Here is a 139,720-nt window from a genome sequence, read left to right as displayed (position 1 = left end):
GTTTGCTAACTATTATGTACATGTAATGCATTACGCCAATTCTGCATGGAATCAATGCCAGAGATAGATTATTTATTACCCATGCATGACAATCAGATATGGCAAGATATCTCATTGTGTTGCATACACTGGGCTATATGGAGTCTCCCTAGATATATTGTGTGTATCGTCTCAAGTTGAGAGTAACGCCATGTTAGATTTCACAGCACTTTGAATTTGTGAGTTTACAAGGTTGCATCGCCAGCGTACAGGAAAATCGCCCTTCTACGCATATGTATACGCCCCACTTGATTAGGTTAGCACACTTGATTCAAATCTGCCACTATGGAATCCAACGGCGGTTACTCTTAACTTGAGACGAGATGACTGAAGTTGAACTGTTTCAGATTTTTAGGGTTGTAATTTAGTTGCAGATGCAGTTGGGGATTCTTTTTCTAAAATAAAAGTAAAAAGTGGAATCTCTTTTACCAAATTCACATACATGTACTATTATTCATCGAGCATTTATTATTTTTAATAAGGTCGGATGGTTTACGTTTGACCTCGGCCGCCCACTATGTGAAGAGTAGGCTAAAAGGAATTAAGCATTTTAGTATTATACAGGGCAATGTAGTTGGGCATTCTTGGTGCTTAAACATGGAAGATACATCTTGTAATACCAGGGTCACATTGAGTGCTTCAGAATATGAAAATATGTTATTTGTGTTTTTCTTTGTTTTTATTATTGTTCTTTACTGTATATCCATTTTGTTTGTGAATAGTAAGGTTAAATCTGTACCAACCATGCAATGGGTTTTGTGCATTTTGCATTACAAAACTTTGCTGAAATTCTGCAATAGGGAAAAGTCCAGATTCGGCTGTCTTTTTACAAGTACAACTTTTTATTTTATGTAGATACAATTCAGACATGCATATAGTGCATATTTATTTTCTTTAGATACATGTATGTATAGTTTTTTTAGTTTTTCTTTCAGTAGTGTATGGACATACTTCTCACAGGTGCTAAAGTGTGGCTTTCAAGGTGACCCTGAAGAACTGTACTGTTGAAAACTTGCATTTTTGAGTATTTTAATGCCTGAATCAAACATGACCTGATACTTGATCAATTATAGCATAGCGAGCATATGTTTTCAAAGGTCAGGGAACAGGTCTTGATTCCCCTGATTGTTCTCAAATTTCCGGCTCACTTCTATTGCCGCAATAGCTTATTCACCAATTTTTCCACTGGTTGGGTGCATTTACTCCCTACTTTTTGACCAAAGTAGGGGGCATGTCCCCCCCCCCCCCCCCCTTTGTGCATGCCATTGTACTTGATGCCTTGCACAGTAAAACAGCTTCATATAATTGTTTAATTTTGACAATTTACTGTTTTTGAAATTTAACAATAAAAAAATACCTCCATACATGTATTATGTCAGTTCCATGAATTCAAATAACCGAAGTGATCAAAACAACATCAAAGATACAGGTGATCTGTATCTGGTACCTAGTACTGAGCAGGGGGCATCTATTGACATGATTGTTCATATTATAGTTTATGTTAGACTCTGTGGAATAGATTACACATTTTCAAATTGTTATTATTCAAGAACTGAGCGGTAAATTGTCAAAAGTATGTGATAGCTGTTTTATTTAGTTCTGTATGGATCAGTCATTAAAATACCATATTTTACCGTTCTTTTAGGGATACCTTGTATATGGACATACTTTTTGCAGGGTGCTAAAGTCAAGAGGTGGTGGGGAACTTAATCTTGCTCATTTCTATCATCCAAAGAGTCAATTAGTAACTAGTATAGCAAGCAATAATTTAATTATGACAAGGTAGTTACTAGTTACTTGTTTTAATGACTGGGCAGCAGAAAGAGGTTCTGATGCTGAAGCAGTGGCGGATCCAGGCAGGAACATACCCAGCCCTAACACCCCTTTTTTGGCTTAAAACAAAAAGTATTTATAAAATATCTGTGCCAGGCACTGAACTGTTTTACATCGCAAAAGTAAATTGAATTAAACAAGTTAATCATCATACCCAGTGCCGTCTTATACTGTTATCTATAGGCTCTAGGCTCTGCATCACCTTCAGACACCCTTCCCCTATGTACTATGGGTAAAAAAACAACAATTTGGCCTTTATTTTGAATCTTTTTTCTCCAAATTATGAGGGATGCCTAACCCCCTCTGACACCTCCTGCTTCATACAAAAGGGGGCAGCAAAAACTAAGATTGTACCCCCTCCCACCCTCCCAAATTCCTGGATCTGCCACTGTGTTGATTCACAAGACTATTGTTATTGCAACTACGACATTGCATTGTGTAGTATATCTCAAACCTAACTGCCTGAAAAGGAGGGAAAGAATCGATATCAAAAGAGTGAACATGAGCCAATCAATATACCTGAACAATTACAAGTGAGAAACAAATTCTGTTGTTGCTCTCATTGAAGTCAAAATTATAGGAATATTGGATGGAAGTAGACCCGTTGCATTCTCAATGTGTAAGAGTTTTAGACTCTTCTACTCCACTTTCTCCCCCCCTCCGTGTCACACAAGTGCAATTAGCTCCATCGATAAAAGATAAATTTGAACCCCTTACTGGAAAGCCTTGTTACTGGCTTGCTCAGTGTGATTGAATAACAGGGTTTCTTATATGATAATTCATTCAACTTGGCAGGATCATCAGAAAAAATGTCACGACTAAAACCAGTTTGTTATGGAGACAGAAAATGTTAATAAGTATACACATACCCAAGTGTGCCCAGTGGGAGGACACTTCAGGGACACCAAAATTGTGTAAATTCAGTCGTCAGCTACTCAGGCCCCAGGGTTTAATGATTCTGTGCACACCATGCAATAAAATGCATGCAATATACAGAGGGTTGACATGCTGGCTTTAGTAGTTTTATTGTGTCACTGAAGCTCCGTAACAACCGATTGAAATAGTATAATAGGGTTTTTGTATTACACCTTGTGCATAGATGTAAATGTCATGTGTTGTAGGAAAGTCTGACTTCAACTTATATTTTCTGTTCAGACATTTTTGGTGTATTTTATTTCTGTCACAGACATGTATATTTTTTATGTAAAATTTATATATTTCAAACTAGATATAATGAAACTTTAATGCACTTCCGATTCCAGAAAATACAACACAATTTTTCCAAAATTTTAAAAATATTACATGATAACTTTTGATATAAAATTGGATAGTTTGAACCCAATACACAAATTTATTGGTCGAGCTATAAGTTTTAAAATATTGGACGAGACGAAGTCGAGTCCAATATTTTTAAACTCATAGCGAGACCAATAAATTTTGTATTGGGTGAAAAAACCATCAAATTTTATCATTATTATGTTTTCAGAATCTTTTCTTGGTCAAAAACATGACTTTTGGTAAAAATGTGATTTTTGTTCAAAAATGTGATTTTTGGTCAAAAATGTGATTTTTGGTTAAAAATGTGATTTTGGTCAAAAATGAGCAAGTCAAAAATGAGTTTTGGTCAAACAATTGTAGAAAACAAAATTTTTTTGGGAAAAGTGAGCCTATCTAACACAGTCCAAGTTTTGAGTCCAAGTGTTGATTATATTGGACTCTTCAACTCCGTACAAAGTATAGGAAGGAAGATTCTGAGAACATAATAATGTTTCAAGTTGTCTGCAAATTCATGAAAATGTGTACTTCATTGGCATATTTTGTAACAGATGTTTTTGAGCCGTATTTATGCACTAAAAGTCTTGTCTAATATAATTATTTTGTCGAACAATATTGTCTTTATTGGAAAAAATTATGGCCTTTTCTTGGAATCAGGAGTAGATTTGAATGTAGTTGTATGATAGTAAAACTGATTGAAAATCACTACGGTATAACCAAGATATGTTACAATGTTCATGGCCTTATATTACGCAGACACTGGTATAAGTCGTTTGGCAGTATATTTCTCAAGCTTAATCCTATGGGCACTAGTGGCCACATTATTGGCCTCAGAACTATTTTGAAATATTTGACGAAATGTAAACCTGTAAAAAGGTATGGGTAGCCTTATTCCTTTTACACATATGGACCAACTTATAGCGTCATACGTCATTGCGTTCAATCACAAAGGTTCATTATGTAAAAAAAGAGACTGTTTTAAACCGTGTTAAAAGTTGCATCCGAGTCCATAGGAGTCAGCTCTCAAACAATAGTAAACCAGGTCTTTGTGTGTTTGTTACAGAAAACCTGACTGCTATGAACTCAGCTGCAAGTTTTAAAACGGCCTCTTTTCTTACGAACGCAATGATGTGCGACGCTACAAATTGATCCACATGTGTAAAACAAATAGGGCTATACAGATACCTTTTACATTTTGTAAAAAAATTTTCAACTTATTTAAAAAAGTATGAAGGGTAACTTATAAGTTGCGGACCCTATAGTTAGGACTGAAGGTTGTTATAAGATCTAAATTTTGAATGGTTCAGATGATTTTATCATGTAATTATTCAATCCGCTGGGCACTAAAAAAATTGGTAGCGCCCATAGGATTAAATGCTGGCATACAAACCCAGAGTGGTCACTCATGGGCAACAAGAACATCTCAGGTTTACATAACATCCTAAACTGATATCATACACATTTTGGTGGAAATATGCAAATATTTGACCAAGCTATTATGTTTTTAAAGCGATGTTGCACTTCCAGGCATGTATACTACTTGCTGTTCAGTGCCCCATTCGCTCGGGTATGTATGCTAAGCATTGTTTCTGTATTTGGCTACCTGGCATGAAGTTATTTGTCCCGGATTGGGAACAAGAAATGCAGCTGATTCTAAGATCTGTTCGTTCAACACAATATACTGTCAAATGTCATACTGTAAAAGTAGAAATTTTCGCGAGGTTTTTATTTTCGCGAATTTCATGAGTGGACATAAAATCGCGAAAATAACCTTTTGCATTAGGTTTCTATTGTATCAATATCAAAACTGCGAAATTTAATTCTCGTGCAATTGACAAAATCTTCAAAATCGCGAAAATATCTTCTCGCGAAAATATTGACTTTTACAGTATACCTTAAGATTTATACATTTAAAAGATGTTTCTGTAAAAAGAAATGGTATGAATTGTCAAAAATAAAAACCATTACAAAAATATTTCTAGAAATATTGTATCTTTTGCCTTGTTTAACTTTAGGTGGCATGTTTTGTTGATCAAATCATCTGGGTATGGGTGTATGTAAGGGGTATAGTTGCATCTGCATTCAAACATTGGAGGTGTGCATATTATATGCATACCAACTGTAAAGCCATATCGCAACTGTGGAACTCCACGGTTGGAGATAACATAAAAATATGTGTCTTTGAGCGACCCATCAAGGGGGTATAACACCCCAGTTTGTGATACGAACACCCAGGCCCGTAGCCAGGATTTTTTGTCGGGGTGCTGATTTTGAAAAGGTGGACTTTTTTTTCCAAGGGGGGGGGCAATTCTGTGAAAAGTGGACTTTTTCCCCCAAATTTAGACGTTTTTTGACCAAAATAGCTTAAAAAATCAAATTTTGTGTAAAACGGTCAACGTCCCTGGTTAGGCACAGAAAATCAGAAAAAAATACAACCCTGTTTACAGATCCAGTATATGGTCCCATTTGTAGGTGTGTGGGGTGGGTGTTTGTAGTGAAATTGAATGTGTGAGATATCATGCTGAACACAAGACTGCCTCCATGTATATTCGGATTAGGTTTTGAAGTTTTACACACCTAATAACAATGCTTCCAGTTTGTTTTTGTATCCCTATTTGTGAAGGCACAGATTTTATTAACAGGTCCTTTTGATGAGCCGGAAGTATGACCAAAGCATCTGTGTGTAGGGACGTGCGCATGCCGGGCATATTAGTTTCGGGGACTCCAAATGAGCAATACAACAAGGACACCAAGCATGACGTGGCCCTAGACATGTCCTGGAAACGTAAGTCCTCAGAAAATGTGACTTCCACACCAGGTGTCAAGCTGAGCATAATACTCCTCCGGGTATATTTGGAACAGGTTTAGCAAAAAAATGGGTCTTTTGGATCAAGGGTCTTTCTTGGCTTTCTGGTTGAAAATTCCCTGAAAAACATACAGATGTGTGGAATGAGCAATTTAGGGGTCTTATGGAGTTGAAATGATCAAGGGTATTTCGGAGCTCTACTTTGGTTAAATTTAGGGGGTCTTTCGGAGCTGTGAAATCCAAAAAGGGGGTCTTTCCGTGGAGCATACCCGTATGTGTTAAATGACCCCCCCCCCCCATTTTAAACATTTTGTATAAAAACACACTACAACAACGTTCTTAAAATATTATCATATTTTTGAATGTTGGTTACCCTTTATACTCTTTATATAACCCAACATTTAAACCATTTGAACCTAGCAATCTTTTCTAACCTTTTGCGAAAAATGTCGGAAATGATGCTGTTAGTGTTACTCATTTGATGATCAATAATCTCAAAGTATACCAACTATTTGTTTCCCTTAATTTTATGTCAATAGGATAATTTAGACCCAATGTAAAATACAATCTTGATTTTGTTTGTGCATGAATTGTGTATATGCCATTTCTTTACAGACATTTGCTATAAAGTGGCACCCTCAATGTGCATGATGTAGGAAGTTGGTGGCTTGCCATACCTGGTGCTGGCTTATTCATGAAAAAATCTTGTCAAAGGTAAGAATTACGAAATATTGACATTGGCCGTTGTTCAATTACTGTGATGCCCTCCATCAAAAAGTCTGTGGAGGAAGTGGACTGATCCAAATATCTATAAAACACTAACATATTCCAAAATTAAAATAAAATACAAGAGACATGCACATTTATACTACCGTATACAAATGGTTAGACATGATTTTGACATGAATTCTACCAAAAATGATGCCTCTATTGCAAATCTTGGAAAATTGTCACAAATTTTTGTCACAAGCTTCCCTTAAAAATACATATCATTTTTTAAGGATCTGATAAAGACCCCTTTGAGAATATCATGTAAGGGTGGTAAGAGCATGGATACCAACAGACCCCCTCCCCATGTAACTGTCAACCAAATATGGACCAAAATGACATGTGGTGGAATGGGCTATTCCATTTAAAATTCACACTACCCCTGTGGAAGATTTAGCTCAAGTCTTCCACAGAAGAAGTATGAATTTCAAATAGATTTGACAGTTGGGTAACTTCCATTTGCAATACTCACTCCAGGTGTGGAAGATGTGGGTAAAGCTATGATACAGGGGGAGTATGGGTTTCAGAATGATTAATCCTGACCAATTACATCCGAAAAACATACTCCCTGTGGAACATATTTCCAAAAAAGGGGGCATTTACTCAAGTTTTTGTTGCCTCCCGGCCCAGTTTTCCCCCCCCCCCCCCACACACACACACATCTGCATCCAAAATCACAGAAAATCCACTATTTTGAGCTAAAATTGCCCAATTTTAGGATACTTTTCAATGTTTTCCCCTAAATTTCCCCCCATTGCCCCCCCACATGCCCCCTAAGAAAATTACTGTGTTACAACTGATCACATGTATAAATGAATCCCAATTGTGACATCTGGGAAGTTCTTTATTATCCAACCCTCTCAAAATGAGTGCTGTACATGTACATGAATTTTTATGTGGACCTCTTACCTTCAGAAAATGTGCAAAACTGTTTCCTTAGAGTGTTTTCAAGTCAGTGTAAAAAAACTTGAAAATGATGATGCACTTTTATAATAGTTGCAATCCTATAGCAATTTACAATTCTGAAAGTCGACACCTATCTGCAGTCGACACCTACGTGGAGAGAGTTAAGGTATTCTATGACATTTCACTTCAAATATCTCGTAACTGGGTGAACAGTTAAATTTGTTTGCTAATCAGTTATTTTGAATTTTCAGGTTGTACATGTACAATATATGATTTTAATACACACCTATGACGTCGCGCTATTGTTTTACCGCTCCATTATTTTCCACGAATGGAGCGATGATTACAATAACACGCCATTCGTAAATGCCTTTCTCTTTTTCTGAAAAGCAAATACTTTTCAGGAAAAAGTACTGGCATTTACGAATGTAGTGTTAATAACAATTGCACTTTCGAAAAGCATGTATTTGCGTAAAGTGCAGTATTGTTATCATCACTTCATTCATGCAAAACAATGATACGAAAAACAACAAAACTATGATTTTCATTAATACAATAAATTAAGGAAGCGGATAGCAACATTTGCACATTATTGTTATGGGACATGAGAGCACATCAGACATATCGAATTACATGCTGAATACGAGGATTGTCCTTCTGATATAAAAAAAAATAATAATTTTGATTTTGTGAAATTCGTGATATAATACAAATTTTATGGCAAATTATTAAAATGTCATATTTTTTAATTTAACAGTCCTCGAAGTAAACTTTATAAATCTAATAAATGATATGTAATGAAACTGTAGGCCTATGTAGCTGGGATGAAAAGCCGAATTGAAAATTTTGACCTTTCATATTGAACATAAACATTTTTTCCAAAAAGACCTACATTTTTTAGTGTTTTGAGGAAAAAATCTATACCTTTAATAATGAAGGTCAACATTTTCATATGATGGACAGCTGTTCATCCCAACTTCATAATCTTTAGGCGCATATCGTTAGATTTATACAATTTACTTTTTTTTTTTTTATTTTTTAATAATTTGCCATAAAATGTGTAATGTATATATCGCGAATTTAATAAAAATCAGAATTATTTGATATCAGAAGGACATTCCTCGTGTTCAAAATCCAATTCGATGTGTCTGATTTGCTCTCAGGTCCCACAAAAATATATATATATGCCTACACGTGAAAACGTCGCTATCCGAGCCCTTAAACATAAATTTACAATGCAATCTGTGAAAAGTAAGGCAAGATCAAAGCGGGCAGGTTAAAAGTTGTATATACTTATTATGCAAGATGTGTTTTTACCCTCACTTTGGAAAATGCTTATTTAGGCTTCACTTAGTAAGCCCGTAACTTTAAATTATTTGGACCTTTCTTTCTACGCTTACTGTTCTTTATATTATTTTTTTGTTCTTTATATTTTTATACGTTTTCAGTGGCTTGGGACCAACGTTTAATTTGTTACATTTTGGGCAACATTGCTACATAATACACATTATGTATCATGTATTTAGGCCTATATATCTGTTTATTTGTAGGTCTATTTTCGGTACAATTTTTATTTCACTTTAGTACATCTGATGTTTCATAGTATTTTGGCATGTTTGAATATTTACTTACATCGATCAGTAGGCCTATCCGCTAATTAAATATTATAATGTTAGGGACGCTCCAGTTGATTTCGGGAGCGGGACTGGAAGTTGAGCTTTTATTTCAAGCGTAGAGAAGCGGCGAAGTTTGTTTGTTGTTTTTTTTGCCGCCGAAGTTCAGGGACATAATAGGCCTAGGTAATATGGGTTGTAATAAGGCCAACCAAATAAAACAAAGTTTACACATTTAAAATTTTCGTACCTTACTTCGGCTTAAAGTAGAATCATACCTGATTTAGGTCCTTGCTGCGAATCAACGATATATATCCTCGGAATGATTCCATCACAAAATTATAATTACTAGTATCCAAGATAAATAAATAGTGTCCATAATTGCAAGGTTGTCCAAAATCGAACACTCGATTCATAGAGAAGAGTATCATTGCTCAGGTATAGCGGCAGGTCTAGTTTTCTTGAGGTACAAAACTGCAATGATCTGCATTTAACTATTTCATATTAACCTATGACCATTTTGCCAATTTTCTTTATTATGCAAAATAGAGACCTAAACATAACTACTTCAATCATGTCAATAGTTAACACATTAGAAGTGGGCATAAAGAACTATTGATTGTACTTCTAATCACTTTAATGATTTTACGAATCTACGTTTATTCAATTTGGGTAACAAACATTTTAGATCTTTATAATTTAAGAACGTGGTTGATTTAAACTAAACACCTGGATCGTGATATGATGGGTAATTCTATAGAAATTTTACATAAAGCTGAGTCTGTGTATTTTTCACCCGCACCTAGTACGATCATTCTAGTATTAGTGTATTTGATAGTGTATTCAGTGTGAGCAATTGATCAATTTGTAAAGAGCACCAAATTTCAATAACACTCCATTCGTGGAAAATAATGGAGCGGTAAAACAATAGCGCGACGTCATAAGTGTGTATTAAGTCGGTTTCGGCCCACGGCCATTCTTAGCCACTCACGTTCTAATCCTTGGCCATTATCCTATACATATTATATGTGTGCAACACATATAAATGATAATTAGAATCTCATTATAGAGACATGTGATAAGTTTTTGCCATCTGGCAACCAATAATGTTTTATGTTTAGTGCATTACCTTGTTTTTGTGCAAACAAAGTCATATCAGGCATCAATATCAAAGTTCAATTATGCAAATTATGTTGTATATTTTTATGACAATTAATTAGTAGACTAGATTAGAAGGTTACACGTAGGCAGGCAGGCGTACACCAATAACATAAAAATTGGTGGTTTTCAAATTACACACAGGCAGGCAGGGCAGGCAGGGAGTATACATGTTGGTTTCAAGTCTGGATTCTCATGCCCCAGGTTTAAAGCAACTTCATGTCAGGTAAGCAAAGCTTTTATTTTGTCAGGATTTGTTGCTTTTATTTGTTGCTTCAAGGTGTGTTGGGGCAGATTTATCAAAATGGTTACTACCTTACGTGGAGGTCCATCAGCCAAACATTTGAATTCTAAGTTTTGATTGGATTACCTCAGCGCCTGTGTGCATGTCACCTATTGAGCAATTTGATTGGGACGCATGTATGGTGTGATACGTGGAAGTTATGGAGTTTAAAGCAGTTTTAAAAATTTAAAAATTGCTGGATACTTGGATATTAGAAGCAAATATGCACATCACAGTGGCTTGAACAGTACATGTTCTTGTGAGGCTCTCCCTACTAAATAAGTAGGATGTAAATTGTTACACTGCATTTATATTTACTGTACAGTAGAAATGACCTGATGATGGTGACGGGTTTAAAAATGCGGGTGAAGGTGAAAGGGCGGTAATGCTCAGTGCTCAGTATTAACACGCTGCTAGTTAGTAGTTTTCGGTCTTTTCCAACAGTACTTGTGGAATCCGGAAAAGGAGGAGATCCTTATTATTTTATTTTAAGTGTGAGACCCAGAGTAGACCTACCACAAAAAGATTTTTGAAGTGATCCTTGTTCTTTAATAAACTTGTTTTATCTGTATAAAGTTTTCTAAAACATTCTGAAGTTTAAAATTTCTTTAAAAATCTATACTTTTATAATCTGTTAAATCCCAAAAAGGTTTGCCCCCTCGTCCTGCCAAAAAAAAACCCATAATTATTGCCCACTCCTATAAGAATAGGTCGATTCAGATTATGCTTTTCACAATTGATTCCGAGTTTACTGTTCATGATTTTAAACATAGGACGAGGTGACTTTTAATTATTAATTATTAATTATCTATTATTTTCTTTATTTAGTATTAGTTATCACAACCAATTATCAACCTGTTTTGACAGGAGTCGGCATTTAATTATCTTATTAATATGCTTACTTTTACACATGGTATAAGGTGCAGTTATGCTGTTTGTTTATTAATCATTATTGTTGATATGATTCATGTTAGAAAGTAGCAAGTAAAAGTCATTAAAAGTTATTTTAAAGGAGAAAATCCAAAATAAAAATAAAATAATTAAATATTTTGCAATTTTCAATTTTGGACGCGGGTTAACAGTAAACTAAGAATTTAGTATGAAGGGCCTAAAGTGGATGACAATTTCGGAAATATGAAACTCACGTTTTTTAATATAGAAGAAGATGGAACTATGCTACATCTACATAATTATGTAGATCTTATCATTTCAAACACATTAAATTTAAACATACTTAAGAACAAAATATGCATGCAATTATTTGGACAAAATCTTTTCAAACTATTATTTTGATAACATCTTTCAAATAACTGTTACTGCAGCTCTTTGCAAAGTATAAACAAAATTTCACAAATGAAAAAAGATAGCTAATGAACTATATAACCAATCACTTGTATTACCAAATTAAAATATTCCTTGTGTAATATTTTTAATGCATTTTACACAGTTGAACATATTATTGCATTCTTGTACAAGCAAAAAGGTTCGTACCATCCCCCTAAGGGGCTGTGCAATAATTATGTGTACCCCAGGGTGGTGAATTCTCAAAATGGTCTGCCAAAAATGGCTTGCCCCCCCCCCCCTCCCTTTTGGCTGTACCTAGTAAAAATCTTTTCCCCTTTCAGCGCACTAAAACCTCCCTTCCCTTTTGATGTGGCAAAAAATCTCCCCCTTAGCAAACAGGAAATTTTACATATTTGAAAGTTTTCTACATCTTTTAGGGCATAATATAGAAACGGTGCCAAACATTTGTGCCAAAATTTTTATGCCCCCTTTCGACCTGCAAAAATTGCTTGTCCATTGCCCCTTTTGACCTGCCAAAAAATGCTTGCCCCCCCCCTTTTTGTCTTGCCAAAAAAAATCTTTTTCCCCCCTATAATTCACCACCAGGGTTATACATAATTATTTCACCATCCCTTAGGGGCTGTGCAATAATTATGAGCCCTGGGGAGGGTAAAATTGGGGGGGCAAGAAATTTTTAATGAGCAGGGGGATACAGCCAGCCGAGAAGGAGCAAGCAGTTTTGGCACACATTCATGGGGCGCCTTTTAAATAAAACGCTCTAAAAAGGCTTAGGAAAACAGTACGGAAACACTTTAATATGCAAAGTTTCATCAAAATTCAGATTTTGGTACCATTGTCGTAGATGTGCTAACATAGCCTGCTAGAGGTTCAGCCGAAAGCCATGTATTTAAGACAAAATAAGGTATTTTACATGAATCTGTAATCTATATACTGACAGTATATAAATTAGCTACATGCATTTGAATGGGGCTTCAACTTCGTAAATACTGCTGTTTTCTTTGTTTTTTGCCAAATTTTGCATTTCAAAAATACCAAATGACAATTTAAATGACTTACCCTTCACTTTTAAGCAATGTATAAAATCATTTTTTTACACTTTCACTGGGATCCCAAAAATTTGGCATGTGCAAGGGAGGGGCAAAGATTTTTTGGCAAGCTGAGAGGGGGTGCAAGCGATTTTTGGCAGGCCGAGAGGGGGGAAAGCAATTTTTGGCAGGCCGTTCGGAAATTTTACCCCCGGGGGCAGGGCTCATAATTATTGTACAGCCCCTTATGGGCAAATGCATGGATTTCACATGTATTGTACATAAAGGGCAAGGTGCTAGAATTTACTGCCATCAATCTTGGTATTAATTGTATTTAACTTGACATTTGATGGGTATGTGAGGCCCTGTTAGCTCCTGTAACCTTGACAACCAGTCATCAATCAACATTTGCCATTTCTATCCTGGTAAATTGAGAAAGTTTAATAAAGGCCTACATATAGTTTAATGTCAAATCATGTGATCTGGGTATTCTATGAATGTTGTTGAAACCTTGTCAGCAGTGGAAAAACATTCCAGTAAACAGTTGCATTTATTTTAGGAACTCTATCCATATCTATAGCTGTATCCGCATCATGTCATATTGCTACCAAATTTACTTATTCTGATAGCAAAAAGGAAAGGTTTCAGGAGATCTCCCATAGGTCTTTGGAAGTCCTGATAAAACCTTTTCAGCCTATCTTGTAAAATATCCAAAAGTCTCCTGTAAGCAGTCCTGTATTCACTATTTATAAATAGCAATATATAAATTCTTGATAGAGAGAAATGGAGGTTGCCATTATGGCTGGGTGCCAGTATGTCTGGAGAGTTGACCTCTAATACAGTGGGTTGTCTTCCTGTACTTTCAGTTGTAAGGCAGTTGACTTCAGCAACTAGTCGCTCAAAATTTGGTGTGTTTTACCAAATAAAAACCATTATAAAATGAATGGCGCTCGGTAAATTTTAAAACGCTTTCGGTAACTTTTTTCTAAAATCAGTTTCTCATAACATATAAGTTACAGGATCCCCAAATCTTCAGATTTTTAAGGCATATCATTTTTGTGAAAATTCATGAATACCGACATTTCCTATTCATTTGTATGGAGTGAATGCTTATCTAGATACTCTTTGGTGATACGATGTTGTGTAATATGGCTGCGCCCATGTACCCCATGGTGATATATAAATAGCTATTTATAAATAGTGAATACAGGACTGGTAAGCTACAGAAAACCATGTCCCAGAAGTCTCCAACGATAAAACATGTTTGGGGAGACAGAAGTCCCGGGACAGAAGTATCCTGGGCAAAAGTCTCCAGAGGGACTGTTTGCAACTAATTGGTGTCTGGCAGAGAGACATAATTTATATCCCAGAAAAAAGAATCCTGCAGCTGGGAGGACTCAAGGAAGCACATATTGTGATAGACAAGCGGCGAATGATTTCACATGACAAAAATTCCACAGAATTGAAAGTGACAGTTATCATATAAATAACACTAGTAGCAGTAGCTAGCATTACATTATACATGTACCATGCATATGTGAAGAAGAATATTGTATTTTGAACCTTCTGAACCTTGCTAATGATTTATAGTCATCAGGGCAGTACACCCAACTTTGTGTGGGTTGTGGGCTTACAGTGTAAGGGATGTTGTGTTTCATGAGCAAGTTACAGTGTTTTCTTCCATGGAATATTCCAGTTTTTTTTGTTCTTCTTGGGGAAAAATGAGTATTTGTCTTTTCTTGCGAACGGATCTTGTGTGAAAATTGTTCAGGGGAAATGTGCCATTTAATACACCTTTATGTTTAAGCAAACTTGCTTGCAGACTTGTTTAAGGTATGTTTCAGATCTGTATGCTTTAATATAATGGCATTGATATAATTTAATGTGTAATTTGCAGGTTTATTTAGGAAGCTTTTAAGGCTATATAGTCGAGTCATCAATGTATACATTGTATAGGCATACATGTTGTGGTTTATACATATTCTGTCATTTTTAGGCTTATAAAGACGAAGCCCAGCGGTTTCAGACAATGAAAGCAATAGAAACAAATTAGTTTGATCTTTCGATCGATGCTTGGTCGATCCTTATTATTTATAAAATCAATTTAATACTAGTAGTAATTTGTGCCTGTAGTGATATTGTCCAATATAAATTTAGTGTTAATTCTGATTAATTTGTTGATAGTTCATTAATAACAAGCATCGAAGCAGTATCGAAGGTTGATCTAAAGATCGAACAAATTTGTTTCTGGTGCCTATAAGGCTGCAATCACATAGAAGTATACGGTATTATGTATTCGCTATACGAAATACGCTCATTCGATCAGGCTGAGTTCACATAGGAGTATACTATGTGAACTCAGCCTGATCGAATGAGCGTATTTTGTATAGCTTAATACCATATACCGTAATACTTCTATGTGATCACAGCCTAAGGGGCATGAGTGTACCATCGTTGTTGATCCATCCAAACTGTATAGAGTCAAGCTGACTGATGTAAAAAAAGAAGCCAACAAGCAAAAACTGAAAACTTGCAAAATTAATAACAGGGAAAATGTGACACGTACAACATCTGTTGATGTTCAGTGTGATTTTCAGTGTCGTAGTCGGTTTCATAGTGATCTGGTATTACAGATTTTTTATTGGCTGGGAATATGTATTGGTTCAGATATTGCTATATGGCCTGCCTATAATACTATGTACATGAAGCCATCGAAAGTTATGAACTGTGGTAAAAGTTCATTGATAGAATGTGAATCTGAAACTTGTGCAGTAATGTTTTGTTCTGAGGTATAGTCACTGGAAAGAAAAGTTTCAATAAGTTATTAATAGCAGTGTTGCTATCTAAATGTATGTCAGGTGACATCGCTTTGCTACGGCAAGCCATGTCATTGGTTATTGCTATCTTATTGTTATTCAGCTGTCTTTCCCATTCAGAACCTACATATTGGCATACCAAACCAATTTCATTTCATAAGAGAGACACCCAGCATACTGACTACTAGCTTAATATATGAAAAGACAATGGATATATCAGGAGAAAGGAATCATAAGACAGGAAGCACAAAGTAATAACCACAGGTATGTATTTGATTTTGTATAAGATTTAAAAAATGAGTAAGCAAAGCCATGCTAGCATATAATTTACTTTGATAATCATGCAACAAGTAGTAAGCTTTCAATGTGAATTTATATACATTTTGATATGCAATTGTGATAAGAAGCAGCTCAAGCCACAGCCTTAGATATTGAGGCCCGGGGGCACTTCAATATGAAATGGATATAGGTGAAGGGCTGGCACTTTCACACTAAGGGGCATTCGTGAGAGCAAAATGTAAAAAATATGGGGTCATTGGGTGAGAGCATGATTTTTGGCATTCGGTGAGAGCAAAATGTAAAAAATATGGGGTCATTGGGTGAGAGCATGATTTTTGGCATTCGGTGAGAGCAAAATGTAAAAAATATGGGGTCATTGGGTGAGAGCATGATTTTTGGCATTCGGTGAGAGCAAAATGTAAAAATATGGGGTCATTGGGTGAGAACATGACTTTTTTTAATTGAAATTTTTGGGTGAGAGCGAAACAGCGCCACAAAAACCTCGAAAATCAATTTCTAGTTCGAAATGGCTTCAAATTTCATTGTTTTTTCAAAATAAGTAACAAAATCAGTGATAAATGAAAGTTGCTGTTCAAATTGAACTTGTAAGGGTCTTTGGGTGACAGATCAAATGGAAAAATAGGGGTCTTCGGGTGACAGAGCATGTGTTAAGTAAAAAAAATATGGGGTCTTTGGGTGACAGCGATGCTGAAAAGGGGTCTTAACAGCCCTACATACGCGTCACCTCCAAAGTTGGAGTGCCCCCGGATTGAGGCATGAGATAAGAGACAGGGCTGCATATTGTCACCAAACCTGTTTAACATTTATTCAGAGGACATCATGAGAGAAGCTTTGGACGGGTTTACTGGTGGAGTCAAATTTGGCGGTAGCAGCTAGTATCACACACCTACGCTATGCTGATGATACCACCCTAATATGCAGCAGTAGAGAGGAACTGCTGGCCCTTTTGAAATGCATCAAGGAAGCCAGTGAGGAGAAAGGCCGCCTGCTAAATGCCAAGAAGACTAAAGTAATGGTTATTGATAGAAATGGAACTGGAGAGGACTTTATGATAGATGGTCAAAAGATCGAGGGGGTTAAACAATTTGAATACCTGGGTTCAATGATAGACAATTTAACAAAGGTGATAGCACATCTGAGATCAAAAGAAGATTAGCTATGGCAAGGACAACAACTCAGAATATGTCAAAGATCTGGAAGAGTCGTGGTTTATCAATCAACCTCAAGGTACGGTTAATTACTCCGTGCAACAGTCTTCTCAATTGCTACATACGGGTGCGAATCCTGGGCAATGACAAAGAATGACAGGAAGAAGATAGATGCATTTGAGATGTGGTGCTATAGGAGGCTGTTGGGAGTATCTTGGAAAGACAAGAAGACAAATATCTGGGTCCTGAATAAGATTGCACAGACTTAAACATCAGAAAGTCCATCATTGAGAGGAAATTGTGCTACTTTGGCCACATTGTAAGAAAGGATGGTAGAGTTGAGAAGCAGATTCTTCAGGGAGCTGTGGAAGGCCATCGTGGAAGGGGACGTCCATCAACATCTTGGACAAATGATGTGAAGAACGTTTCATCACACGGAATGTATGGTGCAACACGTTTGGCTTTTGATAGAAGTAGATGGCGTACTCTTGTGAAGACCACAGCAGCGCAATCCTGCGCCATCTGACCCAGAGAGAGAGAGAGAGAGAGAGAGATAAGAATGTTCAGTTTCTTATCTCTTGACCCAAGGGCTACAAGTAAAAGTGTTACTTTAAGGAGTATTTCATGATCCTAGCATCCTCTTTTTATTCAGTAGATAGATATCTAGGAAAAAAGCTTATTCCGAAAATTTAAGTTGATTCCGAATTTGCGTTTGCGATCAAGTTATGCATGATTATGTGTATTACACTGCTCTATAGACAATGTGTTGTAATTTCGTTCTGGTATGCCAGAACGAAAATCAAATTTGACATATATAAGAAATTTTTGGTACATAAACATTATGTAGCCAGAGGTTTCCAGTGGTATAAAAATCTTAACTTTTTTGGCCCCCACATATATGTGGGGCTTATGTTATCATCCAGATGGTTGTTTGTTTGTTCCCTTGTTTGTTTGTTTCTTTCTTTGTATGTCCGGGCGGAAGCAAATTAATTAATCCACTCTCCAGCTTAAACGCTATCACCGATCAACTTCAAACTTGGTACTTAGGTAGGGTATGGTGGCCTCATGTGCTGTATAGTTTTGTGTTGCATTATTTGCAGATTTATGAATATTAATGAGCTCATTAGCATATTTTGCCTACATTGTCCTTAATCCACTCTGCAGCACAAACGCAATCACAGATCAATTTCAAATTTGGTACAGTGATAGTATATGGTTGCCTCATGTGCTGTATACTTTTGTGTCGCATTATTTGCATATTTATGAATATTAATGAGCTCATTAGCATATTTTGCCTACATTGTCGTTAATCCACTCTCCAGCTTAAATGCAACCACCGATTAACTTCAAACTTGATACAGTGATAGTCTATGGTGGCCTCACATGCTGTATACTTTTGTGTCATATTTATTTGCATAGTTATGAATATTAATGAGCTTATTTGCATATTTGGCCTACATTGTCATTAATCCACTCTGCAGCTTTAATGCAATCACCGATCAACTTCATTATTATGTTTTCAGGGTTATTAGAAGTTAAGAAAGCCTAATAATGATAATATTGGATGGCTTATTTCGCATGATACCATAACATATCGGATTCGTCATACAAATATCGAACTCGCCGTTGGCTCGTCCGATATTTTTATGACTCGTCCGATATGTTATGGTATCATGCTCAGCCATCCAATATTATATCAAACTTGGTACGGTGATAGGATATGGTGGCCTGATGTGCTGAATAGTTTTGTGTCATTTTATTTGCATATTTATGAATATTAATGAGCTCATTTGCATATTTTGCCTTCATTTCCATTAATCCACTAAACGCAAGCACCGATCAACTTCATTATTATGTTTTCAGGGTTATTAGGAGTTAAGAAAACATAATAATGATAATATTGGATGGCTTATTTAGCATGATACCATAACATATCGGATGAGTCATACAAATATCGAACTTGCCGTTAGCTCGTCCGATATTTTTATGACTCATCCGATATGTTATGGTATCATGCTCAGCCATCCAATATTATATCAAACTTGGTATTGTGATAGTCTATGGTGGCCTCATGTGGTGTATAGTGTTGTGGGGGCCACCTTAATTACGAACCGCGTAATTCTAGTTTGAAAAAAGTGGGGGAATGAGGCTGTGGATCACGAAATACCCTTTTAAAACTTCCAGACCTGTCAAATTGTAAATGAGTTATTTCGTTCTTTCCAGGTACTGATTTTTGTTTCGCCTGATAAGGCAGGAGACTATATTTATATCACTTTTACATATGTCCGTGTGGGGGTGGGGGTGTGTGTGTATATGTATGTGACAATTTGGTTCAAGTTAATGTCAAACTGGATCACGAAAACTGCCTCTCCTGTCTCTATTTTTTAACTCAAGCAATAGTACTAGTACTACAAAATGTAGCTCAGTTTGCTGATCGTGATGCCCTCATCTTGCCTACATCAGTAGGCCTACACTGCCAAATGGCAGCAAGCATGCTGATCTATTTTAGAGGGTATAAAATGGCACCGAGCCAATTATTGTTAACTGATATGATGGTGTGTGATAAACTGCAAATGCCAAATATTTAATGCATTATGATGATCATATAGTAGTTTTTCCAGTGTTTTTGTGGACTTTGAATGTCAACTCAGAAAGTGTGTAAAGTATCAGATGGTAAATAGTGATTGCAGAAATTAACATAATCTACTCATGCACAATGAACGGTTATTTGCTTGATGAGCATTCTTAAGAGGAGGGTGGTGTGCAGCGTTGGTGTGCATGCGTTGTGGGTACTCGAGTCCCAATTTCCGTACCCATACTCGTACCCATGGCTCTGGACCCGTACCCGTACTCATGCCCTATTTTGACTTTGGAGCCAGACCCGTACCCGTACTTATGGACTGGGACCGAATGGCCCGCCAAAAATTGCTTGCCCCCCTCTCGGCCTGCCAAAAAATCACCCCCCCCCTCTCGGCCCGCTAAAAAATCTTTGCCCCCCCCTTTGCACATGCCAAATTTTTGGGATCCCAATTTGCAAACCTTAAATGGTCTTTATATGTTGCGAGCGCAGCAAGCATGAAAATTTGCATATTAAAGCGTTTCCGTACTGTTTTCCTAAGCCTTTTTAGAGCGTTTTATTTAAAAGGCGCCCCATGAATGTGTGCCAAAAATCGCTTGCCCTCCCCCTCCCAGCTCGCCACAAATTGCTTCCCCCCCCCCCTTGCTCATAACAAATTTCTTGCCCCCCAAAAAAATTTTACCCTCCCCAGGGCTCATAATTATTGCACAGCCCCTAAAGCCTACACCTGGATCCACCCTATTCCACCACAATCCCAAAGTAGCAAGTTTATCTGGAAGGGGTTGCTTTTAACTTGCTCAGCATTCAGAGGAAGATTATTAAAAAGAGGTGCCCTGAATGTAAAACCGTAAAACCTCATCTACTAGCAACTACTCTCACTCTCTCTCTCTCTCCCCACCTCCTCTCCCTCTCTCCTTTTTTCTCTCTCATCAATTTTTCTGTTTCTCACTCTCATGTGATTTAAGAACATTTGATAATGACACCTTAATCTTGTTTTCTAACACAGAAAAACAAAATGGCATCTTCACCTGGTCCTGGTTTGACCCTTATTAAGGGCAAAGACATCAAGCTAGGCAAGAAACTGGGACAAGGCGGCTTTGGAGCAGTGTATAAAGCCGAACATGTCAACTGGGGAGATGTAGCTGTGAAGAGATTGAAAGGAGTCACGTAAGTTATCTTATATACATAATATGAGGCAATGTTTCATGGTTTGCAATTATAAAAAAAAATAATGTTTTTGGTTTTGTAAAGAGTAGGGATGGGCTAATTAATAACATATCTGAAAGAAACTTCTGGTACGCAAGGAGCATCAAGCTCTGCAGTCTTGGACTTTCTTTCACTAATCTAATGGTGGTGTTTGAGGTGAGGTCAAGGATTATGTTCCAAATCCAATTTGTAACTAAACTTGCCATAGCTGTGCGGAAGCTTAATAAAATAGGTGGCGTACGTGTTCATGCACTACCTACATAGTGTTTTATGTTATATTGGTACCTCAAATATGAAGTCTGATTACTTTTGTAAAAATATTTTCTCTTGATAGCCTTACAGCTGATGTCCAAAGGGAAGCAGATAGGATGTTGCGAGTAGTGTCATCTCCTTACCTAGTTAGGATCATGGGCTTGATAAAGAATCCGGGGGATATTGGCATCGTCATGGAGTTCTTTGAAAATGGCTCGCTGAAGGAGTTTGAGACAAAATACATGAAGTGTGACTGTTTGGCAAGAAAGGTGAAAATGGTTCGAGATATAGCATTTGGCATGAATTATCTCCACACCTTGAACCCACCGATAATACATCGTGATTTGAAACTAGAAAATGTATTTTGTGGACAATGCATTTGATGCAAAGGTATGTTATAGATTTATAGTTGAAACATCTCAACATTAGAATATCACTTCAATGGGATCTGCCTGTTCATCACATATACTGCTATAGTCTCAAACAAAATTGCCATGTGTGTATGAATATGTTTTGTGTTTAGGCGATGAAACAAAGAAAACCCTGTTCTACGGGCCCGACCGACCCAGATTTTGAACAAATTGGGAAAAAATTTTCCTGTACAAATGAATGCCGACTCAAATTTAGGAAATTTCAGGAACAAATTTTTTTTTTGTATTTTCTCAAATTGCAAATTATTTACAGATTTTGGTGATTTTTTTGGTCATTTCCCAAAAACAAAAGGCAGACCGACCGACCCTACTTGAAAAGTCTGTTCGCCCGTAGAACAGGGTTTCTTTTTTCGTCACCTTACGGACATTTTGGGTAGGTCAAAGGTCACAGGACAAAGGTCATTTTAGGGCATTTTGCAAAAAATTTTAAAATTTTTTTAAATGCTCCTTTGTCCACAGAATCCAATTTGATGTAACTTTGGTAAAGTGGTCCTTGGGTGAAAGTTCTTTATTCTAGAGGTACTTTGGTATATGGAGACAAATGTCATCTTTACTGTGATCAACTATATAGTTATAGGGCATAATTGTTCTTTTTTTTTTTTTTTTTTTTGGTGGATTTTGGTGCAACCCCATGCAGGGGCAACTGCATCTATAAGGGATGATATGGTGTAGTTCACAGTAGTTTAATAATTATGAGTTTTTCATAATTTTCCTAGTTTTATATTCTCTACACCAGCTCCAGTAAAATTAGCATTTTACTTTGAAAAATCATTGGCTGGCATTTTACTTTGTATAATCAATATGACATGACTGTAGTGCTACAATCCCGGTCATAATTGTTAGAACACTTGAACATGGGTACTTCAAATATGCCCCCCCCATTCCCGATCACTGTTGGTAGTTTTTTTTTTTTTTTTTTTTGGTCATGCACCGGCCACTAGAAACATCCAACATTGATTGGTGGGGTAGGTGAGGGTTGCACGGCCCAGCACTTCTTAGATCGCCTTGATAAGAGTTCAAAGCCCTGTCGTCAACAGAGGGCAGTAAACTCAAGGTAAAGAATATCTCATGTCGCGCTAATGAGCTGGTCAGTAACCGTACAAAACGCTCGTTTTTGGCGAAAATTGACAAGTTACTTGCACAAATTTCTAGATACAGTTACTATAAGGTCGTGCGATGTATCCAAACCATTTGTTAACTATTTCCTTCCCAAGATTCTAGCAATATCAGACCATTCGCTTTCTCAAGATACAGCCTTCATAAGTGTGAGGTCACTTATTCTGTACAATTTGTTTTTGTTGTGTTTTTGATAGGTTTTCATGTCCGATTTTAACGATAAAACATTATTCCCTATAGAATAACAATATGGCAAAACATACAACAGTTGGTAACATTCTCCATGAACTTGACCATCTATGTTTGGATTGTGATGTAATTAACGTGTGTAATGAGATTTTCTCTTTCTGAATCTGACTTGTAAAATATTATTTTCATCACAATTTCTCATCAAATTTATACATTTCTGGGTCAAAAGTCAGGTGAAACACTTTGTGGTTTTGAAATTTGGTTTAGAAACAACGCTAATAAAATCATTTGGGTTGATCAAACAATCACTTTTTATGATTATCAATGCAATATGCATAAATGATGAATCTGCATGTACATAATATTTCACTTCAGTAAGCTTGTCTTTTGACCAACGTTCATTATTGATCATGGGTTATATTGCTATGCGATTGACATCAAAGAACCACATGTGTATGAGCTTGTGCATTGAATTGAATTCATAACCTCATGAATATGCATGATGCGTGTGATCCAATCATATTTTATTATTTGTGAAAACGCGAACGCAGTTTGGAGTCATTAATATCTCACAATTGACCTCAAAGTGCGTATCACACGCTTATAAAAGACCTCCGCGTGCAGGACGTATTTGTTGACAGCACATTGCTACATGCATTTGCTCAGTTAATTGGGGCCCCGAACATGGATAATATTTGGCGAATCTTGACAGCGGTAAATACAAAATGGCGATCGCCTTCAGAAAACAAAAACAAACGATAGCGAAACCCAAATAGACACAAAATGTACTCAAATAAGGGTCCTTTCACAAAAATAACATTAGCCATGTCTCCAATTTGAAACAGATATTCTTTGAATGATCGAGTCATACATGTAGTCAGTATTTTGTTTACATGTAGTCTGCGCTGAGCAGCACGTACGCTGTGATATTCACAAGCATACACGCATACATGCATGACCTGGTACAATATCTCACACCTGATACACAACCATTTGTTATTGTACACAACCATTTGTTATTGTACAAATGTATCTTTCAATCATACTTCGGGCAGGGGTTCACTTTCAAAGGAATTTCCTCAATCAGTATCAGCATAGATCATCTAAAATGGTAGACCTATCAGTAATCACGCTGATCTTATTTTTTTTACTGATATTGTGGTAAAAACACCAGAACACATTATTGCATACCTCGTGCATTTATAAAAAATAATACCAGCAACCATCATAGAAAATAGGAATAAAAAACACAGAAACATAAAAAAAAATAGGACGCTGTAAATTAATTATTATCTTCAGAAGAGGGTCATGATTTAATATGGGGGGGGGGGGGTGTCTTAGAATTTCCACACAACCGAGTGAAGGGGTACAATAATTTCAGTCCACAATAGGGGGTTCAAAATAATTGACATCGATATTCACGACCATCCAAAGAAAATGCGAGCAGCAACAGCAGCAACAACAACAACATCAACAACAACAACAACAACAACAACAACAACAACAACAACAACATCATAAAATTAACAACCTATACAACAACAACACCAACACCAACAACAACAACAACAACAACAACAACAACAACAACAACAACAACAACAATCAATAACATTACAATTAATTTGTCATATACGGTACTGGTATCAATGATGATTTCTAAAGACAATAATAACTGCGTGCTATCTGTTTTATAGAGGTTATTGTGTGAAATCGGAGGGGTTTGTTTTGGGCGGGGGGGTGGGCAGTGACGGTATGTGCCTGTCAATAGGCCCTCTCTACAATTTAAATTGTAATTTGCATTTTAATGAAACATGGTTTAATATTGTCATGATGGTAGATAGTAGATACTCTGCAGTGCATGTATAGTTTTCGTCAGTCAAATATCAATTTTGTATTGGCAGAAATAAGCCTGAACAATTTAGCATGACTGAGTTAATTTTAAAAGTAATTTGCTTGGTTACCTTTATATTTTCCACAATGACTTTGTTTTAGTCCTAGCCTACATGCCTGGTTAAATTTGAAGTTATTTATATTTGAAAATGTTACATGGAATATTGAGGAGCATTTTAGCTCGTGATTGATTGGAGATATCATCGAGATCTTTTGTCATGGTCAGTCACGTCAGTGGTAGTGACATACACTCATACAGTCATGTTTTCGACATGACTTGAACTTGAAGCTTGAACTTTACATGACTTAGGGGCTGTGCAATAATTATGAGCCCTGGGGAGGGTAAAATTGGGGGGCAAGAAATTTTTGGCGAGCGAAGGGGGGGCAAGCAATTTTTGGCAACCCGAGAGAGGGGGGGGACAAGCGATTTTTGCACGCATTCATGGGGCGCCTTTTTAATTAAACGTTCTAAAAAAGGCTTAGGAAAACAGTACGGAAACGCTTAAATATGCAAATTTTCCTGCTCGCTTCTTTCGCAACATACATCTAGACCATTTAAGGTTTGCAATTTGGGATCCCAAAATTTGGCATGTTCAAGGGGGGGCAAAAGAATTTTGGAGAGCCGAGAGGGGGGGGGCAAGTGATTTTTGGCGGGCCGAGAGGGGGACAAGCGATTTTTGGCGAGCCGTTTGGAAATTTTACCCCGGGGGCTCATATAATTATTGCACAGCCCTTACCTTTTGCAGCTTCATGATGCATGATCATGATGATGTGAATGATGAAAATACATAGAAACTTCGCATTGGTGATATACATGTACTTACCGTGAAGATATCAATTAATTGAATATTCCACTGGCCATCTCAAGTTATGTGCACATGTTTACTTGCAGTAATAATCCGAGGTTAGAAACATTCGAACTCAAACATCAACATTGCAAAGTATGTTTACATTCCAAGTATAAATCATAATTTCCTGTGTGTTGACCTTTTTAGCTTGTAAATACTGTATTCCATGCACGTGTGCATGATTAAAACTTCGTATTTTTCTCCACAAAATAGTGATCAGACACTTGTATATATCCATCCCAGAGTCTCTCAGCATGGTCAGTAATTCTTATAATGATATTCCATTGATATTCCATTAGCATGATTACAAAGAAGAGTGAAAAAATGGTTACATCAGCTCAATTTTTACACAAACCCAAGCACAAACTTCTGTCAACGACATGCGATCCACTGATCCCCTCCAACCAGTTAAATTGGCCCCTGAACATGAATTTCAAATCATGAATAATTATGCAAATTTTAACCAGCTCTTGCAACACATCGTCAAATCCGTGTTCTAATTGGTCAAAGGTTGTTGTTGAGCTGATGACGTACAATTCAAGGGAAATTCCCAAAGGCTGATCCATTTTGTAAGGGGTGATTTAAATACAAAGGAGTGATGTTTAACTTTTTATTTATTTTATATCGCATAAATCGTAATATTTGACTTTTTTCTTACAAATACGGTAATGAATGACAATAATAACTTTGTGCTATCTGTTTATAGGTTATTGTGTGAAATCGTCGGGGTTTGTTTTGGGCCTCGATATTTTTTCCTCGGGGCTGGCGCCCCTCGGAAAAATATCTCGCCCAAAACAAACCTCCATTTCACACAATAACCTATAAACAGATAGCACGCAGTTATTATTGTCTAATTACACACTGGTTATTCAGGTTATTGATCACTAGATGGAAGCGAACATGATAGGATTCCATGCCTGTGTGGGGATTTGAACCCTAGCGACCAGAACTATGAACACTTTGAAGTGTTAGCACCTTGCAGGGCCGTGGTTGGAACTTGTAGTAGTAGGGAAGGGTTCAGACTTCACACCAAAGAAAGTAATTTTAATATGTCAAGTATAACAGAAATACAGTTTCAAGCAGTCCTACTTTGATGCCAGTGTTCTAACTATTTATGACCGGATAGTTTCCATGCCCAACATTTGCCTAATCCTACCCATACAATTTGCATGAGGTGTCACTGGCAGGCCTGTATGCAGGATTTTAGGGGTGCTGATTTTGAAAAAGTAGACCTTTTTTCAGGGGGGGGGGGGCAATTTTGTAAGAAGTGGACTTAATTTCTTCTGAAAATTTAGACCTTTTTGACCCAAAAAGCATAAAACCCAATTTTTCCCCACTACACTGCATAAATTGTGATATTTTAGGATTTTTGTATACAATTTGAGGTGTGTGGCCACTGGAATGTGGTCACTGGAATTAGAACAGATAATAGGTCAAACATATATCATCGGGTCAATGCAAGAATGTTGTAACTGACATTTTGGTCAAATTGAGTTATGGGTTGTGAAATGGGAGGGGTGGTAAATCAGCATATTTTAAATTATATTTCAAGTATCAAACTTAATTAATTCAGGCCTGGTGAAAACAAGAACACTGTATACGACATTCTTGTGTGACACCGGAATGGAAATAATTGTTAGTGCAAGAACATTGTATGTGGCTGATAACATCTTTCTGCTCTTTTCATTATATAGTAAATAATAATCCATCATGTTCAAAACATGAAGTCATTTAATATACTTATACTTGGGAATTATCATATTCACAATCCTTAACCTTAAGAATTTAGTTGCATGCAGATACAATTACATTTCTGCACTTGTGAATTGCTTCTAGCTTTGCGCAAGAACATTGTGTGTGGCAGATATGATGTTATAGCTTGTGCCAAAAAAGAGTGCAGATACGACACCAAAATGGCAAAAATACAGATACAACATCCTTGCACTTATATATGTATTGTTAGAAGCATAAGATGATATCAACCAAAATAGAGAGCAAGAAAGCAAGCAACACATGTGATCTGTTGATCTCTGTGTTATTATTATTAATATTATTGTTATTATTATTATTCTTATTTATTTGTGTAGATTGGAGATTTGGGTCTAGCCGTCAGCAGTATGACATCCCGTCGATATGCACATGTGTCTGGAACAAGATCTCACATCCCACCTGAAGCCTCAACCCCTAAAGCAATTGTAGAACCAGATGAATTCTGGGATATATACACGTAAGATTAATAATAATCTTTTATCCTCTGTCATCATGCTCAAATATAAGACACCAAAATTACACTGATAATCCATAAGGTATAGTGCTAGTGGGGTGTGGGGGCCAGGGGCATAGCAAGTGGGGGACAGGGTGGACAAAGTCCATAGCCCCGAGGGTTCAGGGGCCCTGAGCACAAAAGCAAAAATTAAATAAGGGCTGATAATGGAGAGCAGGGCTGGATTTACCATTGGGCCAGATGCCCGGCTCCAAGGCCCGCAAAATTTCGAAGCCGCAAAATTGCCCTATGCATCTTTCTTTTAACTCCAATAACAGCATGTTTTTGGCCACAATAGGGCAAAATTGTAAAAATTTTCCAAAATTCATGCTGATCTCGGGCTCAAATATTCTGAAATTGAATTTTTTTGCGTGCTTTGCGCGCAAATGTTTTAGTAACATCGGAACAAAATATGTTGGTCCCCCTCTATATTATACATGAACCAAAACTTGGCCACTGACTTGAGCGCACATATGCCTTCCTCGGCACATGAGTTCGGCCGCGGGCATCCAAATTTTGGCCTGGCCCAGGGCCGCCGTATGGCAAATCCCGCAATGGTTAAAAGGGCCCGTACTTCTCCTTGTCCATGGGCCCCTGATGCTCTTGCTACGCCCCTGGTTTACACTCTGCCCTTAGGTGATGTTATAAGCAAGCATGAGGTAGACTATCATTTCTATGCTGATGATAGCCAATTATATCTATCTGTTGAGCCTACTCAAGAAGCTGTTGATGCAGGCCTTGCTAAACTTGAGAACTGCATTGACGATGTTCGCGGGTGGAAAGGAAGCAACTGCTTGAAGTTAAATGACTCTAAAACTGAATTTATAATCATTGCCTCAAGACAGCAATTGGAGAAAGTCAACATTCCGCACATTAGGGTTGGTTCTTCTTATATTGAACCATCCACTGACATAAGAAATCTGGGTGTTATGTTTGACACTTCATTGACTATGGAGAATCAGATCACGTCCATGTCCAAAGCTGCTTGTTTATCACTGCGCAACATTGGAAGTGTGCACGCAAATATTTGACCAGAGATGCAGCAGAAACTCTCACTCATGCTTTTGTGACATCAAGAATTGATGGAAATAATGCTCTCCTAAATGGTCTGCCAGATAAGCAACTTAATAGGCTCCAGAGACTACAAAACATGGCTGCACGCATCATAACTTACACCAAAAAGTCTGACCACATCACACCTGTGTTAGCGGACTTACATTGGTTACCTGTTAAACAACGAGTGTCTTTCAAAGTTTGTTTGATCTTGTTCAAATGCATGCATGGTCAGGCACCCCTCTACTTAAGTGATCTAGTTGATGCTTTCACTCCGGATAAAGCTGGGTTGAGATCAACGGACAGTGGACGCCTGCTGGAGCTTCGTACAAGAACCCTTTGGGGAGATAGATCCTTCGAAGTTGGTGCACCTAAACTATGGAACACACTGCCTGTAGCCCTAAGAACATGTGACAATATCGCAACTTTCAAATCTGGACTTAAGACCCATCTATACAATGAGGCATTCAAAGAGTGACTCTTTTAGTATTTGACTCTTTTTTCAAATGAACTGTGTCACCATGTTAATATATATTTTCTCAGATCTTTTGAACTTGTTGTGTCAAGCGCCATTGAGCGTCAAAAGGCGGATACCGGCGCTATATTAAATCGTCATTATTATTATTATTATTATTGGTGGGGGCATCCATCTTGGTTTATATTATAGCTTGCCACCACTATCATGTTTGAGCTTGGCTCGAGTGAGGAACTATTCTATTTTATATTTAGACACTTGTGGTTTGCGAACTATATCTCTGTATCCTGAAAGGATTGAATTTGTTTGTTTCAGGTTTGCTATCACCACATTTGAACTAGTCAGTGGAAAGGATGCATGGCCACAACAACAACAGTGTAAGTCATTAAAACATTTCATGTAAGTGTTGTTTTTTTCATTCAGACTATTGAATGATATAATAGTTATATTACTACTAGACCTGGGCAATGCACAAAAATATGCTGCACCATTGTTTTGTAGCTGCTTTAAAATCAATTAATAAGTGCATTTTGGGTATTGATACTTTGAAATGCTATGTTTTCTCTCATTATTTGGCATTTTGGTTTTAATTTGCACCTCTGTCCAGTATAACTCTCAGCCTCAAGGGTACATTGTCATTTTTAGGTACCTTCAGTGCATTAAAACAAAACAATTTTCAGGTCAATATAGGTTGAACTTTCCATCATTTGGGATCTAGTTTCATCTGATATTGTTGGCTTTTAACTGTGAGTTCTGTATATAAGACAATTCTCCACAAAATTTTCAATTTTTTTCCATTTTAAACTTATAGCATTGGAGTATGGGATTTTTCCAGGTCAGGATGCTTACAATATTTTTTGATAGGAGTACATGTAGGACTGGGTAGAAATGAACTTTGAAATGATTTTTTTTAAAATTTTTAAAAATTTTTATTTGCCTATCATAGTGAATAAAAAACATGCATAATGATATTAAATCGTGAATACTATTAGTCTGATGCATATTGCCTAAAATACTTAATACATGAGTGCATTGGGTGGTGACATTGGAAGAATATCATACTACTTAATTCTTGCCAGCTGTAGTACATAACAGTAAGTGGTCATTTCGAGGCCTAATTACCTTTTCCTTTAAAAGGAAAAGGTTACAACTAATTGAATCAAAAAGACATAACAACAACTATTCAAAAGAATGAATGCACTGCATGAGAGTAAAATTGAATTAAAAAAACATGATTTGTTACTTGCTAGTATAAAAAGCAGATTCGGTTTGCAAGCATTATGCTAGTAACACTCTGGTGTCACTTGACTGAAATGCAAGTTTCAGTCAAGTTTCATGCATAGTACTCGCATCCTGCTTGCATCTGTTCGATCAAGTACAAGGATTGCAATGAAAGTATTATGTCTAGAATAGAAACCACAAGAAGATTGCTACTCTACAAACATTTGACAAACGCTCTTTGATCACCATTTAAATGCATCTGCTGCTATCTTCAGTAGATAGCATACAGTGTAGTAGCGGTTTGGGTGTTAGGCTGGAGTCATAATAATACCAAGATAGTGATTTGCTAGTATAAAAAGCAGATTCAAATGCGCCCCTGACGGTTTGCAAGCGCTATGCTAGTAACACTCCAGTGTCACTTGACTGAAACTCAAGTGTCAGGCAAGTACCATGCAGGGTACTAGCATCTTGCTTGCATCTGTATGGTATTCATACAATATTTCTTTGAAAGATTGTTACAAATCTATAGACATGAGTGCATTGGGTGGTGACATTGGAAAAATATTGTACTTATTCTTGCCAGCTGTAGTACATAATAGTAAGTAGTATTTTCGAGGCCTAATTACCTTTTCCTTTAAGAGGGTACTACACCCTTGTTAAATTTTGTGCCTATTTTTGCATTTTTCTCAAAAATTATAGCGTATTGGTGACAAGTAAGATATATGTATATTATAGGGGCAAGGACTACAACTACTGCATTGGAAATTTTATTTCAGCACAGACAACCAGAGGTTGATTAAATGTAAGCCCAGAATACATTGCAGCCACTGACAGCATGTTTGAAAAACACATGGTTATTTTCAGAAAACATCATGCTGGGCTCCTGTTGTGCATGGTCAAGGTTGTTATACAACAAGATAAGCTATGCGTCTGCATGCATGCATGTGCAAGAAAACTTGGCTGGTTCCACCTTCTTTTCCCAAGAATATAAAATATCTATCATTGTTTTAAAAACACACGACTTTTTAACTTTCTTGGTAGCAATGTATCAACAAACATTACCCATACCCAATTATCAATTCAAAACATAAAAGTCGCGATGAATATTCCATCAAAACTACTGGTTCTTATTTTGCACATAAATTTGAATGTGAAATGGTGTTGAAATGGCTCCTTTATTACATTGCACCTAATATCATACTGCATGCTGGGATTACATTGAATCAACCTCTGACAGACAACAGTTGTGGAGTTACAGTCAAAAATGAGGGGAAACCAATATTTGATCAATAAATCAATCACTACTTGACTTGAGTTGCTGAATTTTCAGTGCAGTAGTTGTAGTCCTTGCCCCTATAATATTCATATCTTACTTGTCACTAATGCGCTATAATTTTTGAGAAAAATGCAAAAATAGGCACAAAATTAGCCAGGGGTGTAGTACCCCCGTAAAGGAAAATATAACAACGACTATTCAAAAGAATGAATGCACCGATGTGTGGGAGTAAATTGGAATTAAAAAGGCATGATTTTTTTACTTGCTACATGTAGTATAAAAAGCAGATTCAAATGCGCCCCTGACGGTTTGCAAGCATTATGCTAGTAACACTCCAGTGTCACTTGACTGAAATGCAAGTTTCAGTCAAGTTTCATGCATAGTACTCGCATCCTGCTTGCATCTGTTTGATCAAGTACAAGGATTGCAATGAAAGTATTATGTCTAGAGTAGAAACCACAAGCAGATTGCTACTCTACAAACATTTGACAAACGCTATTTGATCACCATTTGTCAATGATGTATGTAAAATGATGATGTATGTATGTATGTCGCAGTGGTGTAGCGTGTGTCTTCACATGGGGGGGGGGCACCGACCATGATGGGGGGGAGGGCACCGGGACGGATTGTGATTGTGGGTGGGGATGGTGGGGGCAAAAGCCACTTTTCGGCAATTGCCCAATTCAATTTTGCAATCGTGCCTCTATGACGCTATGCTACTGTGGAGTTGTAATACAAGATAATGATTTGCCTCCTGGTCAGTGGCGGCGCTACGGGGGGGGGGGAAGTGGACAATTTTCCCCCCTGTCCCCCACCCCCTTTTGAGGCAAAACCCATAATTTTTTGAAAATTTCTACTTTTTTGCGGCAATTTTGCGCAAAATCGGTCGATTTTGACACCCCCCAAAAAAAAAAAACCACCCAAATCACTTTGCCCCCCAAAATTTTTTTTTTTTTTCCTGGTGCGCTACTGCACCTGGCACAGACTTTCTAATAATACTAAATAAGCATTTATAATACCCACTGAAGCTATTTTGTATGGTATCCATACAATATTTCTTTGAAAGATTAATTGTTACAAATAGACATGAGTGCATTGGACGAATTTAGTACATAGGGTTGTTCCTTGCTGATCTTTGGGGCTCGGAATTCCAGCATATTATACTTATGCTGTTCCATATTCCAGCCTATTCTGCCTATGCTTGGAGTAAAATTTCCAGATTTTTCCACCGTTTTGTTAGTCTGAAGGCATAGAGGGTTTTGGAATTCCAGGTTATTGTGTTTATTCTTGGTTGGATTTCCTGACTTTTTTTGCCTCTGGTCAACAAAATAATCCATATTTTTGCCCATTGAGGTGCTGGAATTCCAGATTGTTTTGTTAGTAATTTGTCGGGATTTCCCCCCTTTTTTACGTGCAAATAGATATCAGGAATTCCATTCTCTTCCAGTTCAATGCAATATGTATATGTGCATATGTATGTTGGGGGGTGTTTTCTCCCATCCCCCCATCCCCCACAAGTTGGTGATGGGTAATCATCATGATTGACAGCCCAAGTGACCATAACAACTTTCTTGTTGAGTAAGCCCTAATTATTAGTAGGAAAGAAAAAGAGCAAGGTACACCAACTATAATATTTGACGGAAACAAGTCGCAGGGGTGGCGATCGAATCAGACCCTCCCTGCTCAGTTGACAGATATGTTGTGACAAAATTTACAATTTGCATCTCCCTTTTGGTCTATTTTAGACCAAAATTAACCCTACTTTGGCCCATTTAGTATAAAAATGCCAAATTGCCGCGCTTTGCGCACATCTCGGTAAAGCCATTCGAGTGAGTAGATCTGCGACAATCATGTTGCCTTGCCCACAGGACCATCAAAAGGTAAATCCGGCCATATACCAGGTATATGATATACACATTTTAGGCTATTCCAGTTGAAAGACATACACCCTGTATGGAATACATTACTTTAGTCTCTCACACAGGTGGTGTATAAACAGCTTAAAGCAAGTGCACTACCTTAATGAAAACTTCGCGATTGTTTTATTTTCGCGGATTTCGCGAATAGAGTTCCATCCACGAAATTAACACCTGGCGAATATATATAATAATGTATTGCAAGTATAGGGCAAGACTAAGCATCGCGAAAATAACAATTGCAAAAATGTCTCTGTAACTCCATATCGTGAAAATAACTGTACACTAAATTTACCACTTAAACAGTAATTATTAGTAGGACTAGGAGTAATTATTAGTAGGACTAGGAGCAGAGAAACTCTCTGGTAGGAGTGATGATGAGGTCCACTGACCTTTTTATAATAACCCATTCAACAAGTTCAACAAAAGTCAATACTATTATGTAACTGTTTGTTCATGGTATATTGCACACATAGATATTGCACACACACATGGAAAATTGGTCATAAACCTGGCTTCCATCCATGCAATACAAAATGTGGCCCTCTTAAAATTAATATGTTATCTGCTTAAAAATTTACTGTGTGCTTTTAGAATATTTTACTACTACTAGGATAGCAGATTTGGGTAGCTAACTATACCATAGCTGAGGGAAAATATTATTCTGTGTATTAACAAATCAACCCATCGTGGCTTTAATAACAGGTTTAATTTCCGAGATTGATTGATTTTCAATGATGGATACAAATTTTAAGTTTAGCATCAATTTTTGTTAATATTTAGTTAAGTTTTGTAAAATGTTGCAAAATTAAAAAAAAAATTAATAGTAGGCCCTATCAAAGGCTATGAAAAAACCCTTCTCTATGGGCCCAACCAACCGGAATTTTTGAGAATAGATTTTGGTGATATTTTAGCGTAATTTCAAGATAGCCTCTCTCTAGAAAAACAAGTACAAAAAACACCCAACCCTATACTTGAAGTTGGAAGGTCCGCCCGTATGCATAGAATAGGGTGGGTTTTTCTTTTTTGTCGCCAAAAATACTTCTAGATTAATAAATAACATGACACCAAAAACCGAAATTTTGACAATAATAGTTTTTTTCTGATCATTTTAATGTAAATTTTGACCAAAGCAAATTATGATATAGAGAGATTACACATAAATATAAAATTTGAAAGAGGACTCTAAATATACATTTAAAAATCCAAAAGAATAAATCAAGAAGTGTATATTATTATTATTATTAAAAATAATTTTTATTAAATGATGCTCGCCGCCTAAAATAATCCGGACCTTGAGTTTTTTTTACATGTTTTGCATTTGGAAAATGTTCCATTCTTGACCAAAATCAAATTATTGACCAAAAATCACAATTTAGACCAAAAACTAAGTTTTTGACCAAAATCACGTTTTTGATCAAAAATCACATTTTAAGCCAAAATAGCACAATGTAAACCAAAAATCACAGTAAAAAGGGAAGCGATTTTGCTCTGCTGTTTAGTACAATTTTGCACAATACCGAGTGGCGTGTTACTCAATCAAATTGAGTAAAATTTATCTTGCTAGGGTTGTGCCCTAGCTTTTTACCATCCAAAAGAGATTTTACCCAAGGTTGAGTATTTTTGTGCTAATTTACTTATTTAATCTTTTTTTTAAATAATGAATGATGAGTGATTTTTACTTTCAAGTGATGCAAATAAGACTACTCAACTGGTTTAAATTCTATTTGTCATGTCACTATAAATGATATAGGTCCCAAATTATTTTAGTTAATTAACACTAAGATTGCATTGTACACAGGCTTACTATGCACAATGCACATAATCAATTCACTGAATTCAGTCACAATATTAAATTTGCTGGTTTGGGGGAAATTGGTTATTTTTGCTGACAAGGTTGCTTAATTCTACACCCTTGGTATTTGAATTATGATAAATTATGGGATATTTTATATACTGGTACTTGTAAAGAATATTATGGAGACTGGAACATATACACAAAATAATATTTTATAAGTATAAATTATTGATCAAGTTTCAGCTGTATGGATTTGTATGTCCTTAAAATTTCAGAATTCTGACCCTTGACTGCAGAAATAAAAATTCCCCAAAACTTTTCAGTTCATTTTACTATTTGATGCATATTAAACCCAATAACATTTAAACTCTTGGGTGTGAAAAAAAAAAATCACCTGGACTGTTGATCTTGTGCCATGTCGGCCATGATTTTTGCCAAATTCTAAAAGCATGATTTCAGTGCCTCTGTTTGAAAAAAATAATTGATAATTGACTTATAAAGTGCCATTTCATAAGAAACCCCTTTTTATTTGACACTTTCACATTGTGCATGTATGAAAATGTACTTGTGTTAATTTTGCTCCTAAATTGGCAATTTTATTCCGTTCCAATGACCGTCAGCATGGGACACTTTGAAAATTCATAATTCGAAAAGTTTTTGTCAGATTTTGACCATTTAAGCACCATACTTCTGTTGATGAGTTCTATCCCCCCGTCCCCCTATGACGCTTTCACGCCACTGTGTACTAGTACTCTCCCAAAAGCAAGCTTGAGGACAACTTATAAAAACTACTTGGAAAACATAAATCCAGTTATGAAACAACAAAATATTCCATGGCTTCATGTTATAAAATAAATAACAGTAACCAAATTGGTTTGGGATGTGGATTTTGTTCAATCTTAAAATACAGTATCAAATATCATCCCTTTTATTCACAGGATGTGAATAATTAGCATATTATAAATTTGATGAGGAATTTAAATATTTATATGCCATTGGGTTTTGTGTAGGGAATGGAGGAAAAAAACTTTGATTGATAATGTCATTAAAATATTAAGATACCCTGCATCTCGTTTCTACTAGGCTTTATTTAATTAAACTCATTATAATTATTATTAAAGTTTTGCTTTTGTAACGCCTACAATGTTCTTAGCACATCTAACATGCTGAGTGAACATAAAAAAGGTTGAATAACACATGGAGATTAAAAAAATGCAAGTAAACAAAATCAAATGAAACTGGTAACTTGCCAAACTTTAACTACAGAGCAGTACATGTAACAGAACAAGATCTTGTTCATGGTTGTTTGTTTAACCATGGATAAAGATAATTATGCTCTTCAAACACATTAAAGGTTCCATGACATGGCAAACAAAGTTATACACACGTGTGTGTAGAACACATACAGTCTTCACAGTCGCTCCAGGCTATGTACATCCAATCAATTGGATCGGGGGGTTCTTCTTGATCAGCAGAAGAGATATTTCTCCATCTTTTGGTATTACAGTAAAGCTATCATTTGCTGCATATTTTGCTCAAATTTGTACTTCTTACATGATTGTAATTGCGCAAATACCATGTAAAGGACTAAGCCTGAAGTAAAATTTAGAGTTTTTATAATAAAACTGGGATCCCCCAGAGCTCCACGGTTAAGCGGCTAAGTCGTTTTTGTTTTACTTTTTACCTCATTGTTTTCGCTTAGTTAAAACTGAGATTAGTAAACCAACTTGAGACTGTTGGTTTACTAGTCTCAGGTTAAAATGATCAGAAGACCCTTGACAGATAAAGTGTTACTAGTAATATTATGTAATAATTTAAAAAAAAAAAGAAGAACAAAATTAAAATTTTATCAAAATCATACATGTCTTTTATCATCAATCTCCATAATAGGAAAGATAAGTGGTCTATGGTAAAACCAAATTTATCCAACGTAGTCAAAACAATAAAATAATTATTTGGCCAAAACAACAATAACAAACAAACATTTGATTGTCCCTGCCCCTTTTAGGGATTCTGATTTTCTTTTATTTCTTGCATAAAAGTGGAAAATTGAAGTTAACATATTGGCAATATAATTTGCTTCCTCCTCTTAAGGGATGGGGTATGAACGTTTTCGACAGTTTTTATTTTGGGACATTAGAGCACATCAGACATATCGAATTGCATTCTGAATACGAAGAATGTCCTTCTGATATCAAATAACTTAGATTTTTTGAAATTCGCAATGTAATACACATTTTATGGCAAATGATGAAAAATTGATATTTTTGATATTTAACAGTACTCAAAGTAAACTTTATAAATCTGATGATTTCTACTTAAAGTGTATGTAAGTGGGATGAAAAGCCGACTATCAATTGAAAATTTTGACGTTTCGTATTGACGATATGAATTTTTTTTTTCCCAAAACACCAAAAAAATTAGATCTTTTTGGGAAAAAAATTTATATCTTCAATATGAAAGGTAAATTTTTAATTGATCGTCGGCATTTCTCCCAGCTACATACACTTTAAGAATATATCATTAGATTTATAAAATTTACTTGAGGACTGTTATATATCAAAATGTGAAAAATATCAAATTTTAATAATTTGTCATAAAATTTGTACTATATCGTGAATTTCAAAAAATGAAAATTATTTGATATGAGAAAGACATTCTTCGTATTCAGAATGCAATTCGATACAGTGGCGTAGCCAGGGGGCAAGGGAGGCAGCTGCCCCCCCCCTGTGAAAAGTCTAAGCATTTATAATACCCACTAAAGCTATTTTGTATGGTATCCATACAATTTGCTCGATCAAGTACAAGGATTGCAATGAAAGCATTATGTCTAGAATAGAAGCCACATGCATATTGCTACTCTACAAACATTTGACAAATGCTCTTTGATCACCAGTTAAATGCATCCGCTGTTATCTTCAGTAGATAGCATGCAGCATCGGTAGCATCGGTTTGGGCACAAGTGGCGTAGCGTGGGTCATCACATGCGGGGGGCACCGACCATGATGGCACCAGGTCTGATTGTGATTTGGGGTGGGGGAGGTGGGGGCACAAGCCGTTTTTCTCAATTTTGCAATCGATTGGGGGCTATGACACTATGCCACTGTGGAGTCGTAATACAAGATAATGATTTGCCTCCTGGTCAGTGGCGACGCTATGGGGGGGCAAGTGGTCATTTTCCCCTGTCCCCCACCCCCTTGTGAGGCAAAACCCATAATTATTTGTACATTTATACTTTTTGGTTGATTTTGCCCCCCACCCAAAATAAAAATTCAATTTGCCCCCCCTCTGAAAACAAATTTCCTGGTGCCACTACTGCACCCGGTACAGACTTTCTAATAATAATAATAATAAATAAGCATTTATAATACGAATGAATGCACTGCATGGGAGTAAAGTTGAATTAAAAAGACAAGCTCTTTTGTATGGTATCCATACAATATTTCTTTAAAAGATTAATTGTTACAAATACACATTAGTGCATTGGACGAATGTAGTATATAATAGTAAGTATAATTTCGAGGCCTAGTTACTTTTTTCTTTGAAAGGCAAATATAACAACAACTAATTCAAAAGAATGAATGCACTGCATGGGAGTAAAATTGAATTAAAAGACACGATTTGTTACTTGCTAGTATAAAAAGCAGATTCGGTCTGCAAGCAATATGCTAGTAACACTCCAGTGTCACTTGACTGAAATGCAAGTGTCAGTCAAGTATCATGCATAGTACTCGCATCTTGCTTGCATGTGCTCGATCAAGTACAAGGATTGCAATGAAAGTATTGTCTAGAATAGAAGCCACAAGCAGATTGCTACTCTACAAACATTTTTTGCGGCAATTTTGCGCAAAATTGGTCGATTTTGGACCCCCCAAATAAAAGTTCAATTTGCCCCCCCCTCCAAAAACAAATTTCCTGGTGCCGCTACTGCACCCGGTACAGACTTTCTAATAATAATAATAATAATAATAATAATAATAATAATAATAATAATAATAATAATAATAATAAATAAGCATATAATACCCACTAAAGCTATTTTGTATGGTATCCATACAATATTTCTTTGAAAGATTAATTGTTACAAATAGACATGAGTGCATTGGATCGACGAATGTATAATAGTAAGTATAATTTTTAGACCTAATTACTTTTTTCTTTGAAAGGCAAATATAACAACATCTAATTCAAAAGAATGAATGCCCTGCATGGGAGTAAAATTGAATTAAAAAGACATGATTTGTTAGTATAATAAAAATTCCTTTAAAAGGAATAGGGCGAGCAAATGAATTGTCAAGATAAAGGTGTAGTTCCATATTGATATTGTAGTATTACTTCGATTTTCACTTGTCATCATTAGCAGAGGAGTGAAATTTTGATTGAAAGAATTAAACTAGGAAGGTTGGTGTTGGAAGTTATCTAAATGACGAAAAGACCAAGGAGAGCAATCAAATTAGGACAAAATAAAAAAATAAAAAACCCTACACCATACTGTACGGTAAAACATGTACCAGCAGGCTACTTTTTAGTCACCCCACCTTTGTAGGACTACAGAACAAAAAAGCCCTCCACCATAGGACTTTACGGTAAAATATTTAGAGGAATATAGCACACCGACATCGCCGGTTAATAATTACATTAGTACAGCCAGAGACACTGAAATGAATACACGGGATCGATACACGTGAATGTGCTATGCACAATTGATATTCAGACGATAAATCTTTTGATACCGGGGTGGAAAATGATGAATATCTCCCGTAAATGATTTCGTATAAAGAAAACAGATCTGGTTCCTTGCACTTGAACATATATGTTCAACATATGTTATCGTTGTTAGGTTGCGCTTTGAAAAACTAGCGTGCGTCTTGAGCTGAAAAAGTGACCAAAATCATCAGATTTTATATAGCGCAGCGTAGACCCTCGTGGAGGTAGTCTCGGGCCAGACTGTATGTGGCTATCACGAACATACAGGATCGACGAGTGTCAGACTGACTGACACAAACTGACTGTGTAGGAGACTATCGTAAAGGCAGTTAAAAGCATATGACAATGGCGTATGTATGCTCGCTGACCGTACAGAGGTCAGTCACAGGCTAATGTCATTAGCCTTAGTCGGATGTCCTTCAGCCTATTATGTGTTTTATAAACAGGTGGGAACACCCATTCGTGGCTGTGGATTCATCCTAACATGGCATTTTCTGCCATGAAGATATCGGAGCGATGACACTGTGTATAGGCCAATTAAACATTAAATCACCACTCATGACTTGAGGTCAAAACCATTATGTAAATAAGATAATGGCCATTAAAATGGGCTCACAGACATGAGTTCATTATTATGTAAATGAGATGTCCAATGTTTGCATGCAATCTCAAAATAGGACATGTTGACATAAATTAATTGCCTGTGAGGTTGACAAATAAATCCGGTGTGGGAATAGTTGATTCGGAATGTAAAAACTGGCTTAACAAACAAAGAAATGAAAATAATCTGTTGCAACTTTTGGATTTGCATACAAGTAATTCTAGTTCTACAACAGGTTTCATTTTTTATTTTAATACAATCACGTTGCTGCCTAAAATGACTTTATAGCACTGATTAGATATCAAAATGAAGTAATAATTACAAATTTTCATGAACACTATCGCCTCTGTAATTTCTGTATATTGACAGCACGAATATTTTCTGCAACACTGTGACCAAAATGTATGTCAAAACCCAGCGCAAAGGGCAGATTTGGTCTGCAAGCACTATGCTAGTAACACTCCAGTGTCACTTGACTGAAATGCAAGTGTCAGTCAAGTATCATGCATAGTACTTGCATCTTGCTTGCATGTGCTCGATCAAGTACAAGGATTGCAATGAAAGCATTATGTCTAGAATAGAAGCCACAAGCAGATTGCTACTCTGCAAGCATTTGACAAACGATCTTTGATCACCAGTTAAATGCATCCACTGCTATCTTCAGTAGATAGCATTCAGCATCGGTAGTATCGGTTTGGGCGCTAGTGGCGTAGCGTGGGTCATCACATGGGGGGCAGCGACCATGATGGGGGGAGGGGCACCGGGTCTGATTGTGATTTGGGGTGGGGAGGTGGGGGCACAAGCCATTTATCTGCAATTATTTTCCTATGGGATTTTCTCAATTGACTGGGGCTATAGTATGATGCTACGCCACTGTGGAGTCGTAAATATACAAGATAATGATTTGTCTCCTGGTCAGTGGCGACGCTAGGGGGGGCAAGTGGTCATTTTCCCCCTTTCCCCCACCCCCTTTTGAGGCAAAACCCATATTTTTTTGTAAATTTCTACTTTTTTGCGGCAATTTTGTGCAAAATTGGTGGATTTTGCCCCCCAAAAAAAATTCAATTCCCCGCTCCGAAAACAAATTTCCTGGTGCCGCTACTGCACCGGTACAGACTTCTAATAATAATAATAATAATAATAATAATAATAAATAAGCATTTATAATACCCACTAAAGCAATTTTGTATGGTAGGCCTATCCATACATGTATGCAATATTTCTTTGAAAGATTAGTTGTTACAAATAGACATGAGTGCATTGACGAATGTAGTATATAATAGTAAGTATAATTTCGAGGCCTAATTACTTTTTTCTTTGAAAGGCAAATATAACAACAACTAATTCAAAAGAATGAATGCACTGCATGGGAATAAAATTGAATTAAAAAGACATGATTTTTTACTTGCTAGTATAAAATGCAGATTCGGTTTGCAACACTATGCTAACACTCCAGTGTCACTTGACTGAAACGCAAGTGTCAGTCAAGTATCATGCATAGTACTGGCATCTTGCTTGCATCAGCTCGATCAAGTACAAGGATTGCAATGAAAGTATTATGTCTAGAATAGAAGCCACAAGCAGATTGCTACTCTACAAACATTGGACAAATGCTCTTTGATCACTATTTAAATGCATCCGCTGCTATCTTCAGTAGATAGCATGCAGCATATATCGGTTTGGGGCGGCGCTTAGTGGTGTAGCGTGGGTCATCACATGGGGGGCACCGACCATGATGGGGGGTTCACCGGGTCTGATTGTGATTGGCGGGTGGGGCACAAGCCGTTTTTCGGCAATTTTCCTATGGGATTTTCTCAATTTTGCAATCGATTGGCGGGGCACGTGCCCCTATGACGCTACGCCATTGTGGAGTCGTAATACAAGATAATGATTTGCCTCCTGGTCAGTGGCAATGCTACAGGGGTGGCAAGTGGGCGTTTTCCCCCCTGTCCCCCACCCCTTTTCAGGCAAAACCCACAATTTTTTGTAAATTTATACTTTTTGCAGCAATTTTGCGCAAAATTGGTCGATTTGCCCCCCCCATTCACTAAATCCCCCCCAAAAAAATTCCTGGTGGCACTAAGGTATTTGGTTATATGACGGAAATGACCCCTAAATGACCTTTGACCCCGATTCTGTGTACAACTTATAAACACTGGCTATAGACGATGCATGTGTACGTGTGCAAGTGATGTCACGGTGCTATGTAATACGGGGAATGAGTAGCATTTTAAGTGAAAAACACGTTTTTGGGCTACAATGACCTTGACAAGACATTTCATAATAACCAAATTTCGTCATAATTGACAAACGCATATGGCTACGATGGCTCATTATACGATAGGAATAAGAAAGAAAGAAAGAAAGAAAGAATCAGAATCTAAGAACTAGAAGGCTATATATTTGTACACAAATACGGCTATACCCGCATGTTGTCGGTGTACCCAAACTAACAGTCCTTATTTGCTGAGGACTAAATTGTAAAAAGTCGTCCAATTGGGTGGAAAATGTGTAAAAAGTGAAAGTCCAAGTCACAAGCTTTAATTTAATATATGTTGCACTCTCGTAGCACTTAAAATAAAGAAATTGTAAAAAGTCCCCTCCAGGAGGAGTCTCTCTTACTCTCCATAGATTGCTGTTGTCAGTCTCTCTTATTCACAGCGAGGCTATGCAATATGATTAGGGAAACTATTCCAGAGGGAGTATGTAAATTAAATGGAACAGCCTTTCAGAGGGAGTATGTAAATCTAACGGAACCGCCTATTTTGGGGCCATTTCAGAGGGAGTATGTAAATTAAATGGAACAGCCAATGGGTATGTAATTTAACTGGAACAGCCTTAACGCTTCACGCTGGTATTTCCAATTATTATATTATAATACGGATCTGTCTGTTTAGTCCTACGTGTGTGGGGTGGGTGGGTATGTGGTTGTTACTGTTAGTAACAATATAATTCTCAGGTGCTATCTCTGTACAAATTCTGAGCACGGAAGCTGCTTTATTTGATGAGAAACGGCCGGCCCTTTGTTTTAACATTTGGGGCCCTGGGGCCCATAATATTTGACTTTTGAGGCCCATGTACATATGTTGAAGTATAATTCTCTAGTGTTATCAGTAGACTCAAGCTGGGCACTGCAGCTGCTTCATTTACTGAGTAACGGCCGGCCCTATGTTTTAGCGTTTGGGGCCCTGGGGCCCATATAATGTAATATATGGGGCTCACATGTACATATATCAATGTGATTTTCAGGTGCAATCTGTGTACTAACTCTGAGCCCTAAAGCTGCTTTATTTACAGAGTAACGGCCGGCCTTATGTTTTAGCGTTTAGGGCCCTAGGGCCCATATAATGTAATATATGGGGCTCACATGTACATATAACAATGTGATTTTCAGGTGCAATATGTGTACTAACTCTGAGCCCTAAAGCTGCTTTATTTACAGAGTAACGACCGGCCCTATGTTTTAGCGTTTGGGGCCCAGGGGCCCATATTATGTGACATATGGGGTACATATATACATATGACAATATAATACTGAAAACCTATCTGTGTACCAAATCTGAGCCCTGCAGCTACTTTATTTGCTGAGAAACGGCCGGCCCTTTGTTTTAACATTTGGGCCCCTGGGGCCTCTAGCCTTGTACATCTGGGGCCAAAATGGGCAAAAGGCACATCTACAATTTAGGGCTTATACATGTGCAATATATGAGCCCTAGTGCCCTTGTAGCTTTAGAGCTAGGCTTGTCAATCTGTTGCCCCATATTTTTAACATTTGGGGCCCTGGGGCCCATAATATATAACATATGGGGCTTATGTATACTTGTATTTATAGAGTACCCCTGGGGCTATCAGTGTACCAACTCAGGGCCCTGAGGCTGCTTCATCTGATGAGAAACGGCATGGTTTGTGTTTTTTACATTTGGGCCCCTGGGGCCCGTGACCCTTGACCTCTGGGGCCAAGATGGGCAAAAGGCACTTCTGATGGGTAGGGCCCATAAGTGTACCACATATGGGCCCCAGGGCCTTTGTAGTTTTAGCGCTAGCCTTGACAGAATGATGTGTTTGATGGAGAAGGAGAAGGAGATGGAGAAGGAGAAGGAGATGAAACCCAAGGATGGCAATATACCCGTCCATGCTTCGCATGCGGGTATAAAAAGATACCCTTAGCGAAATGCCATTTGGCTGAGGTAAAGACAGATTCGGTTTGCAAGCATTATGCTAGTAACACTCCAGTGTCACTTGACTGAAATGCAAGTGTCAGTCAAGTATCATGCATAGTACTGGCATCTTGCTTGCATCTGCTCGATCAAGTACAAGGATTACAATGAAAGCATTATGTCTAGAATAGAAACCACAAGCAGATTGCTACTCTACAAGCATTTGACAAACGCTCTTTGATCACCATTTAAATACATACACTGATATCTCTTCAGTAGATAGCATGCATCCGCTGCTATCTTCAGTAGATAGCATGCAGTATAGTTTCGGTTTGGGCGCTAGTGGCGTAGCGTGGGTCATCACATGCGGGGGGGCACCGACCATGATGGCACCGGGTCTGTGATTTGGGGTGGAGTGGTGGGGGCACAAGCCGTTTTTCTGCAATTTTCCTATGGGATTTTCTCAATTTTGCAATCGATTAGGGGCTATGACGCTACGACACTATGGAGTCGTAATACAAGATAATGATTTGCCTCCTGGTCAATGGCGACACTATGGGGGGGGCAAGTGGGCATTCACCCCTGTCCCCCACCCCTTTTGAGGCAAAACCCACAATTTGTTGTAAATTTATACTTTTTTGCGCACAATTGGTCAATTTTGCCCCCCCCCAAAAAAAAATAAAAATTCAATCCCCCCCCCCTCTCCGAAAACAAATTTCCTGGTGCCGCTACTGCACCCAGTACAGACTTTCTAATAACAATAATAATAAATAAGCATTTACAATACCCACTAAAGCTATTTTGTATGGTATCACCATACAATATGTCTTTGAAAGATTAATTGTTACAAATAGACATGAGTGCATTGGACGAATGTAGTATATATAATAGTAAGTATAATTTTGAGGTCTAAGTACTTTTTTCTTTGAAAGGCAAATAAATATAACAACAACTAATTCAAAAGAATGCATGCACTGGCAGCACTGCATGGGAGTAAAATTGAATTAAAAAGACATGATTTGTTTACTTGCAAGTATAAAAAGCAGATTCGGCCTGCAAGCACTATGCTTGTAACACTCCAGTGTCACTTGACTGAAACGCAAGTGTCAGTCAAGTATCATGCATAGTACTGGCATCTTGCTTGCATTTGCTCGATCAAGTACAAGGATTGCAATGAAAGTATTATGTCTAGAATAGAAGCCGCAATTGCTACTCTACAAACATTTGACAAACGCTCTTTGATCACCATTACTAGATAGCATGCAGCATAGTATCGGTTTGGGCGCTAGTGGTGTAGCGTGGGTCATCACATGCGGGGGGCACCGACCATGATGGGGGGCACCGGGTCTGATTGTGATTGGGGTGGTGGGGGCACAAGCCGTTTTTTCGGCAATTTTCCTATGGGATTTTCTTAATTTTGCAATCGATTGGGGCTATGACGCCACGCCACTGTGGAGTCCTAATACAAGATAATGATTTGCCTCCTGGTCAGTGGCAACGCGATGGGCGGGGGCAAGTGGTCATTACCCCCTGTCCCCACCCCCTTTGAGGCAAAACCCATAATTTTTGTAAATTTCTTCCTTTTTATGCAAATTTGCATAAAATTGGTCGATTTTGCCCCCGCCACACAAAATAAAAATTCAATTTGCCCCCCCCCTCCGAAAACAAATTTCCTGGTGCCGCTACTGCACCCGGTACAAACTTTCTAATAATAATAATAATAATAATAATAATAATAAATAAATAAGCTTTTATAATACCCATTAAAAGCTATTTTGTATGGTATCCATACAATATTTCTTTGAAAGAGTTTATTTGTTACAAATAGACATGAGTGCATTGACTAATATATAATAGTAAGTATAATTTCGAGGCCTAATTACTTTTTTCTTTGAAAGGCAAATATAACAACAACTAATTCAAAAGAATGAATGCACTGCATGGGAGTAAAATTGAATTAAAAAGACATGATTTTTACTTGCTAGTATAAAAAGCAGATTCGGTTTGCAAGCACTATGCTAGTAACACTCCAGTGTCACTTGACTGAAACGCAAGTGTCAGTCAAGTATTATGCATAGTACTGGCATCTTGCTTGCATCAGCTCGATCAAGTACAAGGATTGCAATGAAAGCATTGCTACTCTACAAGAATTTGACAAACGCTCTTGATCATCTTGAGCAGTTGTGTTGAACCAGGGGGCATTTGTCCCCTCATGTCCCCCCCCCCCCCCGTGGCACCGCCACTGAGCTATCTATGCCAAGATATTTGTGTCAATGCTTTCGCTGCTAAATGTGGCTTAGTGCGCAATCGCATCGAGTGGGATTTGGTTATAACCTGATGGCTTCGTGCTTTGATGGGTTTCTGACTTTCCGAGGGTTGTAAGGTTAGCGTCAAAAACGCATATAGACAAAATATTATAAAAAAACTTGGTCAAAGTGTTCCCAATGACTTCCAGATAATTTATGCATAATTAATGAGCTAGCCGCCCTAATTTGCATAATTAATTAGTGTTTATTTTTTTGCAAACCGATACTATGCTGAATGCTATCTACTGAAGATAGCAGCGGATGCATTTAAATGGTGATCAAGAGCGTTTGTCAAATGCTTGTAGAGTAGCAATGCTTTCATTGCAATCCTTGTACTTGATCGAGCTGATGCAAGCAAGATGCCAGTACTATGCATGATACTTGACAGACACTTGCGTTTCAGTCAAGTGACACTGGAGTGTTACTAGCATAGTGCTTGCAAACCGAATCTGCTTTTTATACTAGCAAGTAAAAATCATGTCTTTTTAATTCAATTTTACTCCCATGCAGTGCATTCATTCTTTTGAATTAGTTGTTGTTATATTTGCCTTTCAAAGAAAAAAGTAATTAGTATTATGTTGATAATGTTTGATATTAGAATGTGTGGCTTTTGAGAACAGGGTGATGAAATAAGTTGATATATGAAACTGTAGTGCTGTAATCGATAAGCTTTCTGGGTATCAATATGTCGGGAGGCAAACATCCGACATGTCGATACTATTATCGATACTCACGCAGTTTGAAACACGGATTTGAGTTTACCAATTTTATTATCAGTAAGTTCCAGAAACAAGTTAACAACAAGTGTATTGAAGCCTAACAGCTAAAACTACATGGATCATGCATGGGAGACGGTAATTTGAGTATTTGACGGTAATTTGAGACCTGATTTGAGATAATCTAAGCATGTGTGCCATGTCGTTTGTGTATCGATACTGACATTGAGTGTTTCGACATGTCGGAAGTCTATGTATTTTCCGACTATCGATACTTACGACAATCGATTACAGCACTATGTGAAAGTAAAGACACTTTTTTTTTGTAGAAACAAATGTGGGTGTTTTCGGAGAGAGAAAAATATAAAACATCACTTAACCCACACCCCACGCTCATATATCCCTATTATCATTAATTAAATATTTTGAGCTCAGAATGTAGAAATATACACTTTGAGCTCATCTTTTACCCAGTCCGCACAAAACATGTTGTAGCAGTTGTATTGAACCAAGGGGGGGGTGGCATTTGTCCCCTCATGTCCCCCTCTGGCGCCACCACTGAGCTATCTATGCCAAGATATTTGTGTCAGGGCTTTCGCTGCTAAATGTGGCTTAGTGCGCAATCGCATCGAGTGGGATTTGGTTTTGACCTGATGGTTTTGTGCTTTGATGGGTTTCTGACTTTCCGAGGGTTGGAGGGTGCGGTTAGAGTCAAAAACGCATATAGACAAAATTTTTTTTTTTAAACCAACCCACACACCCCATACCCCCCGCTCATATATCCCTATTATCATTGACTAAATATGTGACCCCTCGGCACAACTGAGCCCGGATGTCGCCAGTGCCACTATTGAGATATGCTCCATCGAACTTAACAATAAACAATAGGAAACAAAGGATTTATTGACTGTTCTATTGATTTTTCACTACTTAAATGTCAAGTACTATAGACACGATATACATCATTTTAAAGCTAATTTCAAGCAGAATATTTTGGTTGAATATCTCAAAAATGATGATTGGCGACTTCAGGGCTCAGTTGTGCCGAGGGGTCACATATTTGATACTATGCTGCATGCTATCTACTGAAGATAGCAGCGGATGCATTTAAATGGTGATCAAAGAGCGTTTGTCAAATGTTTGTAGAGTAGCAATCTGCTTGTGGCTTCTATTCTAAACATAATGCTTTCATTGCAATCCTTGTACTTGATCGAGCTGATGCAAGCAAGATGCCAGTACTACGCATGATACTTGACTGACACTTGCCCCGGTTCAACACAACTGCTACAACATGTTTTGTGCGGACTGGATAAAAGATGAGCTCAAAGTGTATATTTCTACATTCTGAGCTCAAAATATTTAATTAATGATAATAGGGATATATGAGCGTGGGGTGTGGGTTAAGTGATGTTTTATATTTTCTCTCTCCGAAAAACACCCACATTTGTTTCTAAAAAAAATAGTGTCTTTACTTTCACATATCAACTTTTTTTCATCACCCTGTTCTCAAAAGCCACACATTCTAATATCAAACATTATCAACATAATACTAATTACTTTTTTTTTTTTTTTTTAAATATAACAACAACTAATTCAAAAGAATGAATGCACTGCATGGGAGTAAAATTGAATTAAAAAGACATGATTTTTTACTTGCTAGTATAAAAAGCAGATTCGGTTTGCAAGCACTATGCTAGTAACATTCCAGTGTCACTTGACTGAAACGCAAGTGTCAGTCAAGTATCATGCATAGTACTGGCATCTTGCTTGCATCAGCTCGATCAAGTACAAGGATTGCAATGAAAGCATTGCTACTCTACAAGCATTTGACAAACGCTCTTGATCACCATTTAAATGCTTCCGCTGCTATCTTCAGTAGATAGCATTCAGCATAGGATCGGTTTGCAAAAAAATAAATACTAATTAATTATGCAAATTAGGGCGGCTAGCTCATTAATTATGCATAAATTATCTGGAAGTCATTGGGAACACTTTGACCAAGTTTGAAACCAATATTCTGTTGAATAAAAATGTTATGAACATTTATGCATTGGATTTTAGCAAAATATTGGCAAAATTTACATATTAATGAGCACTTTCAAGTCATATTAGCTCATTAACTGTATTGATTATTGATAAAAACAATACAATACAAAGACATTTAAAATGTATGTATTATGAAAACCGTATGTCCGATTAGCTTCAAACAAAAGGCATATGGATCAGTGTTCTCTGCCCTACTCATTTAATATGTTTAAAACATAAATAGAGCTCTTCCAAAATGCCTCCAATACCACCTTAACTCTGACATCCCTAAGTTTAGGATATGTAGGCTATGGTTCAACATAACTGCTACAAGTTCAACATATGTTTTGTGCGGACTGGATAAAAGATGAGCTCAAAGTGTATATTTCTACATTCTGAGCTCAAATATTTAGTCAATGATAATAGGAATATATGAGCGGAGGGAAGGGGTGTGTGGGTTGGGCGTTTTTTATAATATTTTGTCTATATGCGTTTTTGACGCTAACCCTCCAACCATCGGAAAGTCAGAAACCCATCAAAGCACAAAGCCATCAGGTCATAACCAAATCCCACTCGATGCGATTGCGCACTAAGCCACATTTAGCAGCGAAAGCATTGGCACAAATATCTTGGCATAGATAGCTCATTGGCGGTGCCACGGGGGCATGAGGGGACAAATGCCCCCCCGGTTCAACACAACTGCTACAACATGTTTTGTGCGGACTGGATAAAAGATGAGCTCAAAGTGTATATTTCTACATTCTGAGCTCAAAATATTTAATTAATGATAATAGGGATATATGAGCGTGGGGGTGTGGGTTAAGTGATGTTTTATATTTTTTCTCTCTCCGAAAACACCCACATTGGTTTCTACAAAAACAATAGTGTCTTTACTTTCACATATCAACTTTTTTCATCACCCTGTTCTCAAAAGCCACACATTCTAATATCAAACATTATCAACATAATATTAATTACATTTTTCTTTGAAAGGCAAATATAACAACAACTAATTCAAAAGAATGAATGCACTGCATGGGAGTAAAATTGAATTAAAAAGACATGATTTTTTACTTGCTAGTATAAAAAGCAGATTCGGTTTGCAAGCACTATGCTAGTAACACTCCAGTGTCACTTGACTGAAACGCAAGTGTCAGTCAAGTATCATGCATAGTACTGGCATCTTACTTGCATCAGCTCAATCAAGTACAAGGATTGCAATGAAAGCATTATCTCTAGAATAGAAGCCACTGATTAGCTTCAAACAAAAGGCATATGGATCAGTGTTCTCTGCCCTACTCATTTAATATGTTTAAAACATAAATAGAGCACTTCTAAAATGCCTCCAATACCACCTTAACTCTGACATCTCTCTAAGTTAAGGATATGTAGGCTATGGTTCAACATTGCTACAAGTTCAACATATGTTTTGTGCGGACTGGATAAAAGATGAGCTCAAAGTGTATATTTCTACATTCTGAGCTCAAATATTTAGTCAATGATAATAGGGATATATGAACGGGGGGGGTATGGGGTGTTTTTTATATATATTTTGTCTATATGCGTTTTTGACTCTAACCGCACCCTCCAACTCTCGGAAAGTCAGAAACCCATCAAAGCACAAAGCCATCAGGTCATATTCAAATCCCACTCGATGCGATTGCGCAGTAAGTCACATTTAGCAGTAAAGCCCTGACACAAATATCTTGGCATAGATAGCTCAGTGCGGCACCACGGGGGGATGAGGGACAAATGCCCCCCGGTTCAACACAACTGCTACAACATGTTTTATGTGGACTGGATAAAAGATGAGCTCAAAGTGTATATTTCTACATTCTGAGCTCAAAATATTTAATTAATGATAATAGGGATATACATGTATGAGCGTGGGGGTGTGGGTTAAGTGATGTTTTAATTTTTCTCTCTCCGAAAACACCCACATTTGTTTCTACAAAAAAAAATAGTGTCTTTACTTTCACAAATCAACTTTTTTCATCACCCTGTTCTCAAAAGCCACACATTCTAATATCAAACATTATCAACATAATACTAGAAAGTAAGTTGCACATTTCCATATAGAAACTGCACATAAAACCTGAATCACAATTCACCATTGTAACACAGATCACACATTTGCCTAAAACCGCTCATACTTGATGAATTGTGAGATTTAAGTTTCATGTGAGAATTTTTAACAAATGTGAAACTTTAAAAAAATTTTAAATGATGATTTATAGGAGAATGTGCGGCTTGCAAATGTGTGACTTTTTCATGATGAAATGTGATATTTCAGTTTTTATAGGTACGACTATTTTAAAATGTTTATTTTTTAAGGTATAAATTTGCATTGGCGATCTTTACATGTTTTTTTTATTGTTAAATTGTGAGATTGTCGGGAATCATGCGAAATGTGATTTTATGAAAAAAATGTAAATGAAAGACTTGTGTACGGTAGTATATCAAGTTAAGTAGGCCTATAATATGATTTCCCCCTTTTCAAAAACTTGAACAATGGAAATAAGTTCCCCCTATATCTTGAGTTGGTTTACTGTAACATGCAGGTCCATCACAATGTCTCTTCTCATTGTACATATTTATTGGTTTTGTGTAAAACATAAAATTATTAATAACAATATTAATATTAAGCTTCATACAGGTACTTATATCATGAATATACTATATATATATATTATTATTATTTTGTATATTCTTTACATACTATGTCTAAAAGGCATTCTTAACCCTAACCCTACCCGTGGTTTTTGTGCTATCGGAAGGGAAAGAAGGAACGAAAAAGGAGAGAAGATGAAGAAGAAAGTCACTTGGCACCCCCGGGATTCGAACCTCGGACCCCTCGCATGCCACGCAGAAGTTCCCCAGCATGTAGCTACACAGGTGACGTTGGCCCGGCCAACGATTCCCTGGGTGTATATGACTTGGTCTGATTGCGTCATCAAGTCCCGTGGAATCCATGCACGCAGAGTGGTTTTAATAGTGAGCTTTAGTGAGTCCTAGTTGGGTTAGGGTTAATACTAGTATATTTTCCTATATAGGCCCACATAAATACATTTTATATACAGTGTAGCTAGATTATGCATATTTATTTCAATCTATTATGACGTACGTATAAACGGGATCACATAGGTCTACATAACTTAATAATAATATATTTTCATATACATAGTAAGGTTGTAGGCCTGTGCCATTATTGCTATGTTAGGTTCATTATTGTTTTTGTAATTTTTTTCTAATGAAATAGTGTGTATATAGTCACTGAGCGGATACCTACTTCCCTGTCCAATATTCGAAATGGAACAATTACAGTCAAAGGCTTGCATGTGCTATCTTTAATAGATAGCAATACCGGAATGATCATTATTTTGGTGATGTCATTAATACAACACAACCCATACAGGTGTCACTGCTGGTCATCTCTCGCATCTGCACAATCAGAATAAATCACAACAATATCATATCAAAAGCAAGTCATCTGCAGTAAAATTTCATGTTTCTAAACAGATTTAAATGTGCAAGTGTGGGCCTATGCTTGCATTTGCTGAAAATTGTCAAGTGTCTCTTGCCAGAAACTGGCATGTCATGCAAGTTTCTTGCATGTTACTTGCAGTGTGCTGGCATTTGCTGGCAAGCATTGGTATTCTCATGCAAGTACATGTCGAATAGTGTCTATAGTCACTGAGCGAATATACTACTAATTCCCTGTCCAATATTCGAAATGGAACAATGGATCAGTCAAAGGATTGCATGTGCTATCTTCAGTATAGATAGCAGTACCATCTTTGTCATCTGCAGTAAAATTGTCATTTTTATAAACAGATTCAAATGCACAAGTAGGCCTATGTCACAAGTAACCCGGGCAAGAAACTTGATTTATTATGCTTCATCACTGGCTCATATACAATTACAAAGATAAATATATTATAAATATAAATATTGCACATACTAAGAATCAAGACAAAGTAAAGAAAATAAAATGCCAGCGAAAAGAATGGGACAAACAGGTGCAAAATCACCTCTAGGACTATCCCACCTTTCAATTTTTTTAAACAAATTATTGGGAAAAAAACCCCATCACAGCCCCATCCCAAAGAAACGCAAGTATCTTGTAAAGACTAGAGTTTCTAGCAAATTAATGCTTGCAACCCAAAGAGGTGCATTTGAATCTGCTTTATATAATTACATACTAGCAAAAAATATCATGTCTTCTTGATTCAAATTATTCTTTCGAATAGTTGTTATATTTTCCTCTAAAAGAAAAAGTAATTAAGAATAAGTGGATAATTTCACCACCCAATATATACACTCATGTTTACAAAATTATATTATAATTTGTTTATTATCATTTCATTTCAAAATTGTGACACTTGTTTGAAGACCTATAATATATAGGCCTATACTTTGTGTTAGGTCCCCACATGCATCTTGCCATTGAGGATAACCCAGGCATATATTAAACGGTGATCCATATATGAATTTCATAAATTTCAAAAAATTTTATTTACTGCATGAGAACAATATAGCATAGGCAACACCAAAACTCAATGCAGTACATTTTTTATACCTGCAATTATCTGCAAAACAGGTATTGCAAATCACCAATCCCATCTTCGGGATAAAAGACTATACACTTATCCAATCATGGAAATAGTAGATCTTACTACTATTTACATGGTCCGATCTTCAGAAGATATCACACTTAATTGTCACATTTTCGGTAGATATGATAGCACATGCAATCTGTCTTATAAAAAGCACAAAAGATGCAAATCTGCAGAAATATCATAGTAGGTGCATAGATGCAATATATAATGGGCACTATACAAAATAATTGTGTGGTTAAGGGATCTAGAATGAGCGTTTATGGCGTTTCGACAGTATTTTTTGTGGGACATGAGAGCACCCCAGACGTATCGAATTGCATTCTGAATACGAAGCATGTCTTTCTGATATCAAATAATTTTCATTTTTTTAAATTCACGATATAGTACAAATTTTATGACAAATTATTAAAATTTGATATTTTCACATTTTTGATATATAACAGTCCTCGAAATAAATTTTATAAATCTAATGATATATTCTTAAAGTGTATGTAGCTGGGAGGAAAAGCCGACGATCAATTGAAAATTTTGACCTTTTATATTGAAGATATGGATTTTTTCCCAAAAAGACCTTTTTTTTTTTTTTGGTGTTTTGGGAAAAAATCCATATCTTCAATACTGAAAAAGGTCAAAATTTTCAATTGATCATCGCTTTTCATCCCACCTACATACACTTTAAGTATAAATCATCAGATTTATATATAAAGTTTACTTCAAGTACTGTTAAATATCAAAAATATCAATTTTTAATGATTTGCCATAAAATGTGTATTACATTGCGAATTTCAAAAAATCTAATTTATTTGATATCAGAAGGACATTCTTCGTATTCAGAATGCAATTCTGATATGTCTGATGTGCTCTAATGTCCCACAATAAATACTGTCCAAACGTTCATACCCCTTCCCTTAACAGCATGGATGCAGTAAATTTAATTGACAGTCACTGGGATTCATGATTTGACTCACTCTGTCAAGAGCTTTATATACCTGTTAACTGTTATATTCCACCCATAACAAATGTAAACATAGAATTACAATGGTGGTAGTATATATAGGGATAGCAAATAAAGTGGGTGGAACAACACTGTTTTGTGGGTGGAGCAAAACTGTTTATGCAAACACTCATTAACTTTAAGCACTTGACTGTACTTGTATTTGCTCTTGCAAGAAACTTGACAACATACTTGCATACTTTTTATAACAAAGTCAAGTTCATACAAAATTTTGCAAGTTTCTCACAAAATATGCTAGTGTTTCGGAAATTTTTTTTACTAGGGTAATATGCAAAAATTACGATAATGTTGCAGAACCAAAATACTTTACACAATATTAATTTAATCTGTTTATAACTTAAAATAGAAATTCATCTTGAGCGATCATGTTTTGTGGAGGGCTTACAATCTCATGCACATCTAAAAAATTTTAAAGGTGTGTCACTGGATTAACAGCATCATTAAACATAAAAAGGATTTCCACACATAAACATTAATTGTCAACAACAACTTTATGCAGTAAGTTTGATGATGTGAAAATTTGTGAACTTTGAGATAAATGGTTTGCTCACACCCCTTTTGATGTTAACTGATGAGTTGGAAAATTTGCAGCCTGGGTCAGTTAATTGTGGAAGGATTTGCAAGTTTCAACCTGTAAAAGTGGCAATCACATGTTCCAATATACCTGTATGATATTGTCAGTATTGGGCTATTACAGTTGAAATCCATACCCCCTATGGAACACATGACCTTAATCTTCCACACAGGGGGTGTGAATTTCAAATGGGATTATACCTGAATAAGTGACTCCATTTGAAATCTATACCCCTGTATTAGAATAAGCTTTCCTATGTTTAGCAAATATCTACCTGTGCAAAAATTATATCTATCTGTGCAAATTCTGACAAATGGTCCCAGTTACACATAGATTGCAAAGGCCAAAATCAAATGTTTTGAAGTTAAAAAATTCAAGAGTACCCGAGCCTGCGCTCTAATTCATGAATTGGATAGTAAAATTAGCAGGCACACAACTTGGGCTAGCTACAATCCTGATAAGGCCTTCTTCCAAAATTATTCCCACTGCGGCGGCGCGCACGTTCACCAAAATCACTATAATATCGTTTGCGACTTGGTTTTGAAACTAGGGAGTATGTGATTTATGAGATGTCTCTGAAATATGATACTGTTATGTGACATGACGCCTCAAGAGTATTTGATATCAGAGACGTCCGTGAATTATGAGTGCCCCTGAACTGAGATCATGTAGATCGGTTAATTTTGAATTATTATTGCTTTTTAGATGCCAATGATGCTCTTATTGCTTTGTGGGTAATCCAAGGACATCGCCCAGACTTGGAAGCCATTCCTTCCGAAGTTCCATCAGAACTCGTAGATATCATCAAGAAGTGTTGGGTCGGTGAACCAAAGCAAAGACCCAGCTTCAAAGGTAACCATGGCAACAATTTTATTTATCTTCTTTAATACAAAATATATACATCAGGAGGAAAGGGGGGGGGTTAAATATTTGTGATATGTTCACATTTGTGGTGCTTTGTTTTCGCAGGGGAAAAAATAGCAGGTTAGAATGCGGACAAAAATCACTCACTGCATAAATTGCCTTTGAGCAAGCTGCCTCATTTAAATATGTAACAATGCTATTTTCCAAATTTGTTTTGGGGTGTTAATGTTTTTCAATCGTGGAATTGTAATAATTTATTCTTACTTATGGGTAAGCTTGTATCCCATCAAAAGAAAATGAGAGTTTAACCATAGCCAATGTGTTATCAATTAAAACTGATAAGACAAAGAAAAATTAACAAGTATCGGTGCAAACTCCAAATAAAAAATTGGAGAATGTGTTGATACAGACTTGCAAACTTCCTCGTGCTAGGCAGATGCCCTACCCACTAGAGTATTGGCTATCCATAATAAACACAGCTGATTCCTGTGTGTATTTCATGAATCATGTTTCTTAATCTCAAATCACCCCATATTTTGTGAGTTTTTCAAGCATGCCTACCCGCAGACCGGGAGATAACCTAATATGATTGCATTTTGATTATTCTTGTTTCTTGCAAATGTTAAACTGTAAAAACCTGTAACGTTTCAAAAGCTAATATTTTATAACTTTCATTTTGTAGATATCTTGAATTCAGTTACGGAATTGTTTGAGGCAGAATACAAGCAGGGACTGCGCAAAGCAGATAGAGCAATATTTGACCAAATGGACCTTCAAGTAAGTGAATAAAAAAAAATCATCTGAAATTATTTGAGCGAGTGTTTAAAAAACCAGCAGAGATAGTACAAAATATCTGTCATCCAGTAGTAGTGTACACTAGCGTTGGTTGAAGGAACAACATACAATCAATCAATCAATTTATTTCATCCATTCATATACTATGCTAGATTTCAGCGGTTCTCGGGTTGGGTGGTTCTCATTATAGGGCTATCTCTAATTACCAAACACCCGTTACCCATATACCCGCCCTGACCTTTTAAACTACAATGATATAGGCCTGCGTCTTTAATAGTGATCAATATAATGGGCTATAGGCCTTACCTGGTTCTGGTCCGATGAGATGCACCTGTAAATTAGTCACATGCACACTGTAATGCTGCGATACCCGCACTGCGCCCGTCGGTACTCGCGCACGCCCGTTGATACTCGCGTGCAGCGCTCTGCGAAAGCACGCGATAGCTGCGATAAGCGGACAGACGGACAAACTCTCTATAATTAGTATTAAGATAAGGGAATGGGGCACTTTTATCATTAAGTCAGGAAAGTGCACCCATGCAGTTAGGGGAAATGCACCGATTGTGGTGAAATTTATGTGCCCCCCCCCCCACACACACTTTTGTCAGTCAGTCAGTGGAAATGTATATGTATTTGGGGGAAATGTTTGGGGCACCCACGGACAGGGCCATTGCTAGAGGAGTGCAATAGGCAACAGAAACACCAGTTAAAAGTATCAAGAAATTACAACTTGTGAACAAAAATGAATCAGGACCTGTGATCCCCCACTTTTGAAAACCTGTGTATGCAACTGATGTCATCCACACAGTATGTCCATTCCACCTCAGTCAAATGTCATAAATATGTGAGATGTGTTTGTGCATTCAGGAGGCAAAAACATGTACATGTACAGACCATTCTATCTGGCCCATGCTTATAACAATACTATAACATTTGATTTTGAGTTCCGTGATTGTTAACAATCTGAGATTTTGTCACAAATACAGCACCTTAAGCCTTGGTTTGTTTGGAGTATGTTAGTTCATTATTTAAGTACATTACAATTGTGAAAATCAAAATCAAAAATTTAGGGTGTCCTCCTCAGCAAATGTTACATTATTGATTTAATCCTTCAAGTGTATGTGTATGTCTTTTTGTGATTATGAATTAAAATCAACTACTTCAATTCATGCACTCTGATCATACAGGATAGAGATGATGCCAGAGCACCGCAGAGTGGTTCTACAACTGACAGTGGAGTGGACTTCTGGGGAAGTTTTGAAGGCAAAGATCGTGACAGCACCAAGGTAGCTACAGCAACAAAGAGTGCAAGTAGGGATAAGGCAACAAAGAGAGCAAGTAAGTATATACATTGACCTCATCAAGGACAGATCATGAATCCAGTAAGTGGTGTTAATCACAGTACTCTATTGATGTGTTAATGTGACCTGCATCTTGCATGACAATTGTACATGACAGTGTCACAGTATTCAAAGGACATCAGTATCACACATATATCTCAATTGCGCGCATTTTGGTGTTTTTAAACACCAAATGTGCAAACACCCCACTTGCCTTAAGATTCCCATTCCCAAACATAAGATTTGAGTCAGGGAGATGCCCATTCATAGAGAAGTGCTACCCATGCTTGTCACAGCTAGCATCTCCAAATGCGCTTAATGTTGTATTCATGCAGTTCCATGCATTTGTAATAATCCCACTGTAATGCCACAAAACATTGTACTTAATACTTGAAAGGTAGACAGTGCACGATCTGAGGTTACTATTCCGAACCCAGGCTACTTTTTGTACATTACAATGCATACAGCCTATAGTATGGCCCTCTATAACAATACAGGTATTGTACGGAATAAAGTGTAGTATCAACACGTCCGTCAATAGCCTCAGATTGAGCATGTTGTGAAAGTGACTTAAAGCATTATCTGCTGTCCTGCTAACAACATTAAAGGTGCGGTGCAAATAAAAAATTGACTTACCGTATTCATTCCAATAAGCGCCCATGCCCCAATAAGCGCCCACCTAGGGTATTTTCAATTTGCTAAAGGATACCATTAATGTTGAAGTGACAGAGAGACATCGATACAGTGAAATAGCTGGAGGGCTATAATCCTGTGTAATGCAATACATTTTCTGCATCAGAAAAGCTATTAAAACATCTCAGATCCCTTTATAACATATGTAAAATTGTCTCTAATAAACGCCCCTTACGAAAAAATTACGGAAACCAGGTATAAAATAAGCGCCCACCCAAAATGACTTTGTTAAGCGCCCTGGGCGCTTATTGGAATGAATACGGTACTCCCTACCAACTCTCGCTGGAGGCAATGGCTTATCTAGGATTGTCATTATGTGGGCCAAGTTCGCATATTGGTGTATCTAAACCAGTCTGAAGGGGCGGCTTCACAAAATGTGTAAATATGGCCTGGAGGGCTGAGGGGTGATGTGCTCCGCTCGAGAAGTTGGACATTTATTTTATTATAATCGATTAGGAGTATTATAAAATTATAGTCGACACATTTCATAATCTAATACAAACATCAGGCTTAAAAAAAATAAGTTGACTTGCCCTTATCGACCGACCGAAAAATCTGAAAAAACAGTCGCTTTTTTTTAAATTTGAAAATAGGGAAATGTCATATTTTGGTTTAAAATATTCAAAATAATGTGTTTTATGTTAAACTGCAGTATAATACGCATAAAATCTTCAATTTTTCACAAATTCTGACTCGATTTCCGCATTTGTTTAGTTAATTTCGGCAGCGTAAACATACATGTACGCTGTAACTTTAACAGGGAAAAGTGGGATGGAAATTGTGTTCAGTCGCATTTCCTGCATCACATTTTCCTTAGTATTTTCAATAAACGTTTGAAGATGCATACATTTGTTAAGCCCATACTGTCTCTATTTCTCTAAAATTCTCTATGCAAAGCATTAGGTGTCACATCATATTTTGCAGAAAAAAAGGGAAACAAAGATATTTCGACCAACCGACCAAGGTGTTGGTACCTAATATAAAGGGCAAGTCAACTTATTTTTTTAAGCCTCAATGTGAAGTAATGCATTAATTCTATTTATCTGTTTTCTTGATACAGACAAGAAGTGGCAGTATAAGCACACAATAGACCATGCGCGTACGCAGGAATTTTTCAAGGGGGGTGTGATGATAAAAAATACTAAAATAAAGAAATGGCATAAGCGGTCATCAGCGTCGCGCCTCTTGCGACGCAGAAATGTCTGAGGGGGATGTGCCCCCTCAGAATTAGAAACTTTGGGAAAATGAAGACCTAATTGAAGCGATTTGGTGGACAATTTTGGCACTATTTGTGTATATAATTTTAATTTGAAAAAGCCGACCATTTGTGAAATGACAGTCCATGAAGCGTTTCAGTGAATAAGTTGTCTACTCAGTTGTAGGCCTATAAATTGTGTTAAACACAAATTGGTAAATATCGAAAGCAGAACCAAAAATTGCTGCTTGTTTATCCACTACATGCAGGGGGTGTCTGAGAGGGATGTGCCCCCTGAGAATTAAAAACTTTTGCAAAATGAAGACCTAATTGAAGCGATTTGGTGGATCATTTTGGCACTATTAACATGATTATTGTGTAAAATCTTAGTTTGAAAAAGCCAAAAATTTGTGAAATGACGGTCCATGAAGCCTTTCGTGAACAAGTTTTCCCGCAGTTGTAGGCGTATAAATTGTGTTAAACACAAATTGGTAATTGTCAAAAGCAAAAGCGAAAATGGCTACGGTACTTGTTTATCCACAATACGCAGGGGGTGTCTGAGAGGGGATGTGCCACCCTGAGAATTAAAAAACTTTTGCAAAATGAAGACCTAATTGAAGCGATTTGGTGGACCATTTTGGCACTATTAATAGTGTGTAAAATTTTAGTTCGAAAAAGCCGAAAATTGGTGAAATACCGGTACATGAAGCCTTTCGTGAACAAGAGTTTTCCTTCCTGCAGAAGTTGGAAAAATTTGCAAAATGACTAAGGTCCGATTGAAGCCATTTGGTGCATAATTTTTACACTATTTAAATCATCGCTTCAAACAGAAGAAAGGGCCCGAACTCAATTTGCACAATTAAAACCTTTACGTACGTTGCCGGGGTAGGGTCCAGGGGTAGGGTGTGGGTGTGATGTGGAGAGGTGTTGGTGTTAACATGTATGCCCTATATCCATGTCAATTAACAATTAAAACCTTTACGTGAGGCCTACGTACGTGAGGTCTACGTTGCCAGGGTAAAGGTGTAATGATGTGGGGATGGGGGGGGGGGGGTAACATGTATCGACATATTTACGTCCGTTGCTCAGTGGTCAATACCGTGTATGCCTAGGGATGAGATAAATTTGTGTGGGCGGGGTAGTTAAGGGCTGGGGTATGAACGTTTGGACAGTATTTATTGTGGGACATTAGAGCACATCAGACATATCAATTGCATTCTGAATCGAAGAATGTCATTCTGATATCAAATAATTTTGATTTTTGAAATTAGCAATTTAATACACATTTTATGGCAAATCATTAAAATTGATGTTTTTTATATTTAACAGTACTTGAAGTAAACTTTATAAATCTGATGATTTATACTTAAAGTGTATGTAGGTGGGATGAAAAGCAGGCGATCAATTGAAAATTTTGACCTTTTTATATTGAAGATATGGATTTTTTCCCAAAACACCAAAAAAATTAGGTCTTTTTGGGAAAAAATCCATATCTTCAATATGAAAGGTCAAAATTTTCAATTGACCGTCGGCTTTTCCTCCCTGCTACATACACTTTAAGAATATGTCATTAGATTTATATAATTTACCGAGGACTGTTATATATCAAAATTTGAAAATATCAAATTTTTATAATTTGTCATAAAATTTGTATTATATTGTGATTTAAAAAAATGAAAATGATTTGATATCAGAAAGACATGCTTCGTATTCAGAATGCAATTCGATAGGTCTGAGGTGCTCTCGATCTCATGTCCCACAAAAATACTGTCGAAACGCAATAAACGCTCATTTTAGATCCCTTAAGGAATCTATAGGCCTATGATAATTGTGATAATAGGCTATGTCCCGGTAATATGTCCCCTATGCCTTGCTCATCTCCCTCCTCTCCTCTTCACTCCCCCTCTCTCTTTCTTTGCCTTTTCTCCCCCTATTTTAATTTTTTTGGACAGACCCAAGGGGGGTGTTTCACACCCGTAACACCCCCCCTGCGTACGCCAATGCAATAGACCCAGCTGACACTATTATTGCATGCCATACGATCAGTCAGAACCACCTGGCGGTATGTATAGGAGGATATGTGAAGGTCTACACAGTGTCTGCAGACACCTCACACCTGGAATACACATTAACAGCTGAAGAATGGAGACAAGGGAGAGGGAAGTACACCACAGGTGCTGCAGTGAGTGAATCACTAGCGGATAGTATGCTGGTGATATGTGGAAACATACCGTACGTGTATCAGTATCCACTTCACGAGTCAGCAAAAGAGATCAAGACATATCAGATTAATGTTGAGAAGTATAACCCTGGGTGTATAGTAGCTAATGCTAGAGTTGCTGTGCTTACAATGCCTAGAGTCAATTCATTTATAACCTGTAAATTACCACAATTTACACAACAATCCCGTGCAACAATGAGTTTTGAGCCATGTGATCTGAGCATCACATCAGATTATTTGCTCTTAGTGGGGAAGGAGGTGATGGTAGTGAGGGCATTATCTGATGTGATGCGGGATGTATGCAGGGTGCAGTCTCCTGATGGGTGGGAATTCAGGAGTGGTTGCTTCAGCAATGATGCCAGGGAAATATACGCTGGTTGTAGTCAGGGTTATACCAAGGGCTGTGTGTACAAATACACATGGAATGGGGTGGGCAAGCCAGTGTATATCAACTCGGGTTGCATCATTGATGGTTTAGGAAATGTGGACAGCAGGCACCTATCAGTGACATCTGATGGGTTACTTGCTGTGGGGCAATATAGTGTTGTGAAGATATACAAATTCCAGTAGGTCATATTTAACTTTTAGATCTCATCATCAGATTGCTTTTAGATGGTAGTATAATTAAGGGTTTACAATACGTTGCAAAATATGGGGGTAGTTAAACATCGCAAATAGGGATTAACAAACCAGTACATTAATAGGGGTGCAGGATCAAAATTCACCTTGATTATGTGTAAATCAGTGTAAATCTTGCCATAATTTACATGTACACGTTCAATAATTAACTTTTGTTTAAGTCAACGTTAACCTCCCTTCAGTAGTAGAATTTCAGACCAACTCCATCATGATCCTTCCATGTTAATTCTCTAACTGTCTCTTGCATACATGTGGATACATGGCACAAAATTCTGTAGCATAAAGTAAGAACATATTTTTATTACACAAAACACAGGGCAGTGAGTCTGATTATGACATGGGTCATCAAAACTGACATTGGTGAAACATTCCCATTCAATATTTTCATTCACCCTCACATCCACTTAAAGTTTTCTGAACATTTCCCCTTTATAGTTCAAATAGAAAATTTAGATTGCCCCTCAATGCAGTGGCGTAACTCCTATGGGCTCAGGGTGTGCAAGCCGCTGGCACCGAGCTGAGGGGCACCCAAAGGGTGCCCCTCAGCTTGGGTGCCATTAATTCAGCTAAGATTTCCCTTATCAGTGGGGCACCCAGCTATTAATGCCCGCGGGCACCCAAAACCAAAGTTACGCTACTGCCTCAATGACCGCCAAAAGCTTATGGATTCTCCCTCAATTCTCCTCCACTCCCCACATAAATGTTGACCTGTCCCTAAAGTAAGTAATTTAACACTGGCACCTTGTATCTGATATGCAAAATATTTATGTAAAAATTTAAGTTCAAAAATATAAAGGTTATGAAAATGTTTTTAAAACCTTTTATACAGAAAACTCTACAACATCATTTTAAAATGTCAAAATGTTATTGTTTAAAATGTTAATTTGGAAACGTTTTGCAAAATATTTTGACAATACTGAACTTTCACAATATGTTAAAATGTTTTGCAGCAAGTTTAAAAAACTTTCCTTTCTATTACCCAACATTTAAATGTTTTCTGTAAAACATTTTGTGTTCTATCGGTCAGGGCCGTAGCAAGCGGGGCGGCCGGGGATGCCATGGCCTCCCCACTTTTTGAGAAATTAGTTATGTTTTTCTTTATATCTTTATTTCAATTTAGGCATCTATTTGTAATTTGGCCGCCCCACATTTGTGATGACCGCCCCACATTTGCTACGGCCCTGATATCGGTTATTATTATTATTATGAAAATCAGATTTCCAACAAAGTGTCATGATGATTTTTGTTAGAAACTGGGTACACCTGTCTGGGCAGCTCATCTCAGCAAACTGTTGTGCACCCGGGGAAACGTGGTCAAATATGTGGTGCATTTTTTGTGATAATATTTTATTTATATATCTTTATTTTGTTTTTGTTTTGTAAATTTTGTATACAGCATATGGAATTTTAAAATGTTGAAAATGTAATTGGTAATTTTTGTAATCTTGTACTAATGTCACTTGTAATCTTGTAATATAAGCGTTCGACATGTTAAGGCTGTTATGTATATAAACATCAAATTTTGGTGGTACCGATTAAGCTATTCTGTGAGGCCTGTTCCTAGCGGCTATCAAAATTGATAGCTCTAGCTCGATCATGATTAGTATTATGCTAAAGCAAGAAGCGTGAATTCACTTTTCAAGAGTAGTTGCCCAATTGAAGCATATATCATTATTACTAATCAAATGTATTGATTCAGCTTGAGTTTGCAATGTCAGTCAATGTATGATATATATAGATATTGTATCGTTGTGATATTTGCAGAATGTTGAGTAAGTTAATTACTAAAACCATCCATACCTAATACCTGAAGTGTTTAACACTATTCATGTAAGAGTGTATATGCACCAAGGCAACAGCTTTTCACTGTAAACAAATTGGTATAGCATCACCCTCTGTTGACTAGCTAGGATTCAATCACTCCTCGTCTGCATGGTTTCTGCCCGAGCAAAGTAAACCATGCAGATGCACCGGACACGATTAGTTAAATAGTGATGAACAACAGTGAAACATGATTGAATCCCTTTCTACAATGAAAACAAACTAAAAGTCCAGTTCACATGATTATTTCATGAGAAATGTCAGTCAGTCATTGTCACTCAACATCACAAGAAGATCAACAACTTCTCTGTTGATATATCAGCAATAACATTACAGTATAAAATGGCAATGTTTAGCCACCTCCTGCAAAATAATGAATTCAACATGCAGAGTGTATATGCATACAAGTTCCAGGTACAACAAATTTTACATGCAGTAGCGTAATGTGTATAATGCGCTTCCATTAACTTGCGTTCAGGTATACGCTGCTATGAAAGTGTGGATTCATTACCAATATTAAAAATGTTTGGCTCCTGTGCAAAGGTATATACCAAGAGTTTTTGAAACAATAATATTTTTATGTGTCAAAGTGAACTATATCATATTGTTAAATTACGATGTATTGGTGAAAAGGCATACATTTTATATATTATAATTATGATTTCAGCAGAGTGATGAATGCAGAATTATGAGCAAATTGAGTTAATTCAGATTTATTTGAGACATGCGTAGTAGTTTTCAAAGCCAATAATTTGTGTTCAAGAGTTATTCGCTGCCATAGTGCACATTAGAATATGACCGTTGCTTGGTCACCTGGATCGCGCTTTTTTTGTTACGAACCACTGATCGAAATGATCATAACACAATGCCTATGGCATATCAAAATTCGGAACAGGTGTATGAGCTCAGGCTTGGAGCAGTAACCAATGGTTACTAACATGCACTACGACAGCGAATTTAGCCAATTAAATTGACGACTCAACAGCATGAGGTGCATGTACATTTATGATTGCCTGTTATGTGTATGAGTTCAGTCAATGGGCTCTTCAAGAATTGTTTGCCATCTCCCCCTGAAGAAGACAAATGTGACCTTGTAATCATATAAGACAAATCAAAATAAGAAAAAACAAAACAAAAAGATAGCCAGCAGTACATCGAGTATCAGTTTTAATTTAGCATGCTGCCATTGTTAAACAGTGTTTGAGTTGGTGTTGGGGGGAGAATAATCAATAGTCGATAACCAATGACCATGGCATCTACCAGCGTGCTAAATTAAGACTGATCATTAACTCTTGAGCAAAAAGACAGAAGATGACGAGAATCCGAGCTTTGCTTTGGTCCGTTGTTGAACCACAGACCCCTCACCCCTCTGGTGCCAAGGGGGTGGGGGATGGTAGCTAGCTATCCATGTGTTTCGCTGGCCATGCCAGCATTTTCATATATTACAATTATATGTATAGTGCCTGTATTATGCATGAGAGAGCCTATGCGTAACACAAGCAAATTATGCAAACAGCAGCTATACATTGGTTCGCCTCAAGTTTGGTAGTGATGTAGTTGCATATTTTGCTGGTAGCAGCATCAAATTGCGCGCATAAAGTTAATTGTGTGTAACGTGCACACACAGGTTTGTCGGTACGCTTGCAACGCAACTTTGAAAAATTACTGATGTCACTATACCAAACTTGAGAGGAACCAAAGAATAATAATGGACATACGTCCTTCTGCTGCTGAATCATCCGATTATTTGTTTGTTATTCCACCAAAGCATTGTAACTTCAACAGCTTGAGAAAGATGTACCAAAGAGGTCTCAATATTTATCGTGGGAAGCTATTATAATCTCTTGAATTACCTAGGCCTTTTATAAAATTATAATAAATATACACTTGTCCCAAATTATATATAGGCCATGTGGGTTGGGGAAGCTTTGAGTGGGGTTTTGAGCACACTTCAGCCACTCAGGGAGACTCCAGGTTTGAAAGTTTCCAGGCACGCCCTTGATGTAATGAATGTTAAAGACTACAGCCAGAAAGCCCCATGTTGACGGTGTGGGTATGTTTTGTTTTGCCTCAAGTTTGGTAGTGACATCAGTACTATTATGCAGTTTGTATACATGTGCATATGCATATATTTGCTCTGGTGGGTTAGGTTAGCAGAGCATGTGATACTGCGACCAGCAAAATATGCACCTACAGCACTGCTAAAAACCCTGTCTGTGTTTGCCCCCAAACGTGGACATTGTGTTTTGCTATCTAACCGAGGACGTGTGTATGATGTTTTCATCGCCTAACCGTGGACTAAAATGGCGGATTTTTTTGTGTGTATAATCTAAGCGGAATTTTAGCCATCACCCTGCGGACGGTAGTTTTTACACGTGTGGTCCTCGGTTTCAGGCAAATAGCGTTTAAAGCATCTAGCATGCATTTGAGGTCTTTTGCAGCAGTTTGAGACCGAGGACAGTCCTCGGTTGGAAGTAGGTCCACAGTTTAGGGTGAAAAATCTTGTGTGTGTCCTCGTTTGTCAGCAAACACGTACGCAGTTGTACTTGTGTTGTATGGCTGGAGCTCCTTGACAGCTAATAAATACAGTTTGTTTTTGTTACTTGTACAGAGATGTAAATATCATTATGTGTTGTGAAAAATCTTGACTTCTACTTATATTTTCTGTTCAGACATAATATTTTTAGTGCATTGTATTTCTGTTGAAGACATGTATATTTTTTATGTACAAATTATATATTTGAAACTTTTTTTGATATAATAATATGATGTACTTCTGATTCCAGAAAAGACAACATGAGTTTTACAAAATTTTACAAATATTGGATGATTGCTTTTGTTTCAAGTTGTTTGCATATCATAAATATGTGTACTTCATGACATCATTGGCATGTTTTGTCAAGAATATTGGCCATATTTATGCACTATTGTCCATCAACTCAGAAGTACAAAGTAAATAGACCTCGGAAACTGGAGGTATGAGAAAAGTTATTTTAGTGCAATGCGTGTGTAAATGCTTCTTTGGTGTGCCAACTGCCATGCGATTTGTACTTGCCAAGTGCACCACACTCTTTATGTGTCACATTTTTTAACACACAGTGCATGTGACGCAAAGCATCCACCCCCGATGCCACATACTTGCTTTGTACTTGACAGACTATATACGTCTTGCTTATGGCATATTTTGTCAGACAATATTGAGTATATTGGGAAAAAGGTATTGAATCAAGATTAAACCTTAATGTAGATGTACATGTATTACAAAAACAGATTGAAAATCACTACCAAAGTATGTTACTATTTTCATGGCCTTATTACGAAGACACTTGATATGGGCCATTTGACAGTATTCCTCATGACATTAAGAATTTCGTCTGATCAAGACCAGTTCAAAACTTACGTTTTTGTGAACGTTCCATCAAACATCGGTTGACGTTTCATCAACCATCGGAAGTCAACCGATGGTTGATGAACGTTCAGAAAAACGTAAGTTTTGAACTGGTTTTGATCAGATGAAATTCTTAATGTCATGGATAATTTAGACCTGATGAATTTATTCAAGTATTCCTCATGTTTAACCCCATGGGCACTACCAATCTAAGATTTGTTATTTCATCACATGCATATGTATACTGTCAAATGTCTTAGATTTATACATTAAAAGAAGTTTCTGTAAAAAGAAATAATTTTGAGGCATAAATTTTCAAAAATAAAAACCATGCATTACAAATATTGTTCCTTCGACTCCTTTTACTTCATTCCAAGTGTCAAGTTTGTTCATCAAAGCCTGTGTTCAAGGGAGGTGTGTGTTGTACATGTCAACCTATGGTCAGGGTGCACTGAGGTGTCAAGCTGAGCAGAGTACTGCCCCTATATTTCATACAAGGTGTATTATACAGGGTGCATCTTAAAAATGTCACAATCCAAAATATGTCAGTAGTCTCAGTAGAAAGTAGAATCATTACTCAAAACAATCCCATTTTAAACATCTACATCCAAAGATATGGAGATTAAGGGGGTGTACAAATATTATGAGCTGGTGGGAGGGTAAAATTTCCAAACAAGCTTGCCAAAAATTGCTTGCTCCACAAATTTGCAAGTCAAAACAGACAACAAATGGACATATGGCAAAAGAGGAAGAAAAACTTTTGTGACAAAGGCCGAGACAAAAGCACGGATATTTGTATAATATACAATATATTTATTACATAATTCTTTGCAACTAATTTAAATACAGCTTATAAGCCAATGACTACTTACAATATTATTTCATTTTTACATTAAAGAAACACTTCATTGGGGTTCCTAAAAATATTCTTGCATACTGATGAATACCAAATGATTATAAACCGTCCTTTTCGAACTACACTTGTTACGAGTCATGACTTGAGATCCCGACTTCTCAAAAATGAAATGACCGGACTCAGATTTTCAAATTTCCCCATAGAGAATGTACAGTGACTAAGAATCATTTGACTCGAGATATTGCTAGAAATGACTCGACTCAACCATGAAATGACTCAATTGTTTATAACCCTGAAGTGCCTCGACTCTCCCAGAGCAGGTAGCAAACATGGCTTTGCACTGATTAAGCCATCCTATAATATAGCCATTCCATTATACTAACAGGGGTGTGATTTTTCCGGATTTCGGGATTTTTGGGATTAAAAATAAATTCTGGATTTTCAAAAAAATTTTTTTTTTTTTTTTAATTTTTTTTTTTGTCGCTTTTGGAGTGGCCCTGGACCAAGAGCTAAATGGTTAACAGAGATGTCACATTTCCGGAATTTTCAGTTTCCAGATATGAGAAAATTCCTTAGAACCCTGACTGGATGATTTATAGACACACTGTACTGTGCAAAAATGGTGATGCAATTTCTCATGTGTATGTGAATGATATGATACTGGAAGTATGTATTCACAGATAATAAATGTTTTTATACTATAAAGTGAAGTATTTTAACAGTTTCTCATTGTTGCATTTTACCCCATGAAATTGCATCTCCGGTGCTCAAGTGTGTAAAACCCCTCTGGCTTCGGGGGGCTTCGCCCCCTTGACCCCCACCGGCGCGTTGCCCCTGGACCCCAGGCCGCTACAGGCGAGAGCTCCGCTCGCTCCGCTTCGCAATTTCATTGCCTTGGGTTTTTTTTCAAAAAGCACCAATCACACCCCTGTACTAAGGGATGGTTTATAATTATCTGGAATTCAACAGTCTGCACAAGTCACAACACTTACTTAACAATCTAATTTTTTTCTCATAATCTTAATATATGTGGTGTTTCTTTTCCTTCCATAACAGGCCTGTGCTGGACAAATGATCAAGAAAGTGTCCAAGAAATCTATATGCATGCATATGGCTGTTAAAATCACCATTTGCTGCATTTTGTTCCAAAATTTAACGGTCGGAGGAAAATTAAAAAATGACAGTGGAATGTCGAGCAATGAAACTAAGAGCAGCTGAAATGAAGCCCTGTGTAGCTTTATAGCTTTCTTTAATAAGGGTCTAAACCAAAAGTTTGATGACACCCTACAAACAAAAGTGCTTTCGTTAGGAGCTAACCCTCTCCCTCTCTATGTAAGTGTGAAATGCTGATAATTTCAACCCAACAAAAGCTCAGCTTTGACTGATAGTTCAACTAGTTTCTTAAAACTTTTTGGGACTTTTTGATTCCCTTCCCATAGCGTAAGGACTTCATTTTAAGACATCATTGAACTATTGGTTTGTTCCCTAAAAAGAGGAAAAGAATGGAAAATCACATCTTTCTTATCAAGGCCAGTGCATTGCACCATTCGTTTCCTTTGCATAAAGTGTTGCTATAATTTAGTTCACCTCAAGTTCGGTAGTGGCGTCAATGCTTTTTCGCGGTTGCGCTGCAAGTGTGCCAACAAGCCGCCCCTGTACGTGTGCGTGGACACTCAGCACGTTTAACATTACGCGCACGATTCGATACTGCGGTGAGCAAAATACGCACCTATTTTGATTTTGATTTGATTTGTTCGGGTTTTGACAACCCTGGATAACCCAGAAAGACTCTATTGAAGCTTATTTCCATTGGGGTCCATTTGAACACCGGGCGGGTTGGGAACAGTCAGGGGTTAACACCCTACTCTTTTCGAAACTGGCTGTGAGATACATGTACAGGTATGGCTCTCTGTACACGGGACCGACGGCTTAACGTCCCCTCCGAAGGACGGAGTACTTTCATGATTCATTTACCCAATTCTAAATGAACCATGGGGAGAGCGAAAGTCTGAATTTAATCTACAGAAGTTGCCAATTAATTTCAGACTTTTTTTTCCAAGTCAATATCCCAGCAAATCGCCACCGCCGGGAATCGAACCCGGGACCTCATGCACTAAAGGCAAGTACCCTAACCATTGCCCCTCGTCTCTGTTTATGGTGTTGTCTCCTCTCTTGCGAATCCATACTGATTCCTTGACCCATCTTGCCCTTTCTAAGCCACATCTTTGATCCTCTGCTCAAGACCAACGTTGGAGACAGGAGTTCTTCCGGTAAAACAACAACATCCGGCCATGATTCCCGCTCCAAGCAGATGGATCAATAACAACATCAATCGCTTTGAGAAAGCCAGAAGGTTTCTGGCGAAACTGTCAGCAGAAAAACGTAAGTTTTTCCTTTGGTCTTGTATGGCAAAGAACTTTTATTAGCTGTTTAATCAACAGACCTGATGAACCTCTTCAGTCAAATTATAAACAATTTAATTTTGACTGGTATTTCTGCAAAACATTAATCCTTTAGATACATTTGTACAATTTATCAAAATTGATTTTAACAGATAGTATACTTGAAGTGTACAATGTCCTTGCTGCTCACACTATCTATTTACCAATAATTAAGAAAAGCACATAGACACTCCAAGTTTTAAAAGTTTTGAAAACCTGCCTGCAGACCCCTTAATCAGAGCCCTTGTGGTATGACATAAGCCCAGTCTAGTGTCACTAGAGCATAAACAAGTCCTGAGACCGCCCCTTCCATCTAATCACAAAATATTTAGTAACAACTTTATTGAGGATCATCTGAGCTATTGACAACCCTATTATAAACTGGTGAAATATTATGAAGTACTAGATATATGGTTGAAACAAGTTACTAACAATGCTTGTCAATTATAAAGCAATTCACAGAAATGTTAAATATAAATATATCTGCTATACAAAAACATGTTACATAACATGATTACAATGGATTATAGATGAATCCCATTTCACACATTCCTGCTCTTCAATGGCAGCCATTAGCCGCAACAGGTACCCAACTATCTCACCTAAAATGTGGGATGATGCGGCTTTGAAGGGTATTATAAACTGTATTCTGTCACCCGTGTCTATAACGTAGACAAAAGAATGATGACAGTTTACAACACAAAGAATCTAACATCAAATTTTAAGGGGGTTTAATCCACCCAATACTCACAACACCTGTTTGGTGCATGCGGGTACCCAAATATGGCCGACCAAATCCTGACCATGACTTGGCTCGTTGGATTCGTCTATACACAAACCTGACATTACCAGGTATATCTTCTGTGTATCATATTCTAACTTCTGGAATAACTTCACTTTTGTCTATCGTCATGAAATACTGCTAACTGAATGGTAAAAATAAAATAAGCAAATCCTATAAATATTTGATACCATCCCTGTCTACACTTGGTATGATACAGATGTTGGGCTATTCCAACTGAAATCCATACACCTCCTATGGAAGACATGAACTAATTTGTTTTGCTACACAGGGTGTGTGGATTTCAAATGGGGTTTACCTAAATGGGCGACTCCATTTGAATTCTACATGACCTGTCAAGTTCATGTCTTCCATAGGGGGTGTATGGATTTCAACTTTAGAAGAGCAAATTTATAGGTTTAATTATCACACGTTCAGCAGTATGAAAACCACATAAGGTACTACTAACCCTGGTTGACATGTATTATGTCTACAATATATGCTGTCATCTTTGGTCCATGACAATCACATGTTCCATTTTATAGCTTTCAGAGCAAGCCAAACAAAGGTCAGACTTGGTTTTTGAACCAGCCACAGCTCAACCAGCCCATTTTGCTTTTCAGCCCTGGTGGCAGTCAAAAAAAGGCAAACACACTAAGTGGCCCACATAAAGATAACTATAGTAGCCAATCCACTTATGCATGAAACAAGTGACTGTCCACAACAAATAAGCTGTAATATTGTCATTTTCACTTTTTGAGACTTTGCACAGGCAACCTTTCCTCAAAATAAGCTTTACATTGATATGTTACATTGTTTGTGAGAGGTTCAATGTACCGTATCTCAAAACAGGCTCTGCCAAAATTACAGCCCATTTGTGGCGGATGGTCAGTTTTATATGAAAGGATTACAATACCTCAAAACAGTGCAAGTGAATACATAAAGATAAATTTTGTTATATGCAGGCATACATCTTCTGTTTGAAAATAATAATAGTAGGCCTATACAAATAATAACCGTCAAAGAGTGTGTTGGATAAAATGTGAAAGATGGATTGTTCCACTTCACAAAGATGTACACTTGTACAGTGAGTAAAATGAGACAAAAAATTATACATCTTATATCATTGCTATTACGAAAATTGAAGTCAGTTGATTTTTTTGTTTGTTTTTATATCACCTATACATCAATTCTATTACTTGATCAAGAATATGTAATATAATACTCATTTGCCATGGCAAAATTCATATTCCATACATTTACCACAACTTTATCGGAACTCTCAAGAGGTAAATGCATATGCAAGTCTCACAACAAGGAAGCAGTCTCTTTCCTGTACATGGACAATACACATACTGTGTGTGGCTAAGGCCCCCAATGCAGGATCGATATTATACAAATATTAACTGTCTATGAGTGTGATGGTCGAAATATAATCACTCGGTGAAAGATGGATAACAAGGTTTAATAAGGTAGGGTTTGAAAATACAAATAATATGGAATATATGCAAATAAGCTCATTAATATTCATTAATATTCATCAATATGCAAACAACATGATGCAAAACTACCATATCCTATCACCATACCAAGTTTGATATAAAATTGGATGGATTGAGCATGATACACAAAGATATTGGTCGAGCTGTGAGTTTTAAAAGATATCGTGCGATGGTAGGCGATAGCCGAGTTACATATCTTTTAAACTCACAGTGAGACCAATATCTTTGTGTATCGTCTTAAAGGATCCATTCAATTTTATCATTATTATGCTTTGAGAAGCTGTTTTTTGGTCAAAAATGTGATTTTTGGTCAAAAATACGATTTTGGATTGTTTTTGCAAAATGTGATTTTTGGTCAAAATGTGATTTTGGTCAAAATGTGATTTTGGTCAAAATGTGATTTTGGTCAAAAATGTGATTTTTGGTCAAAAATGTGATTTTGGTCAAAAAAGTGATTTTTGGTGAAAAATGTGATTTTTGGTCAAAAGAGTGATTTTTGGTCAAAAGAGTGATTTTTGGTCAAAAGAGTGATTTTTGGTCAAAAGAGTGATTTTTGGTCCAAAAAGTGATTTTGGTCAAAATGTGTCAAAATGTGATTTTGGTCAAAAATGTGATTTTGGTCAAAAATGTGATTTTGGTCAAAAATGTGATTTTGGTCAAAAATGTGATTTTGGTCAAAAGAGTGATTTTTGGTCAAAAGAGTGATTTTTGGTCAAAAGAGTGATTTTTGGTCCAAAAAGTGATTTTGGTCAAAATGTGATTTTTGGTCAAAATGTGATTTTGGTCAAAATGTGATTTTTGGTCAAAATGTGATTTTTGGTCAAAATGTGATTTTTGGTCAAAAATGTGATTTTTGGTCAAAATGTGATTTTTGGTCAAAATGTGATTTTTGGTCAAAATTTTAATTTTCTCGATTATATTCTGTAACCGCCTAAAAGTGGGGTCGTTAAACGGTGTTACGATATCTATACACTACATGTATAATCAGGCATGAGACTGCACTTTCCTAAAAAACCTGAAAAAACTGAAAACGCGCGTGAAATTGGGCAAAAAGTACCAAAAACAGGCTGAAATTAAATAAAGTTGCGGAAATTTTGACTATAAAAAAAACTGAATTCAGTTTTTAAACTGAAAATTCTCATGCCTGTATAATGGTGATCGTGGACTGCAAGCTGATGCAGAGACCTCCGTGTTCAGGTGAAATTGGTCGCCAATATCCAGAATAATTGGTTTTTAAAAATGTGTATAAAGTATAGGATGGCAGATTCTCAAAGCATAATAATGATATAATATTGGATGGCTGAGCATGATACCATAACATTGGATGAGTCATAAAAATATCGGACGAGCCAACGGCGAGTTCGATATTTTATGACGAATCCGATATGTTATGGTATCATGCGAAATAAGCCATCCAATATTATCATTATTAGGTTTTCTTAACTCCAAATAACCCTGAAAACATAATAATGAAGTTAATCAGTTATTGCGTTTAAGCGGCACAGTGGATTAATGGTTTTGCTTCCGCCTGGAAGTCCCAGACAGGCAGCCAACCAGACAGGCAGGCAGCCAACCACACGGGCAAGCAGCCAGCCAGCCAGCCTGGCAACCATCTGGATGATAACATGAACCCCACATTTGTGTGGGGCCAAAATATTGAATTGCAATCAACCAACGAACAGACTACAATTTATATACAAGTGATATTCTCTGTTTATAATTTGATATACGGCAACATAAATTCATGTAGTTTTTGAAAGACGAAAATTGAAAGGATTCTTTATAGGGATTACACCTATTCTAACATACTGACCACTTACAACATACCGTAGAATTCCATGTACAAGCATCTATGCCTATAAATGTATCTATGCATATAAATATTTCTAAGGCAGACACCTTTCACAAAAACATTATTTGGAGTTTGAGCAACTATAATACAGGTGGCTGACTGGCTATACAAACATGAATTATTGTAAAACCGATTATATCTTTGTAGAGGGTGTCTGCCTGTCGTTTTTGTCTTCAAAAAAATCCACTCCTTTGGAGGCATATATTCTTGTAGATGATATTTTACGGTATATTACATATCAAATTAAAGCAATTTGCAAAATACATTGTAAATGAACATGATTCTAACATATGTGGTGTGATCAAGCAAAATCAGTCTGAAGTCGATCATATTCAATTTTCAGTTTCTTATAGGATAGTAACAAGCATTTGCAAAGCTGCATTTTGCAGAAAACCCTGTTGAAACTGAACAACCAGTTCAAAAGATATGGGCAATAAAAAGTTTTAGAAACAAAAGATATCTCAAAATCAATATTTCCAACGTCCAACTGATTTTGCTTGATTACATCACATATTATGGTTTGATATAAAGTTGGCACTCCAGCTACTGTTCCATACCAGTTTTTCCCCATTTTGTACCCTGCACTCAATTTTGTGAAATTACTCCCAGTATTGAATATATTGTTATTTTTGCGAGTGTTTTATTTTCGTGAATCCACCCACAGCCACAAAAATAACTGCACACAAAATGTTGGGTGGGATGCAGCAAAAACCAATTTAACCAACCGCAAATTGCTACTTTGGCTCCAAATCGGAAAAATATCTTTATGCGATATATATTTTTGGCGTATACAGCAGCAGCAAATATCAACTTTATTAATGGAAAGTCTGCATTCTCTCTCCACACCAGCAGCAAATTACCGGAAGTTTTCAAGCCATGTAAGGAAGAAAAAATAGGGACATACAAAGCATTTACTGTCAAATTTTTCATTAAGTTAAGAATCTTCCACCCCCTGCCCGTCAAAAAACAACAACAGCATGCAGCCATCTCTGAATTAAGGGTGGGATATGTACAGTACTCTTTGGAATGGTTCTTTGGTCTAGGTACAACTCATAGCTGCATACTAATGCATCTACAATCAAAGTCCAATAGACAATACTTGACTTGGCTGTAAATATTATATTTACAATTTGAAGCTCCCCATAGTGTCTGGTGATAGGGAGAATGAATGACATAACGAGGGAGGAGTACACTCATGGATGAAAAGATAACAGACCGCGTCCAAGCAGTCAATGTCTCGGCATCACCCGATAATGAGGGCCAATTGTTCCACGAAATGCAACAGGCAAAACTGCTATGCATTTACCTCATATTTTTACAGTCTATCACGATTTCTATTGTGTAATCGCAAAGGCACGCAACGCTCCATCAGATAATGCTGGCGTGATTGTTAAGACACTGCACAATCGAACAATCGGCCCTCATGAATATGCCAGAATTCACAGCATACAATGCACAGGGACTTTGACTGTTGATACATGGTCTGTAGAAGTCTGAGAATATGCCACTCATGTCATAGACCCTCTGATTATTTTTAGAACAGCGCAGCTCAGGGTGGTGAGGCGTACCATATTGTAGACTTCTATTCTTTTTTTCCTTTCATTTATGTCAGGACTGCAAAACTCATTGATAACACTAAGAAAACCAGTCGGGGACAGATTTTGAAATCATCTAGCACCAGTCATTCACTGTGTTCTACCTGACTCTTGCTCTCTCCATATCCTCCACACTAGCTAATAACCTCTGCCTTGCTTTCTTGTTGTTGATGGCACAGTTGATAAGACTGGTGAGTTGTTTGGATGAATACTCCTGCAAAAATGAGTAAATTTAAGTGAGTTAAGGCTAAAAAATACATGATTGTGCCCTGTTGGATTTTAATTTTATATTTGAGTCATCAATAGGCTGATGCTTAGATACATTGGACGTATCACAAGATATAATGGTGCTTAATTAGAAAATGTGATCATGCAAGGTTTAGATAAAGGAAAGATGAGGTAAGGAAAACCAAGGGCCCAGTGGATTAACCAACAAATTTTGTAAGGACCCTTTCCAAGAATTTTATGCTCTAACTGAAACCAAAATCAGGCACACAGATGTTCAAATGCGAGTTTCATGTTTTCTTACATAGAACAGTATGTGATGTACCTGACGATATATAAGAATGTAACTTTTTGGCATCTTATGACTGAGTTTAAGTCGGGGAGTAGGTAAATGCATCCCTCATTGGATTTCAAAACCTTCGCAAGGTGCTCTAATTAGAGACAGGGATAAAAAGAATTTATCGCGTCTGATGTCACTGTCAATTACGATCTTTGATTGGTTAACACAGGTTAATCAGCGCGTAAAAGGAAGACCGATCTATCTGGTGCTGATCGGAGAAAAGGAATAGCAGGAAATGGCAAAAAAATTACGTAGTTTTACAAGGCAAAAAGCAGCTTTTCTAGGCATTGTGGACATGGTGCCTTCGGTTAAGAAAGTTTCCTACTATAAAGACCTAACTTTTGAGATGGTTTGCATGTCGAAAGGTGCAAAATTAACAATAAGGCGCCCGGTTATAAATCCGCGTTCAGCAAGTCATCATCACGACACTTGTAAACAAACCGTGCTCAAATTTGATTGACAGATGACGTCAGACGCGATAAATTCTTTTTATCTGTGTCTTTAATTATAAGATGGTGATCTTGAGGAATGTCACAAGAGGTGCAACATGCATGAGTAATATCTTTATGAGTGGCAAATTGCTGAACCGCAATTTTTTTAATTCATGTTACACATTCTCTTGAATTTGAAGGCAGGGTATACAGGGCAGAGAGTCACAGGGCAGTATGTAAATTATTTAACCCCAAATCATCCAGATAAGCTTGTGAAAGGGAAAGTGCAACACTGCCTGACCCTTTTCTATAATTCAAGAGCATTAATGTGTAACATAAATTTGGCAAAGAGACAAATCGATATTCAGCATTATGCCAAACTCATAACGATATGTAGAGGTGCAAAGCTAAAGTGTAACATGTACATACCCTATGCTCTTTAATCCATGATTCCATATCAGCTTCTGAGAGGTAGTAAGCCTTCACATATGTCTCTACATATTCTTTGTCTGGAATGGGCCTATGAAAAATATTACAAGAAACAAACAATTAACAAGTTTAAATAGAGGCTGTATCAAAATGATTGTTGGTACCCACCAGTTGCAGAAATTATGGACATGACTGCCACATCAAAATACAACATAGAATCCACATATGTTGATTAATGTCTAAACCAGTCATATAACAATAAATAATGTTCGTTTCAAATAATGGTCATTTCAAGAGGACCCACTGAAGCAATTCTCGCTATTCACAATAAAGGGCGCCGCCAGCAGATTTGCGATATAATCGTGATGTATCATGGGAAAAGGTTAGACATCAAGTTAATTGTGCACATGTCGAATATTACCATGCTATTACATGGGAAAACGTGACAATATTTTTGAGTTTGTCAATATCGCGGTAACACCTTTTATTACCGACAAATCGATAGAAAAAATTATTGTCACATGTTCCTATGTAATAGCATGCATGGTATCGATTAGCGTGTAACACATTTGTATTTGACGCGGACTTGATGTCTAATTTTCCCATGATACATCACGATTATATCGCAAACTGCTGGCGGCGCTCTCTTATTGTGAATAGCGTAGAATTGGAAGAAATAGGCTTTTCAGTAACCATCAAACTGATTGGTAGATATCAATTATCTTTATATTGAAAAAGAAAAAAATATGTTTCCTCAAAAATGAGGTAAAATATACAACAAACAGAAGCTTTAACTAAAAAATCACAAGGTATTTTGTCCAAAACAATCTGTACAATTGAAAAAAAATGAACCAAAAATTCTAAATGCTAGTTAATATAGAGAAGTATCATGTGCCACGTATTTTAATATCTTCCTGGTGGACGATAAACAACAATAAAATGTTTCAAAATAAAACTTTTTCACATGTCAGAAGGAACCAGATTTGCCACATTGGACTTTTTTCTCTTTTTTTTATTTACTAAGATCTCACACATTAGCAGATATAAACACATCAGCTTGATATATTATGTGCAGCTTGGTATATTATGTGCAGCTTGATATATTATGTGCAGCTTATGCGATATGTTCCCCCTAATACTTCCTTACACTGACCGACACACAAAAGGAATAATTTTGCATATTGTTACTTTTCCCTGTATATAGCTGCTTGGATCATTAAGTAGGGATGACCAATGAACCATCAACTTGATTAGAACACTCCCATAGACATGCAGGGAGCTCAACTGTGCACTGCTTGCACAGACATTTCTAAATTGAGCTCATTCTTTTATTTTTCATAATTTTTCAAAAAAAATTGGAGATGTTAATGCCAATTATGTTTTGTAACTATCCTGCAAATTACAGCATCATAACTTATTTGGTTTTTCTGTAAGTGTGAGTCAAAATTGGTCCATCGCCACAGTGCGCTTAATTGCCAGTGGCCCAGTGCAGCACTGCTCAGAATGGCACAAAATATTCAGATGAATAAGATCAGGTGAACACCTTGACCTACTGAGCTGTAATTTGGCAGAGTTGTTGTTATTACCTCTATCATACCCTCTGTAAAAGGAAAAAACCGGACAAGTAGATCTCGAGTTAAAAATTAAATCACCAGCTTCCCTTTGGAATTTCCAAACACCTTTCGAATCATGTTAAATAGACACCTTTCTGAACATAAATGTGAAGTTTCATGCTCATTTGTTGTATTATTCACCTGATCTCAACCCTAAACATTTTCTTATATTTATACCATCTGCACTGACTTGTTGCTATACACGCACAGGAGCTGTACTTTTAAAATACGCCTAATCAATAATGAGTCTTTCACTCCATTGTTAAAGTACTGTGCTCCCTGTAGCATATGGAGTGACCAGTCCCTGGAGTGTGATGGTTTTGTAGCACATGACAGTATTCATTCAAGCCTATCAAGGTCAGTTATTAGCCACTTGCTGAATGGCTAGGCATTATCAGCTATCAAAGAGATACCTTATGCTGCTGCCAATCACAATAGAGGTTAAACATTTTGTTAAAACCCCAGAAGTGATATCAGGACAAAGCTGTGCATGTTGGTACTTGATTGTTTGGATTCCTATGTTGAAAATCCCTTGTAGTACATTAGTATTTTTCTTATGTGTAGTGTATATTGTTGTGGAAAAAAAGTTCACCTGGACTTTTGATTTTGTGCCACTTTGGCCATTATGGATGATTTTTGGCAAATGTTTTCTAAAAGCATGATTTCAGTGCCTCGGTTTGAAGAAATACTTAATACTATTGACTAGTAAAGTGCCATTTCATAAGAAACCCCTTTGATACTTTCACAATATGCTTGTTTCATGTTTGCATATAATTATATTAAAATAAAGAAATATAAAAAGGTAAATATATGCTTATACCAATTTTGCTCACATTGCTATATTTAGACTTTGTCAATTTATTTCGCTCCAATGACCGGTCAGAATGGGAAACTTTGAAAATTCATAATTCAAAAGTTTTTGACCGATTTTGACCATTTAACCACCAAAATACTTCTGTTGATGAGTTCTTTCCAGAAAACAATCTTTTGTAGCAAAAGGGGCAACATGAAATTATGATGGCCATCCCTACATTAAGCATAAAAATAACTGTAACACGAAAATTGAAAACTTTTAAAGTTTGTTCAGCTTATAAGAATAGGCAAAAATTATTCCGGCTTTTGTTACATTGTACTGCACATCAATAAACTCCCAACTCACGCTCACGCTCACATAAATTCACATAGGCGTGCGCTGGTCACGCATCCCGCAACGCACAACTAGCTTAAGCACTGTGCCTAACTGCGTGCACAGCATTCTATATCAATACACGGTGTTACGAGTCTTCTGTTTTTTTCACCTTATAAGCCAAATAAACTTTACAATACTAACCTTATTTCTGTGAGTGTCTCAAGTTTAAGGAGGAACTGTTGAAAATCTAACTGCATCAAAGCTCTTCCTTCATTGCTGCATTTCCTTGCACTGGCATACCTAAAACATTAAATTTATTGAAGACATGTACACTTTGAGTATCATTATATATCAAACTTTATTCCAATACTTTATTCCAATACCATAACATCAAATCTACAAACAGGCACAAACAATGATAATTAGGAGATGATAAATCAGTCCTTTTTGGATGCTTTTCCCTTCTATGCTTTGTTAGACTTATAAAATTGCAAAAATTATTCGGTCTTTGTTATGCGCACATCAATAAAGTCCCAACTTATACTCATGTAAATTCACATATGACAGCGTTCAAGCTTTGACTTGCGTTTGGTGGACAGAATGGTGGAAACTTAAAGTGAAAGATATCCTACTTAAAGGAACATTTTCTAGGGTGAAATTTTGTGTAGAAACTGAATCTGACATAAAAAATGCATAATCATCAACTTGAAATTTTTCCCCATAGCACTGTACAGGCATATTTCTGCCCAAAACCCTCACATTTAAGCGAAAATATAGATAAAAAAATAAGTCCTTCAAAATGGAGATATTTAGGTTTAAACAAAAACATGTTGCTCTGGAGAAAGGTATTGGTAAGAGCAACATGTTCTTTGTTTAGCCTTATACCTCCCAGTTTTGAAGGACTTATTTTTTTAACAAAATACATTACTTTTTTCACGCCCTCAAAATTCTTAGGGGTAGGGGTAGCATATTGCAAGTTATTTTCTTTTCTGTAAATCTAGCTTACTTATTTGTTATATCACCATTTAGCTATTGAAATACTGAGCAAAAAGATACTTAAAACATCCCTATAGCTCATACCATTGTGGAGATATGGCCTTTTCAATTCGAAAATGAGGCGAATATTATACTTTTTTCCAAATCAATTGTCACCTGAACCTTTGAGTTTCTACCTCTGCTACGAAAATAAAGAAATATATGGATCCCATTCAATGCTTTTAATATCACAATTGTACCCTTGTTACACACTTAGCATAGAAAATTAGGCACTATTTGATAGTTTTCATGTTCATACACTCACAGGAAATTGGCAAGTCAAAATTTTTGTCACCCGAAAACGGCCATTTTCGGCCAAAATTGGACCAAAAAATTAATTTTTCTCAAATTTTTAAGTGCCAAAATCTGAAAATATGTGACATTTTACCCCTAGAAACATTTAAGTAATCAAGAATTTTTACTGTTTTCACCCCTAAATACTTTTTTCACACTTTGTCCGCCAAACGTAAGTCAAAGCTTGAATGCTGTCATATGCATGCGCCAGTCACAATTAGCTACGCAAAGCACAACTATTATGGGTGCTGCACTTCTGCATGCTTGCTATTCTATATCAATGCACAATGTTATGAGTCCTGTCAAACACAGTAAAAATAAGATCAAATTCTCAGAATATTCACTTAGAATAAAGATGGAGTAGATAGTGGTAATCATTTTCACCAAATTTTATTCCGACAAAGTTGTTTCAAGGAGGTGGGTATTATAACCACCTCATCAGGGAATTGTGGCAATTATGACAAAATAATGTATATATTTGCTATTACAATATTACTTCATTAATTTTCATAAGGCACCGGAACCAAATTGGTCTGATCGACCGTTGATGTTGCTTCAATCCTGGTTATTAATGAACTAACAACTAATTACCCAGGTATAAGCCCACCTTCGGCTATAAGCCCACCCCCTATTTTTCAAAACATTCTGTGAACAAGGATGCACTCATGTATAAGCCCAGTATTAAATTTTGGCCAAGTTCTTAAATCAAATCAATGCTTTGCTCTCATATTTAAGAACAAATATAAAAAAATATCAGTTGATAATTAACATTCCACACTTATAATTTTAAGAAATTGACATAGATGATAGAAATTACTGGTACATTGGGCATATACAAATGACAAATGGGGGATAATTGTTCTTATTTTTCAATTCAAGCACTAGCCCTTCCCTGGTTATAAGCCCACCCCCATTTTTGAAGTGAAATCTGCCATCTAGGGGGGTGGGCTTATACCCGAGTGGTTACGGTAATCAGATTTGATGGTAAATTTAAATTTGTCAAATTAGTTTGATCTTTCGATGGACCAAGCATCGATGGTCAATCGAAAGATCAAACTAATTTGTTTTTATTGCCCAAGTTGTACATAAAATACTTGTAGGCCTAAATTGACAGGTTTATATAGTTATTCACCATTACAAACTTCAATTGCTCTTTGTCATTTTTTGGCTACTGGTTGAGCTTATGTACAATTGCTGTAATTTGTGATAGCCATTTTACAAACAGAAAATATAGAATTACAATTGAACCTCATCTTCAAAATCTTGAATGCATAAATACAATTCAATTCAATGAAAATGGTAAAATTAAAATTGAACCTCATCTTAAGGTGGTACTACACCCCTGATAAGTTTTACGACTAATTTTGCATTTTTCTCAAAAAATAACTACACATTGGTAACAAAAGTTATGTATATTGTAGGGGCGAGGAATCCAATTACTTCACTGAAATTTCAGTGATTCAAGACAAGTGGTTCATTATAATATGTTAAGAAATGAGGTACATTCTAGCGGTACCTCTTTTCTTATCATAAATAACATACCGCTTGTCTTGAGTCACTGAAATTCTAGTGTAGTAACTGGATTCCTTGCCCCTATATACATAACTTTTGTTACCAGCAGTGTGTTATTATTTTTTAAGAAAAATGCAAAAATAGTAACACATTTACCAAGGGGTGTAGTACCACCTTTTAAAGAGAGTAAATTGCTTGAGCTAACAACATATTTTATATACAAGTCATTGATACCACAGCAGCTGAAAGGAGTATCCCATCAAGCATTGCAGTATATCTGCATGCCCCAGAGCAAATATATGAAAAATATAAACAAGAGCCACTTAGATATTAAGAGCTATGGATAGTTTCCCAATACTTAAAGGGTCTCATTTTTGCAAACAAAGTTCCCCTGATTTAGGCGAGTAATTGAAAGTTGAAATGAGGGATTTTGTGTACATTTTCTATGGCACATTCAGTTCTATTATGGTACCGCAAAGCATAATGGGATACTCCCTTTAGCTGCTGTGCATTGACACTGAGTATATATAAAAACATCAAATATATCCTCAAAATGTCTTAAGACAAGCCATTATACAAAACTAAACAGTTCTGTGATATTGAGTATGTAAGTAACTATCTCTTACACTTTACATCACAAATCTACTATTTACAGTGTAAATATGCAACTACTAGAGATTTGTGATGGGTATTTTACAAAATTTATATAATAGAAGTGAAAAGCATTTGATTGAGTAAATTACTTAAATATAGTGACAGAAATATTTCAAACCTGAAAAAAAAAGAAACACAAGAAGAACAGTACATAATATGAACCAGTGGAAATATGTACACCCCAACACACATTTGTGTACAATAGTGCAAACATTTTTACCAGATGACAGGGACAATGATTTCTGGACTTTGGTGCCTGGATTGAGAATGAATGAAATGGGTTTACAATCTAATGATCCAGAGAAGATATCATACACTTCCCATAATGCATTTCTTCCATGTACTGATTCAGTGCAACATGGGTCGATAGTGATAAGAAATACCTCATTAATAGAGCTCATCCAAATCTTGCAATGAGATATTTCTTGCTAATACTATGTGACTCATGTTGCACTGAATATCAAATCAGTACAGGGAGGAAATGCATTGTGGGAAGTGTAAGATATCTTTTCTGGTAATGATGCACATAATAAAAATATTTGTTTACAACAGGATTTAAAAAATACTTTTTTAGGAGATGCTGACAACTTGATACATTTTTGATAATTTATTCCAAAAAGAAACTGTCTGGAACTTTCGAAAAAAAAAAAAAGCTAAGAATAATGAGTTTGGTAATCAATTTACTTATGGGTCCAGAACTTTTGAGGTCATCAAGCCTTTCGACAAAACCTCAATTGCATCTGACAGCATTTTATGACTGCAGTCATGCGTACACAAGTATTGATAATATTTTGTATGTTTTTCAAAATATAATCAACAGGAATTGGGTTCCCCAAACCTTAGATGGAAGTCAAGGAGATCACTGGTCAACGATGGGTCTTGTTGCTCTTGACATTGAATTCAAACATCAAAACTACACACAATTATTTCTATGTCGATGGAATAACTTTTTTCTTCAGTAAAGGGCTATCTATCAAGTACTAATTGCCTGTCAGCACTTTTCTACAAAACTTGTTTCTTTATTTCATCACATGTCAGTGTTGTGTTATTCGTTATATTGTATGTACATGTATGTTTATTTTAATTTTATTTATTTATAACATTCGGCAGAAGCCAGGCAAAGCCCAATAGTGCTCAGAGGCTACTAAATTCAAGGGATGTCCACCAGACTTGTGACACATGGCCATATAAGCACATATTCGAACTGTGTTGAGCATCGAAAGTTAATGTTTCATAACATGCACTTACAGTATTTACATTGTGAAAATAAACTGAATTGAAATATTTCCTCGAATCAAATATCAGTTCATACAACTCTAACATTTCACAACACTACTTTAAAATTAAAAATAAAATAAAATAACTTGACAAGTAAATAATGGTGTCAACATCACCTCAAATGATTTGAAAACTATGGAGGTGGGAAAATATGATGTGTTTAATTTTTAGTATGAGAGATGAGTGGATTGGCTTCATCTATGGAGTACGTCTCAGCATCATGCTGGATGTTTTGAGCGAATGATTCAATTTCCAATGCTGCCATAACATTGCTGACCAACTGGTTCCTGTTGAACCCAGGTATTGACCATTCAGGTGGGACTGGTGGCAGCTTTTGTACCACCAGGCACCTTGGTAGGTTTCAGCACATTCACGTGTTGAGGAGACATCATTGTCCCTATCAAACGTTGAGAATTGCATGTTATTATGATAACCCAAAGAGTCACCAGCATTACCACTGAATGACACAATGGTGAGGACATAATTAGAAGATGAATCACCCACAGTAAATGATTCATATTCAGCATAAGCTGTGTCACCATCAAATGCTACTAGTTCTATGCGCAAACGTGGAGCACTCCCTGAGGATGTCAGCACATGTAGGAGTCTTAACCCTGCCCAATACTCACCATCCACATTACCAAAACCATTCTCATAGTCCTCCCATCCCCTGTAAAAGTTTACAGACCCATTAAAACGATGCTGGAAGACAGTCCAGCCGCCCCCATCTGTGTCCATATCACAGTATACATCAACATCTAAGGAATCTGAGGGTTTGATAGTGTAAGAACCTGAAGGGTAATTCCCTCTTGAAGCAAGATCAGAGCAGTCACGAGGAGGGTCTTGTTGCGTGACAAGTTGAGTTGCCATTGTAGAGGCCACATTCACCTGTTGTTGACTTTGTGTGTCCGCTGTCTGAGTTCCCAAAATATCTCCCATTGTGTTCTTCAGAGCCGTTGAATTCAGTAGTTGATCTTCAACAATAATGCCAGAGTCATTAACAGGCACAGGTAGACGTTGATTTAAGAATTCAATTTGATCTGTTTGCTGGTCTAACGAGTGAGAGATGTTCTCTAGTACAGATACCATAGTATTCATAGAAGCTGATATATTATGCAATTGATGACTTTGCATCTGTAGGAGGGCCACTACTTGGTTGAAAGTTTTAGCCATCAGAGATTGGGTTTCACTAATCTCAATCAGTTTATTTAAAGTCTGGTTTTGTGTCTCAGCCATCTGAGATTGAGTTTCAGCCATCTGGTTTTGCGTCTCAGCCATCTGGCTTTGCGTCTCAGACATATAGATTTGATTCCTTTCCATGTGACTTTGTGTTTCACCAATCTCACTCAGCTTATTCAAAGTTTGGTTTTGCACCTCGGCCATTTGGCTTTGCTTCTCAGACATCTGGCTTTGTGTCTCAGACATTTGGATTTGAGTCATTTCCATGCGACTTTGGGTTTCACCAATCTCACTCAGCTTATCTAAAGTCTGGCTTTGCCTCACAGCCATCTTCACTTGATTTTTACTCAACTCAGCCACAGTATCTGATTTTCCAGAGGTCGTACCATTCTGCATTTCTGCCACGTCATTTGTCCCGCAAGTCTGGTTTGTTACATCCCGATTCCGCGCCATTTGATTATGAGTCAGCCCTATCTGAGTCAGGATACATAATGTCTCGTTTATTTGAGTCAGTGTTTTTAAACTCTCCATGTTAGTGCTACTCACTTGACTCAAGGTACTGGACATTTGATTCTGAGTCACAGCCATGTCATTCTGAGTCACAGTCATCTCATTCTGAGTCACAGCCATCTCATTCTGAGTTGCTAACATCCGAAATTGAATCACAGCCGTTTGAGTCTGAGATTCCGCCATTCTATTCAGCGTGTTTGAACTCTGTACTTGAGATGTTGCCATCTGTCCCATGATGTGATACATATTCTGTAGCAAGGTCGTCGTCTCATTGTAGCATTTATTGTGCGAACTCAGAAAGGCTAAAATTAAATCAATTGTGTGGTCTTGCTTCCGTATCTGATTTTGAAGTAAATCAGCACTTTCGACGTGGTTCCACTGCTGTTTTTCCAGTTGATGTTGCAAAAATTGTTCAATTTCAACAAGAAAAGCTGCTACCTGATCTACTGCATCAGTCTGATTCCCAAGCAGGTGATTGGTCAGATTCTGTAAGTCACCATGGTTCTTCAGTAAACTTTCAATGTGTGGTAGAATAGATGACATTGCAACTGATGTATCGGTAACATTTTCAAGCAGAGAGATAATCTGTTCAGTTCCATCGACGTTCACCGTCAATAATTGGCAGTTGATATCTTCCAATGTTGTCATGACAATGAAGAGTATAAACACAAACTTGATCACAGCCATGATGATTTCCAAAATATTTGTGCTTCAAACTGGTAAGAAATATGAATTTCAAGAAGGAAAAAAAGTCCTGATTTTACACCCAGGTCTGATTCACTCGATACACTGTGAAGTTGTAATGTTTCCTGTTGCATGAAATCAACTTGATATATGATCACAAGCAGCAATGCCAAGTTGCTGCTATTTATAGGAAGAGGTTATCTGGAGAGGTCATCATTGTTTTGATTTGTGGCACTTATAGGTAACTTTAACAATGTTTTATATGTGTACCACATACATAATGTACAATGATTTACACAAGTAACATATACACAATATGCATGTCTGAACAAGAACAAACGTTGACCTGTGTCAGCTGGAAATAATTGATTTCCGTTTATTAGGAAGTGTAACTTTACCACACATCTGATACAGGGTGTCTCATAAATAATATCAACATTTGCAACATCTATATAAAATATGGTACACACATGTCCTATGCAAAGGAAAAAGGAACAGTTGAAACCCACACAGCTAATATAATTCTTGATTAGGAATATTGGGCTATTCTATTTAAAATGCATACACCCCTTATGGAAGACATGACCTTAATTTTCCAAAATACCAAGTGTGAATTTTATTTGAAACTCCATTTGACATTTACACTCCCTAAGTGGGAGACCAAGGTTGTGTCTTCCATAGGGGGTGTATGTATTACAACTAGAATAGTCTATTTTTGGTGGTGGCTGGCAGTAACTTTGGTGCTTAGATTATATATATTTTTAAGGAAAAGTGACAAATTTGATTAAAAATATATATTTTGCCAATTGTAGCAGCCCCCCCAAAAAAAAAACTTGGATTTTGCCACCTCCTGTCAAAACATCAATTTCTCCCCAGATTTCCCTTTGCCACCCACCACCCAGTGCTACCCACTGCCCCGCCACAGCGTAACTTGTATTGCATGCTTATATATCAAGCATTTTGCTTGAGGCTGGTCCCATCAGGACCCAAGCATGTGTGTCCGCCCAGACTGACTAGTTAAACAAACAATTGGTAGAAATTTCTAATAGTCATGTTACAAACAGAAATTATTGAGTGAATTTCTTGAACTTAACTATAGAGCCTCTGATTGGTTAATTACATGATATAATCATTTGAGTAACCAATCAAAATAGAGCTTTTATATCTTTCAGCAATTTCAAGTGAAATCCCTATCAGCCGCTACTAACTACTCTTACCAATCTCTGAATGACTCAACACATGATATAGCTCTATTTGTAACCAATCAAAACGGTTCTTAGATGCTGATAATTTGATTGGTACGTCCCATGGGGTTAATGCTGCACCCAACAGGGGAATGAACCAAATGATCGATGAAGCCATGGAAGCACCTAGTTTTCTTACTAAGCTCCCTCCCTCCCTACCTTCCCTACCTACCTCCTTCCCTCTCTAACTATAAGAACACAGGAAGTGGAACAAGATAACATCTATGTTCTGAAGTGTATTTACAAGAAATATGATCAACAATTCTACTCCCTCCATCCCTAACGAAACAAGTTTCAATACTTCTTGCAAGATTATAGAAGACTTACCCTTCAACAAATGTCCTATTAGCCAGCCTAATGATGTGCTCCCATAGGATAGTGTACACCTCAGTGGGGACTGGAACACGTCTGTAAGTCGGAGGAAAAACAAGATGACGTTAGTATAAGCCAGAAGCATATTTCATTAGGCAGTGTGAAGGGGCCTCATGGTTCTTACCTTAATTTAACACCAAAAATCACTTTTGGTTATGTTCAAAATAAAGTAAAATGTTTGCACACTACTTGTGCAATCATTCCAGTTGATCCTCTGCATGATACCATACGCTTCAAGATAAAAAAAAGTATCAAGTTTTGAGACATTTTCTCAAAATATCAAGAGCTATCTTAAGAACCACTGAACCAAAACTAGGCTTGTTTGTACTTATTTTAATGCATTTTTCATGCTGATTCCAAATATGGTCAGGAAAGTCTACAATTTGTTTAATTTTTAAAGTAAATTTGGAACTTGTTCTCTGCAGTCGATACCTGCGTGGAGAGGATCAAGTCCATTTTTGGAGTTGGTCAGCAGGAAGACTTTACATCACCTCCCTTAAACTGTGAAATAGGGACCGCAGCCCCAAATACATGTAGGTTGTCCAAAATATGGATAGTAAACACCAGAAATAGTAAATATTCATGCGAGACCTTTTTTTCCAGTATAAGCCTAGTTTACAAGTTGACTTCAAATGACTTTTTTCCTTAGAGTGTACTTTAAAAACCATAACTTAAAAGTTCCCATAGTGAAGCTATAGCCCAGTTTGGTTGCAATTGGATTTGAACTGTTTATGAATAAGGCCCTTTCCTTCGGACGACCTAAAAACAGGGTTCGCGGGTTTTTGCCGCAGGTACAAAAAAACCCGCGGTTTTAACCACGGTTTTAATCGCTTGACAAAAACAGTTTTTGCCAGTTTTTGCCGGCAAAATGGCAAAAATTAAAAAGTGAAGAAAGAAAAAAGCAAGGTACACCAACTTGATGTGAGGAAACAAGTAAAATGCAGACTAGACAGTATGCAGGAGGACAAAAACAGCAAATGTAGGCAGAAGAAGTAGGTAAAGTTCGATAGCCAAAAATTACCAGTTCCAAGGCCCACAGAAGTAAGTGCTGAACCTGCAAAAACAACAAGGATCAATGGTAATACAAAACTGCACTGGAACAAGTGATGAAAATCACTGTGCATATAAACAGACACGCTAAACCAAACATCCAGAGTAGGCACAAAACAAGCAAAGTTCGATGGCCAAAAATTGCCAATTCCAGAGCCCACAAAGGTGTCAGGAAAACAGTACACTGGAAGTGATGAAAATCACTGTATACATAGCAGTCAAACACTGAACAGACAAAAAACAACTGACGTTTCGTAGTAGATAAAGGACATTACAGAAACAGTCTTGTTACCATAGATAAGACGCCGGAAGGCGAGACCCTCAAGGGTTGAGCCTTGAGCGACTAACATGCTAACCATACCTCAACAAGACACCGATTATCTATGGTAATGGTCTGTTTTGAACCGCTTATCTTACATATACGGTGAGCCAAAATAAACGAATTTGTTGTTATGGTTTATTCATTTTCCAAAAGACAAACTGGAAAAGCTGATATGATTATCTTGTGTAAGTTTAGGGTTTTTCCAAAATAAAAACACACCGAGACAGTGTAATATTTTTCCCATGTGTCCTGCGTTTGAGTCTACGAGTCTTATCTAGTGTCAATTGAAAGTGATTTAATCAAATCAATACAGCATTGATTTTAACCGGAGATTCTATTCAATTCACTTGTGGTCATGTCCCACTCGATTATACATATTCGTAATATTAATAATGAATATGTAAATAGTTCAAAGGTCAAAATGGGTGTGTTTTACCTAGACATGGCGGTAACTCATTTAACACCATAGAATTTATATTTGTCTTTAATATACTTATAGAACAAATGTCCTGAACCAAATCAACGCATATTCCTGGGTACCTTCCTCGACCTTTTTGGTTGGGGTTAGGCCGCAGATTGTTGTAGTTTTTCTACATCTAGTCTTGTGGCCTGTAATGTACTGCATTTTAGGTGCAAAATATCCTTGGTTGAACTTAATTTGTAAGACCTCATGGCTCTTGTTTTGTTACCTACTTTGTCGGAATCTGCGTTAGTTGGGAGAGGGGGGACAAGGTAGATTGACATCCTCGTCCTAATTATACAGGCTTTAAGACATAATACAAACTAATTTGCATTATTCAATAAAGGTGTTCTTGGTGTCATTCAATACACACAAGTATTGTTTACCATCTTCATTTAAATCTAATATGCATAAACTTGCATAATAATTTATGCTGATCGTAAAATATATTAAACTTTGATGCATTTTAAGTTTGTTGAAATGTCCAAAAAGTCAAATAATGTGGCCAGTGTTTCTAAATATGAACATGTACTTCTCTTGTTCAAAATTTATTGACCTGTCCAAGATTATCTTGACCTGTCCAATATTATCTTGACCTGTCCAGATTATCTTGACCTGTCCACATTACTTGATATAATCGACAGTTGACCAGACTTTGAACAAAAGAAATACAATAGATAATGGAACAAAAGAAGAGGGCTAGACGTATATGAGCAGATAAACTGCTCTTCTTCAGGGACAAACAACAAAATATAAAGCAAACAACAAGAACTACATGCTGTAGTTTAAAAACAAATTCAAGTCAAACATTGAAGGCAAGTTCAAATTGAAATAAGTAGCAAACAAAGACAGCAAACTCAGAGCAAAATAAGTTGTGTCTTCTCTCATTGAGAGCAAATTCACTAAAAAAGTGATTTAAAGTTCAGATTTTTGATCTCAAAATGAATTATTAAATTATAAAAAATTATTTTCCGGAGTGTAACAAGGCCAGATTTTGTAATTAAAAATAGCATATTAAGAAAATAAAGGCATGCATTTTCATTGCTCACTTAGTGCATTTTAAAACTGAAATCTGGCATATCAAATTAAAAACTTTTTCATTTTTTAAGGACTAAAAAAAAAAAAAAATATGTTGAATGATTCATTAAAAGTTGTATGTTTACTGTTTATGAGCTTTCTGTGTACTTGTTAACATTTGAGTGACTATACATAAGTTTTTGCCATTTTTGCCAGTTTAAACCAGGCAAAAACTGGCAAAAACAGGTTTTTGCCAGCGAAAACCGAACCCTGCCTAAAAATGACCAGTACATATGTTACTGAACATGCCAGGCCATAATGATGCACACCAGGAAAATGTTTACCCTCCTAAACAACTAACCCCTGATAAGCCCTCTGGGAGGAAGCAGTTTTAACCAGCGCCTCTAAGCCAAATGCATATAAAGCTGACAAAATGTTTAACATTTCTGCACTAAATTTGACCAAATATTACAATTAATTTTCCTCATAAATAGGCCTCTGCTGGTATGATGCACACCACCTGGAGTTCAGGAGCTAGCCTGACCTACTCCAATGGAATAGGGTGAATAAAATTAAGTTGAAGGGTCATGCTGGAGCAAAACTAACAGACAGGAGTTCCCCTCTCTCTTTTTCCATGGCAATTAACCCAGGCTTCCTAACTTGTTATGTCAGTTTGCTAATTCCCAGCATTGGAATGCTGGTCCCCTTTTATGCCACTGTATGGACAGAATAGAAGTAAATGGCCCTACAGGAACATCATGTTGGTACCAATGAGATTTGAACCTGCAACCATCCTATCTTGAGGCAAAGCCCGTTTCGCTGCACCATGCCCTCCAATAGAATTGGTAGATGTTATTTACATGGAACAGAAACCCATTATCATTCCTACTAACCTGTTGACATCTGTAAGACGATTACTAAAAATCTGGAATTCCTAGAGAGAAAAAAAGTACATATAGTATCAAAATAATGTCAGAGCAACCCCATGCCAATTATGCTTTGACAAAACAAGTAAGAATTATTTAACTTTTACCCCATATCAAAGAATTTACTATAATCTGAGACAGAATAAAAAGACTATTTGCATCTGACGTCAGGGTAAAGGCGCAACGTGATTGGTTGGGAATGAAATCAAAACTCCTCCGGTTGGACCCGGTTTCTATTGTTCTAAACAATGGAACGTGATTCAACCGCCGGTCAACCGCTGGTCGAGTTTTGATTTCATCCCTTGCTGACCTGCGCAGTGCAGCATTTTCGGTCTGGTTCACAGGAGGTCATATGCAAATCAAACTAGTGTTTTGAATTTGGTCTCAGATTATAGCATCATGGGGTTTCAACATTTTCAAAGTTCAAAGTGACAATGTTTTCAAAATTCTACAAATAACCAACAACAAAAAAAGCATTTTAAATTGACATCTTGTTAACTCTCTGGACACTACTGGTCATCTAACAGCATTTCTGATTGGTTGGTAACTTGAAATGCTCATTTCAATTGCCAATTATGACTAGACTTTAAACTATTTATGGTCAAAGATGCATTTGCAGATGATCTTATTAATACCCTCCTTGATTGGTTGAAAATTGGACACAGTATTCATTTTGGCCAATCGGCAGGTAGTTCTCATGGGGTTAAAGTGAAATTTTTATGTGATTACTTTTTGCACATATCTAATTTTGAACTGTTTCACTTGTTTTTAATTTCACAATCATAAGCTTCCTTACATTCACCTATGTACAAAAGTAAAAATATTCACACATTGTTATTTTCGTGGTAACACAAAAATCATGAAAATAAATGTACTGTGAAAATTACCAGTTTTTAAGTATGTGTTTACCTGTAGAAGAACATCTACATATGCACTATGCTGAGACATAATGTCTTTGATGTCCCATTTCACCGTAAACATCAGCTGTAGAATCTTCTCAAAATCTATGCAACGTGAAGCCACGCCACGATACACAGGCCTGCGTAATTCACTGGCTACACTCACCGTCTGCAAAAAAACAAGTAAATTGACTAGATTATTAAAACATACTTCACCGACAGGCAAAGTCCCTGTGCTTTGTATGGAATGAGGATTCTCGCATATTCATTAGGGTCAATCGTTCTTAACAAATCAGGCATGGTGTTGCATGCCTTTGAGTTTACCCAAACATACCAAGACTATGGTTTGTGAAATATGCTGTAACAGGCACAGATCGGGCATAGCGGTTTTATCTCTTGTGCAATAAGCCCTCATTATAGTTTTCACCAAGGTTCTTCAGTGGTATGCTGATTTGGCACTGTTTATAGCAGAAATGGCTAATTGAATCACATCATCCTCACATTGGCACCCCATTTGCCGATTAAGCCGAGTAGCATCGCGTGACCTGGGCGTGACCTAATTCTTTTTACGCAATAATCAGGAAGAGCTGAGGGACCTTGCTGAATACTATAACAGATGAAGATGTCTGTATGTTGTTTATATGTACCATTTGGTAATGCAAACTAACTATTGTGGTTTCATCAGATCATGTTGAACTGACTTACTAACTTGTAGAGTGTATAGTAAAAATTATATTTTACATTGTAGGTCAATATTATATGGATCAGGATTCTGCGGGCAAAATGTTGGCAACCAGCGTATGCATATGTACGTCTAGTGATTGGAGAAAATACCAAAATTATACCACTATGACAAAGTTTAGTGATACCTTCAACATTTCCTTCAGGTGGTCTGAAAAACAATCTGCGAAATGCAGTTTTGTATTTTTAGGTCAACATTACTAACATATGCCTGAAATTGCAAATATTGTTAGTCAATTATAAAATAGGTTTATTTTTACAAAAATCAAAGTTTTGTACAGCACTGAGGGTTGATTTTTATTGTTATTCTTTTGTTTTTGAAATATTTTTTGGCATGAAATGTTTTTTGGCATGAAAATAACGATTTAAATTGATTTTTTAACATCCTAACAACCAAATGTGGTACAACTGCTTCCAAAAACAAAATGCCCACGGCTTGCAGGAAACAAAAACTTGTTTTGTTAACCTATTTTATAAACTTACTGACTGCCTTTCATAGTAGCTGTGCTCGTGGGAGTAAAAATATCAAAAAAGCCTGTAATGATCCGCTTACCTGTGAATAGAACTGTTGTAGGAATGGTTTCTTGGATGCTGGTATGACACCCTCTAAATGAGACTGTAGAGACTGGAATTGTTCAGCTAAGAACACTCTGTGTACAATAACAAGAACAAATGTATAATGTGATACTCGATTTTGTACTTCAAGAAAATAAAATTTGCCTTGATTTGGTCTGTATTCATGTAAATACTTAAATGTTGTTATTGAACATTCTACCAACACAGGTGAGTTTTCATGAAGACTCAAATATTGTTCCATATACACTCAGCATTTTTTCGTTCCTTGTTGCAATTTTTCACTGAAAAAAAATATTCGCTTTGCTCTATCTTCATTCAGCAATCAATCCCCAGAAGAATCTTTAAATATCAAATGGAAAGACAAAATGACAAACACAGAACTATAAGATAAAACTAAACAAGACAAATGGATAATCAAAACAAGAAGACTACAGTGGTTTGGACACCTTATGAGACTACCCCAAGAAAAACCAGCAAAGCAAGCATTAAAGGAAACTAATCTAGCAGTAAAGAGACCAGCCGGGGCATCAAAATTAACATGGATCAAACAGATGAACGACCAGTAGAAAGAAATAGGTATAGCAGATGACAACAATATTGAACTTTTGACCTCTGACCAAACTGCCTGTAAACCAGTTTTTGGTGGGTGCGCCAAGTTGATGTCAAGGTAGAGTTTAACTGATGATGAATATCTTTTGCTTTACATATTATAGACACAGAAGAGAATGTGACAAAAATGCATGCAAGACATCCAAATTAAAAAAGGTCTTAAATCATCTATTTTCAAAGAAGCTAACACTCACACATCAACCACCCCAGCATGGAAACAAAACATGCACACCCATCCATTAATGTGCACCAAGGAGTCATAGGCACATTCTTTTAGCTATTGGTGATCAAAATTACCATTTAGAAGTTGCTAAAGGGTCATTTGAACCCTTTCAAATGTATTTCTATACTTTTAGATCAATAATTTTGACAAATTTGAAATTTGTGACCTTTTGTTTGAAAACCTAACAATACCACTGTACGCACCCACATACACAATATGCGTACCCACCAAAATAAACACATGCATGTACTTACAATGACTCTGTACCCACGACCCTCTCTGCCAGTCCATGTAGTTTGTCCATGCCAGTCAAATTCACCATAGGAGAGATGTGAGGAAAACCAACTTTCTCCTGAAATACAATGAATGATCAACATTAGCTCAACGTTTCTGAATCAGTGGATAGGTCTGTAGCTAAAAGTCACATAAACAAGAAGCATGGGGGCCAATCAAGTGACGGTGACTTAACCAAAAATAGGTACCCATATCTAAGAATTTTGGTCAATATATCCATTCTGATTATAACACCTACATTTTGCATGTAGCATGCAGAAAAATATGATTTTAGTTTCAAAATTGATTAATTTAAGTGTTTTTGTATGTAGCAAAGTAAATGTTTCAGAGGAGAGCCATTGTCTAAAGATTTCTTTCTTCAAAACATATGTCTAAGGATTTCTCACGAAAAAACTACCACTTGAGCAGCACATCCATGTGTGTGTAGCCCCTGCACAACTGACTGCAAAGCCTCAATGGATTCAAGTGAAAACTTGACCAATTAAAAAAAAATCACCTAAATCCAGTTTCCCCCTAAATCAGTATTGGTGTCTGCCCCCATCTGATAACCGGGGGGAAACCCATGACAAGCCTCATAACACAAGCTTTGCGAATTCAAAGAAAAATTTGTGGCACGGCGCAAAATAGCACACCACAAAAATCATTGGACCCTGCTCATAACCATTCAGAAATGGTATTATATGTTACGGTCACAGAGGAGAAAGAAAACAGAGAGCGTACCACCAGTCAAAGTCCCTGTGTATTGTATGCGGTGAGTTCTCGCATATTCATGAGGGCCGATTGTACGATCGTGCCGTGTCTAACAATCATGCCAGCGCTGCGTGCCTTCGCGTATACGCGATAGAGTGTTGTGTGCTTTCGCGATAGACCATGAAAATATGCGGTAATTGCGTAGCAGTCTCGCCTGTCGCATTTCATGGAACAATCGGCCCTCATTATCGGGTGATGCGGAGACTTTGGTGGTACGCTCTCTGTTTTCATTCTCCTCGGTGGTTACGGTTGACAAAAAGCTTGTTTGGAGAGCTAGCAGATTCAAACTGGAGACTTGAGGCTGAGGAGAATACTTTCATGTCTCCCCATGATAACAAACAAGGCGGTTCTCGAACCACGAGTCTCGCCTGCTTTTGTGACCACCTGCTTTTGCGATAACTGTTGGTAGAGAGGTAAATGAATTTGGCGGTTATCGGCTGGGCACGATTATCTGGCCGATGGTAACTGTACCCACCAAGTTTCATGCCCATGCAACAGTTTTTACTAATATGACCTAAGATGACCCCTGGTGGCCCTGAAATGACCTTCTAAAATGTTGGCTCTAAATGTTGACTGTACCCCTCGTGCTAAGTTTCATGCCCATACGACAGTTTTTACTAATTTGACCTCAGATGACCCCTGGTGGACTCGAATTGACCTTGCAAAAATGTGGCTCTAAATGTTGTCTGTACCCATCAAGTTTCATGCCCATACGAAGTTTTTACTAATTTGTCCTCAGATGACCCCTGGTGACTCGAAATTACCTTCCAAATATTTGGCTTTAAATGTTGACTGTACCCACCAAGTTCCATGTCCATCCAACAGTTTTTACTAATTTGACCTCAGATGACCCCGAAATGACCTTCCAAAAATTTGGCTTGAAATGTTGACTGTACCCACCAAGTTTCATGTCCATACGACAGTTTTACTAATTTGACCTCAGATGACCCCTGGTGACCCCAAAATGACCTTCCAAAAATTTGGCTTTAAATGTTGACTGTACCCACCAAGTTTCATGTCCATACGACAGTTTTTACTAATTTGACCTCAGATGACCCCTGGTGACCCCAAAATGACCTTCAAAAATTTGGCTTTAAATGATGACTGTACCCACCAAGTTTCATGCCCATACGAGTTTTTAATAACTTGACCTAAGATGACCCCTGAGTGACCTCGGATGACCCCGTAATGACCTTCCAAAAATTTGGCAAAACCAAAGAACTATTTCATCAAAGTAATAAATCAAAACAGAAAGATGCTTCCTTTACGAGTTATCACTCATTGAAAGTGCTACTTTGCTATACTTTACATGGAAAGCGACTATCTTAAAGTCGTCATATTTCCTTAATTACATGACCGATCAAGCTGTTATTGGGATATGTGATGCACAGTTGAAAATTAATTGTTAAAAGATTTGGTGACCTCAGTTGACCTTTGACCTTGTATGTGACCTTTGACCTCACGAAATTGGAAAAAGTATGTTGCGCTGAAAAATCAAATTTGGCAATACCAAAGAAACTATTTCATCAAATAAATCAAAACAGAAAGATGCTTCCTTTACGAGTTATCACTCATTGAAAGTGCTACTTTGCTATACTTTACAAAGAAAGCGACTATCTTAAAGTCGTCATATTTCCTTAATTACATGACCGATCAAGCTGTTATTGGGATAGGTGATGCACAGTTGAAAATTAATTATTAAAAGATTTGGTGACCTCAGTTGACCTTTGACCTTGTATGTGACCTTTGACCTCATGAAAATCTAATCAGGTCGAGTACCTCTGGCCACATAACTCCCCACCAAGTTACGCCACTGTACCCCATACGGATCTCCAGATAATCTGTTCACAAGGTATTTTGCTTATTACGCATATATTATGCAAATTAGGTACTTAATTACCATATTTTACGCTCAAAATCTAATCAGGTCGAGAACCTCTGGCCCCCGCTACTCCCCACCAAGTTACGCCACTGTACCCCATACGGATCTCCAGATAAGCTGTTCACAAGGGTTTTTGCTTGATACGCATCAAATATGCATAAATTATGCAAATTAGGTACTTAATTAGCATATTTTGCGCTGAAAATCTAATCAGGTCGAGAACATCTGGCCACGCTTACTCCCCACCAAGTTACGTCACTGTACCCCATACGGATCTCCAGATAAGCTGTTCACAAGGTTTTTTTTTGCTTGATACTCATCAAATACGCATAAATTATGCAAATTAGGTACTTAATTAGCATATTTTGCGCTGAAAATCTAATCAGGTCGAGAACATCTGGCTACGCTACTCCCCACCAAGTTACGTCACTGTACCCCATACGGATCTCCAGATAAGCTGTTCACAAGGGTTTTTTGCTTGATACGCATCAAATATGCATAAATTATGCAAAGTAGGTACTTAATTAGCATATTTTGCGCTGAAAATCTAATCAGGTCGAGAACATCTGGCCACGCTTACTCCCCACCAAGTTACGCCACTGTACCCCATACGGATCTCCAGATAAGCTGTTCACAAGGGTTTTTTTGCTTGATACGATCAAATACGCATAAATTATGCAAATTAGGTACTTAATTAGCATATTTTGCGCTGAAAATCTAATCAGGTCGAGAACATCTGGCTACGCTTACTCCCCACCAAGTTACGTCACTGTACCCCATACGGATCTCCAGATAATCTGTTCACAAGGTATTTTGCTTATTACGCATAAATTATGCAAATTAGGTACTTAATTACCATATTTTGCGCTCAAAATCTAATCAGGTCGACACCCTCTGGTCATGCTACCCCCTATAAAGTTTCATCATCATAGCACTTACGGTTCTCAAGATAACGCGTTCACAAGCTTTTTCCGAACACACACACGCACACACGCACACACGCCACACACACACACACACACGGACACACACACACCATAGTGATTACTAAGTCTCTCCCTGAACATTCAGGCGAGACAAAAATAGATGATATGGCCTATCATTTCATTTCTTCTTTTTTTTTGGTAAATTTTAAAGTAAACAACAAATCTATGAGTTTGGTTACCATGGCTACCCACCTTATTCTCCATAGGATTAGGCATCATTCCAGCTGGTGGCTCATTGTTGATCAGATTATCGTTAATCCTTTGTAGAGTGGTGCGGATCTTGTTGCTAAGGCTTAATCCCAGTGCGTCACTCTGCCCGATGCGTAAATAGGAGGGATGGTGTTTATCAGTACTCTATAACAACATGTGCGCAGTGAGAAATGGATGCAACAAACAAACAGAAAAACAAACACAAATAACAAAATGTGCAAAACTAACACCATGTAACAAAATAAGAAAACTAAAGATGAATTTATACTCGATCTCTAATTGATTTCGATGCACCACTTTTGGAATTTTGCAATGCATCGCTCATTGCTTTTGCATTTATACTTATCATGGCAATAACGATCGCAGACGACAATTGAAATATTCAAAATGCCACAAGGTACATTTTTAGAACATCCATTGCTGTCAATAACTATTGTTTTGAATTAATTCATTTCCAAAAATTAATTAGCAAACTAATAGATCCATTTGGTAGGAAATGATTGGTTGATGCATTCACGTGTCAAGCGACATCGCTCGGGAGTTAAGATTCCTTCAACTCGCAAAATTAAAGCGACACTGTTTTTGCCTTAGCGATTTGTATTGATTGGTCGGCTTAACACTGAAGTACACACTTGGCATTCATGCAAATCGCTTTTCTGCAACAGAGATCAAGTCTAAATTCAGCTTAGCATGGCATCAAAGAACTCAAGAAATTTCTGATGAGTGAATTATGAGATGATAGATTGTTCTTTCAAACCCAACCCTGTTTAAATCAACAGAGACCTTGCATGCTTTTAACAAATGACTTCATACAAAGGATTCAAACTGGCATATATCCAGCCATAATACAGTCTATTCAGATAAACTGTTGGGATCAACCGATGGTGCACGTTTTATATTTTCTGTAGGGAGCTTTTGGCATGCTTCTATTGAACAGAGTTGAACATACGGCCATGACTGTGGTTAACTACATCACATGCATGACCTCTATCTTCATAGGATATTGGCTTATTTAAACCACATGTATTTAATTGCTATGTGTATCCACAATCATGAGCAGGCAAAGATGTTAATCAAAATTCAAAGAGTTCGGATACATAAATGCCATTGTCCTGATTAGTGTTGATCTACCTGCTGTGAAAAATTAACTGCAATGACTGAGTGCAAACACATCATGTTGTATTTGTTTCGCTGCAGGGCACAATATGTCTCATGCACAATTTATGGATACAGGATTATCATTTCCTAAGCAGAACGCGATGAATAGAAATATCCCAACTGGTGTTTATCGCATCTTGTATCTATGGTCTTCAATGGGCTATTCCATTTGAAATCCACACTACCCCTGTGGAAGATTTTGGAAATGTGTTCCACAGAGGGAGTACAAGTTTTAAATGGAATCAGCACATGAGGCAGCTCCATTTGAAACTCACCTACATCAGTGGAAGATTCAGGTTGAATTTTCCTCAGAGGGTATACAAAATTCAAATGGAGCTACCTACTGTGCTTATTCCATTTAAAATTCATACTCCCCCTGTGGAAGATATTTCCAAAGTCTTTCACAGGGGTAGTTTGGATTTCAAATGGAATAGTCCTATGTAGCTTTGGATTGTACTTGATGAAAATGGGATGATATTTGAACTGAAATTCATGTGGGATGGTAGACTGGTAATATGGTATGTTATCCTGTAATCTCAACACACATTTCACACATATATACCTCAGGAGTGCATGACCTTTCAAGTGTCTGAAAAGGTCTCTGACCACTGTCTTGGGTTGCCAGTCGCCTTATCAATAGTTAAAGTTGTGACCAAAAATTTGACATGTCTGCAACATGTGTTGAGATCACAAAAAATGACAAATTATGAATGATAGCCTATTTGATGCAAAAGTAAGCATGGTACCCAGTATGTTCAATACACATGGAGCACAAACATAATTTTATATGGATCTGGGCAAAATAAAGTTAAATACATGAATACAAACAAAACATGTAACACAACAAACATCCAATTTAGGCAGTATACTTATAACAAATTACACTACTATACTGAGCACACCTGCCAACATTGAGAAGCCAGTAATATGGACACATGATCCAGTTTAGTCAAGAAACATCATGCAAGCAGTGATTTGCTGGGGGCAGCCTGCTAAACACTCAAATAATCATGTGCAAGAGCCAGAAGAGGTTATTTAAATTTAGATGGTTGGCAGCTATACTTCAGCTTTTACAAAACTTCAAAAATAAAGTTTAGATGCATATCAAGGTAGGCCTAAGTTTATCAACATGGATGACAGATTAGCAAAAAAAAAACTAAATTCAGTCAAAACTCCAATTTAATACTAGAGCACTACATACCCCTCTACTTTAAAGTTTGAAAAAGCAAAAGTTCACCATTTTATAAAATTAGAATTCCATGCTATTTTCTTTTCGTTTTCCATTATCAAAAAAGAAAAACTATACAAACTTTTTGTGGATTTCTTTTTAAATTTTCTAAAGATGTACGTAGGCACAACTGTGACTGTGCACTACACACAGGCATAAACCCACAGGCCTCAGCACACTTTACAGGAATTGGCTGACCACTGTGACCCAAGACACACCATATATTTTATAAACCAATTTAGCAACATTCAGGAACTTGTAGAAGTGCATACCTCATACATACCACAATAAACAATCACAGTCAGGATCAGCTCCCCAAGTTTTTAAGTACGGGCAACTATAAGCAGTTAATTCCTTGCTCAAGGGAATTTCAAGTTAACTCAATTACTGTAAAAGTGGAAATATTTGTGCTACATTATTTTCACACTTTTCGTGCTCCAAGCTGCTACCGCGAAAATAACATTGCATGAATATATTTCTTTTGTGTACAGGTCAATGTAAGGAAACTTAGAATCGTAAATTTAAAAACAAGGGAAACAGTTCAAAATTGGCAAAATGCGAAAAAATGTGAAAATTTCCACTTTTACAGTATTTCATTTACCAAACACCAAAGCACTAGCGTCCAACACCTTACCAATTGAGCTAACTTGACTGCTGCTCTAAAGTAAGCAACACTGAACAAAAAGATCTGGGCTATTCCATTTTGAAGCCATATACACCACAATGGAAGAAATGACCTTAACCATCCACACAGGGATTGTGAATTTCAAACAGGGTTACCTGAATGGGTGACTCCATTTGAAATTCACACTGTGTGTATATGATAGATTAAGGTCATGTCTTCCAAAGGGGGGGGGCGTGGTATGGATTTCAACGGGAATAACAATGTAAGCTGTCAATTTTATGTTTGGAGTGAATGTCACATTATTACAAGGCTACACATACTTCTCGGACACAGGTGCATGTGCCTGGCATCATGTCAATGGGTGTTTATACATTACAAAAGCACACCTTAGCAACCTTGGTGACAGGCTGCTTCATAGCAACAATGTAGCACGATTGGTTTAATTTACAAAATTATACGCTTATGGGATGCACTTGTTACTTGCAAATGTACATTCCGTGTCCGAGAATTAAATATAAGCAACAGTAATGACTGTGAACTGACTTTGAGCTGATAACCTTTACTTACCAAGTCTGTGGAGAAGAATGTGTAGACGGCATACAAGTAATAATCAAAGAGTTGTGACATACATATGACTACATCAAATGCTATAGGCTTCAGCACTGCCACCATCTGCATGTATTTACCTGAAAAAAGGAAACCAAAGAAAGTAATTTGTGATGAGACTCAAGATATCCTGAGAAGGACCATAGGAGGCATCAACCCCATCCCAGTCCTTAAACATGGTTGCACAAATCACTGTGAATCCACTTAGGTTACATATATATCCTAATATATATTGCACACAAGTCCACATTTCAAAGAACCAATTTATTACTCAGCAGACACTGGAGAACTTCCTTCATTTGTGAACTTTGGCACCATTAGCAAGTTTTTGTTATTTTCTACTTATCAGGCCCTTTTTGTCAATATAAATGACTAACATGTTGTATGCAAAATTTAAATGAAAAAAATCTAACTTTTATGCAAAAAAATTATGATAATTTGAAACACAATAGTTTAGTGCATTCCGATTGGCAAAATTAAATTGTTATGAGTTTCATCAGTTATAAACATTTTAAACAGTGAGCCATTATTGTTTTCCAAAATTCAATTGCCATAAAAAATGGACTTTCTTCCATTGATGCAAAAAATCTAGCACAAATTACAGATGTTCCATTTTTATACATGTTTTGCAAGAATATCTCTTTTTTTTTAAAACAAAGAGTAACTTACCAAATAATCTGAGTATATTTAGAGTTGTGTTTGATAAAATTGCCACTGGTCCCCTGAAGTGAGTTCTATCTGATTTCCGTCTCTTCAGCGAGCTCCTGCAAAGTAATTCAAAGAAAAAATTCTGTTAAAATTTATCTCCACAGTTTCAACAACATATAGATTTGTTTCCAATATTATTTTCTTGTCAACTACTATGATCTTCATCCTCATAATATTGAGAGCACTTATGTCAGGCTGGGAAATAAGAAGCGCATGACCAGGGCAGGGGCTACTTTGAACAAAAATAGCCCTTGGTTCACTGGGTTTACAGGGAACCAGGGGCTACTTTCAATGAACCAGGGGCTATTTTGAAAGCACATAACTACTGATGTTCGACAATGTTATGATAAATGCCTTAATAACCAGGCAGAGAATGCAATAAATAGCCTAAATTCTATGAACAAAATGCACCATTAGGGCCAACAGTCAGTTTGAACAAAATAGGTGCCCCCTGGTCACAGGTATTTACTTTGAGAACCAGGGGCGTTTTGGGGCTTTACGGGAGCCAAATGGCATCTGGCCCCCACTTATTTCCCAGCCTGATTTATGTTCTCCCTTTGATCCATCTTGCATACTGTTGGTCCTCTGTGTGTTCATCTATATACTTGTAAGGCTAAAAAAAATAATGCTATGTCTCAAAGCCCATGGGAGTTTAAAAACGAATGCGGAATGAGGTTTTTTTAAGATTTTTTTTTTTAATTATGAATTAAAATGTCATTTTCGAGTGTTCAAAAGTACACAGTATTAAATTGTGGTTGATTTACACAATTGAAGTACAAATATCAATTGTTTTATACCTAAACAATGCGAGTATCAAATCAAGTAAGTTTTCTTCCAAATTTGTCTCAGAATTTCATGATTTTACGGCAAAAAACTATAAAAAAAAAAAATTTGAAAAATTAAAAAATTCATTTTCCATTTCAGCTGACATGGACGCACTAAGAAAAAACGAACGCGCGTGTGGGCTTTGAGACAACTTTTTTTAAGCCTAAGTCTTGTTTCCTCTCATATGCGTCACTAAACTTTTAACATATCATAGCACAAGTAACCTGTCATAGAGTTACAGTGACTCTTCACTTTACAATGTGTTCCCATTATATCATGTGTATCAATCATACATCTGCCCAATTAAAATATGTTGCAACTTACGATCATGCCATAAATGTTAGTGAAGCATCTGATTCACTATCTTGAGAATAACACTTATATTCTTCTCTTTATTTCTTTGTACCCACCTTGCATGCTGTTGGTCTTCAGTGTGTTCATCTATATATTCTTGTTTCAGCTCATCAGGTACATCGCTGTCATCAGATTCATTCCCTTGAGAATCACGCTCTTCATCTTCATACTTGGGGTGAAGAAACAGAGAAAAACAAAATAAGAATATTCAAAATAAATGAAATTTAACAGTAAATGAGCACCAAATATTAACACAATTGAGTTTTATATTATGCTATATTCAAAGTTGAAAATTGTTTCCAATTAATGATGCACATGCACATGTTTTCGCCGTAAAAGTGATGTAATAATCAGATCAACTACCATAGCGATAGGTTAAAACAATTTTTGAATTTTGAATATATCGTGCTGAACTAGTACGTTCATGCAGTACCTATGCATTGAACCATATTCATAACGCTTTACAATGACCGCGCTGTGTGACGTGTTATGCATTCGAACAATTTAGACATTGCATGTCCCCTGCGCCCCTCGGGATATTCCTCGGTTCCACAGCACAACGTTTAAATATTTCACAGTACCCTCAAAACAACTGATGCACAGTCATTAACCTCTAATTCAAAAATTGTTTTTGCATCTTGCTATAGTAGCTAATCCAATCACTGCTGCGACGAATAGGACATTTAATTTTAGAGGACAAAGTCTTATTGGTGAACTAATGTGTGACATACCCCTATGGTTGACTCCTCCAACCTCATCATCCAATTCCTATCATCTTATTCCACTATCAAATGGGCTCCCTTAATCAGGAAGAACTCTGTGCCTAATTTATGCAGGACCTTAAATTTATAAAATTCTCCTTACCCCATTAGTTGCTATACCATCCTCCTCTTCTTCATCATCCAATTCCCTATCATATAATGTTCGACTTTAAATCAAATTCTCCTTACCCCATTAGTTGCTATAACATCCTCTCCTTCCTCATCATCCATTTCCCTATCAAATGGGCTCCCTTGAGCCCCATACTTGGTGAAGTACCCTGATCTTGTGCAGTGGTCACGTTTGGGTGATGGAGAAGCGGGTGCCCCTTTGCCAGGTTGGCTGATTCCTGCCTGTCGTAGATAGCGGAACTCGTGGAGGTTAAGAGCTGTGAAGTTGGCTCTCACCGGACAGAGTTCCCATCCTTCGTTCTCAAGGAACATCTGTAACTCCTCTATTCTTGCCCTGGATTTTAAAAAAATATGATTTAGTTGATACCTTAGTTCTGAACGTTTACTTCATGTCCTATCAGTAAGATTTGTCACTAGACTATTCCAGTTAAAATCCATACATCCCCCCTTATTTGAAGAATAACGGACTTGTTTTTGCTCGTGTTTATTATCTTTGCAAATAGATTTAAGAGGGACCCCATCTAACTATCATACATGGTTGGCCAAGGTCAAAAAAATTTTATGGTGTTGGTCGAAAGGGCTTTGGGTGTAGATTGTAAAAATCCACTTTGCTCGCACATATGTTACCCGTTGCCATGGTAACAACCCGAAATGTATTTTAGGTGATTTTAGCTCATCTCAGGCTGAAAATGCTGAAATTTGCCTAATAAAGAACGGGCCATAGCTCCATTATTCGAGAAGATAGACAAAATTTGATTAGATCCTTACAATGGACCATCTTTCTACTTTCCAACAAAAAATAAAAATTATTCATGTGGTGTTCGGTTGTATCTTTTTTTGACCTGAAAACACTTATAGTTTTGCCCTTTTGAAAAAGTGACAATTTTGACCTATTTTTGAGGTGCAAAAAAACTATTGGCCATGACTCCCAGGATATTGCAATTGTGGTTGTGAACAAAGCAGACCATGCCACATTCAAAATTGATATAAATTGCTTGGGGGATTATATCAGTAAAGCGGAGTGTTGCCAGAAAATAACACATTTGTTGAAAAGGGCTAAATTTGACTGGGAGTGTTTTTCCCCTGTATTTAAGTAATACTGAACATATTTATTATGTTTGTGCATCATGTTATCTCACAATTGAATGTTTTGGATTTAGATATTAAATATTAAACGAATTCAATTTCTATTTTGATATTTAAAGTGTTGCCAGTATTCAAAAACTGCATTTTAAGGTATTTTAGTCAAATGACTAGTAATTGGCACATATTTAAAAGTCTAAAACCAAATGATAAAAGTATAATCACTTGGATTATACTTCTGAATATTGATGTAGCAGGCCTTTCAACTCATTCAACAATAAGCTATGGCAACTGCAGTGTTGCCATAAAATAAGCAAATTTAGTACTTTCTTTCTACAGACTACATTGTTATACCCTGATTTTTGGGAATTTGAGAATTTAATTCTAAACAAAGTGTATGTTTTAATGTACTATATACACGACCTGTGTTAACAGAAAAAAGACACACTTCTGAGCTCTTCTGCATTGCAAACATTACAAATAATATGGATTTGTCTGCCCTATTTCTCCTAACAAGAGTTATTTAACATGCTCATGATCGGGGTGAATTTTGGTGGAAAACATGCTCCTTACGCCGTTTCTTTCTTTCTTTTTTCTTTTCTTTCTTGCTCCCTCACTTCTCTTTAATTTTTTTCTTTCATTTTTGTCAGGGGGGGCACTCTTCTCCCTGTCCCCACCCTTAGCTACGCTTACTGCAAACAGAACAAAATGTTGACACCGATTTTTAGTCGGTGCATAACCAGTTTTATTTTTGATGCCTCTATTGAACAAAGAATTGTCCAAAGGTGAAAAGCATCAAAAGTTGCCCAATCGCGGATTTGCATCACTCGACTTTACGCTGTATTTTATTGGCCCTCTATATATTTATGTTTAAATAATGTGAGTATATTTGGTTGAAACACAGCACAGGCTATATAGACATTTCCCAATAAATTTTAAACACTTCTTTTAAACACTTCTTTTTCTCTTAAATGAAAAAAAAAAAAAAACATATTAGAAACGGTAGAAACATTTCAACTTTGAAAAAAAAACCAAGTTCAAATGAACATTAGGAAACATATATTAAAAGGAATAAACCAATAATCTGAAAACATCAAAACACCGTAGTGCGGATGGCGCTGGCATGCGTATATATTGAGAAAATATTGAAGATAAAATAAGCAAGAAACTGCAGCCTAAAATTAATGCTAAATCGAACCCTTGAAATATAGGCCTATTGAAAATCTAACTGGCAAAATCATGCAACAAAGAAGAAAACAATGGAATTAAATTGCGAATATCATGAACATAAGTGAAAATAAGAGTAACATGATTATCAATGTATCATTGCCCTCTATCCCACCTTTGTCCAGCTGATACAGTAGCGTAACCAGGATATGTTCAGAGGGAGGGGAGCATATTTGGGGGAGCATATGGGGAAAATAATATTAATTTCTTCAAAAGAGTCACAACCGTTTCCATTAATCAGGGACTTGAAATAATTATAGCAGTCACTTAATACTCCTAATTAGTCGGAGCATGGAAGAAGCTATGCGGTTAATGCATTTCTTCAATGTAGCGTATGTTTGAAGTAATAAAAATGGAATAAAAATAGTGTAATTTTAAAATAAAAAAGAATTCTCTGTAATTCTTACAATAATATTATCCTAGAATATATAAAAGTGTACTTGACATGCTTTGTACCAGGGACGTAGCAAGCGGGGGGACATGGTGGACAAAGTCCATGGGCCCCGGGGGTTCAAGGGCCCCAAGCAAAAGAGAAAATGAAATAAGCACTGATTAAGTAGCTGCTAAAAGGCAGGGCCGAATTTACCTTGGTCTGGCTAAAATTTGGAGTCCCCAAACTCACCGTGAGGAAGGCATATGCTGCACGCAAGAGGTCAGTTTGGGTAACAAATTGGGTGCCTTCTATAAAATCGACAGTGGTGGCAGAAGCATTGCAAATTAGAGGAAGATAAGCATATTTTGTTCGATCTTACTAGAACATTTCTTGTGAAATTAATTTTTAATTTCGGACCATTTTCGACCAAAATGAAGGTGAAATTTGCTAAGTGAAGCTAGTATGAAAAATTTTGCCATATTTTGGTCCCAAGATATGCTGTTGCGCTAAGGCGCAAAATACACAGGGCAATTTTTGGGACCCTCTGGCCCAATGGTAATCACGGCCCTGCTAACATGTCGTCCCTAACATGCATGCTATATTGAATTAGTAAAATAATTTTGACACACCCTATATGTTCTATTCATTTGTAATACACATGAAATCTATGGAATTGACTTGAATACAATAAACAATGCAATAACAAGATTTCAAGTGGTAGATTTAACTGTCACCATTTCTGCTGGGAATTTGGCCACTCAAGAATAGCATTTCACTCAGTCTACGGTAAAATTTGGCACACCCTGTAAAATAAGCAATCATTTTAGTAGTTTCATGTCCTATGAAATCATTCTGTTTTCAGACTAGTATGCAGCTTATGTTCGCTTTTTTGCACACCCTGTAATATAGTGATTGTACAGATAAGTAATTGACATAAATGTTGTAATTTTAGAAAGGGCAAACTGTGTACTTTCTTTTAAAAAAATCCAGCTAATTATAGTTACTGGGAAATGATGAGATTGGCATAATACTATTCAACTTTTTGTGTGAAATTACTTTGTTACAACCTATATTACCTATCGATCACCCTGTATAATTATTCAATGCTAACTAATGTAATGGCCATCTTTGAAGCATAAGATTTCCAGAAATGTATGGGTTTGCATACTTTTCTTGAACTACATTTGAGATATAACCAAAAAGGTGCAAAAGGAGGTGATTTCAACCAAATTTCCAAATGTGCACCAATGGGGTACCAACTTAAAAATGTGACCAAGTACTAAATTTGATTATTTTATGGCAACACTGCAGTTGCCATAGCTTATTGTTGAATGACGTAAGGCCTGCTACGTCAATATTCAGACAATATAGTCCAAGTGCTTATACTTTATCATTTGGTTTTAGACTTTTAAATATGTGCCAATTACTACATGTAGTTATTTGACTAAAATACCTTAAAACACAGTTTTTGAATACTGGCAACACTTTAAATATCAAAATAGAAATTGAATTTGTTTAATATTTAATATCTTGATCAAAACATTCAATTGTGAGATAACATGATGCACAAGCATAAAAAAATATGTTTAGTATTACTTAAATACAGGGGAAAAGCACTCCATGTCAAATTTAGCATTTTTCAATAAATGTGTTATTTTCTGGCAACACTCCGCTTTACTAATATAATCCCCCAGCCATTTATATCAATTTTAAATGGGGCATGGTCTGCTTTGTTCACAACCACAATTACAATATTCTGGGAGTCATGGCCAATAGTTTTTTTGCACCTCAAAAATAGGTCAAAATTGCCACCTTTTCAAAATGGCAAAACTTTAAGTGTTGCCAGGTCAAAAGAGATACAATCGAACACCTCATGAATAATTTTTATTTTTTTGTTGGAAAGTAGAAAGATGGTCCAATGTAAGGATCTAATCTATTTTTTTCTATCTTCTCGAATAATGGAGCTATGGCCCGTTCTTTATTAGGCAAATTTCAGCATTTTCAGCCTGAAATAAGCTAAAATCACCTAAAATACATTTCGGGTCGTTACCATGGCAACGGGTAACATATGAAGCGAGCAAAGTGGATTTTTACAATCTACACCCAAAGCCCTTTCGACCAACACCATAAAAAAATTTTGACCTTGGCCAACCATGTATGATAGTTAGGTGGGGTCCCTCTTAAATACTTGTTGTTTTATTAGCACAGCCCAGATACACAAATCATACACCACTTAAAACGCTGATAGCCCAATAAGGACCAAAGAGTACCGACTCCACCATATTTGCATGTCGCTCATAACGGGCAAAATAGTATACCTCACCTCTGGATTATTTTCCCTATGTGCCTGGCAAATTTTATTTCAAAGTATGTGGTTGCTTGCATTCTGTGTATAATGCATTGTGCCAAAAACTATGCGCTAAGCGCTGCATGTAACGCTCCAGCTTAAAGATGCCCATTATCTTTTGATTTTGACATAATTACCTGAACAACACAGAAGGTACACTATTTGCCCTCTATATTAAGTGACAAACAAATGTGCGGATTTACCATAGCTTTACACACAGGTAATTTTGAGTCTACTCTTTGGGTCTAATCAATCTTGGATCAGCCAGATAATTTGGCAAGTTTTATGCAAACTGGATTCATCACCTACCTGTGATAATTTTTGAAATAGTTGAGACTCTGTTGTCGGATGGAGTCATGTAAACCTTCAGATTTGCTTCCGCAAAATTCCTCTCCAACTGTGATTAACCTACAATAAACACATTCAATTCACTATTTAATACAATACACAAGAAAACTACTTTAAATTTGATTCCCTTGGTGTCTCCCAGAACAGGGCAGGGCAGGGAAGGGTATCACAAAGGGCACCCCAACCCCGGATTGGTTAGGGATATGACCTCATAATGCCCACCAAGTGACTACTGCCAGATCGACCAAATCCACCACACTATGCATATACACATTCTCTGCACACTTCATGAAGTGCTATGAAGGCAAATCCACACACCACTTAACTGCCGAACAAATTCACTGCCCTGGGCTAAATCGTACCAGAGTCCCCCTCAATATGTCTGTAGTGCAGAGTGCCATCTCTGTTGTCAACTTGGCCAATGTCTAGAGGCAGGGTGTAGGAGTATAGCCAGTACCTTTGTTAACCAAATCCTACAAATCACCACGGAATAGCACCGCTTTTGTTATATGAAATGGGGTTGCAACTCACTTATTTGGAACCCACTCGACTATTCCAGCTCAAATCCACACTATCCCTGTGGAAGATGTTGGAATATTTCCCACAGGGAGCATATGAATTTCAAATGGAATGAACACATTAGGCAGCTCCATTTGAATTTCATACACAATCTGAAAAAGATTGGACCGTAATCTTCTAGGGGGAGGGTAAGTTTCAAATGAGAGTTGGTTAATTTGATTTAAAATTTGTACTCCCCCTGTGGCAGGTATTTCAAATTTTCCACAGGTAAACATGTGAACTTTAAATGGATTATAATGAGGTGCTAGTGCATTTCATATCCTTTCACCTAATTGATCTCTGCACAGGCCTTTGTCTGGACCTTTAATTAGGACCAATATATCTTGACATAGCAATAATTGGAATACATTGAAGTCTACTCACCTATTGACAAGATCCAAGACATAGATGAAATCATCATACTTGAAACTAGACAAGTCTGTCCCTAATAAATAAAGCTTCACTTTCTGTTGCACATCCTACAGGAAGAACACAAGATGCAGGATGAGCAACATGAATGGGTGCTAACTATGTATACTGCACTCCCTATTTAAAGAGCAGTTGCTTAAAAATGTGATAATCATATTCACCATGCACTTCTCAAATGCCATTCCTACCATCCTACCTGATTAGATGCTAGACCAAAACAGATCACAGGACGGATTTGTCTTATTTTCAGTTCTGTATTTGCAAAATGGCAGGGGAAGCGATGGGTTGGAAGTTAAAGGCGAAGCTATTGAAATCCACTTTAATAGATTGTGTACATGCACATATCACACATGGGTACCAACATGGGTATACAACAAAGGCCCATTGGAGTCTTAACACCTGCGCATTATAAAAGTTTGTGCATGTAGCACTTAGCACTGTTACGCAGGCCTTAAGCTATTAATTGGAAAATGTTTTAGGGATGGCTCCAAAACCCAACCAACAGTCGACTGCAGGTGCACAGTCAGAACCAGTTTCTATCAGGGCTGAAAATAGCTTTTTTGAGAACTACCTGAAAAAGCTTGTGAATTCAGCCTTAAAAAACCCGAAACAGGCAGAAAAAAATAAATAAAAATGCGTAAATTTGGTCAACAAAACTGCCTGAATTCATTCAAAAGCCTGAAAATTCTCATGCCTGTTTTATTATTTGGAACAATAGAATACGGCTAAACAGACAGCTCTACTAGGCTGCCAATGGTCAACCAGTGGTTGGATTTTGAAACCATGCCTTACCTGCCATATCCTTGTCAGACCGTGTGTTAATTTCTGCTTGATGTATTTTTTGTTTAATTGAGCTTCAACATTCCCTAAATCACTTGCAACATCTGAAAGAGAACAAAAAGAGAAAATTAATGATGCAACAAGTTCAGTTTTAAATTGTCACATTTTCTAAATCATCTAGAATAAAATACTCAGAGCATTGGCTGTGCTGAGAAAAGTGGTCCAAAATGCAAAAAGAAACTAAGAACAGACACCCAGACCAGATCCCAGACAGCATGCAGCCTTTTTCAACTAAAAATAATCCCAAACCACCCAAATGTCCTAATTTGCATATGCAAACTTCCATTGCAGAATGATGCGCTTGGAATTGCCAAAATCAGATTCCCAGCTCGGATTTAATCATCCAATCAGATTATTCGCTGATAAACATATTCATGATGTAGGCACTGGACTAAATGAGCTGTTTTACCACCGTAGTTCAGCTCAAAAATAAAATGGAAAAGGTGTCTCGTAAGAAAGCTAAAATAATTTTTATCATTTTGTGGGTAAAAAAGTAAATTTGTCCACTATGTTATTACAACATTGCTTTAACCCCCTGAGCACTACCTGCCGATCTAACATTGCCTCTGATTGGTCAATTACATGATTCTTCACTTTAATCACCAATCAGAATGGAGCTTTGCAAATAATTCACCTCAATTTTTTTGTGTGGTGAAATTATTGTAACAATGTTGCTGATTGGTCCAGTTGCATTGATAATGAAAACTTCTTTTTGGCCAATCGGCAGGTAGTTCTCATAGGGTTAACCATATATCTGGTTTGGTCCTGGCGCCACTGAAGGGAAGTGTTGTATTTTGCTGGGATAGGGTCATGGACTTGAGCAAAAGTTCCTGAGACAAATTTATTTGTTTGCTTTACCCAAATAATTACCTGATTCCTGCAATGTGGGGCTGATTGGTTCATCATTTGTCTCATGCCATTCAATGATTTTATGATAGCTCTTCATCACTTCCCATAATGCTTTGCACAAATCAACTAGACATGGAATGTAGGTATCTGTTGTGATATGCTGCAAATATGAATGGGAAAATAAAGGAATTATTTGGCATTCAAGGTCTCCTATCATTATTTCCGAAGGGATGAACACACAATTATTTGAAACTTTCTCTATGAAATCCGCGAAGTGCATATTTGTGACCATCCATCTCAAACCGCTCGTAAAGTCGGCAAATTGTATTTCGAGTTACAGTCCAAAATGTGCATCAAGCTTGTATTCATAATGTACCCAATAATTGTCCTACAAGTTTCTCATTTCAGTCCAGTCCGCACATCAATCTTTAATCCTATTGTTGAAGAGGATAATAAGCTTATACTTATAGTAAATAGCTTTAGTCTTTGTTTGCTATGGCTAAATCCTGTTCAAGTGGTGGGTTAACCAACAATTAACAATGAGAGGACATTCCTGAACCTCGTTGACTTGGGAATGATTTGAAGTGACCGCCAATTATCACAATTTAATATTTAATACCAGCAATGTAGAAAGTAGCACCAAAATAATGTACCCTTTTACTGAAGGAGCAAAGTTGAACAAGCCATAACTCCGCTTCTGGATATCGTTTGAAGTCAAATGATATATCATTGTAAAGCTTATGATATATATTTTCTAAACAGGGAAGAAAACAAAATTGACCAGGGGCCGACTTTACGAGCGTTTCGATGTGGATAGTCACATTTATGAAAGTAGTGACCATAGCTAAAACAACTTCACACTTGAAACAAGGGCGGTTCTCAAACCACAAAATTGGTCCCTAATGGGGCTTGAACCAGCTTTTTTGACCATAGCTCAAACAACTTCGCACTTGAAACAAGGGTGGTTCTCAAACCACAAAACTGAACCCTAATGGGGCTTGAACCAGCTTTTTTGCTGATCAAAAATAATTGTAATCCAAGTGCTGATAGGATAAATCTCATTAGAGGTTAATCACTGCGCATCAGTTGTTTTGAGGATATTGTGAAATATCTATAAACATTGTGCTTTGGAACCAAGGGATATTCCAAGGTATATTCCAAGGTCCAAAGCACAATGTTTAAATATTTTACAATCCCTGAAAAAATAACTGATGCACAGTCATTAACATCATTCATAACCGTCACTTTTCACTTTTTTTAATTCAATTTATGCCAAATTTTCTTCTTTTTAAATTTGAAAAAAAAAAACCACTATTGTAACTGTCTTTAGATTTCCGTGTAAAAATCGAATAGCCTAAGAAATACCGCTAGCAACCAATCACACTAACGTGCAATCACGCGATTTCCAAATATGGTTCCCTGGACCAATGCACTCTACCCATTGCTGCCCGTCCCAAGTAGTAGACCGAGTGAACTGACAACTGGATAAAGTATTGCCTGGGCTTAATAAGCATCTTCAAGACTGTGCACGTCCTGTGCACATGTTGATGAAGATCAAGCCAGGTAGCGGCCACACCAGGCCATGGTTTTCAATCTCTTATGGTATTATTAGTTATCCAACTACTTACTGTACATAAATCTCTATAGTGCATCTTCTGGAAGTTTGTATCCTGTGAGCCACTGACAAGCTCCACATAACCAACTACTATAGTAAATGCTGTGTTGTGTATAGCACTGGTATAATGCATGTGTAATTGGTCCATGGCAGTCTGAGGAAGAGATGTTAAAACAAACAAGAATATTTATGAAATCAATCTATTTTGGTAAAATAATTTTCTTAATTTTACATTTAGGTGGAGAAAAACAACAATGCAAAACACTAAACTAAAAGGAAGCCCCAACATTGATTAATTATTACGGGTACCTATATAACCCTAACCTGCCAGAAGTTAGTTTGGATGGAGGTACCCAATGTATTGCCTTCACCTGCATCTGGTGTTGGGCTTTGTTGCACATGACTAGGTTAGGTATCAAATCATTGATGCTATACATCATTAAATTATTTGGCCAGAAAAAGACGTTTTGTCTCAGAAAATGAATTTTTAAAAATTAGGAAAATGGTATACAATGTGCAATTTTATTAACAATTTTGGGCCGCCTTTTTTTTCTTACTTTTTCCCCTGAAAACTAAAAAGTGAAAAGAGAAAAAAAAATCCTCCAAAACATGGAATATGAGACAACCCTCTATTTTGAGGCCTTAATTACATGCAGCGCTAGCTGATTGACTAGGTTTCTAGTGGTCATTTTTAAGCCTACCTGTGTTTTCCCCAACAGCTGGTAAGCTGTCTGCACCTTTTCATAGTGTTCAATATCAAAGTTACTACATGTCTTGGCTAATGCTTGGTCCAACTGCTCCTCTATCATCTCCATCGTATCTTGTAACTTGGAACTCAACTCACTGAAACACAATAACGTTAATGCGTCATGCATTTGCTTCATGTTGACACAATAACAAGGTTTTGGTAAGTTCCCCAAAAGCCGATTTATTATTTATTTCTCTATTTCATTCGCCATCTTAATTTAATAGTCCGTCTCAAAGCGTCATACCCGCTGGATTGAGCAAATTTCAGTTTTTTTTCTGCCGTTTTATTTTTTTTTCAAATAAACCAGACAAAAATCTCACATCTGACAATGTCGGATGTCAAATTAGCCTAAATCGTAAATCTCAATAAAATTCTTCATCTTGACCACAATGAAACCTCCTTGAGAGATGAAAAGTGATCTATTCTTGTCAAAAAGCTCATCCCACAGATAAAAAAAACTAAAAAAAACCTAAAAAAGGAACACATTCGGCATTAGGTTATTAACTTGGGAAGGGCTTTGAGACAAACTATTAAATTAAGATTGCCTAACCTGGATTGAGCTTTTAATACACTTACACTGTTCTCAGGAGGTAAGCGATGAGTGCGCAAACCTTTGTAACTCTCAAAGCCTGAGGATGCAAATTATTTGGCTCTTGCCGGAATAACAGGAGGTACACGATTTGTCCTCCATGAGTAACAAACCAGTATGGTTGATTTACCATGGTGCTACACACAGGCCAATTTTGAGTAAGTTCTCTTTGAGTATAAGGCCAAACAAAATTAATTCTTTGTCTCACATCACTTCTGACTTCAAAAATTTAATGCGGAATGAGGCTTTATGAGTCAATTTACATTTGAGCTAGACAAAATTGGAACACCAATGTTTTTGCTTTCCAGTGACTCTAAACACCCTCCTGAACACCATATCCAAAAAAACAAGATAAAAGGAAACAGGGTAAAAATGGTAATTTGCATATATCGAACAAACTCTACCTGATACATCTGTAATGTCTGAATGTACTAGCAGCTTTTTGACACTCTAGACACAACTGAATTGCCTCAGGGTAGTTCTCCTCCTGGAATCAATCACAGATACAAATAATACCATTAATTAATCTTTTCAATTCTATACCATTATGGTTGTACGACTTCAGCTTTTTTAGGTACTCGACTACAGGCAGAAAATCAATTGAATGAATACTAGGTGTTGCGATGTTTTTGCAACATTTACTTCTCAATGTTTTCTGTTAACGTTGACAACAATGAAATTATCAAATTGTCAATACGCCGTAGAAGTGACGTCATAATCGGATTAACTACCACAGCAATAGATGAATAAAATTTTTGAATAGACCGCCCTGCACTACAAGCAGATTGAACTAACCACCTGTGTATGTCAGCAAACATAGATTGAATACAATACCGCTCTTTTCAAAGATACTTATCTTACAGGTGTGAGTGATCAGCCTTTCTTTGACATCTATGGTTCAATGCATCGGTACCGCATGAACGTTGTAGTGGTGGGCAGTATAGTCAAAATTGTATTCATCTATTTTGCTATGGTAGTTAACCCGATTAACTCCGTCACTTCTACGGCGTATACTCTTGACATGAGAAGGGAATAAAATAGTACTTTTCTAATACTTAAAATAAACACCCTTACCTCCATCATCTCTCTCAATCTGATGTCAGTTCTTTGCTGGAAGTGAAAATCACAAAAAAACCAACAAATGTTAGTACAAATATAACATTATACAAAATGATTCAAAGGAAAGTGTAATTGATAACACCCCATGTTTTCTACCCCACACTGAGGCCCATCACTCAAACATTCTTAATCCTAGTTCTGAGTTCAATTGCTCCAGCGGTTTAGATACTAGAGGCAAAAATGTGATGTGATCAAGCAAAAGAAGTCAGATGTTGTGAAATTTGATTTTGAGATAGATACCATATTGCCTGTAATAAACGGTCCCCTCTAATAAACACTAGACTAGAGAGGACATGAGTTGAGAAACTTCATCAGAAAGGTCACAAATACTCAGATTTGTCCTGTTCCTGTGTGAGTGGTCGAGCTTTTGGCAGATGTGTCTCCGACTTCATCAGGTGTCCTTACACATTTTTCAGATTGTTATTGGGAAAGGAACAAACTCATCCACTATGCCAAACACATAATTATGTGACATGATCAAGGGGAATGAGTCACATGTTGGCAATTTTCAATTAGCAGTTTTTTAATTCATTTTTTGCCAGTTTACAAATGCTACATTTTGATGCAAACCCCATTAAAATCGGACATCTGGTTACTGAGTTATGAGCAATTTACCAATGGCTGAAAACAGTATAAAACAAAAGAATTTGACCACTGTTTTTGCCAATATCTCGAAAACAATATTAGCGACATCTGACCCATTCCCCTTGATCATGTCACATATGGTCTATAACATGGGTTCTCAACTTTTACTTGTTTGAAGGCCACAAGGGAGCCAAACACATTACAAACATACATGATTGAGGACCATATACACCCCATGGGCTGCCTGTTGAGAATACCTGGTCACACTTTTATAGGAATTTCTTAAGTCTACTTAATGGTATGTATAGACTCAAGACTTAAGGTGTAATATAGAACTTACCAATGTTTTAATGGTATGTAGACTCTTCAGAAGACTTAACAGTTGTAATCTTTTCTTATGATTAGCTAAAATACTTAAACTAGCAACAGTGAAACCTTGTTTGGCCATCTCCAATTGCCTGCAAGAAATATCAGGAATTTTGTTTTAAAAAGGGGCACATAATATAGACTATGGGACATATGGCATTTATCTTTCACTTCCGTAGTCCACTCTTGGGCAGAACATAAAAACATAACAAATCAAGAGTAAATATATGTCTGAATTAATATCCAAAAAGTTCCCACGTTTTACTTTACTCATTTAGGAGTTATTTGGGGTTAAAAATGTGTTTTTCTTGTTTTTTTTCCATTTTTACCCAAAAATGTCAAATATTAAAATCGCTGTAACTTTAAAAATAAATTGAGTAGAAATTTCATTTCTATTGTAGATGTTACATGTCATATGGATTTCCAACACTGGTGAATAAAAATGTCATAGCACAACTCTAAAATATAAAAAAATGGCAAAAACCATATTTTTGTGCTATTTTGGACATTTTTGACCTAAAAATGTAATTTTGCATGGGAAAAAAAATAATATATATTTTCTTGATTTAAAAATATGTCATTATATCAACCTAGTTATTCTGAACAAAAAGTTAATGATGGTGAATGTCTGTGACCTATAGTTTTTGATCTATGGCCTTTCAAATTCACATATGGACTAAAATAGCATGTTTTTTGTCAATTTTTCCAATATTAGGCTGAAAATGGTACTTTTTTGTAATTTTAACAAAATTTTCAGTGTTTGGAAAGTGGGAACTTCACATATATTATGGATATATTATAGTACTTTCATTTTAAGCTAGTTGTAGATCCACTGGTAGCTCGGTTTCCATGGCAGAAGCAATTATATCGTCAATTTTACTACTTTCAATGCAGCAAAATCATTTTAGTCATCATTTTACTGCATTGAAAGTAGATAAAATTGCTGCTACCACGGTAGTGGGCATACTAGTGGATCTTGAAATGGCTTAACATTAAAGTACAATTACAAGTTCATATTATTAAGTGAAGTTCCCACTTTCCAAAAACTAACAAGTTGGTTAAAATGGCCATAAAGGACCATTTTTGGCGTAATATTGGAAATATTGAACAAAAACATGCTATTTTAGTCCATATATGAATTTGAAAGGGCCATAGATCAAAAACTATAGGTCACAGACATTCACCATCATTAACTTTTTTGTTCAGAATAACTAGGTTGACATAATGAAATATTTTTTAAATCAATAAAATTTATATTTATTTTTTTCCCCATGCAAAAATTACATTTTAGCTCAAAAATGGCCGAAATAGCACAAAAATATGGTTTTGCCATTTTTTTTTTTTTTATATTTTAGAGCTGTGCTGTGACATTTTTATTCACCAGTGTTATACATCCATGTAATATGTAACATCTACAATAGAAATGAAATTTCTACTCAATTTATTTTGAAAGTTACAGCTATTTTAATATTTGACATTTTTGGGCAAAAATGGAAAAAAAAAAAAAAAAACACATTTTTAACCCCAAATAACTCCTAAATTACACAGTAACGTGCAACTTTTGAAAGTGGGAAATGTTATATTATTGATCAGTGATATAATAGCTATATTTTCATGTATAAACCATCCTCTACCCAGAAAGGAGAACGAAAACTACTTTCTGAAGCACTTAGCAAGCCTTGTCCCATGGTCTAATATGAGAAATACAGTATCAACAAGTAGACCGCCTAATGTGTCTTACGTTATTTTGCTCGTTTTGTATTGCAAGGAGATCACTGTCTTACGCGACGCTCAAGAATGTTTAAAGAAAAATTGAAATTCTTCTATTAAAAATCTCAACGTGTAAGTGCATGTACAATATACACTATTATTGGTGTGGACTCATATAATTATATGCATTTTCACATTTCCAATACTATCACAACTGTGACACTTGTATATATGCTCGTACAATTGATGCAGTCACTTTCTCCTTAACTGTTTTTTACCCTCAAAGTTATATATAGGTGCATATGATGATACTTCCATACCGATTCATTTCATAAATTTGATTGACAGCTGCTAGCCTTTTATTGTAATTTATTCCAGATGTGTGAGTACATTTACGAGGGTAACATAATGGAAGTATACTTATTTGTTTACAGAAAGTACTATACTTCTTCAATCAAATCGAATCATAGAGGAAATCAGACCCCTTCATTATTTACTTGTTTGCTATGAATTCTTGACTATCCCTTTATATCTTTTTGAAATAATTCTACATACCTTCTGCCATTGCTGCATATAATGTTAGCTGTTTGTAGTGATGCTTGAAGATTGGTTACTCTATGCAACTCCTGGGAAAAATATAAAAGATAAATTAATTTTATTAAGAGACATTTTAACACACATCTGAAACAAAAAGATAGCACATGAAATCAGTTAAGTGTAGAGTTTTTAAAATTTATTTGATATTGTTCACTTCTTTGAATATGTCAGGCGCATCACATACTGATTTATTTGACACAACATGTCAGAGATGAAATCAAAACTTGACAGCCGGTTGACAGGCGGTTGAACCGTGTTCCAGTTTTTTAGAAAGAAACCGTCTCCAACAGGACAAAACCGGCAGTCGACCACCGGTGCAATTCTGATTCCATCCCTACTCAAAAGATTGCTCAATTAATTTCCCTCATAGAGCATTTTTATGAAGACAAAGGAAAGTTTTGGTGAAATTTATGTGTCAATCTTTTGAGTAACATTGTTTAATATGGTATTTTAAAAACTCTTACGTGTGCCCTTAACTTGGAGATGCTATATCAGTGATTTGATAACTCAGAAAATCATCATAATTTTTGTAAGAAGGATAGGTGTCCTAAGACAAGTCCGCAGCGTTCAACACATTTAGACTTTCAGGTGAATCACATAGTGTCTAAATTAGTTGCCAGGACTATAATTGACCATTAGCAAAACAATGAAAAACAATTTATTCTTACCTTTGAATATGCCGAGTGATTTTCAAGAACAAGGTCTGACACCTTCTTTGAAACCTGCAGGATTAAACAGATAGTGTCTTTCAATCAAACTTGCAATAAAACACCTTTATAGACTTAAGCGGAATTTATACTAGATCGCTGAGCGATAGCGATTGGTTTTTAGCCAATGAGGTCGAGCATGTTTTGTTGCGTTAGGAAATCGTGCTACCTCATTGGTCAAATGCCAATCGCTCGTCGCTCAGCGATGGAGTATAAATTCAGCTTTAGTGTCCCATGTCAACTCCACAAGACCTCTGCACAAGTTACAAATTGTCATTGCCCATGACCACTCATGACTGTTTGATGTATATAGAATTGGCTTCATTATTAACTGAATGCAAACTATTGATGGCGCTATTTATCCTAAATCATATTTCTTTATTTGCAAGGGTTAGGTGATTAATACCGCCATTAAAACAGCTGGAATAGGTGAAACAAGCAGCAAGAAAATTTTATAAACATATTTTATCAAACAATAAAAGGAATTATTTGTATTAAAAGCTTGAGAGGGCAATTTCCAGTAAATAAATAGCACCACCAATTTTGTCATTAATAGATACATTTTATATCAGAAAAAGCTTTAAAAAATACTATAAAAGTGAATAATTTTGTAAAAGAGGTGAAATTTAAGTTTGAGAACGACTCAAAAGCATCCGTATACATTAGCACGATATCACTTTTAGCTGTTTAAGCCTAAAATTTGGTTATACATGATGTTTTGTTTGAAAAACTAATAAATGATTCCATCAAACAACCGTGCACTGTGGCCGCATATCATTCCATAAACAACTACTCAGGGACTTACAGCTAAGAAGCACACACCCACAATAGGCTATTCCAGTTGAAATCCACACACTTATGAAAGACATTTACACCCCCCCTCATCGGGTGTAAATTTCAACTGAAGTCATTTACACTCCCTGTGTGGACGATTAAGATCATGTTTACCATAAGGGGTGTATGGACATCAACCGGAACAGCCAGTTGCAGCCATACCTTTGCAGCCAGGATCAGCTCCCTGAGATTCATATGGGTTATAACGGGACAATCAGCAGTAAGTTCTTTGTCCACAAGTAACCTCAATTTTTGACAAGAGCAAACAGACAGCACTGCCTGGACTCTAACTCATACCTTCACGCACCAGAGTTTAATGCCTTTATCTTGATCGCTTACAACTTTATACTAACTGTTGATGCCATTTACCACAGTCTTTGATAAGTTTTCATTATGCTCCTTGAATTAATCTTGATTTCTCTTGTATCATCACATCCACCTTGGTCTTTATGAAATGGTGGGTAGCAAATGCCTTGCAGTATTTATGTATTGACATTCCCTTGAAATAATTGGTAAAAGGCATAAGTAGTATACTTACTGAATTCAGTTGACGTCTAAGAAGGTCTCTATCTTGCCCAACCTTGTTTAAGTCAAGTTGATCCAATTCAGGTAGTTTCTAAATGAGAACAACAAATTGGACTTATGTTAATCCATAGTCAGCATTATATATTAAACTTAAAGACACCAAAATAAAACATAATTTCAAGAATATTTTTTCTTTCGATAATGAACAACATGGAATAAATATATGATATCATTCCCAATTGTCTAATTGATTCAGGTAATGACAAAAAGGCCTCTCATTGGCTAATTGAAAAAAGCACGTCATTACGAGTCTCAACTGATAGTCACCCGATAAAAAGAGTTACCAATTTACTGAGAAATGGCCATTTTTCTTACGAAGCATTAAACCGAAATAGATAGACAGTACACGCACACAGATAAATTCTGTCAAAAATAATTTGCCTTACTGCTCATTGATACATTAACAAAAATCAATTTGATTGCCAATTTATGATTTTGATTAAAAGAGTGTCTGCATACTGCATATAATACACTATACTGATAATGGCATTATTAATGAACACTACATGTGGCAGGAATATTGATACACTGCAGCAGTCATAAGTACATCCAACTGTGTGCAAGAGTTTTGGTTTTCCAATAATCCTTCTTCCCATCAAGCAGCTGCGGCATGACCTCCTCCAACCCTCATTGCAGCTCTGTCTGTTGAAGCATTTCGGCATGGGCTTGCTAGTATTCACCTACCACAGTTTGCTGATGCTAGTTTATACTCGCATTATAAGTACTAAATAATTTTCCTCGTTCAGCACTATAGCACTTTTGTTCCTCTCACCATTGAAGGCACTGTACTTAATGAAGATGCAGATTGTGCATACCTTTGTAATGCTGAAGCATAAAGATATCAATTATCAGCACTTAAATGTTTAGTTTCCATATGCAACAATCCAAAATGGGCTATCCATACACCACCAATATGGAAGACATGACATTAATCTCCCACACAGGGGGTGCAGATTTGAAATTGGAATCACCCATTCACATAATCCCATTTAAAATTCACACACCCTATGTGGACGATTAAGATGAATTCTTAGTCAGTGGGAGTGGTCTAATTTGTAGACACATTTCTGATTGGACAATTGCATGATTTCGGGTGCCGTTTATCAGGCCGTAGACAACCCCACATCATAAATGCGTCTCGATAATGTGTAACTGCAGCGTGTAGAGGTGCGGCGTATGTATCGCGCTGGATGCGTGAGACTAGTGCGGAATCTGTGAACGCGCTAGCAATACGCACAACAGAATATGTGAAGTTGTAAACAAGTTTCGTTCATTTTATAATGAGGGGAGTTTTTATGACGGTAACTTAGTTTTTGCTTAAAAAATTGGTTTACAGTTATTAAAATAATATTTAACTGACTAAGAATGAGAATAAGCGATAGGAATTTTTATTTTGCCTATCCTCTACCTATGATGAGCGACAGGCAGGTCCAATATTTTTTATTGTAGTGGATACGGCTGCGCCGCATCCACTACTCAAAATATTGGACCTGCCTGTCGCTCTATCACACGGTAGAGGATAGGCAAAAAAAAAATTCCTATCGCTTATTCTCTAACTCTTCCATATGGAGTGTATTTATTTAATCAAATGGAATAGTCCAATGGCAGATTTACCATAGTGTTACACATGGGGCTATTCTGAATACGCATTCTTTAAGTCTACTAAAATCTCTTCTCTTTAGGTTCTCCATTAATTCTTACTCACATTGAGTTCATGAAGATTGCTGTCAAAAGTCTCATCACCAAAGTATACCTTCTCAATGCTCTCAAGTACCTGCAACAAAAAGAACACAGTAGGATTGTCAATGCGGTATCATCCGTAACTTATCCTACATTTGTATGTATGTATGTAGTGAGTAAACTCCGATAAGGCTACTGTATTCAACCTAACTAGACGGCACTCAGTGGACATTTCGAACTTATAAAGCGCCCCCTGTAAGCATGCAATTGCGTAAACAATTGCTGGAAAACACACATCCACACATAAAGAGTGTTATTGGCTGTGACATCTGTTAAACAGTTCTGCGCATTGTTGACATGGTGCCTTCAGGAAAGAATTACTAAGATCTAACTATTGTATGTTTGAAGGTGCAAAACTAACCACACATGCATGCTCCTTTTCTGCTGCAATCACAAATTTCAATCATCACGACATATCGTAAACAATCCATTCCGAGTTTGATTGACAGGTGACGTCAAATGCGAACTAGTATTCTAACTTTTATTCTGGGGCACTAAGTAGGTCAAATATAATGTACAGGGGTTCATCAAATACAGTGGCGGCGCCAGGAAATTCTTTTCGGGGGCATTAGGGGGGCAAAGTGAATTTCAGGGGGGGCAAAATCAACAAAATTTATGCATAAAATTACCGTAATAAGTTGAAATTTTTGTACACATAGATCCAAATACAAGGTATCATATTTTATCTTAGAAATTTCAGATGGTGCTGATGAATCATTGGGCTATTCCAGTTGAAATTCATACACCCCCTATGGAAGAAATGACCTTCATCTCCCACACAGGGGGTGTAAATTTTACAATTCAGGTAATTCCATTTGAAATTTACACTCCCTGTGTAGGAGATTAAGGTAATATCTTCCATAGGGTGTATGGATTTCAATGGGAATAGCCCATTTCTCACTGCATATTGATGGTCAACTTTTGATACACTTTTGTTGAGAGTTTAACTGCTCATCTTTTTAGTTATTTGGGGGTATTGTAAAAATCTAAACATTTTCGCGCTGGAAATGAGGAATCATATCTTGAGGCTTGTAATCGTGGGAAATATTCTAAGGTCTGTTTGTGTGTTTTTGTGCATGCTAACGAACAATTTGATTCGAACATATATACATGTTAACGTCACTCACAAAGGTTATGAATTTGTGATAATTAATTACCTCTGCATCTTTCATTGGGTCATTAGGAAATTCACGCTCCTCCTACAGATAGAAAAACAAAAAACACATATAAGTTAATGCTTTAATTTGAATCAATTAAAAGTTTCAATTCAATTTTAGAAAGCCATATATATCTAAATGCCAGCAACCTTTTTTACACAAACTAAGTCTTAATCATAAATGAGTAGATCTCTGAAACCGGGAAAGGTCTGCAAATGACCGCAATTGCATGTGTAATGTATTCGCGAAATATGTGAGATATAACGTCCGCAGTTGCTAGGCAAAATTTCATAAACACAAATATACACACATTCACAAAAAATGGCGGAAAACGTCCTTGGTATGTCCATTGAGTACGGATTCAGATGGCTGCATTTGCATAGTCTTAAATGGCATCCATGTTTGGAGGCGATTTAGTCAATTACACAGACGGGGTGGGTTAAATGAAGCCTTTACCCGTTAGTTTTAATAACCGAAACATTTATTTCAATCGGCTCATAACTTTTGAAGATATGCCCTTTTAAAGAAATGTATCTGTTTTTCACTCTGTCCACGGAGGAGGTTTGGCTACTTCAAAGATTGAAAAGTGCATATATCATGCATGAATATAAAACATTCCTCGATGATAACTTTATAACATAACAACTTTATTTTAGGGAATGGGCTTTACCGGTGGGGCTTATGGGTTATAGATTTTGTTAAGTGTCATTAATTTGGGCGAAATTGATGTGGGATGGGACTTCTTTTGCTATACTTGCAATTACTTATGTTTTTCTCGGTTATTTTATGCCTTTTTGTTTTTATTATGTTTCTTACTTTCTTACTTTACTGTTTCTTGCTTTCTTTTTATTGACAAGAGTGAAAAACAGGTACATTTCTTAAAGAGGGCATATCTTCAAAAATTGTGAGCTGATTGAAATAATTGTTTTGGTTTATTAAAGCTATTTATTAAAACGATTAAAGGTTTCTTTGCATACCAAAATACATTTGATCAACTTTACAGAAATAGGAGAAAAAGAGGGCACAATGAGGGCCTCTTTTTTTTGGGACACCCTGTAGCAGCATAATATTACCTTCAATGTGTGTTCAATTGATTTCATAGATTCGGGTGTGGTGGCCGTTTCCTCTGTTGGACTCCTGTCCTCCCTTGAGCCACTTCCCTACAGGAATGAAATAAAAATAAAATTGGAACAAGTGTTAAGAAAGGTGAAGTAACTCCATACCAGGAGCAACCGCCACTCAGCTCAGGCATACTTGCTCCATCTTGCACTCTCGGACACAAAGTCAAAGTCAAAGGGGACACTTACCGTTGTACTCAACGGGGGGAATCACAGAACATGTCATTACATAAATACCTATTCAGGCTATTGTGAAACAATTCAAAAAGTTCAATTTCTTATCAGCTCCAAATAATTACAAAAGGAAAAGCAATTATTGGAGTTTTTTACGTGGAGAAAATTGACTTTCGAGACTGTACAAACCAATAGGGATTTAACGAAGGTGTCATCTTGTCAGACGTGAGAAATGGGTAAGTGCGCTGCCGCTGGATAGAACAACCCCAACCGAGAGAATGTAGAAGCTAGTAATAAAGTCAGAGATAAAAAGACTAGTTCGCGTCTGACCGTGACGTCAGGGCAAAAGCATGCTGTGATTGGTTGTCGACCTGCACAGTACCGGTAAGGCATTTTCTGCTAAGTTGTCAGAATTTCAGACATGAACTAGTCTTTTTATCTCTAAGTAAAACTAACTCTTTCATAGTCATACAATCAGAAACGAGCACATCCTGTCTAAAAGTGGGTTTTCTTATTTCTAAAGATTGGTACAGTAGCGCATTCATGAGGTACTAATTTCTATTGTCTTAATTTCTGTTGTGATGAACATGCATCTATTCAATTCTCCCTCACTTCCATGGACATGGTGAATAAAATGATGGCCATCGAGGTCGCGTCACATCATTGAAGTCATGAATATTCATAAAAGGAAGGTTTATTTCAAACTCTAATCGTGACGCGCAGGTCAAATTGCTAGAATTGTACATTAAACACACCTAAACAGACACAATGAAATTTGCAGGCAGCAGCTTAATCAGCACCAATATTGCAACATTGAAACAAACAACTATACAAACATCCAATCCAACCCAACCACATCCCCCCAAGTAGGTAATGAGGATAAAAGTGCCTTGCCCAAGGACACAACACGTTGGCACGAGCATGGCTCGAACTCACAACCTATGTATTATGAGTCGGGCGCCTTATCAACTCGGCCACACGTGCTCCCATGATATTTGTATTGTTCTCAGAAAAAAACCTGCTTTTCTAACTATGGCGGCATAATGGCGCTCTAGGTGAAATACAGCAAGATAATGTCAGATAGTAAAATGTAAACCTGTATTTTAGCTATGTATGTTAAGGTACTTTAAAGATAACAAATACTGCCTCTCATAATTCATATTGTGCTGACTCTAGGTTATTCACTATACTGCTTGATACTATCATGACTAGATACTACTGCTAAAATATTTGTTTACTTAAAATTGTATGGTAAATTAAGATGGGTTCTTTGTAAATCTTTTTTTTTTAAATGTTTATGTGTATATTCGTTGTTTTGATTAAATTATAATTAATTGTTAGTTAAAAGGTGGTACATCGTTATCAGGCCTCGGCTTTGTGATGTACCTGCCTTCATAAATATTTGTTAATACACAATAATTGTAGATCGAGGCTGCCGCCGCCGATAGATGGCTCCACAAATTCGCCGCACATTTTACTCAAATACAAAAAGCTTTGGCGCATAGCAGTTTTTGGAATATTCAAACATCCAAGCTCCCTACCAGATACGCATTTCTGCAATTTTCACCTGGTTTTAGGAATTCTGAACCAAAACACCTCATCACTTGGTTTGTACACAGCGCACTACCAAACCGGAAGTACGAATCTCAGTATTGTTGACATTGGCGATCATCATTTCAAAATGGCGGCGCCTATGGAAGGACGCATTTTTCGCTGTATTACTGTTCATGGATGTTGCCGAGTCGGCTAAATACATCGTTGGCAGGTTGAAATTGTAACATCAAGCTATTGTTTCCACCTGGCACTCAAGTAAGCTTGTTTTTAATCCAATTTCATTATGGAAGCTCAGAAAGTGAAACGTCAACATTGTCAATTGACTTGGCTACCTACCCTGTACATTGGCTACCTACAGCACATCCATGACATCATCATGCATCGGTCGCGATATTGTCTACATTTTAAGCTCCGTGGCTAGCCCACTTTTATCAATTTTCTTTAGTTTAATTCTTCGTATTTTGGATTATTTCGCGATTCTAAGTGTTTTTGAAACCTTCGAGTACCAGTAGATGCTGTTTTTGAACTCACAGCTTTTAACATTTTGGTGTATTTTGAGTTGCAAAAATTTTCAGTTTCCCGCGGGTAGCGGCCATTTTTTATCTACGTGTAAACTCGCTACTTTGTGTGCTGACTTGTGGAAAGTGGATTACGTTAACTGTATCATTTCTTCAGTATATTTCTTCAATACTGGATTATTTTCGCGATTCTAAGTGTTTTTAAACCTCCGTGTACCAGTGGATGCTGTTTTTAACCTCGCAGTTTTTAAACATTTTGGTGTACGGTATACTGAGTTATAAAATTTTTCATGTTTCCCGCGGTTGGCGGCCATTTTTAAATCTATGTGCAATTTTGTGAATTGTATTATACCATGGGTCATTTTGAAACCCATTATTCGACATTTGTTGCTATTATATTGTGCCTTGGAATAGGTCTATTCAGTGTGGACCATGTGTTGCAGAATTGCCACCACCTCGATGTGGATCACTGGACTGCGCCGATAGATGATGCACTTGTTTCCTGTAACTGCCCCGCATTACAAACAATTATCGTCATTCAAAACGTTTTACCATACATAATCTGAACCGTACGTCTAGATTAACTCTTCTGCTATTGCTCGCTGGGGATGTTAACCCAAACCCAGGACCACAACAATTAAAATACCCCTGCCAAATTTGTAACACAGCTGCCAGGTGGGGCCAGGATTGTATTGAATGTGAGAACTGTAATAACTGGTTCCATAAATTTTGCCTGGGCATGAGCGACGAGGTGTATGACGATCTTGCCAATCATGCATCTTACTCATGGCTCTGTGATGGCTGCGGATTACCTAATTTTCACTCCTCGTTCCTCATGGACCTAAATGAGCTGAAATCAAACAACAGTTTTGATGCCCTCACCGATTTGTGTGATGATTCCATCGATAGTTTACCTACGGACTCCAACTTTGATAGTCCTATGAAAACTTCTAGCCCTGTTAGAAGTGGACACACTGTGACTGATAAATCAAATAAACGCAAAACAATGAAATCCAAACCTAAAACTCGTTCTCTCAAAATATTGAATGTTAACTGCCAGAGTGTGCATGCAAAAGCGAGCTGGCTTTCAGTACCTCCTCCAAGAAGAGGAACCTGATATAGTTGTGGGTTCTGAATCATGGCTTCACAGCAATATTACCTCCGGTGAAGTTTTTCCATCTCATTACAATATTTTTCGCAAAGATAGAGAATAATAATAATGATAGCCACGGTGGCGTCTTTGTGGCCGTTAAAACTGATCTTATTGCCCAAGACGAACAGGACCTAGACCAAGAGGGTTGTGAACTGAAGTGGATTATAGTATCCATGTTAGTGGTATAGCTCCAGTCTACATTGGAGGATTTTACCGCTCTCAGAAAACAAACTCGGATTATGTCCGCCTTTTGGAAAATTCCTTGGAAAAGATCCCAAAGCAGTCCTCTGTTTGGCTACTAGGTGACTTTAACTTACCAGATGTAGATTGGGTCACAAACACCTTCAAACCGTGTGGTCGTTACCCAGGCCCAAGTAAAACCATGTTAGAGATCGCTCTAGACCACAATCTTCAGCAGGTTGTCTTAAAACCAACGAGAGACAATAGTATCCTTGATCTATGTTTTACCAATAATCCGGCTTTTGTCAACAATGTGGATGTAAAACCGGGATTAGCGACCACGACATAGTCGTCATACATGCTTCTATTAAACCCAAAATCACAAAACTTCCAAAACGGAAAGTGTACCTGTATAAAAAAGCAAATTTCAGTAAAATCACTGATGAACTTGGTGAACTTGGTGCTGAATTAACTGAAGAAGTTGTCCAGAACTTGGACATCGATGAGCTCTGGAATCGCTTTACAAACACTATCCAAAAATCAATGGATGTTAATATACCATCCAAAATGACTTCATCCAAACCAAGTGTTCCTTGGATAAATGCCACCGTGAAAAGAAATATCAGGAAAAAACACAAGCTTTATGACAAGGCTAGAAAAACTGGTGATTTTGAACTCTGGGACAGATTTAAACAATCAAGACGCAAAATTGACAGACAAATGAGGACATTGCATCGGGAACATGTCCATAGTATTGGTGAATGTCTTGAAACTGACCAAACCCTTCTGGAATTATATAAAATCCCTCCGCAGGATGTTTTTGGCATTTCCCCCCTAAATTTGACGGGTCGTATAGCATCTAGTGCCAAAGAGAAGGCAGAGACCCTAAACAAGCAATTTTGCTCGGTCTTCACTAGAGAAGACCTTTCTTCTATTCCAAATCTTGGAGTTAGTGCTGTACCAGATATGCCAAAATCACGATCACTACATTTGGAGTTGAAAACTGCTCAAAAATCAACAAAGCGTCGGGTCCTGACAACATTCCAGCTAGGATATTAAAGGAATGTGCTTCAAGTGTGGCACCCATTCTTCAGAAAATTTACCAAAAATCCATCTCTTCGGGGGTTTTACCCCAGGACTGGCTGAATGCTACCGTCTCGCCAATTTTCAAAAAAGGCGATAGGTCACTCCCAAGTAACTATCGTCCGGTATCCCTGACATGTATTGCCTGTAAACAATTAGAACACATAATCCATAGCAATATCATGAACCATCTGGAAAAGTACTCTCTGCTGTGCGATAGACAACATGGGTTTAGAAGTGGTAGATCCTGTGAAACTCACCTTGCTGGGTTGGTAAACGATGTTGCTGCGATCCTTGATAATCGTGGCCGTGCTGATTTATGCATAATGGATTTCAGTAAAGCGTTTGATATGGTTCCGCATCAACGACTCCTCACAAAATTAGACCACCTTGGAATAAGAGGAGATACCAAATCTTGGATTGAGGGCTTCCTGACAAAACGCCAGCAAAGTGTCGTCATTGATGGACAGGCATCCTCAAGTTCACCTGTAATTTCCGGAGTACCCCAGGGGACTGTCCTTGGTCCCCTGTTGTTCCTAGCCTATAATAATGATATCCCGGAGGGAGTAACATCTGAAGTGAGACTCTTTGCAGATGATCTGATTTTGTACAGAGCTATCAATTCACCTGAGGACTGTGATATTTTACAAAAGACATCAACTCTCTTTGTAACTGGGAAGAAACTTGGCAGATGAAGTTCAATATATCCAAATGTTTCATCATGCACGTGACACATCAAAGAAGTTTCATTCCACACCAGTATCGCAAGGGAACTTCTACTCTCCAAACTGTAGATCACCATCCCTACTTGGGGGTCGAGATATCCAGCAACTTATCTTGGGCTAAACACATAAATCAGACTGTTAACAAAGCAAACAGCGTTCTGGGCTTACTGAAAAGAAACCTTTGGAACTGTTCCCCTCGAACTAAAGAGATTGCTTATAAAACCCTGGTGAGACTGAGACTAGAATATTGCAGCCCAATCTGGGATCCGTACCAGAAAATTCATCAGGATAATTTAGAAAAAGTCCAGAGGAGGGCCGTTAGATTTGTAAAGAGCGACTACAGACGCACCAGCAGCGTCACGGACATGCTTCATGATCTGAAATGGGACACTCTTCAAGACAGAAGGGAAAAGGCTCGCCTCATAACTATATACAAAGAAACTCACAAGTTTACACCATCTAACATCAGTCATCACCTGACCAAGAACACTATCAGCCAGACGCACTACTCGTTAAACTCATGAACTTAACTATAACGTCATACGCCCCAACAAAGACTGCTATAAATTCTCACTTTATCCACGGACAATACCAAAATGGAACTCGCTGCCACCTACCACCAAAATAGCTCCTGATGTGGCCTCTTTCAAGAACTTGATCGACGGTAAGGAAATTGAAATCGAGAAGAAAATTTAATAAGTTATCAGCGAATCGATGCATGATCTGTGCGCTGATAGCCACACCAGGCGTTTTGTGCAGTAGCAGACAAGACAAGATATTGACTACAGTACTTTTTGTTTTGCACTCCTGCTCAAATATCAAATCACAAGTGCATAGTACAGATAGAAATGTATCAGCCTGGTATAGTTTATCACCCAGACATAGTAATGTCAGCTTTATTGAAGCCTTATTACCAAGCCTAGGCATAATTTGCATTAGACTCGATAGATCAAGTATAATAGATAAGGCCTTGAGAACAGAGCCTGATGGTCGTTCCAGTACTAGTAAAGTTAGTGTTACACTAGTATTACTTCTTGTGCTAGGAGGTGACATCGAAACCAATCCAGGGCCCATAAAGAACCATTTGCAACAGATCTGTAGCCAAAACTCATAGGGCTTTAAAATGTGATGATTGCGACCAATGGGTTCACATCAAGTACGTGGAAATGTAACACCAATTGAATAAGAGCAGTTAGGATCAAGCAGTGCTACATGGATATGGTCTTGCGCCATGAGTTGGGATACCTAATTTGGCGGTGGAGTAACACATATTTTCCATAATACTTGTCATACAATAATAAATTTAGTGTCATTTTAAAGAGTAATCTATACTCTTTCCATAGCAATAAATAAAATTGGTTCATATTGTTTCAGTTTTAATTAGGGTTAATTAATTAATGAATTGGTGATTGCGGTGGTGGCTAGGGAGCCGGTGGCTAGGGAGACATTTTCCACTTTTAAATGTTAATTTTAAAGAAACAGGAAGGTCCATGTGTCATGAAAACACAATTTCTGGATTAACAGACCATAGAGTCTGAGAAAGCAACGTGACTTTCGGATTGTCATAAAACAAGAAGATCCTGATATAATCTGTGGTACCGGTAATAAAAGTCACCTGGACAGTGAATACCACACTTTAAGTGAAGTGTTTCCAGATGGCGATGACATCTTTAGGAAAGATAGAAACAGGCACGGAGGAGGTGTGTTTGTTGGACTAAAGAAGGACTTGCTTGGAATGGAAGATGAAAGTTTGAGATCTGATAGTGAATCAATCTGGGTGAAGATTCTATTTGCAGGATGAAGAACCGCAACCACTTATACTTTATAGAACTTGATAAAGGCTAAGCCTTGAAGAAGCTTACGGGAAGAGGTAATCTGCCGAATATAATTCTTGGAGGAAATTTCAATGCACCCGACATTAACTGGACTACGCATATTGATTGAGGACTGAGTTCCGCAGTCTAGTACTACACTTGCACCACACCTTGTCTTGTAGACCTTGATGAATACTGCCTAACACCCCTTTACAGGAGTCACTCAAGCAGGTTTAGGTGGGCGCGTATAGTGCTATTTGATGCTATTCTTCTTCTGTGTTGTTAAACAATTTGTTGACTGCTGATTTGAACTTTTGTTTCTCTTCTATGGTACGGTAGTAATTTCTTTGGGCAGATTATTCCAATCAATCAGTGTTCTTGGAATGAATGATTGTTTATAACAGTTTTTATTTGCTCGTTCGTCGGCAGCATCCTCGTCCAGATGCTGTACAGGCTTTGACGAGAACCAGCGTAGAAGTCGAAGTAGAAGATAATAATGCTATGTTTGTATGAGATTGATGAAAATAATTGATTGAGCTCTAGAGTATCTCGAGCTAAATTACGGTATCATCTAGCTCGAATGTTACAAAAGTACAGATCGCATTCAGCTTACTTCATATGAGATGATCTTTGGAAAAATACGGCATAATTTGTCTTGGTGTTTGCGGAATGCCATGAAATAAAATATTAAGGTTGCGGCAATTCATGATTGACAACTAACAATCGGCGTGTCCTTCGTATCCTCCACTGTCAATTTCTTATCCACTCACTAATCCTCACAAAAGCTTTGTGTTGATTACGTAATGTGTGAAGGCAAATTGCAATAAGTACAATGTCAATGAAATAATGAGTAGGGCGGGCTCCGAGGTGGGTTTCTTCTTCATCTTACGTAACAGTATTGTTCTCCAAAAAAACCCGGAAGCTTGTCGTTTGGAGCTCTAGCTGAAATACAGCAAGATAATGTAAGATAGTAAATGTAAACCTGTATTTTAGCTAGAGTATCTCGAGCTAGTATCATCAGAACTCGTCAATCCCAGCCTGTCGAATTCGACAGCCTGGCCGCCCCCACTGTATTGAATCCCGTACGATGATGAAGTATGTATGACGAAGTAATTCAACCCTTTCATCATCAAACGCTTCTAATTTGACGATAAACAACAAGAAATTTGGTTACTAAAACTACACAAAGCTTACCTGTCTGGTGATAAGGGTCTTTATTCTCTTCATTTTGCGGCATTTACATAAAATATCGCACAGAATTCACACCATCTCCTTTCACACCGATGATGCAGATAAACAGGTGTTTCTAGATATTTTTTGCTTGGAATTGAGAATTATTGACAACTAGGCGGTTACCCGTATTTGGCGTTTCTCGGCTGTCGCGATTACCTGGCTGATGGTGACTGTACCCTCAAAATGACCTTCCAAAATTTGGCTCTAAATGTGGACTGTACCCACCACGTTTCATGCCCATATACAACAGTTGTAGGAACTCGTACGTGTCCTCTTATCCTGTGGGGAATGGAAGTAGGCCCTACGTTCATTATTTTAAAGCTTTTTAAGAGATACGCGAATGGGCCTACAAATGATAACAATCCATCTGGGTTCGGTTATCTTGATCTGGAGAGACAAACGTGTGACTTGATCGAAAGACGTTAATACAACATTTTGTTATTACTGTCGAGATACCTCTCTTTTATTACGATGGGCGTTCAGGATCGATGTGCAAATCATCCTGGCCCGTGCCTTAATGTTTAATAAGACGAGTTCTCAGTGTACTTCTCCTGCCTATAGAATCATGCCATATTGAAACCTGTTAACTTCTACATAGTTAACTATCAGCTTTAATTACCAACTCACTTCCCAGTGATGGTCTTAGTTCATTCTCTAGCTGTTGAATAGCTACACACGACTCCGACTCTACTGTCTGTGTATCCTACTTTAGAATGGCATATTCTCCAAAGGAGAGGGCAGTAGCACTGAAAACACGTGAACTTAGCTAAGAGTATTAAAATGTTGACACATCACTTTCTTCCGAATCTGAACTATGTATGACCTATCTTATCCAGGTACTTCTTATATGAAGGATGATTGACCTATCTTATCCAGGTACTTCTTATATGAAGGATTATTACACAGTTTTTAGTCATTTGACCTTGGATGACCCCAAAGTGACCGTCCAAAAATTTGACTCAAAAAGTTGACTGTACCCACCAAGTTTCATGCCCATACGA

The 139,720-nt window shown here is 37.0% G+C and overlaps 1 protein-coding gene and 1 pseudogene across 2 annotated transcripts; both read right to left on the bottom strand.

Annotated features, from left to right (window-relative positions):
* Window positions 1-77,628: 77,628 nt before the first annotated feature.
* LOC140150825 (syndetin-like) lies at window positions 77,629-138,887 on the bottom strand. 2 transcript variants are annotated; one of them, XM_072172963.1, is made up of 29 exons: window positions 138,681-138,887; window positions 130,241-130,327; window positions 129,168-129,209; window positions 127,976-128,044; window positions 126,224-126,301; window positions 124,813-124,866; window positions 124,103-124,173; window positions 121,812-121,929; window positions 120,842-120,877; window positions 120,172-120,254; window positions 119,132-119,273; window positions 118,444-118,584; window positions 116,837-116,975; window positions 115,919-116,010; window positions 115,082-115,176; window positions 114,101-114,199; window positions 108,822-109,095; window positions 107,928-108,040; window positions 106,654-106,748; window positions 105,946-106,064; window positions 102,350-102,511; window positions 98,500-98,597; window positions 97,391-97,487; window positions 96,107-96,265; window positions 95,165-95,205; window positions 91,378-91,458; window positions 82,862-82,960; window positions 79,919-80,009; window positions 77,629-78,707 (listed from the first exon to the last, which is right to left on the bottom strand). In XM_072172963.1, exons 1-29 carry the CDS (start codon window positions 138,711-138,713, stop codon window positions 78,594-78,596), a joined length of 2,922 nt encoding a protein of 973 aa, XP_072029064.1. In that variant the 5' UTR covers window positions 138,714-138,887; the 3' UTR covers window positions 77,629-78,593. The 2 variants fall into 2 exon arrangements, with proteins under 2 accessions (XP_072029064.1, XP_072029065.1); XM_072172964.1 differs by having other exon boundaries at window positions 102,350-102,469.
* Window positions 85,390-88,617, bottom strand: LOC140150824 (microfibril-associated glycoprotein 4 pseudogene; annotated as a pseudogene).
* Window positions 138,888-139,720: the final 833 nt, after the last annotated feature.

The sequence above is a fragment of the Amphiura filiformis genome, chromosome 4 (assembly GCF_039555335.1).
Source record: "Amphiura filiformis chromosome 4, Afil_fr2py, whole genome shotgun sequence".
In the NCBI taxonomy this organism is placed as follows: Eukaryota; Metazoa; Echinodermata; class Ophiuroidea; order Amphilepidida; family Amphiuridae; genus Amphiura; species Amphiura filiformis.
The sequence above is the reverse complement of the archived record's forward strand: the minus strand, read 5'-3'. Positions and strand labels throughout refer to the sequence as shown.

Coding starts and splice junctions, on each gene's coding strand:
- LOC140150825 (XM_072172963.1), bottom strand. CDS start 138,713: ATGAAGAGAATAAAGACCCTTATCACCAGACAG. Junction 114,200..115,081: donor GTCTTGGATCTTGTCAATAG/GTGAGTAGACTT, acceptor TGTTTATTGTAG/GTTAATCACAGTTGGAGAGG. Junction 106,065..106,653: donor AAATATACTCAGATTATTTG/GTAAGTTACTCT, acceptor TCCTTTTTTCAG/GTAAATACATGCAGATGGTG.